Genomic DNA, 144,179 nt, shown 5'->3' on the forward strand with positions numbered 1-144,179 from the left:
GATATTTTAGCAAAAGGTGGCTGTACAAAAGGTTGATGATTATTTTGTTGGGATGCCCAAATTTTTGCACCTGTTTTTGTTATGACTTAAATTGCATTGTATCTGTTGATTTAAATAAATGTTATGTCAGAACTGAAATGTTGCTTTTCCTTTTGGGTATACAATATATCCAAATGAAATTGCTGATTTGAAAGGCGAGCAGGCTATGGCTTGCAATGATGAAAATTATCAGGGGCGCCCAAACTTTTGCATAAAACTGTATAGCAGTAAAACAAAATATCGCAATGTTAGATTTTTCCAATATCACGCAGCACTAGTTTCCATGTATCCAACCGCCTTTTGGTCATCATTTCCCATCATCTCTTGAATCATAAAATCCAATGAAGAGTTTTGCTACATTTCTGTGGCATCATTCTCTAAGTGGCCCAGTGTGAATCTCTGCATATTTATGATTCATACGATCCAACACGTTGACTCACAGTGGCTTGCGACGAGGATTTACGGCAAGAAAATATATGTTATTATCTCTAATGAGAGAGATCAAAGGAGCACCAACCGAGCTGGATGAATCAAGGACAATGCTCTTAAATCAAAATGCCTTCGCCTCGCTCTCTCTTGCGTTTCATTTCTTCCGGCGGTGAGCTCATTCTTTGAGCATCTCAGAATGTCATCTCTCCCTCTTTCTTCCGTTATCGCACTGTCATTATCTGCCAAGAGTTGGGCTTTCCATATTGGGTCAGGCCACAGCGTCGCTCAGTCAGTCCATGGCTGCCGCGGGCCGCCTGTCTGTTCAGATAGTGTATCAGTAATCTCCAGCTCTGAGCAGCCTGTGTGTGTGAAGCGGTAAGGATTCCCCTGGGCATCGGAGCCGTTCAGGAACACTGCAACAGCCATGAAGGTGTATTAATAGACTGAGATGGTGAAGCAGAGTGTCCTTGACTACGCTTGAGTGACTGTCTGATGGACTTTCTGCTGTACGAGGACCTTAAAGTACAAATTATATCAAAATTAACCATATGATTTTGTTAGCTCACGTTGCTAGTTTTATGGTGCATGTCATTACGAAAACAAAAAGTTTGCCCTTCTTTGATTAAAATCTGAAAAGGCACTTCCTGTTTGTTTTTAGTTAAATTCCTTGATAACATCAGTCTGAGGTATTGGGTGCTAACATAACCATGCCCCTCCAACTGTCAGTTTTGACAATAAACAGAAATGGTGAGGTGGAGGTGTCTGATATGGCCCGTTTCCACTGAGTGGTACAGTACAGCACAGGTCACCTTTATCAGGCTTGCATTTCCAATGCCAAAAAGGTACCCGGTGGGCATGGTGTACGACAGAAAGTGTTAGATAATGTAATTTTTACTCAAGGAAATGTCACAGTAAAGCCGTACGGGTCATTCACATGTCATATGAGAAGCACTTCTCACAGATGCTTTATACACTTGTGTATAAATGTTCATTACTAACCTTTCTATAAACATGATTTGATTATAACTTCAGATCAATGATGTGCAAAATAGCCAACTGTAATGTCTGCGATTATATAAACCCTTACAGTCTCTGATATTTTATCAATTACAAAAAAGCTACACACAGAGCATACATTTAGTCCTTATTTGGGTTGGAAAACAGCACATAACATATAGCCTACAGTCAGTTAATTTGTGTCATTCTGAGTTCACAGTAGTCCAAAAGTGTAATGTCTCAGCTGTGTTTTTAAAAATGGCGATTCCTTTGTTTTCATTCTCCTGCTTCTGCGAGTGACATATCTCTGTAAAACAATAGCGTTCAGTTGCACGTCAAGCTCTGCCTTTTGGTACCTTTTTTTCATGGTAGGTACCCTTTGCAAAGGGTAACCAAAAAGTGGTACGGTACGGTTTGCTTTTAGGTACCTTTTGACAGTGGAAATGGCCATAAAAGCGCACCGAACCATACCGTACCACTCAGTGGAAATGGGCCATTAGGTTGTAATAACTCTTTTAAAACCAACTTCCTGATCTTTCTGATTGAAATGCTTATTTTAATACGTCCAATCTGCTCGCAGAACAAAAAACAAGCCACACCCACTGTTTTCTTGTTTAACCCGTGTGTGCTGTTGGGGATGTTTTCATCTGGGGTGTTTTTCTTTCTTAATTTAGCCATACTTTCTCTGAGTTTCAGCTAGAGGAAAGATTGTGACCAGGTTGTTAGACTGTAGGTTATGTGAGAAAAAAATCATTAAGTGCATGAATATTTTAACTGCCTGCATTTAATTCATAAATGATGTCACTTATTTGGTGAAAAACACTCAAAATGACGTATTTTCAATATAAAAAGTGATTGTGGACTGGATTTTTTCTTACCTTTTATGACAGTCTTGGACATGGGAAAAAAACATTGCCTTTGCATTTTTTTAAATTCATTTTCATTTTTTTTCTTGACATTTGGTGGCTGTTTTTTCCCCCTTGACTTCCATTATAACCACATTTTTTGATCACAAAACCATGACATCATATGATCATGCATTTTTGATTGTTGGTGGTTTTCCGTGTTGGGAAGAGGTAAAATTGGTCATTTTTACTGTTGATCATCAGTTGGCACCATTAACCCTTTAGACCTGTGCAAGAAAAAGCTCAGTTTCTGGATTTTATATGAGTATGACAGCTAATTAAAGTGTGTGTATGTGTGTCTTTAAGAGTGTGAGAGTGACCTTTACGCACTTACCTTGTTGTGTCTGAGAAAATCAAAATATGCATCTTAGCTCTCAGATGGAGTAAACAAAAACAAAAACTGTGTATTTATGCACCATCAAATGTGTTTATAATGGAAGTTAATGGGGCAAAAACAGCCACCAACAGTTAATTAGGGAGAAAAATTGAAAAATTTAACAATGTTTCAAACCCTATGTTGTTACTAATCGTTCACATGTCCAAGACTATGATAAAAGGAAAAAAAAACCCAGTCCACAATTACTTTTTATATTAAAATATGTAATTTTGTGTGGTTTTTTTTTTCATCAAATCAGTGAAATCATTTGTGAACTTGGCAGTGAAAGAGTTAAAAACATGTAATTAAAAAAAAATAATAATAATAATATATATATATATATATATATATATATATATATATATATATATATATATATATATATATATATATATCTATATATAGATCTATATCTATATATATATCTATATATATATATGATGCATTTTTACAGCAGTTTAATTCAGTGGATGTTTTCATCCCGAACATACCAAAAGGCTAGTAAATTTGAACAGTGCACAAGGACTAGTATTACATTTCTCTAGGAACCGTGTCACAATACGGAAAAAAAAATGGACTTTAAGTGGACTTTAAGAGTAAACACGCACATATGTTGAGCGTCTACGAGCATTCCGTTTTTTCCGGGAGTCTCCCATATTTCAGACCCATCTACGCCACTCTCCCGTTTTGTTATTTCTCCCCGAAAAATACATGAAGGTATGATGATAATTGGCTGATGTTCAACTCCCATCGATCATTTGGAAATTTTAGTGGCCAAACTTGAGCTTGGGTCAACTGGAGTTGTAGAATGTTATGAGCGTCAGAGTTTAGGTAAGCCTGACTTGTTTGCAGATGGACCCTAAGCCTCATTGCACTCATCGGACATGGCTGACCCCAAGCCTACTCATGGGAGCATGACGGCACAGATCACGGATAAAAGCTATTGATTCTCCATCGGTTGAATCACACACATTGTTTCGGGGATGTGTCTGAGTGTGTAATGAAGGAAAACATCGATAATGCTGTGAAATTTAACTCTGTCTGATGTTTTAGAGTGTTTGGTGTAAACAGGAAACATTATGTGGCTGTTATTCCAGTAAATGTATGAAGTTCTTAGACATTTTTCTTGAGGTAAAGTGTCCAAAAAAATTACTTATTTAGAATTGTTCATTATGACATAAAACACACTTGATGGATGGATGGATAGTAATATATAGCTTAACAAAAACAAGTCAGACACTGCTAATCAGAAGCCTTAACTTATCATCAGCAGACATTTTAGCAGTTAAGTACTGGAAATTGGGTCAAACAACAAGACAATTCCAAGAAAAAATCCCAGCTGAAAAAGAAAACCTAAAATAATCAATGTGCTGCAATAGTCCAGTCAAAGTCCAGAGCTCATCCTGATTGAAAGACTGTGGTGAGAGATGTGCAAGAAAACTCCAAAACTCCACCCGAATAATCTGAGAGACTGTTAAACTCATACAGAAAATGATTACATTACACAGTGAGTGATGAAAGTGGATCTACCCATGGCTTTCCTATCATGGCTTTATTTTTGTCAAATTAATAATGACACAGTGTGAGATGCCATTTGATGATGTTCATCTGAGTTTATCTTCTGAATTTTAAGACCATATAGTTTTGTTTTATTATGTAGATATGGAAAACCACAAGATTCAATAGAATAGAATGTAGATAGGCAGATAGATGGATAGATTCATTATTACTATATTTAATCCCTTGAAAGAACACTTCTTTTCCAAAATGCATTTTCTGAGTTAAACTTCAGTGTGCTTGTAGGAAACAGAAACAGCATGTGGCTTCATTTTAAGCTTCGAGGAAGCAATATTCAGCTTAAATGAACATGCTTGCTGGAGAATACAATCTGAAATGACCACTGACATCCTGTGTTTTCCCATGGCTTGTTTACCAGTTAGTTTGTTTTAAGGTGCCACATTTTTTATTAAACGGAAAGTTTACCTCGAAATAAACAGTATGCAATTATTTCCTTGCCTTTTCACTGGTCTAATCCTGCGTCGCTTTCTTTCTTCAGTGAAATGCTAGAAGGTTCCAAACAATATTGCCATTGTATGGACTAGGCTTATAATGATATCAAATTTTCTTGTGATTGTTTGCTGAAGCTTTTATTACAGTGTATGTTATTACCACATTATTGACCTAAGCTGCAAAAATTTACTTTTAACAGGTAAAATAACAAAATTACTTCCTGTATTGCTTTACTACCTGACAAAAGTCGTATCGCCTATCCAAGTTTTAGGAACGACAAATAATAGCTGGACTTCTAGTTGATCATTTGGTATTAGAAGTGGCTTATATGAAAGGCAAAGGCCTCTAGATTATGCTTATGTTACCAAAATAAAATATGATCATGCCTTAATTTTGAAATCTTTAATTAGGACAGTAAAGTCTGACTTTGCTTAGACAAAAGTCTTGTCACTTAACAGAAATAATGTACAGTATAGAATATAAAGTCATGGTGCAGTGGAAAAACAATTAATATTGTGTATGACTCCCATCAGCTTGGAGAACTGCATCCATGCATCTCTGCAAAGAAAGCGTTCTTGCAGTTCATCAAGATTCATCTTCAATGCCTCCTCCATCTTACCCCAGACATGCTCAATAATGATCATTTCTGGTGCCTGGGCTGGCCAATCCTGCAGCACCTTGACCTTTTTTGCTTTCTGGAACTTTGATGGGGAGGCTGAAGTATGAGAAGAAGCTCTATCCTGCTGAAGAAATTGCCCTCTCCTGTGGTTTGTAATGAAATGGGCAGCACAAATGTCTTGATACCTCAGGCTGTTGATGTTGCCATCCACTCTGCAGATCTTTTGCATGCCCCACACTGAATGTAACCCCAAACTATGATTTTTCCTTCATCAAACTTGACTAATTTTTGTGAGAATCTGGGTCCATGCGGGTTCCAATAGGTCTTCTGCAGTATTTGTGATGATTGGGATGAAGTTCAACAGATGATTTATGCGAAAAATCTACCTTCTGCATCTTTTCCAAATGATCAACTAGAGGTCAAGTTATTATTTCTTGCTTTTACAACTGGGATCGACGACAAGACTTTTGTCAGGTAGTGGACATGTTCAGAGTAAATAAATGTTTTAACCAAATTGAATTACAAAAGGATTATAAAGTACAATTTGTAACACTTTACAATAAAGTATCATTGTAAATGCTAATGGATTGAAATTGGATGAAAATGAAAAGCAGTCAGGTGAGTTAAAAAAGCGAGATTTATTACAATTATTATGTTTTTACTTAAATACAACTGAATTTAATTAGTTATTATTCCGTTTATTAAAACAATTGAGTTTGCCTCAACAGGTGAGTGGGTTTGACAAACCACCAGTAGAAATTACACTCTTTCATCTCCCTGACACTTTAACTAACACTTGCACCAATTTTGCACATTTGCACCACTCACTCCTTATCTCCAAAAAAATCCCTGCATTTAGGAAGTGTGCCTCACACAGGTGAGTGGGCTTGACCAACCACCTGTAGAAACACTCTGCTCTCTATTTGAAAAAGCCACCTAACTCTAGCACTTAATTTTCTGAGCACTAACAGTCCCTTTAGTATTATCTTTTCCGATGTGTATTGTTGATTCACTGAATGCCTACTTAATTGTAAGTCGGTTTGGACAAACGTGCCTGCTAACTAATTGTAAATTATGACTTTATTACATTCTTAGCATATTATTGCGCATTAACATCACCTAAGATTAATAAAAGCTTTTGTACTTTTTATTGTGAGTTTCGCTTAATTAACTAATGTTAACTATTGGAGCCTTAATGCACAGAGTTACCGTACAGTAGCCCTATAAACAGACAGTATTTTCAGCTGTAGTCCAGATTAACATATGAATATGTTCATGTTTGAACTATTAAGCTAACCAAATAATTCTCCGATAGCTGTTATGAACACCACTGCAAATACAATGTGAATATTCAAAATCAAACAAGAAGTGCTCAGGGGTAGCTTAAATAATGTCTCGGTGCTCTTTCAGTAAAGGATTCATCAGAATAAATAGTTAAAGTCAGTTCATGGCACTCGGGGAAAAAAGCCTTTATTGAAATGGCTTTTCCTTAAAACTGCACAATTTTAAGGAGTAGCCATGTCAATAAAGGCTTTTTAATATTTTTCCATGTTTTTCAAGAGCCTTGGGCTGATTTCTGCTGTTTACAATGTGAATATAAGCACTATATAATTATAAATCATATATTATTATAGATTGTATTTTAAAGTGCCACCATAACAATATTATGCATGTCCATTATCACGATATATTGAAGACTGCCTTATGTACAAAATAATCTTTAGTGTTTTGACAGACGAAAGATTGCCATACCATGTTGGAATGGCATCAAGGTGTATAAATAAAGACAAAATATAAATTTTTAGGAATTAGGAATGAATTCACAATATGCTGCATCTTCCAATGTAGCATGTGCAAGTGCATGTAGCAGCACAGCTCAAAGCTCAACGTGGCCTTATGCCACAAGAACAATCTTCCTGTCATGACTGTGAGCTTAGCCTGAGATCACTGTGAGCGTGATTACATGGCCATCAGAACTGCTGCCAAACTCCACTACGTCCTTTGGGAAATACAGGCCTGGAGCACACTAACACTCTTTCCATACGGTTTCACCCTCATCGACAGCTCCAGCACTCTGTGAGATGACAGACTGAAAGAGGATTGCAGTTCCCTGACTGAGCGCCATGGTAGGACACGACCATCTGACATACTGGAACCTTAATTCATTAGATATTGTTAACAGCTTGATATTGTTATTTAAAGGGATATTTCGCACAAAAATAAAGATGTATTCACAATTTACTCTCCCTCAAGTGGTTTCAGTTTACTTTCTTCTGTTGTAAACAAATGGTATTTGAAAGAAAACTCAAAACCTGTAACCATTGACTTCCATAGAAAAACAAATGCTTCACTGTAAAATCCAAAAAGTTAAGGTAACTCAAACTATTTGATGAAACCGATTGCAACAAACCAATTAAGTTCAAAAACGAATCCTAATGAGTACTGTGAACTTAATCCATTTGAGTAAATGAAGCAATTTGAGCACAGTAAAGCCTAATAAATAAAGAGAGCTCAATCCAACTGAGTACTGTAAACCCCAATAAGTTAAGGCTACTCAAACTGTTTGAGAAAACCGATTGCTACAAACCATTTGAGTTAAAAAAACTAATCTATATGAGTACTGTGAACTTACTCCATTTAAGTTATGAGGTATTTAATTAACTCATTACCTTCATCACTGAGTTAAACTCTTTTTGAATGAGTAGATTTGACTTTCAGTAAATTTAGTTAATTAACTACACTCCTTTCATTTGATAAAGTTGACTGTTGGGTTTTACAGTGTATGGAAGTCAGTGTTTACAGGTTTTCAATATTTTTTCTTTTGTTTTTAACAGAAGAAAGACTCTCAAAGGCTTTGAAACCAGTAAAAGATGAGTAAATAATGACTTTTTTGGGTGATCTGTCTCTTTAATACTGCATAGGGGATATTTTTAAACATGACTCTTCTTTTTATCCTCATTCGATGGATAGTATTTGTGCCATTTTGTTTATTAGATGCAAACATGAAGTGTTGTTTATTAGTAGCCCGATCTCTCGGTGCATTGCTGTGTGTGTAGGCCTCAAAATCAGTTTTTGTGGCGCACTTGTTCTCCTCTTTGTATTGCAGTCAAATGACGACAGAAATCCATATCTACATGTTCTTCCACCATTTATTAGTTCACCAAATACAGTGAAAATGGTATTTTAATATGCAATGATTCATTCTTAGAATGTCATGACATTTTTTGTTGCTTTTTTGCTTAATAAAACGATGTTCCATTATTGAAAAGTATTAAGGTTTCATGCACAACAAACCATAGTCAGTTTCTTTAGAATAATGGTACAAAACAAAGCAAAAAAATAAATAAAATCAACCAAAAAAGAAAAACGTAATGTCCAAAAACCTGTCAAATAACAACAAGTTATTTGAAGATATCCGTAAACAGTGCAGTAGATTTCTAATATCGCCATTGTTCTAACAAATTCATCAACAAAGCTCAAGTCACAGTTTACGATTTCCATATAACAGTAGTTCAACACGGATGTGTGTGTGTGTGCAAAAAACCCAAGAAACATTCATTCATCAAGTCCTTTTTTTCTCAATTAAAATAAAAAACTCCCAACCAAACCGTATTATCCTCTTGTCCCTGTCTAAAGATTGTTCTCTGAAATATAAACATCATTGTTGATGAATCTTTAAGACGACATACTAGCATATCATTTTAAATAACAAATATTTAGATATAAAAATACAAATATGACTTTTTTTTTTTTTCAAAAAGAAGCGTGCCTGGGTAAGATTCATGGTGGCACCTCTGTTGGCACCGGAGTGAAAGTTCATGCAAAGAGATGGACACGACCAAACAAATGTGAGGAGCTGATGAAAAAATAAAATAAATAAAAATCAATCAATTTCTGAATATAAAAACCTAAAATGCTCGGAAGAAACCAAGACGCATTCATGTTAGGTTAATTACACGATGTGGTAATGCACAATGTTCCTCTGTGCTTGTACTGATGATGTGAATCCGTGGCGCAGGTGCGCAAATCAGCTGCAGTGAAGGGCAAAACAATAGCTCACCAAACGACTATATGCTTCAACACCTGTGGGCGTGTGTGTATGATAATATTCTCAATTTGTGTCAAAGAACATGATGCAAAATAGCGAAAGAAAATATTCACATTGCACCATCCGTACATATAGTTCGTTTATCATCATGTCTTTGTGTGTGTGGAGTCTAAAATGTCTCTAAAAGCAGCAGTCGGATTGAAGTCGACGCTCAAGGCAGATCCGTGTGCGTGTATTTGTGTGTGTGTGTGTGTCAAGGGGAAGGTCTTTGAGCTAAGATACTGTACAGCTATAGTAACAGAGCTTAAGATGCGGTTCAGTCTTCGGTTGAACTTCTTGTTGCTTACAGCGCTTTTGGAAGATGATGGTCGTGGAATAATAATGACAAGTCCATCCATCTTTATTCACAGAGCCGCAGCGCGCGCAGCCTCAACATCTCCGACATCTTCCTCAAAGCTTTCATTCGGCTGTCGTTTCGTTTATATTGGAGAATTGCCAGCAAACCCCAAAGGAAGTTCCGTCTCCCCCTTCTTTAATTCTCGTTTTCCCTTTTTGTTTAGTCTCCTCTTGGTTCGAGCGTCGTGCCACCGTCCCTCCATCTCTTTGCAATCTTCTTCACATGCACAACCGACAAGTGCTTCGAATCGGTGATAAAAAATTGAAATGTCTGCAAGGCATCGCGCGGGTTTAAACGCCCGGTGATGATTTGTCGGTCATGCCTTTCAGCACCTCATCTATTCGGTCGTCCTCGATGACCACTGTAAAGAAGACAGACAGCTGATGTCAAGACCTCGCACCATGTGCGCATTTGTGTGTTTTAAAACTGCGCAACTGGCGTCACGAATGAATTCAAGTGTTTCAGAGCAGCAATTTATCCTACATTCAATGCTATTGAATATTACTGACATAACTGAAGAAGACTGATTGCCATCAGTACAGTAAAATGGCTTGATTTGGAGATTTGACACCAAACGTTTACCATACATTTTAATTAATAAATAATTCATGTTTAAAATAAAATTGTCATTGATTCGCATTTACTTTTTTCCAAAGCTTGGTTTCTATAGTTAAATACTATAGACTGACGATTTACTTTTATTCCATCATAAATGTAAAGCGGTTTGGGCTTATTATATATGTAACAACATCACATAACAACCCAAACAAATAGCCAATTATGGACTGACAGGAGTGTCACTTATAATGCCTATTTTTCCAAGTGAATGCAGATCGAGGCTGTCATTCTGGCTGCGTCTCTTTTTGTTTTGCGCTTAAAAGAGTGCGTAAATGACTATTTCTTTTACTTATATTTGTATATATTTCATTTGGATAACGTACCTCTCTTCGCCCTGCCGATCTGTCCAAGTTTTGGAGGTCTTTTCGCCTGCGAAGCTCCGAAGAACGAGTTGGTGTCCTGCAGCCCGCAGCTGAAGGACATCTGACTGACATCGGTGTCCGCTCCGTATCCGCTCATTTTCCCCTCTCCGTAGGGCAGGACCTCGGACATGGCTGCTGTGAAAGGCGGGCTAAAGAAGGCGGTAAAGAACTAGTGCAGGTAGAGAGACAGCTACGGTGGATATGGCAACTATCCCCGCAAAAACAAGTGCACTTCTTTATTTAAGTCGAAGGTAGATTTCCCCGCGCGTAAATGTCAGACTCCTCGCACCGCCAACTTCCAAGAGGACTGGAGTGCTCGGTGCAGAATGAGAAACACAGAGAGAGTTAGCGGGAGAGTGCGACTACATCAGTGGTCGGCGAAGTCTGCTGTAAGATACGGGAGATCCCGCGATCATAAAGGAAACCCGGGCGGAACAGTGAAGTCATCCATCCGGGCGTGTGTGTGTTTAGGAGAGAGAGAGGGACGGGGTGGACTACAAGAGGTGCAAGGGTGGCCCCATCAGGCGAACGCTGAAAATGGCGAGAGGAAACACTGAATGCGCACTCAACACTCTTCTTTGTGAAGCACAGTGTTGTTTACAGGAACATTTGGTAAGGTAGAAGTTGTTTATGGACTCTATCGACAACTTGTGAGCTTATTCGCTCTGCTTTCAGTCAGTGTCAGTTTTGCGTTATGCTGCATATAACACAGGAAGTTTTAGTCTTGTAGATGCCTATTTTTTATGGTTTCTATATAACCAAATGTATAAAATATAACAAATAAAGTTTGAATGTTATTTTGAATATATTTAGCTTCTATTAACTGATATTACAAATGAAAATGTACACTGTAAAAAAAAAGTTGACTCAACTTAATATTTTAAGGCAACCATCTTCAGGACATTTTGAGTTTACTTAATCTAGTCCAGTGCAACTCAAAAAAGCTCTAGAGCAAGTTGCCTTATACAATTTTGAGTTGAGTCAACTACAGTGTAGGTCAATGTAGCCTATACTCTATGTCAGAGATGCCCAAAGTTGGCCCATTATAACCTTTGATTTGGACCACCATCCCATCTGAGAAATGCCTTTAACACAGATCGTCATTGCTAATTTAACGTAACTTTCTTTTGTTTGTTTGTTTTATTGCTGAGCTGCAAAAAAGCAAACTGAAATTAAATATTTCAATTAAACTTGTTGTAAATCTATGGCCTAAGTGTTTATATGACATTTCGAATCTTGGTATATAGCCTAATATTTTTGTGTTATTTATAGTAATTATTAAACTATAAATATTTCTGGTGTTGCAGTGGGTAGCACGATTGCCTAACAGCAGGAAGGTCGCTGGTTCGAGCCTCGGCTAGGTCAGTTGGTATTTCTTTATTGAGTTTGCATGTTCTCCCTGTGTTAGCGTGGGTTTCCTCCGGGTGCTCCGGTTTACCCCATTAGTCCAAAGACATGTGGTATAGGTAAATTGGGTAAGCTAAATTGGCTGTAGTGTATGAGTGTAAGGGTTTTTCACAGTGATGGGCTGCAGCTGGAAGGGCATCCGCTGTGTAAAACATATGCTGGAAAAGTTGGCGGTTCATTCCACTGTGGTGACCCCAGATTAATAAAGGGACTAAGCTGAAAAGAAAATAAATTAATGAAATAATAAATACGTCTATAACATATTAGCCATTAATTTCTCAAACTCTAAATATTTGGGGAAAATGTTTGTATATTAATAGGCTATGCTATAAAATATTTATGCTACAGGCCTATTTATTTCATACTTATAATCTGAAAACATGAAATATTTTATACTGACATTGTAATTTTTCTAAAAAATGTATCTAAATGAGAAAATTCTTATTTGAAAATTTGAAGGCGAGTTATTAGTTTCTAAAATAAAACAACAATATCATAAGATGTCTTTAACGTAGATATAAAGTACAACTTTACAAGTGTTCAAAACTCTTCCTTAAGGAACATTATTTGTTCTACCGTCAACCTTTTTTTTCTGAGAGTGTAGCTACATGTGAATAAACATTTATAAGCAAGTACAGTTTATTCCATTGCTATTTTAGACTTTGTTTTACTATCCAGAGCTGTGTTTACCTTGTTTAGCGGCTGCAGTGTTCAAATTCAGGGAACTGTTTTGACGGTAATAGCCAACGCCTGGTTCCCAGTAAGTGGAAGTTGCGCAGAATCTGGAAATGTTTTTGTTACTGTTGTTTTTGTTCGTTCAGCCTGATTAGGTTCACCCACCGTATACCGGGGAAAATGTCACCGTAAAACGACGACAATGCCGCAGCTGTGCAGGCGTCATCAGCGCACGTCACGTCTAGCGTCGCGCGCCCTCGGTCTCCAGATGCCGGAAGCTGTTCGTCACAGCGACACACACCTGTTGCCTTTTCGTTTGAATAGGTATGTTTTTTTATGACGACTGGTGGTGATGCACCTGCACGACATAACATCTTTCTCTCTATATCTAAGAGACGTATTTCAGCACCATGGACAGAGCTCACCATGCTGAAAACAACAAAACAGGACAATAGTAACCATCACAGAAGGTTAGTATGATTTCAACTACTACATCTACATATGTGACCCTGGACCACAAAACTAGTCATATATGCCAGTTTTTGAAAACGGAAAGATAAACATGATCTGAACGCTGAATAAATAAGCTTTCTTTTGTAATTCGGTTTGTTAAGAAAGCTGTAAGGAAAATATTTGGCTGAGATGGAATCATTCATTCACTCATTTTCTTTTCTGCTTAGTCCCTGTATTACAATGGCTATGACAGTTTGTTCAATACATTTAACAAGTTTCCTTAACTCTTAACACGGTTAGCACAACATCCATCTTTGAGTGCTATACAATTAACACATTTCTTGTTGCTTTGACACAAAATGCATCCAGTTAACACCAATTTAAATAGCTTGAACTTCTTTGACACACTCAACCAAGACAAAAACAATGTAATTTTACAGTCAAATTTACAAATGCTTTCACACAGTTTGTCAGAACAGATAACATCATGTTCTAAACACAACTTATATAGGATAAAGTTAAAGTGAACAGCTGTTCATATTGTGAATTTAAACACAAATGTACTCCATTGCCAATGAGAAACAGCTTATTGCAGTTATGTATATGCTGTATATATATATATCACAGCTGATTCCCATCTACAAACTAAACTCATGTGTTGAGATTTTTCCAGTCACATGCTCATATGTTCTAAAAGAGGACTCTTGAGGTTTTTGAAAGGCACTGTGAGCGCATCAAAAACTCCATCTCCAACACGTCCAGGTAAGGTTTTGCAATACAGTCATTACTGTACTATACTCAGTGCGTTTTGCAGTAAAGTACTCCATAAACCTGAGTTCATTAGTACATACAGTAGATATACAGTACAGTACAGCATTTACATACTGTGTCTAATTACTTTCAGAGAGTCATGGAGTTGGAGGCCAATCAAGTCCCACATGAAATTATCTATGTTGAAGAGGCTGGCTTCAACTTGGTGAAAAGGCATCGCCGTGGGAGAAACATAATAGGCCAAAGGGCCTGAGCCAGAGAAGAAGAAGCCTGGCAAATGCAGAAGATCGGGCAGAATCGAACATTACTTAGGTTTTTTTTTCGAGGTTACTTTTTCTGTGCATCTTGCAGTGATGTCCTTTTGCAAATAAAGTCTGTACTGCAGCAATTCTGTGTCTGTATTTTATTTTTTTTACATAAACTGTACATTTTATGAAGCTACTCTGAGATGGTCGTTCATTTTTGTATTGAATTTCTGAAGCAAAAGAAACAAAATGCATGCATTTACTAAACCCAACAATACAAAAATGTAAAGAGCCTTGAGATATAAGGGCAGACCTGACACATAAAATAATGCAGTTTCTGTAATGTCAGCTGATGATAGTGTTTCTTTGTCAATGTGTTCTGATTGACTAAATGTTCCTGTTGGAAGAGAACATGTGTTAGAGTTTTAAATAATGATTTGATTTTGAAACATGTTTGCAGTGTTTTGTTAGACGTGGTGTATTGTGTTTGTTTATTATTGTATTTTGAACATCAGTTTTGAAGTTTAGATTGCAATGTGTGATTTTGAGAATGAAATTAACCATTTTGCCAATTGTGTGTTTTAGGCAGCCTGATCTCACGAGAAAACGTAAGTATTTTACGTTTTGTCAGTTTAGTGGCTAATTCGTACGATTTTTAAAAAGGAGGCGTGGCACCTAACCCCACCCCTAAACCCAACAGTCATTGTGGGATGAGCAAATCGTACTAAATTGTACGAATTAGATCGTACAAATTCATACGAACTGGCCACTAAATCAAAAAGTTACGAATTGCCGTGAGATTGTGTTGATTTTAGGTGTGTTGGTGCGATAAAAGTTTAGCAAACTTGTTAAATGTATTGAAAAAACTGTCATAGCCATTGTTAAAAACTATAATCTGGGGTCACCACAGTGGAATGAACCGCCAACTTATCCAGCATATGTTTTTACGCAGCGGATGCCCTTCCAGCTGTAACCCATCACTGGGAAACATCCAAACACACCCATTAACACTCATAACGTACGGACAATTTAGCTTACCCAATTCATCTATACCACATGTCTTTTGTGGGGGAAACTAGAGGAAACCCACACAAACACGGGGAGAACATGCAAACTCCACACAGAAATAACAACTCTTGTTGTGAGGCGATTGTGCTACCCACTGAGCCACCGTGCTGCCCTGGCTGAGGTACAACAATTTGAAAATCTGTAATCTGAGGGTTCAAATTAAATCTAAATATTAAGAAATGTTTCTTTAAAGTTGTCCAAATTAAGTTCCCAGTATATTTAAGTGACTTTAACTAATATGTATAACAATAATAACAAATTATTAATGTGTTACGATGTACTTATTGTGTAAATACTTGTTTTACATTGTACTTATGCTTGATAAGTACAATGCTTGTTAAATGCCATCACGTAATAACATGTATAATTACACTGTTGACCCATTCCTTTTACTTTAAACTATTCTTTACCCTACAGAAACCAACAAAGCTGTCCCTAAACATACCCATTTCCCACTTCAGTAGTGGTCAGAAGCAGTATTCAGGGTAACGCATTACAAGTAACGTGAGTTATGTAATAATATTACTTTTCTGAGTAAAGATTAAATTAAATAATATTTAATTTACATTTTAGTGTAATTAATTTGCTTTTAAAAAATAAATTGCTGAACTAAAATTAAAGTAGTCACAATGAATAACAGTCAATGAGAGAATAAGTTCATTATTTTGAAGGCATTGAAGAAAAGGAAAAGGGAATTTTAGTCTCAATGGACAGTGATTTATTAAGACAAATAGTACAAAAGTAGCAAACACATTGCTTGAAACTTTCATTTGTCTGTATATATGACATGTATAGCTCAGGGGTCAGGAAGTCTCCAGATAACATCCTACAAATGTTTTTAAAGGTAAATGAAGGTTATACAGTGTGTTGTTAACTCTTCTGTCATGTTCACCTCCTGCCCCTTACTTTAGTGTTCCTGGTCAAAATTGACCGGTCGGTTTTAATTGCTCTTTAATTAGCAGAACAAAAAAAACATTTTTCAAATCCAAATTTTTATTCAATATTCTTTAGCTGTGAACAATGTCTTAAAGTAGTGTTTAACATGGATTGATAGAGTTAGATGTAAAATAACTGCAGTGAAAATACAAATATTGAGTGAGTTGGGGTATAGTGTACAGTATATGAGGATGTTTTCTGTTACATCCCTGATGTTAAATGTCTAGGAGTGAGAGTAACAGTGAAAAGTTTTAAAAGATGGGTGTGGATCAGTCCCCTGCCTTCATGACAACACACCAAATTCAGTTAAAGAATTTAACAAAAGTGTAGAATGATAAAACAAAAACTGTGAAGCAAAAATAGGCTTCAGGTGGGGGAAAGGCCAAAACAACAAACAAGTACACTCTAGCTAGTTAGGGAGTACTAAACTGACAAAGTAAACAGAACAACTGAAATGTACACTAACTCCCTAACTAAACATAAACAGGAGAAAAGGGGTTTTAGAAATAAAATGGCGTCCACCTCTCTACGACTTCCAAATACAAAGTTAAGTTTCAAAAGCAGAGTTTAAGCGGTTTCAAATGCTTTTCAACAGATTTTACCTTCAATTAGTTAACAACGACAGTGACAATAATCTACAGGCGGGCGGGCGGGCAAGCAGATTAATTAACCTACTCTCCTCCACACCTAGCTGAGAAACAGGTAACAGAAAGAGAGAGGGAGAAAAGAAACCAAACACAACAATACAATCAAAACACCATGGAATGTAACATCTGTCTGATGGATGGATATAGTCTGGATACCCATTCATTTCCTATGGCGGTCACTTTTGACCGGGAACACCACAGGTGTAACAAGGTTGACTAAAACACTCAAAATGCAATGAAAGAGGTGATCATCACTTTTATATGTTCAGGTGCATAGTGTGGAGGATATCAAAAGGCCTTGAGGCAATCACAATATTTAAGAGCGTTTTAAGTTGTAAATCGGTCAGATTTGATCTGAACACGACAGTAAGGTTAATTGCAGAGCTCCTCTATTAAAAAAAGAAAGAAAAAAGACGTTCTAAAAGAGATCAAGACTCAGCCAAGTAATAAAAGTAATGTAACGCATTAGTTACCATAAAAAGTAACTAAGTAATGCAACTAGTTACTTTTTAGGTTACATTCAAAAGTAACTTTTCCCAACACTGATTAGAAGTGTTCTGCAATACATTATGAACACCGTAAGTACATGATATTTTTATTTTGATGTAAGTACTTTAATATAAAGCAACTTTAATATAACTTTAATATAAAGAGAGAACCTTATCAAAAATTAAGGTTTGATATACTTACGGAAAGAAATGTACTAAATTGACTCATGGAACATGAGCTGTACTCTATTTTCAAATGATTTTTGGCATAAAACAAACCAAAAAAAGATCATTTGACTCATACAATGCATTTTTGTATAACCCTGTATAAGTATAACCCTGCAACATGAGTCATTTGTGGTCCACGGTCACAAATACCTTAAAATTATTGTAAACCATCAATTGTGACCATCTAAAAAGTACATTTAGTGATTTCTTGTTTGTTTTGGGACATATTTTTTTATTTTTTTATTTAAACATGCCACAAATAAAATGTATATAGCATGGAGACCCACAGGGGCCATTATAGTTTCATTAAAACCAATATAATTTCAAAAGTAACCATTAAAATCATTACAAATTCTATGACAATTTCTATTGTTTTTAGTTTTTTTCACAAGGGCTCTGGGGCCAGAAAAAAACCTTTAAATGTGTACGTCATTCCTAAAATAAAAGCGCAAAACATGAAAAATAAACCTCTAGCCTATATTTTACTGTATCCCCTGCAGCACAACAGCTATCAGTGAGCGCAGGCTTTTTCTTGTGAATCAACTGGAGCATTAGATTGTTGGCATGGCAACAGTCCTCAAAAGACAGCCGTTCTCAAAGCTCATTTTCATATCTCCACTGTCCTCCTGAGCGAAAGGATTTTCATCGCCCGTGCCGCTCCGCTGCACAAGTAAATGAATGAATGACTGTAGGCCCATCCACCACAACAAATCATCAGAAAACCACCACAGAGGTCTGCTCTCTGAAATCAACCATCACCCGCAGGCCAACTAAGATATATAGGAGACTTTTTTTTCTTTAGTAGAATAGTTAAGAAGATTTAAAGATGAAACTGTGGTCTTTGAGGATTCATAAAATGTAAGTCAAAAATAAATATATTTAAAAGAAAATTAAAGGGATAGTACACACATAACGGAAAATACTGCGATCATCTACTCACACTTGTCACAAACCTGTTTGGATTTTTGTTTTCTGTTAAACACAAAAGAAGATATATTGAAAAATGTTGAAAGCCTGTAACCATTCACTTCCACAGTATTTGTTTTTCCTACTATAGAAGTCAGTGGGTACAGGTTTGTAACATTCTTCAAAATATTTTAATTAGATCAGAATATCAAAATTAGAGTTCATCAGAAAAAATTATCTCATAAAGGACTGGAACCACTTGAGGGTGCGTAAATAGTGAGTACATTTTTAATTTGAGTAAAAACTGTGTGTAATCCACAGTTTCAGCAAACAGTTCTCAGTATGTTCATGTCTGGAGCTCAAGTTCAGAAGGAAAGTGTTCTTGCAGGACTCCTAGAGTTCATCAAGATCCTTTGGCTTCATCTTCAATGCCTCTTCCTTTATCTTACCCCAGACATGCTCAATAATGTTCATGTCTGGTGACTGGGCTGGCCAATCTTGGAGCACCTTACCCTTCTTTGCTTTAAGGAACTTTGATGTGGAGGCTGAAGTATAAGAAGTATTTTCACAGACTTTCACAGTATTTGTTTTTTTCTACTGTAGAAGTCAGTGGTTACAGGTTTGTAACATTCTTCAAAATATCTTTTTTAGAGTTCATCAGAAAAAAATTATCTCATAAAGGTTTGGAAGCACTTGAGGGTGCGTAAATAGTGAGCAAATTTAAATTTTTGGGTGAATTATTCCTCAAGCATCAAACGTCCTGAGCATGTTCATGACAGTCTGGAGCTCAAGTTCACCAGTTCATTCCTAATTATTTACTTTTACCTTCAGACAGGTTTAGAAATTAAATGAAATGCAGAATTAAAAAAATCCCTGCAAACTGTATTGTCACAATCCTAAATGAATGTGTCAGTTTACGATATTACATTTAGATCTGCACACACTGCATCAGATTTCTTTTCTTTATTTTCCACATTTTAATCCTGAGTTGTTTAAACAAAAATTTAGGTCAAATTGGGACAAACCAAATGCTGGGCTAAATTATTAAAATACAATTATTAAACCAGTGGTTGAGCTGGTACATATTTTACCCAAATTTGTGTTGAAACAACTCTGTATTTTGTAGAGTGGTAAAGTGCTGAGAAACACATTTCTGTTGAGCTCATGAATACTGTAACCAGTTTAAGGCATTTAGATTAGTTTCGCCCGAGTTTTGCTGAGTTTTCATTAGGGCTGATTCTGAATTCTATGCATTAGCTAATTCTTCCACCACAAACAGTAAATATTATTCAGATATTCATTTCTCCACTTCAGTGACTTATTGTTTGCATAACTTGCACAGAGTGACGTCATGACCTTTTGTGTATATAGATTATTATGTGCCATTTTTATAATGTGCCAAACACAAATTTATATATGTATTTTTTTAAATCAACATTTTTACCCTGTTTTTACTCTTTTATTTTTATTATTTTTACTTTTTTAGTTGTTGTTTTTTTCAAGTTCATTGCAGACTATGTGTTGCTTTCTAAAATGCATATTTAGACAGCATTAAAGCAATCAGCAAACTAAAGTCTTCTTTAGCAAAACCATTTCTTGGCAAATTATAATGAATATGAAATATACATTTAAATTACTAATTAAAATATACAAATTAAATATACATTTAAAGACAGAATTATTAGCAGTTATTTTATCTGTGCAATTTGAATTCTTTTACAAACATTTCCCAATTGCTATTTAATTGGGGAAAGATTTTTTTTCAACACATTTTAAAACACAAGAATTTTAATAAAAAAATTAATTATGCCTTTGAAATTATGACAATACATTATATTATTCTAGTTATTTTGTACAACAGTAGTATTCATCTTAAAATGCAATTTAAAGCATAACCTAAATTATCAAGACATTGGACAACAATGGTTTGTTCTGTAGCCAATGGAGAAAAAAATCATCATAATGGGGCAAATATTTTTGACCTTTTTAAACATAATTTTAAAAATATGTAAATAAAAGGTAACACTTTATTTTGATGGTCCGTTTGAGTATTAGTAGACTGTCTGCTTAATAGCTGTTGATACTGCTGCTAAACCGACATTTAACTGTCTATAAGTAACTTTGCAAGTAAGTTGTCAACTTACACTAACCCTAACCCCAACCTAACAGTCTACTTATAATCTAATGAGAATTAGTTGGCATGTAGATGCAATGTAACTTAAATTCAACAAATAGACCATCAAAATAAAGTGTGACCAAATAAAATTAAACATCATTTGGGAAATGTTTGAAAAATAATAAAAATTTATTAGAGGGCTAATAATTTTGTTTTCAACAGTATTATCAGCATATTTATTCTGGCCTCGTCCAGCTTGTTCTCTACAACCTCTTGCATGACGTGAGTATAAACCCAGAGTTTACAGCAATGATTGTATGTATATAACTCTTTGCCTTTTCTTTGTCTTTCTTACTCTTTCTTGCGTGTCCTTGTCTCTGTCTCAGCTTTTGTGTGTGGAAGTGTCCTTTGGGAGAAGTGTTTGCGGTCACAGTGGACTCTGCTGACTCATGCTCTGTAATTGCTGACTCATTCTCTCTCCAGCAGGAAAAAAAAAAACACCAAATCACAAAAAACCTGAGTCTAACAAAAAACAGAGAGCAAACATGAGCTAAAATTGCACAGTTTTGTGCAGATGTATGGGAGAATGGTAACAGAATATATCACCTTCTTGTCAGCTGATATGGTCAGCAAACATCTGGTTAAGAATTGTTTTATTTTTTATTATTATTTCTATTTATTTGGTTGGTTAGTTTGTTCATATCTAATTGACTTTTTCCAACAGTGTTTTTATATATTATATATATAATATTATATTTCCTATATTTTTTTTCTTCTAGAAAAAGTCTTATTTGTTTTATTTCAGCTAGAATAAAAGCAGTTTTTACATTTTTTTAACCATTTTAGTCAATATTATTAGTCCCCTTAAGCAATATTTTTTTCTATTGTCTACAGAACAGCAGATAAACAGCAGTCAGTGATAGAGACAGACACGGATGAAGCTGAAATAAGGTCATTAGTCAAAAATACCAAGTAAGTTTATTTGATGTATTTGGAGTCTGTTCAAGCCTTTCTGAAATGACGAGTCTCACACAAATACGTTTGCAGTAGACACACACACACATATGCGCGTTTACTGACACTATGCGGCCGTGGTGATTATAGTGGTTAAGAATTACATAGCGATTTTGCTTTATTACAAAATGAATGAAATTATGTCACAGAGCATTATAACATATGTTTTAATCACAGTTTCTTTGCAAAAAATGTTCTGTGGACATGTGTATACATGTTATTATGGAGACATGGCACCTGTCAGCCAATTCGGTGGGCGGTGAAAACCACACTCTCTTGTCACGTTATGGTGGGCCTCAAAATCACTGGGATTTGGATCAGTAAATTTTAAAAAGAGACTTGTTGTGTTTATATCAGTCCAATATGACTGTGGACACACTACACCTATGCACAGTTCTGTCCAAACAGCTTCCAAAAGTTGATCTTATCAGGTGCTCTTTAATACTTTTAGTTTATATTTTTATTACAGTAGTAATGACTTATTAAACTGATGCCAAACACATTCATAATGATATAATATGTAATAATAAATGTTTTTGGAACAGTGAATCAGCATATTATAATTATTGCTTAAGCATCACGTGACACTGAGGCAATGATGCTGAAAATTTAGGTTTACCATCAGAGGAATAAAGGACAATATTAAAATAGACAGATTATATTATTATTACACATTATTGCTCATTTTACAAATGTTTTCTTTTTGTTCCAACTCTAAACTTATGAACTCTATAGATTAACATAAACACGTGGAGATAAAAATGATTATTAAAAATATTCCAATGAAAAACTTCAAATCCCAAACATAACAGCGCATGTAACTTCACACTTGCAAACCTCCACGAGAACAACATGAACTGTGAGATGTTGGCCCGTGCAGAAGACACAGTGCCAGTGTAATTGGCACCAGCTCATGAGCGTCTTTAAGCATCTGTTGCCAAGTTTCCACACACCCACACGTGCTTTCCTCTGGAGCTTTTAATCAAAAACACTGAAGTAAGAAGATGGTACAGACAGTGTAAGCCTGCGGCACAGAAGCAGGTTAGTTTTTTCATCACACACAGGCAAACAGCTGGCACTCAGAGCCTGCAGGAGTCACACTGAGACACATAAGGAGTTACATCGCTGTTCATGTTTTATTTATTTCAATATTTTTACTTAATATTAAGTTCTTTGTGACTTTGGTGATCATGTCACATTAGACATCTTTGCGTTTGTGATGCTTTGGTTCTTGATGTGTCAGCGATTTTACTGTAGTTTCTGCATCACACTTACAGTTTAGATTGACTTAAGCCGCGGTCACACTGCACTTTTCGCCCTATAGACCTTTTTCTTGGCTGCTGCATGGAGTGCGCCATAGCGACCAGCGTTTTCTGGTAGAATGTTTAAAACTTCTGTTTACAGCATTTACAACTGGTAATTTGTGCTCCGAAAATGGGTTTCAATAGCGTTTTAAGTGGATTACGGAGAGTTTTTGTGACACACAACTTTGAAGGTGTGTGTTAAAGCCGTTATAATCTGTCAGATGTAGTTCAAGCGCGAGAGAAAGACGTTAGCTCAGCCGCTCACAATACTCACTCCATACCTGCCAACACTCCCGTTTTTCGAGGGAGTCTCCTGTATTTCAGACCCATTTTCCTGGAGTTTTCCAGGAGACAGAACAATACGGGAGATGGGCATCTACTGTATTGTTCTGTCTCCCGGAAAACTCCAGGAAAATTCCATCCCCAACCTATTTACTACTGTTTGTGTTTTTCAAAATGTCACTTTATTTTCACTTTGTCACAGTTAAAGTTTGTCAGTGGGACAGTACAGGTGACTTTAGCGATGACGAGGCTTCATTTAAACAGTAGAAGATGCTGTCTGACAACGAGGAGAAAATGCCTCACAGCAGTTGTTTTCCCTCCATTAGATCGCATTTTTTTAAATGATCAGTCCAGGAGGTGGCACTGATCGACAACAGTATTAGTTCAAAGATGATAAAAGCAGGTGAAATAGATTAAAACTATCACTTCAAAGCGGTCCAAATGTGGCTGTTTATGCGCATCAGCTGCAGACCGGATGTTCTTAGCATTCTCCTTGCGCATACACGCAAAGCATAATGGGTAATTTTGCGTTCCAAGAAAAAGGTCTATAGATTTCCATTCATACGCATGCAAATGGGACAGACCGGAAACTTAAACTCATGCAACAAGTTTTGCAGTTCGCTGCATTGCAAAGTTTAAGCTTGGTGAACTCTGACCTGCGAAATCGTATCACGTGAAAGCCTGAGATCAATCGAAGATCAAAACACGACCTCTCGGTACAGAAATTTAAAATATGGACCAATTGCTCGCTTTTTTTAATGTCGAATCATCTTGTTTAATCCCACCCCTTTTCACAGAGCCGCATGCTCAAACTCTAGTGTGACCACGGCATTAGTCTCAGTGTTCAGCTGGTCGAACGTGCATGTGGCTTTTAAAAAAATTAAATAAATAAATACTTGGAGTTTCAAAGCCATCATTTGATTGATTGGTGGATTTAATAACTTTACATTTAGATCAGTTTAAATCTGGTTTCTTTAAGGATTTCTGTTTAACTTTTTTTAAATTTAGCTGTAGTCATTTTCTTTTATGCTGTAACTGTTATTCTGTTATGCTGTTAAAGTGGACCTATTATGCAAAAATCATAATACATATGATCAATCATCATACATATTACAGTCACCCTCTAATGGTAAAAAAGTCATTATTAATGGTTTTTATAAGAACACTTGATAAAAACAGTAACTTTGATTGACATTCTCCCTTTGTACGAATCATCAGAGGGAGAAAGTCCTATCTATTAGTGACGATCTCTTCCTCATTAACATAAACAGCCCTGAATGAGAAGCAGCCATCTGTCATTAGTTTTCACATCGTACCTGCTATGAGATAATGTCAGCAAATAAGAGGCATATTAGATTACCAGACTTTTTTCTTCACATTTTCAGTTTTCACAGAGATAACATTAGTTCTGTTTTGAATCTGCCGCTATGATGATGCATAGGTGTTTGTAGCTCCGCTCTCTTATGAAAGAGCCCAATCTCATTTAAATTTTAAGAGACCAAAAAGGCACAAATTGGATGAAAGCCTAAAAGAGGCAGTTTCTAAGCGTTACAAAACATAATTTGTGGGGTATTTTGAGCTGAACCCTCATACATACTCATCAGAGACTCATTTTGCATCTTATAAATGGGGCATAATATGTCCCCTTTAAAGCTAAAGATGGTTGTACAGTAAGTCAATAATTTTATATTATTGTTGAAATGTTACGCTAGGCAAGTAATAACTAAACATATAATTCCTGCCACATTTCTGTTTCACATTCATGTATGGAAACTTATTTCTGATGCTTTATTATGTATAATTTGTGTGATGTGTCTTAAATGCTCGCATTGTCTTCTTGCGAGAAGTGCAGTGAAGTGTTAACGCAGGTATTGGAGTTACAGTTTTCTTACCGTCTGTTGTCAGTTAAAAGGGAATGTTTCTTTTGTGTGTCTAAACGCTGTAAGAGACACATTTAAAGGTATAATAAGGATGCAGGATGTAAGAATGATTTGGATTTTTGTACTGTCATTTTAAATAAACACTCATTTGTTTACGGATTATCTGACATTGTGCTGAGTAAAAACTCAACGTTCCTGCCAAGCAAAGAAATATATAGTTTGCAGCTGTAATGATTCTAGGACACGGGTGGGCAAACTCGATCCTGGAGGGCCGGTTTCCTGCATAGTTTTGCTCTAACTCTAATCAAACACACCAGCCTGTAGCTTTCTAGTGATCTAGAACAGTGGTTCTCAAACTTTTAAACCCGCGACCCCCATTGTAAGATCGTCAAGAACTCGCGACCCCCCACTACCAAAGCATATACAAACAATAAAAATAGCTTTTTTTTAAGCTGTTCACAATATTTTAACTATATTTACTATAGATTACAGGGCTCGAAATTAACATTTTTGCTTGGTAACACTGGTGCTTCTAACTTTAAAAATGTAGACGCACCAGCCAAAATTTAGTGGCTCCCACCAATTATCGCACTGTTACTACAAGTTTTATAAACAGATTTATTGCATTTGAAAATCAACACTAATCAAAACTAACAAGCAAAAAAATAAATATGCATGCGTGAGGAAAATATGTCTTAATGAAATCCCGTTATCACAAGAAAAGACATTTTTATAACATAATTGAGTGACCAAAAGATACACGGACGGATATCCCAAAAGATATCCCACAGAATTTATAGTGAATGCTAGTCATTTTCATAGCAGACTTGAAACCAATGGAGGTCTTTTATCCACTCTTCAATAAGTATAGCTGGTGGATTAACATTCAGCACATGATCAGTAATCAGATGTGCCAATATTTGTAGCTTTAGGTGTTTCTAAGACAAAATCTGTCAGTGTTGTTTTCATTCTCTCGTCTTCAGCGCTTTACATTTTCGCGGTTGTAGCTCCTGTCATCTGAAGACAGGAGGCGTTGACTGAGTGATTGACAGCTGATTTTAACCAATCATTCGTGTTCAGTTCTTAGAGCAGTGGGCCAATAAGAAGAGCGCGAAGGCGGGGCAAGCGTTGAAGGCTTTGTTTACTGCGGCAAGTTGACATGACAACAGTTTTACACTGTTCCTGAGCGCTGCGTTCCAAGTACAAAGATGCATTCTGCCCGAATGTGTCCTAAATACTTTATAAATCAGTAATATCTTTTTAAAAATCTGAAAATATTAGCTTTTACTTGTAATACTGAAAAATATTTATTATAATCACTGAAAATTACACAATTTTTAAATAACTCGCGACCGCTTGAAATTATTCTGCGACCCCCGCAGGGGTCGCGACCCCCAGTTTGGGAACCACTGATCTAGAAGACACTGATTAGTCTGTTCAGCTGTGATTGATTAGTGTTGGCGCAAAACACGGTAGCGACACCGGCCCTCGAGAATGAAGTTTGTCCATCCCTATTCTAGGATATTGTTGCGTGTGATTTTGACCCACTTCAAGCGTTTACAGCTATACACGTGTGTGTGTGTGTGTGTGTGTGTGTGTGTGTGTGTGTGTGTGTGTGTGTGTGTGTGTGTGTGCGTGCGTGCGTGCGTGCGTGCGTGCGTGCGTGCGTGCGTGCGTGCGTGCGTGCGTGCGTGTGTGTGTAATACGATTTTAAATTCTTCATTACATCAAGACATTTATTGATTGGTGCACTGCAAACAATTTTCCTTCTCTTTTTCAGAGTCTGACCCTCCTTCGCCCTCCAGTGGTTGAATGTAAATGACAGGTACGGACGTTTGCCAGTTCAGCTAAGCTTTGGTAAAAAAAAAAAAGTTTTTCCTTGTTTAACAAATATTTATTCTGGATCTTATTTACTTTCATTCAAGAAAAAAAAAACTTGCAAGAAAGGTTGTTGTTGGTAACATGGGTTACATGTAACAGGATCACAGCAGCTGTTGCATAAGAACACTTGAAAGACTCCTTGCTGGCAAACAGCACACACGTCTCAGAAGAATTATGACTTTCCATGTCACACGCCACAATAAATCAGCAATTTCACGGCAACAACTGAGATGTTCATGTTTTAGTATCTGTATGTGAAAACTTCAAATAATGCCGGAACAGAAGAACAGCAAGTACCCAACAGCAAGTTTTATTGGCCAACGTCAAAGTAGCCCTAAAACAAAGCATAATATTTAACTTTCAGTAAATGAAAAAGGAAAAATCTAGTTCAATTTTGTCAGTGATTTACAAATTAAGGCACTAGACTAATCACATTAAATAACTTGTAAGTTGAGGTTTATTTATACCAGCCATTCAGTACAGTATTTAATACAATTTAATAATTTTATTTGTAATTGTAATTTGTCATTTAAATATTTTTTTGATTTTGTTGTTTTTAAACCAACTAACCAATAGATAAGTGCCAAACATAAGATACAGTAAAGAGAATTAAATCATTTTATCAGGATATTACTTAAAACATCAAAGCATTTATTATCTGATAGTCCATCCCAAACCAATTACAGTTTAACCAGTCAGCTTATTTCTGCCATAAAGTAAAGCTAAAATTCTAACTTTAGTGTGTATGTACCGTCAGATTTCACAAAATGACTTTATGACCTTCCTTGAAAAAAGGCAGAATTTAAACCTGCAACACTTAATGCAAGCTTATGACATTTAATTTTGAGAAAAAAAAGCTGTAATGTGAGCTTATTTTACTTACGATTTGAATTCACAACTGTGGTCGATAAACTCACAATTCTGAGAAGAAATGTTGAGATATAAATTTGCAGTTGTGAAAAGAATTGCAAAAAACAGTATAAACTTGCAGTTGTGTGAAGTCTTAACATGAGTTATTAACTTAGACAAAAACTGCCAATCTTGAGAGGAAAACACTTATCGTAAGTTTATAATTAACAGCAAAGCATAAATTGTTCTATTCTTTTAATATTATTATTATTATAGTTTATAATTCTCAATGAATTAATTGAGAAAAGTCTTGACACAAATTTATAACCTGCAACTGCGAGATACTGTATAAATGTGCAATTCTGACAAGTATAGACTATTGAAGTGTTTCTCAACCACGTTCCCGTGTCCGAAATCTTCTAGTTCCATACTAAATAGCACGTCCGAGTTCCATTCATACTACTGACATTCATACTGTATAGAACGTACTTTTCTGATGGCCGGGTAGTACATTTAAATTTAAATGCAGTACCTACTGAGTAGTAGGCGATTACAGACGCAGCCCAGGTCTGCTTAAACACACCTGATTCAGATCATCAGCTGATTAGCAGAGGCTGAAAGACCTGAAATGGGTGTAACTGACAATGGAGACATCCAAAACATCCTGCTGGTCCTCCAGGAACGTGGTTGAGAAACACTGGACTATAGCAAGTGTGAGAAAAAAGTCTGAATTAACGTCTCAACATTTTTGGGGGAAAAAGTGAGCTACAAACTCCAAATTGCAACAAACTTATGTCATTATTGTGCAGAGTACCTTTCATCATTCCACAGCAGAAAGAGGTTTTCACAAGAATGTGTTAAATGTAACTCAAAGTTTGAAACTAAAGTGCGTATGATGAAAACGGCTATGGAAAAGTGGAGACCACCTGACAATCCCCAGTTTCTCTGAATTCACAATGTACAGTTATGCGTTTGAATGAAATGTCACTTTTGCTTTATTCTGTAAACGTTTCTTCCAAATTTAAAATAAAAAGTCATTTAGAGGATTTTTGGTGCACAAAAAGGTGCCATGTTGTCAGACATGTTTAGATTCATACAACAAAGAAAATCCCAATGTTTTAACTGCAATATTCAGTGGAATAACTGATTTTGAATCACAACAAATGAAAACATTTGAAGAGCTCAGATGCAACAGCCTCTAAATGCGGTTTAAATTTTTCATCTACAACGAGCATTTTTCTCATCCCCTTATGTTTGTTTAGCCATTTCACTTTAGTGTTGTCATGATACTGTAATTCGGTACTGATATTTTAAAAAACGTCCATTTCCCGCTAACATTTGAGGGCTGTTAAGCGTGTTCTTAAACAGCTGTTTTGCCATTCTGTTCACACGCTCAACAGAAATGACTGTGATTGGCCGTAAAGGTCATCGGTTCACCGAACTTACTGCTGTTTACCAAGTGTTAACACAGATACAGGGACACTGGAGCATTTCAAAGCAGTAAAGATCTGTCAATTCATCAGCGGATCGCTCGTGTGTCAGCTCATAAACAGACCAGGGGCCTCATGTACAAAGACTTGCGTTGAATTCATACTAAAACATTGGGACAGACAAAGCTGTAAATGTGCTGTATGAAACACTGCGTACTCGGAATCCCACGCATATTCTCTTTGTACATCCGAATTAACATAAAACTGAGCGCACGTGCACGAGCGCAAAACCCCTCCCTGCCTCTTTCCACATATGAATTTGGTAATGACTCCACTTTGGCAAAACCAAACGAAAAAGCAAGCAAAAAGAGAAACTTCACAGAATGTGAATTGGAGGTACTCCTATCGGAGGTTTGCAAGTTTGTCCTCCAGAATTAATAACAAAAGAAAGAAAAAAATAGAGTGGGAGAGTTTAGCTGATGCGGTTAATGCAGTGGGGTCTGAAAATCACACTGTGAACGAATTAAAAAAGAATTGGTCTGATGTAAAGGTGCAGGTTAAGAGGAGAACAGCGGCGCATCGTCAAAGTGTGGACCGAACATGCGGGGGAATAGGGGATGCTGAACTAACACCCTTTGAGGAGAGAGTTGCCTCAATTGTGGGCGACACTTTACTGTCTGGAGTAGTATCCGTGTTTGTGGGAGACACCAATGTATTAGAGGAAGACTTTGTTAGGGCGGTATAGCAGTACCCCTCCGCTCTTATCAAGGCAGTGCCACCGGCATTTCAGCTGCCCAATCACCTGCTCTACAACTGACCGAGTGCGAGAATGGGCATCATTGTATCTGCACTCTTGGTCAGTTTATGGGTTGTTGAGGGGGGTTAACAGCCAGGTCTTTAATGGATAACCGCGGTCTCCTGATATGCAGTTAAATAATTACGCTCAATAAAATGAAATACAATAAAAAACTTAGCTGGAATAATATCTTTAAATACATCACTCACCAAGAAGCCACCCAATCCGCACCCTGCCACCTTGGAGGCTCATCCCCACCATGCTGTTTGTGAGGATGAATTAATCATGGGTTGACCAAGGCTACCTTGCTACAATATTTGTTAAGCGCATTTGAGCATCACACATTATTTGCACATTTATTGAATGGAAATGTTTCTGATTGACGTATGCAAATTCGTCTTCAGATGGCGCCTTTATAGCAATGTGTGTGCTGTCGATCACTCCGATTGCATTGGGAAAACCGGCGATCGCTGCAAATTGCACTTTAATGATTGGCTGGTCAACTGCATGGTATGGAAACCTTATATACCTGCTAGACATGCGGATTATCCCGTCCCATACAGCTGCCATTGCATGGCTCAGATACTTTGTAGTGTGCAATTTAACAATTGCCTCTAGGAGTCGCCAATGGAAATAAACAAAAACACACAAGAAATACAAATACGCGACATGAAGTTGACGCGGACCAATGCACATTCTCACGTTAATTTCATCATTAGTTAATCCAAATGTGAGCGTGAAATCTGGCGTACGCAACTTTTTGTGTGTACGCAGCGTTGATGCATGAGGACCCTGATTATCTTCATGGCTTTAAAATGCTTCAGTGTCCCTTTATCTGAGTTCAGTGAACTGATGACCTTCACGGCCAATCCCAGTCATTTCTGTTGAGCAAATCAGCGCTGTTTAAGAACGTGCGCCACATCGCTCAAATGTTAGCGGGAAATGGACGTTTTTAAAATATCAGTTTGGATTGATCGAATTCCAGTTTCATAACACTAATGGCAATAAAAAGAAAGTATTAATTACCATAAACTAATTACTGACCCTACACACAGGAGCCTCAGAAAAATGTTCATTTTAGAAGAACATTTCAGACGGCTTTTGCATTTAAACTCTTAATTTGTTATTCTGAACAACTATCACATACTGAATAAAACGCATATTAACATTTAACTCAAACTCATAACTAAAATATCCAGAGAAACAGACAAGTGGTTTTATTTTCTTTCCATAGTTAGTACAGATATTTCCATTGCAAGTGTCCTGTTTACAGTATAAGATTAGAGCTCCTTAAAGTAAATCATGTAAACTCCACACGGCTGTCCATTTATTAAACATCAGCCTCAGACGAAAAACTAAATCAATTATCAGTCTTTTTAGGCCTGATATAAAGGCACGACTCGTTTGATGTGCTGTCTACAGATGGGACAGAACGGTTGCGGTAAAGCCTGATAGCAACGGAAACAGCAGCACACGTGTCCGCAGTCCAGCAAAACACACCCTCTCGGGTTACTCAGGCAAATGACGCAGGCGTTTTCCACACCATTCTCCTCCTCTCCTTCTCCCATACCCATCCCTTCAAACTCCCTCCTCAAGTTCTCCTGCTCCCAGCGCAGCTTCAGTTGCCTGTAATACCTGCGTCCTGTCCAAATCAGCACTGCTACGCCTGCTAACGCACAAATACATGCAAACACCCTCCATACCTCCGCCTGGCCTTCCTGCTCCATCAGCAGCGTCTCGAAGTCTGCAGTGCTCAGGAAATACTCAGAGCCGTCGGTGGGTGGGCGGATTTTAAGGAGTCGATCCGTGTCTAGGATGAGCTCTCCCACTGCGGTTAAAGACGCACCTACTTTTAGCATCTCCTCTGTTTCCAGTTGACCTTTGGGTTTCTCTCCGCTCAGGTACTGGCCTATTAGGTCTGTGAATCCGTAAGTGGCCTGGTGGAACTTTTCGTGGACTATCTCCATTTTGGGACCCGTGGCCTCCAGTGGGCAGAGCACTCGCACAAATGACTTGTTCAAACCTAGGAGGTTGAAGGGAACAGCATTGACACGCTGAAGCAGCACACGCTCACTGTCTGTCCTGAAGGGTGTGAAAGAGAATTGTGCATTTTAGATTAAAATACATATACAGTTGAAGTTAAAATTATAAGCCCTCCTGTGAATTTGGTTTTTCAAATATTTCCCAAATGATGTTTAACAGAGCAAGGAATTTTTCACAGTATTTCCTATAATATTTTTTCTTCTAAAGAAAGTCTGATTTGTTTTATTTCAGCTAGATTAAAAGCAGATTGCAATCTGATTTGTGATTTCATTTTGTGAAGTCAAGTTGCAGCTCAATATTGCAGAATACACCTTAAATAAAAGGAATTTGATGCTTTACAGGTCCCAGTGAAATTGAAATAATGTTTTTTAGATGTTAGTATCAATATGTTAGTCTTAAGGACATCAGGGTTTCTGCAGGTTTCATCAAGTCAAATTTAAGATCCTTTTAAGACCTTTGTCAATGAAACTTTAGACTTATACAGGATTATTTAAGATTATTTCTAATGGCCTGGTTGGGCCAAAGGATTTATTTTTATTTGCTTGCCACACAATAATTAATTAATGTCATTATTTGTTATTTCTTTAATGTGTCAAAACAAGAAAACTCTAGTTGTATGCAATTTTTTCAACATAATATTTCTTTTTCTATTGAAATGACAATTTTAACATTGTTAAAAGTATAATTATTATGGAGGCAATTGGATATTATGTGGGCATTTGGTCCAAATTGATAAGTTTCATCCTTAAGTTTCATGCCTATTTATAATTATTGTGCCTATTCCCCCTTACTTTACATCGTTTTTGTATGAATGAAAGACAACATAAAGGAATCTATTCCTCTGTTATTATTATGATTATGACGAAAGGTGGAATTGTTTTAAGTTGTCTTTCCCTGAATTTTTTAAGATGGATTGTTGATGGTTGGATGTCAGCCTGATTGGATAGCTTTACGACACACAACACAATATTTCAGTCTATTTAAGACTTTTAAGACCTACATTTTTTTTTTTATTTAAGACATTTTAAGACCCTGCGGACACCCTGGAAATCTATAAGCATGTGTGCTTCAAAACAGTGACAAAATTTAAGAAGACATAAAGAACCAAAGTTTGTAGTTTGTTTTCGGCTAAATTAATTGACTATTTTTTGACGTAATATTTGACCAATCAAATGCTCTCTAGTATCAGACATCCTTTGATACGTTTTTACTCAACCACTCTCACTGGTAGACAGAGCTGTGATTAAAAACTAAACACAATTGGCTGTTTTTAAAAAAAAGGGAGGAGCTACATTTGTCCCACTCTGTCTAATTTCACTAATTTGAAATTATGCCAGACATAAAAAAATGCAAATTTCAAAGCATTTTACAGGACCTTTAAGGTAGATTGGTTGATGTTACAAATACATATTTGTATAAATTAAATCAAATTCATATTAAAGCCTTTGTGATTTGCTTAATCGCAACATTTCAAATTGCAATTAATCATTCAGTCCTATTACACAGCTATGGAAAAAAATTATTAGAGCATTTGGAAAGTCTCTTTATCTCTGGATTTATACATTTGAATAAAATTTTATTTTTGTTTTGTTCTTAAAACTATATTGATGACATTTCTTATCAATTTAAATAGAAAAGTTTGGTAAAAAAGAAAATTGGTTAAAATAACAAAAAGGATGCCATGTTTTCAGATGTTTAGATTAATTTTTTGATTGCACAATACAAAAAATAATAATAATGTTAGAACTTGATTAATGTTAGAGATGATTAACAAACATGTTTAGTGGAATAACGCTGATTTTCAATCACATCAAATAAAAACATTGTTATTCTGACTAACTGTAAAATTCTTGAAGAAATAAAAATCAATAACAAAAAAAATAACTCGATTGCAATATTTGTTTTGAGATTTAGGAATGTCAGATATTTATAGAATAAAACTAATTAAACTTAATAAATCCAGAAATTGTTTAATTTTTCTAGTGGTCTCTTAATTATCAATCCATTTGAAAGTAAGTAAGATTTGTTTTTTTGTATTTGAAATCTTTTTTTTTATGTTTGCCCAGGTTACATTCATTTTATAATAAATATAGTGGATTTAACTTCAGTGTCACATAGTCATTCTAATCTAATGATTTGTTGCTTAAGAAACATTTCTAATAATCACCAATGAAAACGGTTGTGCTGATTAATATTTTTCAAGAAAACATTCAGAAGAGCAACCTTTATTTGAAAAAGAAGTCTTCTGTGATAATACAAGTGTCTTTACAGTCACTTTTGATCAATCTTACGCATCTTTACCTATTAAATGTATCAACTTCTTCATAACAATAAACAGAAGCTGTTGCTGAACTCATTTGAATTGCAATGGGGTTTTTTTCCAAGCATGAGATCAGATCTTACCAGATGCGGCCCAAACTATTCCAAACAAGTTTGTGTTCTCTGAGGACCAGTTTCTGGATGACACCAACGCTGCTTTCCTGAAACTGACTCCTCAGTGGTTCCCCTACAGGCTGAACTGTACCTACAGGGTGAAAATGAAAGCAAATCAGTGGGAGTGAAAGACAAAAACTAATATTAAACAAAACAGCTGAAAGACTTTGTTGGAAAATTAAGGTTACCGTCAATGACCACATATTGCAGACATTTCCCTGGTGTGGCATTCAAAAGGTCGACTAACTTCTCATCCAGTGCCATTACTGGAGCAGCCTGATATTAAAAACAAATTCATTATTTTATTAGAAACAAATCTGAACACAAATGTATCACCAATACTTTATGTAATAACGTATATGATGTCTGCTTTGTCATTTTTGCATTGCAACTTACGTTAAGCTTGTCCACAGTTTTGCGTTTCTTTCTGTAGATGTAATAAAATAGACCAGAGAGAGCCACGCTTGAACCCAAGCACACCATCTCCAGGACGGGGAAATCCTCCATTTTCACCCTCGCCCTCTTCCTCTTCTCTAAACTACCGAAAACAGTAAAATCAGAATGAACAGATGCAAAAAGCAAGGATGACAGAATAAGACTGCACAAATGAGGATTGGATTAGTAAGTATTGCAAATAATTCATATCAAAGTTGACAGTAAAGTTTGAGAGGTTAAAATGTTTTTAATTGTTTGACACAAAGTAACAAATTCTATGCCATTAGCAACTATTAGATGAGTTAAAGGTCCTGTAAAGTGCTTTGAAATGTGCTCTTCATATTCGATGACAAAATGTCAAAACTTGAAGTAGCCCCTCCCCTTTTTAAAAAACAGCCAGTAGCGTTTTGTTTATATCACGACTCTGCCAGTAAAATTGGTTGAGCTCAAGCTCATCGATTGAAAAGTGAATGAGAAGTGTATTGAAGTGGGCGAGGTTTGTCAGATACTAGAGAGGATTTGATTGGTCAAGATTCGATGAGAAACTGAAGTACGAGGTGACGTGGAAAAAAAATCGTTGATCCATTCAGGAGAAAGTGACAAACTGCAAGCTTTGGATGTTTATATCAGTTTTATATCTTCTAAACACGAATTTTGTCATGGTTTTGGAGAACAATAGCATATAGCAATCCTTAAAATGAACAATACTTATGAGCAATTCCAGCCTTATGGATGTGACATTTGCAGTAAAATCTCAAAACAACTTTATACATTATATTGAACCATCTGTATATTTTCCAAAACAGCTAACCACAGAATTATTGGAGCAGAAAAATATCAATCTGTAAAAAAAAATTATATTTTAAATGGGGAAAATAAACATTGATGTGACGAAAAAAAGTCTGCGAGTTTACAGTATACAACATACTTTGTAGAAATTCTGTAAATTAAACTGCACAACCTGAAAGAAACAATGCTAATGATAAGGGTAAGAGTTGGCTCACAGTAGAACAAAAATGATTGATTTTATTTTACATTTATAAGGAAAAAGCTTTGTTATGGATGTGACGGATGTGAAATTGCCCCTTGTGTGACTTTTGCAAATTAAATATAATCGTTTGAAAATATTGACAGAAACATTGAGTATTTTTAAGCACTGTAAAACACAAGCCTACACAAAAAACAACGAAGAAACGGTTTTGCTATTTTTGTCGAAAATGTCATTTTTTCATGGCAAGGTTTAATAAAATAAAACTTTATTTTAATTTCACGACACCTTTGAATGTCTGAAGGCTAACTTAGAGGTCAGGGTTTACAACACCAGAAGGTTATTTCGCTAAGCTGTTCTTTCTTGTTTTGAGCAATTGCTAGGTCACCTTTCACTTTCAGATAGATAGAGCAAGACTAAAAGAGAGTGAGCCACGTCACTCTGTGTTTTCAATCTGTTTACATTAGAAGCGTTTACATTAGATAATTAAAGTCGACTACATTTTTGTGTTTTGATAGTCGAATGAAGAAAAACTGACATATTACCAGTACTAAGAATATTAATAAGAGTGTTTGCAATAACGTTAACGTATTAAGAGAACCATTTGTTGGCTGTCAAAATAAAGACCGATAAATGACCTTAAAGACTTTAACCTAATAATTCACACATTAGCACACAAATGCATGCTTACAAAAGTATTAAAGTTCTCTCTGAAACAACAGAAATAAACCTAGTTTTAAAAAGTTTACCTTTAATCACACGATACATTCGTAAACGCGATGTTGTTTGGGTCACGTGGTTTAAAGGACCTCTTCTTTGTTTTTAGTGGTGATCGTCATCTAACGAAAAAGCGCATTATCGCCACCCATTGTCCTGGAGTGTGGATCTGACTGGGTCTATTTTCCATAAAACAAACTAACAAACAACTATTTATACTGTTGAATAAACCAGTTTCCTTCAAGTAAGTTAATAAACTGTCATTATTCTGACTATTATGTATTTCTTTAATGTCAACCTTTAACTATAACTCCCTCTCCTAATCATATTCTTTAATATTTCTCTTTCTGTGATGGATTTTTGACAGAGACAGTATGTGTCAGCGTATGCATGTTGTCATTTCGTTACATTTTACCACTCACACACACACACACACACACACACACACGCACACACTTCTGAAAACAAAAAACATGGTCATAATAATAATAAGAAATGTGTCATTTAAAAAACAATGAATAATAGACAAAACTAAATTTGTATTAAAATAATATACAGTAGCTAAAACGATTTGTAATAAACATGATTCAATTAGATTAAAAGAAATTATTATTTTTTAATAATGGAATGAACTAAAATGAGCAAAGAATTACAAATTACATTGAAATGAATAATAAAAGATAAAACTTGATTTAAAATAATGGGAATACATGTGTAAATTGAATGAATACATTAGTTACTTGTAAAATGAATAGAAAATATATTTGACGATAGAAACTAAACATTTTCCAAATAATATTTTTGACTCAACATTCATCCATTTTCTTTTTGGCTCAGTCCTTAGTAATCTGCGGTCGCCACAGCTGTATGAACCGCCAACTTTTCCAGCATATGTTTTACGCAGCAGATGCCCTTTCAGCTGCAACCCATCACTGGGAAACACCCATACACTCCCATTCACACACATACACTACGGACAATTTAGCTTACCCAATTCACCCATAGCGCATGTCTTTGGACTGTGTGGGAAACTAGAGCACCCAGAGGAAACCCACGCAAACACGTGGAGAACATGCAAACTCCATACAGAAATACCAACTGACCCAGCCGGAGCTCGAACTTTACATTATTTATACTTTACATTATATTTACATTTACATTTAGTCATTTAGCAGACGCTTTTATCCAAAACGACTTACAAATGAGGACAAGGAAGCAATTTACACAACTATAAGAGCAGCAGTGAACAAGTGCTATAGACAAGTTTCATATATATATATATAATTGAAGTCAGAATTATTAGCCCCCCTGTTTATTTTTTTCCCTCCAATTTCTGTTTAACAGAGAGAAGATTTTTTTCAACACATTTCTAAACATAATAGTTTTAATAACTCATTTCTAATAACTGATTTCTTTTATCTTTGCTATTTTTCAAGACACTTCTATACAGCTTAAAGTGACATTTAAAGTATTAACTAGGTTAATAAGGTTAACGAGGCAGGTTAGGGTTATTAGGCAAGTTATTGTATAATGATGGTTTGTTCTGTAGACTATCGAAAAAAAATTTTGCTTAAAGGGGCTAATAATTTTGACCTTAAAATGAGTTTTAAAAAATTAAAAACTGCTTTTATTCTACCCGAAATAAAACAAATAAGACTTTCTCCAGAAGAAAAAATATTATCAGACATACTGTGAAAATATCCATGCTCTGTGAAACATCATTTGGGAAATTTAAAAAAAAAGAACAAAATTCAAAGGGGGGCTCTATATATATATATATATATATATATATATATATATATATATATATATATATATATATATATATATATATATATATATATATATATATATATATATATCATATATTTTTTTTTTTTTCCTCCAGGAACTTTTAATTTATTTAATTTATTATTAATTGTAGTTGTTGTAATTATAGTTGTCCTTTTTTAAATGTATTTATTATTATTATCCTCTCTTATTGTATAGATAAAAATCTATGCTGCTTACTTATTCCGATACAGTAGGTGGCGGTATGCACCTGAAAATTCATAAACACAATCCGCCATAAAACGAAGAAGGGACTTTTAATTCGTAACTCGGTATTTCGACTTAGTCGCTGTTAGTCGTTTGTCGCTGACTTCTCCAAAACGGCCAACATGGCAGGAGGAAAGAAGAAATCCTCTACTGCACCGTCAAGATTTCAAAAAACACTTTCCTCCATATGGCAGGACAAGCATATGGTGTTGTTCAAACCTGAGCACACGCTGTTGGTCAGCGCCGTCCTTTGGTTTCTGGAAATTGCGATCAACATATGGGTTATCCAGAAAGTTTCATGTAAGTGCAGTTAGAAATCAGTCTTGAATAAGTCAATTAATTATTATAATTAAGCATTAATGTAACTGCAGATTAAGGAAGCAGAGCATTACTGTATACCGTCTTAAATGTGAAAATGCACTATGTATGTAGATACAGTAACGTATGCATATATAAATGCATTGTTACAGATTTCTAGTTGTGTACATTGCGGTAAAGTTGGTTTATATTCGCACATTCACACTTTCTCCGTAATAATGTTTTCAGAAATGTATTCTTTGCAAATTATAAATAGAAAAAAAAAATCATATTAGCAACCCATGCTAACCAAGTACAGCGTTGTACACAGTCAATTAAATAGCGCTAAATGTTGTTTTGAAGTCATTCTTACATGCGATATCAGACCGAATATTCAAAGTAGCGTGGGAAACAATATAGGCACCTTGTCACTGAACGAATGTGCGAATATAAAACCAACTTTACCTCAATGTTGTGCAGTATTTAGTTCTACTTCTGCAACGGAGCACGTGCACGATTTTGCTGCTCATGTCACTGTCAGTCACGCGCACCGTGGAGATTAAATAAATAACTACATGAAATTATCACTGCATGCCAAAATATACTGAGTATAATGTAAATGCTAGTGTGTTTCTGATTAATTATGTGAATGTTGTGTTTGTAGATACAGAAATCGACTGGAAGGCGTACATGGATGAAGTGGAGGGAGTTATTAATGGCACATATGATTACACACAACTGAAGGGCGACACAGGACCCCTGGTGTAAGTGTCAACACAAATGTGAAAATAATTAAACCAAAAAAAAAAGGATTATGTTTTTCTGTGTATTATCAGAATCTGTCCTCTTTATTTTATTATTTGTAAACTGAGATATGCATATTTTCCTTGATTTACAGAACAGAATTGTTAATGTCATTTAGTGTAGTATAAAACAAAAAGTCTTATATTCAGAACAAGAATCATGACGTGACATATTAAAAGACTCTAAGGAGCCCCCCAAAATACTGTTTACTATTTAGTTGTTAGTTAAAATACTATTTAGTTTTTATTTTAATAAAAAAAAGTTTCATTTTAATTAATAATTGCCCACTAATAATCTCTAAACCCCTAGGTTTCACCCGTTTGTTAAAAACCCATACATTTATAGTAATTTACAATGCAATTAAAAAGTTTAATAACTATTTCTATTGTGTTGTAATCGTTACAGCTATGAATGTTTAATACATTTTTAATCATTTTTATTTCTTATACTTATTGTGTGATTGTTTTATGATGCTTTTAATCTTTTTGTTTTCTTCTTGTACCTTATTGTATGAAATGTGCTAATCTCTTACGATTAACCCATACTGTATATTATATTTCATGTTGACAAAAGTTATTTGAAACTTTAAAGTAGACACTTCAGCATGCTTTGTATGTATATAAGATCGCTTTTGGACATTTGGTGTTATCCATGCCATCTAGTTATTATTAGTTGTACAAAACGGCTTGTTACATGCTACATAATACTGCAAATTTTGAATTATTTTACCATATAATTTTAATACATTGTCTAAAACACATTGGTTTGTACCACAAAGAGTTTTAGCACTTTGTTACATTGTTTCCGTACAGCAGCTAGTAAATCAGAAGTCTCTGAAAAATGCACACCTTTTTAATGTCCACATAATGCCTAGGGCCAGACCAAATCTGCAGACATTTTTTGCTATTTCTGCACTGAATTTGTATAAAATCTGCCGATTTATGTGGAATCATTTTTATGAGTATCATAACTAAAAGCTTAGTATATGAAATAAAAAAGAATAACTTTTTAACTTTTATTTAATGTTTATAAGGCAAATCCAATTTGATCCACTTATGTGGTAAACAAAGCAAGGCTCATGTAACATATCTGCTAAAAAACAAAGTATTACTTTACAAACTGCAATGTAAATAAATCATAAGAACATTTTCATATTAGTCATTAATATTACTGAAATTAATTAATAGTTTAGTAAATATTAAATGTTTAGTAAATGTTAATTTAGTAAATATGAATTTACGCACATTTACACAAGTAAATAAATAGACTCAATGATGGGCTAAAAGTCTTCCGTGTGGGTCTAATAATGCCTAAATGTTTTCTGGAGAATTTCTTTATAACAATGACTTAATATTATTTGGAGGAAAAAATACCAAGCCAATGTTCGTTTATTGAGCTGTGTGTGTGTGTGTGTTTCAGATATCCAGCTGGTTTTGTATATATCTTCACAGGACTGTATTATCTCACTGATCATGGGCATAACATTCGTTTGGGTCAGTATGTGTTTGCTGTGTTCTACCTCATCAACCTCCTGCTCGTGATGCGCATTTATCATCGCATCAAAAAGGCAAGAACCCAAAGTTACACAAATGCATGTATTTTATGTCTAATTCTGTAAAGTCAGGATTGTTTTTTAATCACAGAATAGTTTGAATATTTTCATAGAATTTGAAGTACACATACTAGCATTAAAAAGTTTGCAATCATTTTAATTCCTGTTTTAAAAGAAATGAATAGATTTGTTCTGAAATTGTGCATTAAAAGTGATGGTAAAGATTTTAACGCTATTGCTGACATTTTATTTATTACAAAAGAATGAAAAAATACATATTTGAGTCTGAATTGGAAAATTCTGCATAGTTAAAAATTACATTTAAAAATGGACTGAAATATAAAAGAGTCACTTTAAAGGTGCTTTATGTAAGTTTTTGACTCTTCTAAAGCATAAAAATACCGTAATATGTTTGTAGATATTTTAGCAACATGTCAAGTGAACATTCTTGTTTATCTGAAAGACAGTGTTGAAGTCAGTTATTCTGCTTTGAAAATGTGCATTACATGCCAGAATGCTGTATTTGTTTTGGTTCTTTTAACCTGCCCACCGCCAGTTTAGCCAATTATATTTCAGCACCCTCGGGTTGCCTTGTTGGAAAACCGCATGTTTTATTTGTTCATTCAGAAAGGCTCTCAAATCATGCGCTCTTGACCGAAATGCGATCTCTGGTGGACAGTAGCAGACTCCGAAATGAGACGCAGATTCAGAGATCCACATGAGGTTATTAAATACCAAATAATATAAATATTACGAACATAAACGTAAGGTGAGCAGGTTACATTTTAACCCTGTGTTCTAACAACACGCTACATGATGAGATTTGCAGTGATTTGGCTGTTTGCACCAGATGAAACACGACAATTTAAATACAGCCATTCAGAAGCACAGAGTATGCACTCCCTCAAGAAATGGTAATATCTGCTGCTGCTTTCAGTAATATGACAATAAATATCATGTAAAATGGTATTCAAATCACATTGTTAGCCTTTAACACTGAAGCACGCGGTGTACTTGAGGTGATCAACGCCAGTTGTCTGTTGTTCACCTGTTAGAAATCTAAGCTGTTTCTTATTTATCAATTCAAGGAGTTGGTTAGAACAAAAACTCCTTTTAATATGGAAAATATTCCTTCTTTCACGTGCTGTTGCTTTTATTTAGAGACACGATTTAAATCAGCCTTTAGGCTCGATTGTCAGACTCGCTCCTTTTAGTCCTCAATCTGGCAACCTGCACTTGCGTTTATTTGATCCAGGAATGCAATACCTATTTCAACCACTAGGCGTCAAACCTACATATTGCACCTACATACTGCACCTTTAACATTGATCAAATATATGACAATAATTCTGTTTTCACTGTGTTTGATTATATGCAGACGAAAGTTTAGAAAGGTAGTGCATAATTTATGTAGGACAGTGTGCATTTATTCTATTTTTTAAAAACTATATGTAAATAATTTTATTGCGTTTATTCTGCAATAATTCTGTGATCAACATTAATTCTATAACCTCTTTCCATAAATTAACTACTTAAATTGATGAATAAATAGTTAAATTGATAAATACATTTTATTATGTTCTTAAATACAGTGGGTAAGGAAAGTATCCAGACCCCCTTAAATCTGTCACTCTTTGTTATATTGCAGCCATCTGCTAAAATCATTTAAGTTCATATTTTTTCCTCATCAATGTACACACATCACCCCTTTTTGACAGAAAAAACACAAAATTGTTGACATTTTTTGAATATTTATTAAAAAATAAAAACTTAAATGTCGCATGGTCCTATTCAGACCCTTTGCTCAGTATTTAGTAGATGCACCCTTTTGATCTAATACAGCCTTGAGTCTTTTTGGGAAAGATGCAACAAATTTTTCACACCTGGATTTGGGAATCCTCTGCCATTCCTCCTTGCAGATCCTCTCTAGTTCTCTGTCAGGATGGATGCTGAATGTTGGTTGACAGCCATTTTTAGGTCTCTCCAGAGATCTCTGCCTTCATCTTTCCAAAAGTGTGTTATTAATTTAGGGCTTGTGTGTTTTTTTTCTGAAGGTTCCTCCATATGTGTTTTTCTTTGTCTGCTGTGCTTCATATCGCATTCACTCCATCTTCATCTTGCGCCTCTTCAATGATCCAGTGGCCATGATGCTGTTATTTGGGGCCATCAATCTCTTTCTGGACGGCCGCTGGACTCTAGGATGTGCTCTTTACAGGCAAGCACAGGCAACATCCTTATTAAGTAATGGGCGTATAATGTAAACTGTGTTGAGGAATATAAGACTAAGCTTCTCTTTCTCTGCCTTACATGTTATTCACCAAGACTGTAAATTGCTATGACCTGAAGCCTGATCACTTTTAAACTACAGAACATAACAATTAATATTATTTTTAACTATATTACAAATTAAAATTAAGTGTAACATGATTATTTGACCCAGGATCACAAAACCAGCCTTGCATTGCATGGGTATATTTTTGGCAACAGTATAAGTCAAAATGATTCAATTTTTTTTTTTTTTTTTTTTTTAAAGTAAAGAAGACTTTACTGTCATTGTAGTGACACAACACAATTAGCTTGATAGCTCTCAGAGACCAGCAGCAATATGAAATGTAAGATTAAACAAAAAAAAAGAAGACAAGATGAAAAATATAACGCTATATACTATGAAATGTACAGACCTGGTTCTTGGTGCAAACTTCTTGCCAAAAATTGTTAGAATATTAAGTAAGGATCATGTTCCATGAAAACTTTTTATAAATTTTTCTACTGTAAATATCAAAACATTAAAATGTTTGATTTGTAATGTGCATTGCTAAGCATTTCGTTGAGATAGTAGGATATATGCAGACTTTTAATTTTCAATTACCCAGTTAAAGTGCTTCCGGTGAACCATATGCTGTTACAATATCACTGTTTAAGGTCTGTTATTTACTGCCTGATTGATATACGATATAAAGTGAGTATCAGAATGTACAAGAAGCACTGCATTAATGTCCGTTTTTCCCTGCCATGTCTTTAAAATATGAAAATTTACATTTAGTTTACCACAGTTTATGCTACTCTTCTGATCCTGATGGCACATGAATGTAAACAGCTTTTCATCTCGTTTTTTAACGCTTGAACAATTAAACAAATGCTTAAGTGTATTTAACAGGTTATAATTACATTACAGCATCGATGCTGTAAAAGGAACAGTATAAAATTGAAAAAAGTCACATTCATGTTCACTGAACGTTTATCTGTAGGGAAGAACACTAGCTGCACATATACCCTCTTGAAAGTAATTTTTTCCTTATTCATTCAGTCAGTTCCCAGATTTTCAAACAGTTGAATGTCTGCAAAAATTGTCCTATCCTAAAACTTTTATGACTGGTTTTGTGGTCAAGGTTGTTCACGTGTATAATATTGCTAATTGCTGCAATCGTGCTTGTGCATTTAACATAAGTGTTTCTCCGTGTTGTGGACAGTTTAGCTGTGTCTGTGAAGATGAATGTTCTGCTCTTCGCTCCTGGTCTCCTCTTCCTCCTGCTGTGTGAGTTCGGTCTGTGGAAAACTTTACCCAGACTTACTCTCTGTGCTGTTATTCAGGTTAGACCCACAAATTCACTCGATTAAGAAGTTATAAAACTGTCTTTTGGCTGTTTTATTTAACTAGCATTTATGTTTCTCCTTTTGAACAGCTGGTTTTGGGACTGCCGTTCCTTTTAGTAAACCCTGTCGCGTATGTCAGCCGGGCCTTTGACCTTGGCAGGCAGTTTCTGTTTAAGTGGACGGTGAACTGGCGCTTTCTTCCTGAGGACGTGTTCTTGAATCGATACTTCCACCTGGCTTTGCTGTTGGCTCACATTACTACACTGCTTCTGTTCGCTCTGAAGAGATGGAAGAGGTACAACTATTAAACTAAGGCCATGTCCACACTAATACGTTTTCATTTAAAAACGCATATATTTCCCTCCGTTTCAGTCTTTGGTCCACACTGAGATGACATTTTTAGAAAACTGAAGTGTATCTTTTTGAAAACGCTGTTCAAAGTGGCATTTTAGTCATGTGCTGCGGTCATGTGACCAATTCAGCTAACATGGTGGATGACATTGTAAAGCGGATGTTTTGAATACTGTTCATTTTTTTTCTGTGGCAGGAGCAGACAACAGTTGTGGCATTTTATTGTGACATTTCAAAGAGACAGATAGTTGTAACTCTAGGCTGGTGTGATGCAGGTCTTACATCTGTGCGCTTGCACAGTACTGAACGAAAGCCAGGCCTGGATTAAGAATTCAGAGGCCCCTGTGCACAATGTCTTGTAGGCCCCCTACCTGGCCGAACCCTAATAGTTGAATTAAAAAAAATAAGATTAATAATCTTAATCTTATTAATAATCTTTGTAGACTCTATATATATATATATATATATATATATATATATATATATATATATATAAAACAAAGATTTAGTTTCTTTTTTTAAGCATTTAAAGCACACTATGAAAAAAAAGTACCAAAACAACTTGTGAAAATAATGGATTTTAATATACTTGTTTAAGTTCACTGAAGCAGTACTAAAAATTTATATTTAAGGGTATTTTTAATGTATAACTTCTACAAACTTGTAATGCATATGATTTGTGTATAACACCTCTCCAATCCAGTTTTATGAATCTGAGTCCTCCAAAATACACACTTAATGATTCCTACTTGTCTTCCTTGTGATGAAGAGTAGGCAAAATCTGATATGTAGTGGGGGGAAAAGAAGAACGTGTCCATCAGACGCTGGATTCGAACCGGGTTCATGATTGATCTCGTCAAAACATGTTGCCATGCTTTTTACGAGCTACACCACTCACGCTGCTGACTGTTGCACTCTTTACTTGTGTTGTCTCTGTCAATCAAACGATGATGGGTGTGATTCACTCAACTAGCTTATTCCCAAGAGGTGCATTATTTGCTAATAGACACTCCAAAATCAGCATTTTTTCCCCCGTCGCAGGGGCCCCAAGTGTGCACAGGAACCTGGGCATGTGCCCATAATGCTCATTGGTTAATCTGGCCCTGAAGAAAGCATTTTCATTCGTTTTAGTGTGGAGGATAGAAATAATTGAAAACGATAGAGTGGACATGGAGCATTTTCAGACAAAAAGGCAGTTTTCAAATTTTATTGTAGATGTGGCCTAAACAGTTTTGTGCCATGGTTTGGACTGACCGATTAATCCGAAAAAAGCCACTATAGGGCTTTTGGGTAAATTACAGTTTTAGGAAAATGATATTTAAATTTTACAGAAACTTTTTTATGTGTTTTTACAGGTCTGGGAACAGCATTTGGACTATACTAAAAGATCCATCTGAGAGAAAGGAGACTGTACACAAACTTAATGCCGATCATATCCTTTTTGTGGTAGTTAAAAGGAAATTGGTTTAAATTCTTTATTTCAGGCATGTATAAGTGTACCATTCTTGGGATTTTTTTTATTCTGATCTTATATGACTAAAAACAGTTCCTTAACCCAGATCGTACAGACGGTTCTCATTCTTTTCACATCTAACTTCATTGGCATGTGCTTCAGCAGATCTCTGCATTATCAGTTTTATGTTTGGTATTTTCATACGCTGCCTTATCTGCTGTGGAGTGGAGGAGTGAAGAAACTGGCACACCTGCTCAGGTAAAACATATCTCAGTATTTATAGAACAGATATTCATTCATTTTCCTTCGGCTTAGTCTATTTATCAGAGGTCGCAGCGGAATGAACCGCCAACTTATCCAGCATATGTTTTAAGCAGTGAATGCCCTTCCAGCTGCAACCCATTACTGGAAAACACTCATACACTTGCATTTTTGCACGTACACTACGGCCAGTTTCGCTTATTCAATTCACCTATAGCGCATGTTTTTGGACTGTGGGGGAATCCAACCCACACCAACACGGGGAGAACATGCGAACTTCACACAGAAATGCTTATGACACCATTACCCTAAAAATATCTGTTTTTGTGTGTTCACCACATTTATAAATGAGACCCCTGGAAGTGACTAGAAATGGCCAAATGTCCTGCAAATAATCTTTCTTGTCCTGAATGTTTTGTTGTTGTGCAGTACCCTAAGTATGATTACAGCTGAGCTAGTTAGTTAGATGGATACTTTATTAATCCTGAATGAAATGAAATGAATTTAGTAGTAATTTGGTATTAAGGCTTGGCCTCTGCTGTGAAATGACAATTACATTTGAGTGTACATCTGTGGTTAAACTAGTTATGAACAATGTTGGGCACGTTCCTTTAAAATGGTAACTAGTTATAGTTACTAGTTATTTTTTACAAATAGTAACTGAGTTGCATAATTATCAAAGTAACTAATTACCAGGGAATATAACTGTTACATTACTTTAAAACAAATCTAATGTTAAATGACTACAAAATAAATATAAACATTGTACACTAATCTAGACTATTTTAATATGGTTGTGGGACAGTGTGAGAGACGGCCATCAAATTCAACATATCATAAATGTTATCATTAGTTTACTATAGTTGCACAATAAAACACTATAGATGCTTTAGAACTTGTAAATATCAGATATTATTTTGTTTAAATCGGTTTGAGTTTTAAGTGTTTGGGGTGAAGAAAAATTCAGTTTTATTTGCTTTGAAGTCGTGGCTTTGTCTCTTTCTTTGGTAGCAGAGCTCACGTTATCACCTGCGTAGCCATTAATTTTGTGGCAGCATGTGACGATATGAGGTGCTTCGTTTGATTAGAATTACTTGTCACCAACGCAGATTTATTTTTTTTCTCCCCTGGGCATAAGTTGCACAATAAATAAACATTCTTTCCTTTTACCTCAATGAGGGAAAATTAGTGTTACCTTTGAACTTGTTGGATTTGTCATCATTCTGACTCCAGGTCGTTGGTGTGTGTGACTGACTGCTTGTGTGTGAACACCCACAGTACTCTGCCTCTGAATGGAGATGATGGAAATGTACTCTATCTAAGCCAGTCATCACGCTCTTGAGTCTAGTTCACACTACAGGATTTTAAGCCTGATTTGAGCCAGATTTGGACGTTAACGAGCTTGCCGACAGATTGGGCTGTGATCAGGGATAAATCTGCGGGCGCTCTGCAGTCTTTGTGTGAACTACTGAACAACGCATCAGAGGCTCACTGAAGCGTCGCCGACACTTCGCAGATAAAAATCCAATATCTAGCATGCTGAATATTCCAGAGCAGTTGGCCAACTCAACCCCACGTGCAGTCAAATGTAGTGACTAGCTGCAGCCAATGAGAGCTTATCAGCATGAGCTGAATGGCCGAGTGCTCAGAAGCTCAACAGAAATGTCTGTGATTGGCCAGAATGGGCATCGATGCAGTCGTTTCATTCTGCGTTAATACAGACATGAGAGTAGGCTATATTAACAGTGAAACTAGAATTCTGTAACTACTAGAATTACCACACTGGTCATTCTGACCGTTCTCATATAAAACGTCATATTGTCACAAAATGCTGCGGAAATCCTACACGATGGTTATAGTTTAAGGTGTTTACACTCTTAGAGCAGCATTATATGTACGTTACATATTAACGCACTGTAAACTTAGTACCTAAATCATTTTGACTAAGGGATGTCTTTAAACACTGAAAAAGTACGGCTGATGATACGAACTAACTTTGCTATCTAAATAAACAAACAAAGACCAATGATCGATCACTTATTAAATCTATAGAGACAGGATAATCAACACCAATTGGAGCCGCGTCTTTTTTTAAAAGTAAACAAGCAATTCTTGTTCTTCCTCGTTTTGGCAACACAACATAGCATCTCTCTGCCGTTTGAACACTAAAAACAGTCTTCGAAGCTATCATGTATGTTAATAAAGCTTTAATAACGCTTTTTTTAAGTCTTTCTCATGAATTAATGCTGCACACTCAGAGACGTCACGATGTTCTGGCCAGTACAGACATCCACTCTCCATGCTGGAATACACACAAGTGTCTAATTGCTGTGACGCAGCTTCAAAGGTTTTGGTGTTTGATAACCCTTTAACATAATAGTTACTAAAAAGTAAATGAAACTCTTAAAATCAATCTGTACATTTTTTTTTTTCAACGTCTTGATTCTCTAAATTTTTGTTATTCTGAAATATTTCTGAAGGTTGTTAAAATCTGACTAAAAATAAACTCAGGTATGATTGATTGGCTAAAATGTGAATCTTCGTATCTTCTCTTGTAGGGTGTTGATTCTGGGCCTGATAGAGCTGTCCTGGAACACGTATCCGTCAACCAACTACAGCTCTCTGTCTCTGCACGTCTGCCACCTCATCATCCTCCTGTGTTTATGGCTTAATCCCACTCCAGCTTCTCCATCTCATAGGTCAGAAAACAAGGCTAAGAGCCATTGAAACCCCCGGTCTGACTGGGACACTCACTGTGTGGGACGATCCCTGATCTACAACTCCTGTACCACAATGAAATTCATAGGGGTCCAGGGACCCGTGCCATAAGCTGGAAAGGGTTTGGTTATGAAGGGAGTGTGAATTAATATATTGGGGTACAGAGAGTTTACAGTGCTTCTCAGGATTATTAAGGACTAATGTGATGTTTGGTCTGGGATGTCAGAAAGCTGGTAGGTTATTTGAGTGTTGTGTTGGTTTTGATTTGAAGGTTATTTTAACAAAAGATTCATTTTTGCGCAACATACGCGGAGGACATAAAGGAAAACGTGTCTTTTGTCTGCACATGAGCACCCTGAGGAAAGTTTATATGTACAGCTATGGAAACAGTCAAGAGTACTGTAAAATTCTCAGTTTATGGAGATGTGCTAGATTAGGTATGAGTAAAAGTGTTTTTTTTTTTTTTTGTTGTTTGTTTGTTTTTGAAACATGGAAGAAAGGTTATCAGACATTCAGAAAATAATCTGCTTTTCTATAGAAGCAGAAAATGACAACTGGTCAAATAAAAAGTTAGAAAATGTAAAAAAAAAATCATGATTATTCTCCCAAATATTGCTTTTTTAAAAAACCTCTTCTGAAGTTCAAACACTGGTATTGTGTAAAAATGAGCATGAGCTCCTGTTATTTTGAGCTGTTGTCATTTGATGCTCTAAATGACATTAAATTTTGAAGAAATTACATCATAGTTTGCAAGGGAAAAAAGTATGGTTCACTCAAATACATATAATTCTATATCCAGAGAACCTGAGCATTAAGTGTTCTCTTATTAGTTTTCCCCCATATTTCAATAACATGTATGTCTATAACAAAACTGCCTGCATTTTTCAACCGTGACATTAAGCTCATTCATAAATTTTTCTATTCATTTTTCAGGGATTAATTTCCAATTAAATGAATAATTCACTCAAAAAATGTTGCCTTGTCATGTTGTTCCAAAACTCAACACAGAACTTTGAAATCCCAAAGGGCTTTTTTGGCCAAAAAAAAAAAACCTGCAAAGAATTGGGTTAAAAACGATTTCTAAGCGATGAGGCAATTTTAGATTTTGGGTGGACTATATCTTTAATTGTTAAATTTCTTTACCGACCATACACAGCTTTACAGGATTAGATGCACTGTTAAAAAACATTCGTAAGTTTTCATATTTTGAGATTAATGTTTAGATTTTTTTTTTATTCCTCCACATTTAGTTCTGCTTTTTGAATTGCATTATGGGATCTTCCAACAAAATGTAACCTTAAAAAATGTTTGAAAAGGTGACTTATTAACATTTTTAATAGTATAAAGTGATATATTCTTTAAGTTGGTGTTGTATATTACACTACAAAGTCCTTGTAATAAACTACCAGCACGTTTTCTGTTATTTTACAGACATTTTTCTCAATATTTTATTTGTTATACAAAATAATATTTCAAACTACAAAAATGTCAATAAAAGTCACTTTGTTAAACTGTAAAGTTGAATTTTCAACATCAAATGTGGAAAGAGCAGAGATTAACATCCCATAATGCAATTCACAACCGCAAATAAACCAAAATAAAACATGGAAACTGTTAATCAACAGATGTTTTTTTTTTTTTTACAGTGTAGTTACATGTACGTATGCTAGATAGGGCACAAAGGAACGGCATCAGTCATGGATCTGCTTTCCCCTTAATTTTTAATTCGAGGCAGCCATGAACCTGCAGTAGTTTCTGTCGTGAGATGGATTACTGTTTTTTCTTATTTTTTGTTCACTTATTACTAGTGTTCTTGTGTTTTTCTGGAGTGAAGAGTGAGATTACAGTAAATGCTTTTTTCCTCTTCTTATGGTTTTGCTTAATCCAAAGAGTAATCTGTAATCATAGTGCAACTGCCCTACATGGTTTTTTTGACAGGCTTACAGGTACGAATGATTGAAGAAACCAGGTTGAAGGTACAAGGCATGCTAATGTTGTCAATGATAAATCCTGAAGAAGAATCATTTGGAATCAGACAGAGCATTTTATTGTATAGATTTGTAAATGATTGGAAATAAAAAGTCAATTTCATTACATTCATGTATCCTTAATCAACCACATGATCATTTGTTTTTGCACATGGGGAAATATAGCCTCGTGGTTTGTTGTAGTTCCTGAAAACTGTTGCTATTAAGCAATATTCAAAAAACAAGCAAAATCTCTAAATTCAGAATATATAAAAAAGGCTAAAAGCAAGCTGTCATTGACACAGACACACACATTTAGTTTTGCAAACTTAAAATGCAGTTTTGAAATGCAGCTTTTTATGGTTAGGAGCTCAAACTGCATAACAGACACATGAGAGTAGCATGAAAAAGATTGGAATGCAATGAAGTCCAGTTTAGTCTAAACTATTTTAGTCTAAATTTGTGTAATAATCAAAATCAAGCAGCTGTTGGACACAATGCTGTTCAAACGTTCTGGATTGGAAAGATTTGTAAATGTTTTGACTTCACTTTTTTCACAACGGCTGGATTTATTTAAAGGTGCAGTAGGTCTTCAGAAACATTTTTTTTTGTTGTCCTGGTTAAAACGTCTCTTCACATTCTAATAACTCCACACAGAAATGACAACTGACCCAGCCGGGAATCAAACCGTCAACCTTCTTGCTGAGGCGACAGTGCTAACAACTGAGCCACCGTGGCCTCCTATTCTAAAATGAATAAGGTTGAAACAAATTCGATGTAACTATGCTGAAAAATCTTATTTAATATCTTTCTGACCCCAAACTTTTGAACAGCAGTGTATATTAAGGCAAGGAAGTGTCATTTTGGCACACTGTATATTGGTGATTGGTTTCATGAAACATCTAATACTAGTCATTTTTTCTATTGTTAAGATAAAGTGCTGTCAGACCTGCAGTGGACAATAATGAACTACTCTATTGCATAATTAGACTGAAGCCATAGATTAAGGCAAAGCTTGTACAGTATTGTGGTCTGAGAAAAAGAAACTGAAACTCCCCCCAGCTTACAATCCAAGAGAGGTCTGGATGCAGACCTGGTGCGGTGCAATCTGAGCTGCATCCAATGCACCCTAACTATCACAGTGACGTCACTCACTCCATTGAGTGCATTGTGTCTGACATTGCATGTCTTAGTGATGCAATCTCAGCTTGCATCATAAAGGCTGCATCCAGATACTATTGTGCAATCTAGCTTTATGTCTGTTCTGTTTTGAAGAAAATAATAGGGTGCATCTCAATCAGCTTCCTAGTACCCAAATTTAGGCATTGGTAGGGACAATGAGCTTGGTTCACTACATATTGGGACACTGGGTGTGACATGAGAACATTGTCATTGTACAACATCAAAACTGGACTTTATAAACAACAATGGAACAATTATTTTGCATAAGTTAATATTAGACATTTCTAAAAGTTTTAATTAGCTAAATAATTTGATTGTTTCATATACCAACAGCATTTCAACCTATAAACAATTTTAAATGTTTGCTAGATTGTTCTTAACCCCTCTGGCTACGTTCGTTCATGTTTAATATCAATAAATAACAGGACCTTTAGAAAAACTTCTTGCGATTGTTATGTTGATGATTTGATTCATGTGATTCATGCTTCATAACTTTCGTTAAGGCATCGTAGTGAACATCGATGCACCTTTATTTTCAAGGTGCCTTGTGGGATTTTTTTAGGGCACAAATATTTCAGTGCACTGGATGAGTTTTGCGATTGAGACGCTCCTTATATATAAAAAAATCAGTTCTCCGACTACTGAACAAGAAAGCTGATTGAGACTCCCTTAGTTCTGTGTTGTCCAAACCTGTTCCTAATGGACAGCTGACCTGCTAAGTTTAGCGACTCCAATTTAAGACCCGAGAACTGAGTTTGGACACCCCTGCTTTAAGATGTTGACCCTACAGGAGCAGGATTGGACCCACCTGTCTTGGATGAATTCTGTTCAGTGTTCGCTATAAAGAAGTTAAGCAGTCAAAATGGATGCATTTTCTTGGGTGTAATCAAAGACTTATGAACTTCATCTTTAAGGCTTTACTAGCAGTTCCTCACATGTTATTGGGGTTGTAGCAGAGCACATTGAGTTTGATATTTTCATCCCAGTGACGCAAAAGCAGGAAGAGCTGCCTGGCTGCTGCCCTCAAACCTGCCAAGTCGACACCTTCAGGTAGAGATTGACTCTTCAGCCAGAAATCTGCCTTGGCTGCCACTAGTTCCCACTCCACGAAAAATCCCGCACAGCGGTGTTCAAGCCAGGCCAGAGCCACCGCCGTGGCCCAGCTTGAGCTCTCTATGTCCATCTGGGCCTGTTCGTCTCCATGAGCCTCTGCGGGATCCAGTGGCGCACCTTCACACATGTCAGTCTCAGAGCCTCGCCCACTGTCAGCCTGCGGGGCTCCACCCATCAGTTTTGGAGACCCTTCTTCCAAGGGGTCAGACCACGAGTCTTGCATGTGCCTCACTGAGGTGGAGGCGGGTGGTGAGGTACAACGGAAAGGTGGGCTCAGACTGCTGCGGTGGCTCAGGTATGGGGACGCTCTTTTCAGGCGGTCCAGGGGAATCTGGATGCACTCGGAATATGATTCGGACAGCAGAAATGCACCTGATGCAAGCTGTAGGCGCACCTGTCAGGAAACAAAGTGGGTGGCATTGACTTTGTTGCAATTTTTATATGTAAATCAGGATGCAAATTTAGACCAACCAATGGCAAGTAGTCCGGCATGTCTGTGTCTAAGTGTCTCTCAGTTTCTGCAGAAAGACAGTGAGGTTTAAGGGGAGCTTGTTTTCCATTATTGCCCTTCAGTCTTCCCAGATTGAACCTAGAGAACACACAGAAGTTCAGTGTGATAGTATGAGAAAGTGCACCTCATTACAAAGTTTATTATTTAGGCAGGCTAGCACTGACTTGGAACCAAAAAAGCTCTCCATAGATCGCTGAGATCGAGAAGACACTGCTGATGGGCTGATACTTCCTCCTGTGCCTGAAAGACACGCCTTCATTAATACTCCCACAATTCACCAGACATGATGGGTAGTTTTTAAGGTACAAATATTCCTAAAGGTGTTTTCACAGTTCTCACTGTTTTGTAAAAATGGGTGAGTGATTTGAAGACGTATACACAGATGAAATATTATGAACAACTGGATACAATGCTGTTTGTTCCCCATGTGCTGCCAAGCCATGGACTCTAGAAGTACCCATCAAGGTGCACTGTGGTATCCAGCACCAATACGTTAACAGCAGATCCTTCAAGTCCTATAGATGTGGAACCACTGCAAAATGGACTTGTTGGTTCAGCACATGTTCAGTTGGACAGAGATCTCTGAAATTTTGAGGGCAGGAATACATCTTGAATTCTTCATCATGCTCTTCAAACCATGATGTGCACCAGATGCTATTATCCTGCTGAAAGAGACCACTCTCGTATGGCACACAATTGTTTTCCCAGAAGGTCTTCCAACAGGAGACCCATCTAGGCTTTCTGTTTGCTCGAACCAGATGGAATAGACTTTGTCACCCTGATGCGTGAAGGAGCCTTGTCACCCAGTCCATAAAATTCGCCATTTCAGAGGTACTATGACCTAGTCACAATACCGTAACAATTACATTTTTTTTCGACAATTCAATTGAACAATTCAGTCGGTTTTCATGCATCAAACACATTGATTAAAACTAACTAAAGCAAATTTTTTGCTTACTGTATAACCTAGCCCAGACACAAATTATGATTTTAGTTTCACTTGTGACTGGCTCATCAGTGTAAAGCCCAATTCATACATCTACATTGAGTGATTGCCATATACCACCTTGGATATTGTACTGTTGCAAGCATTTATGACGTGCAATGCTAATTTAACTGTAGTTCAAACTTACTTCCTATGGAGCCAGATCAGTCTAAAATATAACACAATTTACTAAATAAAATTCATACACCCACAACACGATTAACATTGACGAAATCCAGTTTGTAAGTTCAAAATGCGAATCAGAAATACACAAATCCAATTCGTAAATTCAAAACAGGATTCAAAAATATGCAAATTCAATTCATTTGGTGAAAATATGTATTATTTTTACTTGTCTGTTTACAAATTGACAAATTGGATTTTGTAAATGGAAATAGTGCTGTGCATGGATGAATTTTATTTAGTAAATGTATTATTTTTGAGACTGATCTGACTCCATAACTCTTATAATAATTATAATAACTCCATAATAATTGAAAAAAAAGAATGGTTCAATTTTGAACAACTTCAATTTTAAAATGAACACAAAGCAAAAATATCCATCTCGAGACTTATTAAACACTTGCACCACCAGAAATGTTGCTATTCTGACCACACCATAATACATTTTGTCTCTCTCCAATACTCACTGCTGTCCCAAGATGTCATGCTACAAGGGGATGCAGGTGTGTCGTCTCTGTCTGGGTCCAAGAAAAGAGAATAGAAATGAAGGTTTGCACTGACTAAACAGACTTTGTTTTATAAGCTCATTGGTGAATCTCACCAGTTCCTTGGAACTGGAGGGGTTACATTTGGAAGTTCTTGTTAAGCCTAAAGCTGCAGTCACACTGGACTTTTCTCCCTATAGACTTCCATTCATACGCACGCTAATGCGTCAGACCGGAAACGCGAGCACCTGCGACAGGTTTCGCAGTTTGCTGTATTAGAAAGTTCAAGCTTGGCGCGAAATCGCATCACATGATTGCGTGAGACCAATCAAAGTTCAAAACATGACCTCTCGGGACAGAAAGCTAAAGTATGGACCAATCACTCACTGTTTTAAATGTCTAATCATCTTGTTTAATCCCGCTCCTTTTCGCAGCGCCGTTCTACAGAAGTTCTCAAGCTCAAACCCTAGTATGACCGCAGCTTTAAACTGTTTAAGGTACAGGTGTCAAAGCCAGTTCCTGGAGGGCCTGCACAGTTTAGTTCCAAACCTGCTTCAACACACTGAAGCTGCGGTCACACTGGGCTTTTCCTCCCTTAGACTTCCATTCATACGAACGCGAATGCGTCAGACCGGAAACGCAGGGTCATGCGTTAAGTTTAGCAGTTTGCTGCGATGCAAAGTTCAAGCTTGGTGAACTCTGACCTGCGAATTTGCATCACTTGACTGCGTGAGACCAAATGAGGATCAAAACAGGACCTCTCTGGACAGAAATTTAAAACATGGAGCAATTGTTGGCTTTTTTAATTGTCTAATCATCTTGTTTAATCCCGCCCCTTTTCGCAGCGCCAAACGACAGAATTTCGCACACACAAAGCCCAGTGTGACCGTAGCTTTACCTGTAGGTTTCAAACAAGCATTATGGACTCAATTAGTTTGATCAGGTGTGTTTAATTAGGGTTGGAACTAAACTGTGCAGAGCTGCGGCCCTTCTTGAGGTCACTGATGTAGACATTATACCACAAAGTGATGATATTACAGACCACTACCTCTTACTATATAAGCTGTGTTTACCTGAAATTAGCAGATCCGCTCCGATATATCGTCCTAGTAGAACTATTGTTCCATCCACTAAAGATGAATTTATAAATAACTTACCTGATCTTTCTCTACTTCGAAATGCACCCGCAAACGCAAATGACCTTGATGTAGTAACCAGCAGTATGGATGCCATCTTTACTAGCACTTTAAATACTGTGGCACCCATCAAACTAAAAAGACTAGAGAGAATAAAACTACACCGTGGTATAATAGTCATACCCGCGCTCTCAAAACAGCAACCCGTGCCCTGGAACGTAAATGGAAAAAAACTAATTTAGAAGTCTTTAGAATTGCATACAAAGACAGTATGTCCAGCTATAGGAGGGCTTTAAAATCTGCCAGGGCTGAGCACCTCCGCAAACTGATAGAAAATAATCAAAACAATCCTAGATTCTTATTTAACACCATCGCTAAATTAACAAATAATCGGTCATCTTTGAAACAAAACGTTCCACCGCAAATTAGTAGTGATGACTTCATGAATTTTTTCAGTGATAAAATAGAAGGCTTTAGACAGAAAATAGGAGATATTAAACTTTCTGCACCGCCTTATACTTCAGATCCAGTAAACACGCCTCTGAATCTAAATAACCTACAGTGCTTTAAAATCATAGAACAGGAAGAGCTAGACAAAATTATAAATAGCTCTAAATCAGCTACGTGTATATTGGACCCAATTCCAACAAAGTTACTGAAAGAATTGCTACCTGTTATAGGAGAACCTCTTCTTAACATTATCAACTCTTCTTTATCTTTAGGCCATGTTCCAAATCCCTACAAGTTAGCTGTTATTAAACCTATTATTAAGAAACCACAACTGGAACCCAGCAACTTAGCTAATTATAGGCCTATTTCAAACCTTCCATTTATATCTAAAATACTAGAAAAAGTTGTTTCTGCTCAATTATGCTCCTTTCTGCAGACCAACAATGTTTTTGAAGTGTTTCAGTCAGGTTTCAGAGCTCATCACAGTACAGAAACTGCATTAGTGAAAATAACCAACGATTTACTCTTAGCTGCTGACCAAGGGTGCATCTCGCTATTAGTTCTACTCGATCTTAGTGCGGCATTTGACACCATTGACCATGGTATCCTTACTAATCGCTTAAAGTCTACAGGTGTCCAAGGACAGGCCCTACAATGGTTTAAGTCATACTTATCTGACCGTTACCAGTTTGTAAATATAAATGGACAGCCTTCACAAATCAGCCCAGTAAAATACGGGGTGCCTCAAGGATCAGTTTTAGGCCCTTTACTGTTTACAATATACATGCTACCCCTGGGAGACATTATTAGAAGACATGGGATCAGCTTTCACTGCTATGCAGATGATACTCAATTATATATTTCAACTAAACCTGACGAGACGTCTAATCTGTCCAAGCTAACTGAGTGTATTAAAGATGTTAAAGACTGGATGACCAACAATTATCTTCTCTTAAACTCAGACAAAACAGAATTATTACTTATTGGGCCTAAATCCTGTACACAGCAGATCTCACAACTCGATCTACAATTAGAGGGATACAAAGTTAGCGTTAGCTCTACTATAAAAGATCTGGGTGTCATATTAGACAGCAATTTAACTTTTAAAAATCATATTTCCCATGTCACAAAAACTGCTTTCTTTCATCTGAGAAATATAGCTAAGTTACGAAGTATGCTATCCATCTCAGATGCAGAAAAGCTAGTCCATGCTTTTATGACTTCTAGGCTGGACTACTGTAATGCTCTGTTTGCTGGCTGCCCAGCATCCTCTATTAACAAACTTCAATTAGTACAAAATGCAGCTGCCAGAGTTCTAACCAGGTCTAGAAAATTTGATCACATCACCCCAATGTTATCCTCCTTACACTGGCTGCCTGTTAAGTTTCGTATTGAATTTAAAATATTGCTTCTTACATATAAAGCTCTAAATAATCTAGCTCCTGCTTATCTAACCAATCTTCTGTCTCGCTACAATCCAACTCGCTCTTTAAGATCTCAAAACTCAGGACTTCTGGTAGTACCTAGAATAGCAAAGTCGAGTAAAGGAGGTCGAGCCTTCTCATTTATAGCTCCTAAACTCTGGAATAGCCTTCCTGATAACGTCCGAGGCTCAGACACACTCTCCCAATTCAAAACTAGATTAAAGACCTATCTGTTCAGTAAAGCATACACTTAGTGCACCACTTAGGGGGCTTCCACACAGGTTATGCATCTTGCTGATATACACTGTGAACATCAGCTACGCTAATTATTTTCTTTATTCTCCATTTCCACCTGGGGATACTCTTCCCGAGGCCCTCAGACTATGCAGAGTCACTGATTCGATCCAAGACCAACGACGAGATGATCCCAAGGTTTCCATATCCTGGACCAGGCCGAATCCTGAGCAGCTACTGCGATGGTCATGGAAGAGTGGAGAACATGAGACTGTTTCCTATGACGCTCCAGAGACAGACGAGTCTTCGCTGAGGCCAGCTTCCAGCCTCCGCCACTGAGACTGCAGCTCTGCACAAGACGTTTGGCCAGCGGAGAAATTAAAATGGTCGTGCCCAACTGAGCCTGGTTTCTCTCAAGGTTTTTTTTCTTCACTTCCGCCTTTAGTGAAGTTTTTTTTCCCTCTCCGCTGTCGCCACTGGCTTGCATGGTTCAGGATCTGTAGAGCTGCGCATCGTTGGATTTGCTCTTCAATATTTGGACTCTCAGTAGTGATTATTAAACCACACTGAACTGAGCTAAACTGAACTGAACTTAAACACTACAAACTTAACTACACTGTTCCTATTTACTGTGACCTTTTATGTGAAGCTGCTTTGACACAATCTACATTGTATAAGCGCTATACAAATAAAGGTGAATTGAATTGAATTGAATTCAGGAACTGGCTTTGACACCTGTGGTTTAAGGCATGACAGTGTTCATTATTTATGGACTATGTGTATATGCATTAACTAATATTAATAATAATATAACTTATACCTGTAGATGTGTGTGTATCTTCTGTCTCTTCACTGCCTCTGCTGGAGGGGCGTCCAAGTCCCACTGAACACAATTTCTGTCGTCTGCTGTGTCTGGTCGCAAACCACACACCTAAAACGCACACACACAATAGAAAATTACACTGTAGTGTTATTGCCCAAGTGTGTACCAGTTCATTCAGCATATCTTTTTGTGTCAAAGCCTTTACGTGAGATTATGTATAATCGCTATAACTGTACCTGTTTGTCGTGTGTCTCTGCTTTGAGCTTGATTTCTCAGATTGGTGTCTGTGGAAGTGAAGCTTGTGTACATGCAGACAATTCCACAGCTTTTACTGGTCTGGATCGCTTTCATTCTGTACCGCTTGAATGGACCTGTGGATACATCCATACCAGAAGACACCCAAACAACCGCAAACAAAAGTGTAGGGTCAGTGTTTAAGTAAAACAGTAATACATCTTTGTATATAATGTGATGTAAACAAACTGATTTAGTCATGTTAGAAACATTAGCAAAATCAATTTAGAAAGATATTAGCAAATAAAAATGTTTAAACATTAGCAGTGTGTTGGCTAAATCATGGTAGCACTGTTAAATTGTTAGCTACTTGAAAAACATGCTAGCATTGTTAAATGTGTTATCATAGATTTAACATTTAACATTTTGCTAAATCATGTTAGAAATATTTTAGCTACATGTTAAAACATTAGGATTTAAAAAAACTAAATAGGTTTTTAAAAATATTACTTAACTATTTAACATTTTAGGCTAGGCTAGTTGTCAGGTTTGTTGGTTTACGAATCTGGTACTCTAACTTTATTTAAAATTCAAACAACAGAAAATAAGTGTATAGGGTCAGTGTTTATATATGTAAAACAGCAATACATCTTTGTATATAATTTGATGTAAACAAACTGATTTAGTCATGTTAGAAACATTAGCAAAATCATTTTAGAAAGATATTAGCATATAAAAATGTTTAAACATTAGCAGTGTGTTAGCTAAATCATGCTAGCACTGTTAAGTGATTAGCTACTTGAAAAGCATGCTAGCATTGTTAAATTGTATTAAATCTGTTCTCGTAGTTAAAACATTTGAGTATTTTGCTGAGTCACGTTAGAAAGATTTTAGCTACATGTTAAAACATTAGGATTTAGAAAAATCTAAATAGGATTTTTCAAATATTAGTTATCTTTTAAAAACTATTTTACATTTTAGGCTAGGCTAGGCTAGGCTAGGCTAGTTGTCAGGTTAGTTGGTCTGCAAATCTGGTACTCTACTGAAAATTCAAACAGGAAATAAAAGTGTATAGGGTCAGTGATATACGTAAAACAGCTATACATCTTTGTATATAATTTGATGTAAATAAACTGATTTAGTCATGTTAGAAACATTAGCAAAATCATTTTAGAAAGATATTAGCAAATAAAAATGTTTAAACATTAGCAGTGTGTTAGCTAAATCATGCTAGCACCTAAAATAGTTAGCTACTTTTGAAATCATTGTACAGTTGTGTTAAATGTGTTCTTGTAGTTAGAACATTTTAGTACTTTGCTAAATCATGATAGAAAGATTTTAGCTACATGTTAAAACATTAGGATTTAGAAAAATCTAAATAGGCTTTTAAAGTATTATCTTTTAAAAACTATTTTTAGGCTAGGCTAGTTGTCAGGTTTTTTGGTCTACAAATATGGTACCATCTAACTTTATTTGAAATTCAAACAACAGAAAATAAAAATCTTGGGTCAGTGTTAAAGTAAAACAGCTATACATCTTTGTATATAATTTCATGTAAACAAACTGATTTAGTCATGTTAGAAACATTAGCAAAATCATTTTAGAAAGATGTTAGCATATAAAAATGTTAAAACATTAGCAGTGTTAGCTAAATCATGCTAGCCCTGTTAAATTGTTAGCTACTTGAAAAACATGCTAGCATTGTTAAATGTGTTCTCGTAGATGTATTGTGATAGAAAGATTTTAGCTGCATGTTAAAGCAATAACAGTAAATAGGCTAGGCTAGTTGTCAGGTTAGTCGGTTAATCTTTTACTTGCTAACTTTATTGAAAATTCAAACATTTTGTATTTTGCCTTTCAAACCTCTCTCAACTTCAGAGTCTGTTTCTTTCTCCGCCATGTTTTCAAAGTCTCTAATAACAGATCGTGCGGTCAGCTGGTGAATAATCTCATCCCAGGGTCCAGTGCTGTTTGGCAGGATTGCTGAGCTCTCTGTGTCCCACAAAACAGAAAGATCCACACTGACCTCCCAGGATACAGGCCTTCCTCCGAGCATTCCATGAATGACTGAGCGACACTGAGCCCCTGAAGCCTGGGCCTCGCCTGGAGGAGCAGCTGAAAACAGACCTTCAGGGTCGGTGAACGTGTCCCAGTCTAGTGGGGAAGCTGGAAACAGGAGGCCATCTGGATAGGGAGCGGTAGGAGAAAATTCCTTATTCGGTTCAATTCAGTCCTATTCAATAACTGTATATTGCAAGTCAGCTTTATCATAAGATAATTCAGCTGAAGTGAAGATAAGATTTAGCTCAAGTCACTCCATTCAATGTTGATTCAGTTTAGTTCAATACCATTTGGTTTAGTGATGTTGCGAAATTGGTCAGTTATGTAAACCGTTATATATACAGTGAAGGTTGGCGCCAGTGGTGTAGTGGTTAGTGCGTTGACACATGCACTCCGGTGCTCACGGCGTGAGTTCGAATCCTGTCTCGCGGTCCTATGCCAATCCTTCCCCTCTCTCTGCTCCCCATGCTTTTCTGTCAATACTCTCTACTTTCCTATACAATAAAGGCGAAAACCCCTAAAAACATATTTATATATTAAAAAAATATATATATATATATACAGTGAAGAAAGGTAACTATGCAAAGTATATAGCGCATGTCTTTGGACTGGGGGAAACTGGAGCACCCAGAGAAAACCAACGTGAACACGGGGAGAACATGCAAACTCCACACAGAAATGCTAACTGGCCCAGCCAGGACGCGAACCAGCGACCTTCTTGCTGAGAGGTGACCGTGCTAACCACTGAGCCACCGTGCCGGCACTGCCATACTTTAATGAAATTTTTTATGATCTGTATTTAAAGTATTTTTATTTTAGCAAATTTTCACTTCCTTTTTTCACTCAAAACTTATGTAGAAGAGTTAAAGGTAATTTTAAACTAGAGAAATCATCACCTTCTCAGAGTCACAACAGCAGTGTTTGATTCCTGAATGAGCTGAATCTTGCTGGCTAAATCAGTTTACAAATTGCACCAAACAATTCATTTGTTTATTGGACAAGTCTGGTTGGCTCATAAGTCAAAAATATTTAATGTTTTAATATTTAAATATTTAAAATGATTTGGTCAGTGAGACAGATTTCTTGCTCTGTAAAAACATTTAACACCTAATTAACATTTTACTCATTTGGCAGACACTTTTAACCTAAGCAACTTACACTGCATTGAAGGTAGACATTTTTTTTAGAAGTTCTTGCTTTCACTGAGAATCGAACCCACATTCTTGGCATTGTCAGCACAATGCTCTACTATTTGAGCAATAGAAAAGCTATAATGAATACTACATATTTAAACATGCAAAATCAACATATACATAATAAAAATCCATCAACTTACTACGTTTACTACTTTAAATTTATTCATTCATTCATTTTCTTTTCGGCTTAGTCCCTTTATTAATCTGGGGTCGTCACAGCGGAATGAACCGCCAACTTATCCAGCACATGTTGTACCTAGTGGATGCCCTTCCAGCTGCAAACCAGTACTGGGAAACACCCATACACACCCATTCACACATACAATATGGTCAATTTAGCTTATTCAATTCACCTATACCACATGTCTTTGGGCTGTGGGAAAACCAGAGCACCCAGAGGAAACCGACACGAACACGGGGAGAACATGCAAACTCCACACAGAAATGCCAACTGGCCAGCCGGGACTCAAAAAGCGACCTTCTTGCTGTGAGGTGACAGTGCTAACCACTGAGCCACCGTTTCGCCCCAACTTGGTATCACTTTATTTTGATGGTCCCTTTTGCACATTTTGTTTGCTATAAGCAACTACAAGCCAACTATTTCTCATTAGTGTATTAACAGACTGTCTGCTTTAATACCTGCTAATACTGATCCACCAACAGACATTCTACTGACTATAAGAAACTTTGAAAGTGCATGTCAATTTAAAAGAACCCTATCCTTACTTACTCCCCCGGCCGTTTATATCGAAGTTGATATTTAGCCGCACCATGTTGGTGTTACGTAACATCTAATTTTTACGAGGTGGGTCGTCAGCCCAACACTCAACCCCCAACCTGGAGGACTAGGACATACACACATACGCTACAGCCAATTTAGCTTACCTATAGCACATGTCTTTGTACTGTGGGGGAAACCAGAGCACTCAGAGAAAACCCACGCCAACATGGGGAGAACATGTAAACTCCACACAGAAATGCCAACGGGCCCAGCTGGGACTCGAACCAGCGACCTTCTTGCTGTGAGGTGACAGTACTACCCACTGCGCCACCGTGCCGCCCTAAGCCTAACCTTACAGTCTACTAATACTCTAAGTAACTTATAATTAACAAAATGTGTTAAAGGGACCATCCAAATAAAGTGACAGTATACATTTACTGTATTGTTTTATTTATATACTCTATTCTTCATTTTGTGAATGCATTAAAGCTGTAGTGTAGTGTAGTGAAGTGAGTGTTTCCCTCACTGGAGTCTGTGAGACTGGGTCTGTAAAGTCCTCCTCGTGAAGTGCTGTGTGTTTCTGTGTCACTCTCCTCCAGGCGTCCCCCAACAGCCTGCTCAAATGAGACCCTCTCTAGCGCCCTCCTCAGGCGGTGCATGTCCAGGTCACCCTGTGGAGAAGAGAAACTCCGGCCCGCCAAAGCAGAGCGAGCCAAAGCCTTCTGTCTTCGACGAGACTCATCCAAAAGCTTCCCCGCCTATAGAAACACACACAGAGTACCAGTGAGAGTTACATATTAAAATCTCAGTTAGTCAAAAAAAAAAAATTAGTTAACATTATTTAATGGATTAGCAAACTAAAAATAAGCAGCATTATTTCTACAGCATTTATTATGTTTTGTTAATGTGTGTTAATTTAAATATGTGTTCATTGTTTGTTCATATTAGTTTGATGTGCATAACCTAATGTCAACGATTTTCTTTTATAGTTTTCATGTTTCGACGTATTTATATTTTGTCAGATTTGAATATTAGAGTTTTTGATTGAACTGAATTGTATTTTTTAAATAATGAATTAATTAAACATAATAAATAAATAAAAAAATCACTTTTATTTTACTTATATATTTAAAGCAAAATATTAAATACAGGTTACATTACAGGGTTTCAACGCTAAGGATTTTTTCTACTGGCCTCAGAAATTTTCACTGGCCCCACCAAAAAATAAAATAAAAGAAAGCTAGTTAATAGCGATTTCTTAGCCGCATATTTTAAATAATGTGTCAAAAATAACGTCTGTGAATCTAGAATTTAAATATTAAAAAAATGTTAATCAATATAATGAGCAAAATTCCAAGTGTTATGCAAACAAAAAGAGCAGTATGGAAAATGCGCAGGTATTTTATTGCAGTTCTTAACTATTTAACCAAAAGTTGCCTGACTTGCCAAACTGACGACAAACTGTGCAAAACATTGTACCCACATAAATGTCTTCATCCAAAACGTCAGAAACAGACATTTTCTTTTAGCCTCATAATTTGATATTGCCATCTCTTCACTGTACTGGTTACGAAAACAACTTGCTCACAACATCCAATCACGTAAGAGAAACCGAAAAACAATATGGTGTTTACCACTTCACCGAGAAGGTAGCATTTAAAAGCACAAACTGTTTCTCAATTCTAAGAGTGCATGCAATTAACATATAATCACAGGCAAATTAAACTTTAGTGACATGACAGCACCCGATCGTGCCAGTAACGATCCTTTCTACTGTCCCGAGCATCTTGCACTCTAGCCGCGGGCGATCGGGCAGTCCTTATTGTTGAGCCCTGCATTAGATACAAGCATCTGAAAATGCATAAAGGTAGATGCTACAATATGTTGTTCAATAAAACAAACAAAAAAATTCAATATTAAAATTCTGTAACTGTAAAAACTACTTCCATGACGCCAAAATGCTTATGTAATTTGTTTGTGCCATTATCCAAAGTAAATATCAGGTAAAAATTCAAATTTTTATCATTAATATTTGTTTGAAGTTTTTTCATGTCATTTATGAGTTAATATGCTTTCCCAGGTTTTTAGATTACTCTCTTGGAAGTGAAGTCTGCTGTCACCTTCACTGATGGCGGATCTGTGTCTCCTGAAGAGGTGTTGTTCTGAGTCCACGGAGATTCCCAGCGCGAGAGGCCTCTGCTCTGTGTGGGCTCTACTTTTTCCAGGCCATGCGGCAGTGAACCCATGCCCAGTACAGAGCTCTCCGCTTGGGGAGAAACAGACGAGAAGACCTTATCACTGCTCAGAGAACAGTGAGTGAGCACATACTGATCCTGAACATATGATTCCTGCTGAATACGCCAGCGCACATCACTGGGGCTGTAGTCAGTGTCGCCGCCTGCAGATCAACACACACAAGGTACGGTTGGAATGGTCAAATTTTGTTTGTTATATGTTTGCAGTACTTTATATTTTGGATCACGAAAGAAGATATTTTGATTAATGCTGCAACTACGTTTTGGTTCCTATTGTGTTTTCTGTGTGTGTGTGTTTTATATATATACAGTTGAAGTCACAATTAGTAGCCCACCTGATTTATTAGACCCCTGTCTACTTTTTCACCAATTTCTGTTTAACGGAGAGAAGATTTGTTTTCAACACGTTTCTAAACATATTAGTTTTAATAATATTTTGTCAAGACACTTCTATACAGCTTAAAGTGCAATTTAAAGGCTTAACTAGGTTAATTTGGTTGACTGGGCAAGTTAGGATTATTGTTTAAAGGTGCAGTATGTAATTTTGACACCCAGTGGTTGAACTAAGTATTGCACTCCTGGATCAAACCAAACGCAAGCGCAGGTTGCCAGATTGAGGACAGGAGCGAGTGATTTAAACCGTGTCAACAGAAAACTGACAATGATCACCTCAGGTACACCTCATGTGCTTTATTCAGTGTTAAATGCTAACAATGTGAGTTTGAATGGCATTTTCCATGACACTTATTGCCATATACTGAAAGCAGCAGCAGATAGTCCACCTTAGATCTTGAAAATGAAATAAACCGTTTGAAATTGAGCTTTAGAACTAAACACATATCAGTGATTCAGCATGTACATTTAATAATGTTAAAGAGGGTTAATACTGTATGTATTAAATAGATTATAAACCTTAACATTTCGTGAGTGAGTGCATATTCTGTGTTTCCCCCACAGTCCAAAGACATGTGCTGTAGGTGAATTGGGTAAGCTAAATTGTCCATAATGTATCTGTGTGATTGGGTGTGTATGGGTATTTCCCATTGATGGGTTGCAGCTGGAAGGGCATCCGCTGCGTATAACAGATGCTGGATAAGTTGGTGGTTCATTCTGCTGTGGCGACCCCAGAATAATAAAAGGTACGAAAAAGCAGAAAAGAAATATGAATGAATAATTATATTAATAATATAATATAATATAATTCATTTCATTTTCTTGTTGGCTTAGTCCCTTTATTAATCCGGGGTCACCACAGCGGAATAAATCACCAACTTATCCAGCACGTTTTACGCAGCGGATGCCCTTCCAGCCGCAACCCATCTCTGGGAAACATCCTCACACACTCAATCACACTCATACACTATGGACAATTTAGCCGACCCAATTCACCTGTACCACATGTCTTTGGACTGTGGGGGAAACCGGAGCACCCAGAGGAAACCAACACGAATGCAGGGAGTACATGCAAACTTCACCCAGAAATGCCAACTGACCCAGCCGAGGCTCGAACCAGCGACCTTCTTGCTGTGAGGCGACAGCACTACCTACTGCGCCACTGCGTCGCCCAAAAGAATAGAATAGAATAGAATAGAATAGAATATCCATTCATTCAGTGCTAATAATAATTAAAAAAAAATTTTTTTTTCATTTATTTACTTATTTTTGGACTATCATACATTTTTACCCTGATTTACAAAATACATACACTAAATTGTCACAATGTGTAGTGTAACACAGTAACAATAGTTTACTTAAGAAGTCTTTCTTTTTATTAATAAAAAAACAAAACACATTTGATGACATATCATTAAAGTATCAAAATATTCTAAATGTATTTTAGTGCCACCCTAAAACCTTGCCACTAGGCTTGACCCTTTTGTCACTAAGTAAAAGTTTTTATCACTCAAATATAATGTCGAGTGTAATATATATATATATATATATATATATATATATATATATATATATATATATATATATATATATATATATATATATATATATTTATTTTCATTATTTTTTATTCCAGGCCATAATTCTAGCTATGAAATAATTTGCATAATTAACCATAACATTTAAAAACTTCCAAAACAAAACAGGTTTGCAATCAGGTAACCTTGTGGAAGTATGGTGTTAACTATTAGTGAAGAAAACTTGCAGCATCTTGGCTTAAAGTAAATCTTAGGTGGTGCTAGATCCTGTATTCTTACCTGTACTGACCGGATTATCAGTGGCTTGTGCACAGGAGAATTCAGATGAGATTTCTCTAGAAATCTCCCTCAAGGCCTCCTCAAAGTCTCCCTCAACCCCACACTCTTTCACAGCATCTCTCTCTCGCTCCTCGGCTGGAACCAGAGGCTGGAGGAGTTCAGAGGTGGATGGAGAAACCTCGAAAACTGATCCTGCTGAACCACCAGCACGACTTCTGTGTACACGTGGCTTCACCTGCTTATATAAACACAACACACTTGAAATCACTGAATGTGTTTGTTTTTTATTTACCCAGCTTTGTTTGCATTGTCCACCTTTTCCAATATATGACTTTGAGTTTCAAGTTATGGAAAAAGCATTGAAGCGAATCATTAAAAATAATAAGGTTATTGCAAATAATCTATATCTGTATTGAAAACTGAATTAGAGGTATTTGGCTTTGTGCTTTATTTTTATGCTTGGATTATTTTAACATGCTCTTTTGAGTGTTTTGTTCCTCCAGAGTGTTTTGCCTTTGTACAGTAATATTCAATGTACATCTGTAATGTTGCTGCATAAAAACTTGTTAGACTTTTTGAGGTTATTCATGGTCTGCTGAAAGTAATTTGTTAATTCTAATGAGTTTCCTTTGAATATGTGAGGGCTGACTTGTGACAAGGAAAATGCCACCTCTTGTACCCTTTAGAAAAACACTTCTCTGACTCTACAGTTTAATGGATGTTGCTTTCATAGTTCAGGCAAAGCATCATGGGACACAGGAAAAAGGTGTATAGCAAAGAGCGGAAAGTAAGTGGTGCTGTCTGACACCCACTCGGCCTTTCCAGGCAAGGCTCGATCTGGCAATTTCAGCATGGGAGGCAAGATGAGGAGGCTAAAACTGCAGCAACTAGTGCCTGATACTAGAGTATGTGCCTCTAGACACCAGGGGAGTAAGGTTTAAAGCACTCACCATCTGGCCTGAATTACACTCATCCCCCTAAATCTTACTCCTATCCGGGTCACGGCACCAACATAACCCCTACAGTCCAACACCCACATGCCCGTTGCATTTACATTTCATTACATTTATGCATTAACAGAGGCTTATACCCAAAGCGACTTACACCCGTGAACACACACTCGGAGCAGTGGGGGGTTGGGTGCATTGTTTGATGAAATCTACCTCAGCCGTGGTATTGAGGTGGATATTCACCCCACCTACAATCCTGCTAATACCGGGACTTGAACCTGCAACATTTGGATCCCAAGTCCAACTCTCCAACCATTAAGACCATCTAGATTGAGGATTCCAGGATGGGATATGTGTGCACCAACCATTGTAAAAACAAAAAAGTTATATGTTTCATTTTTAAGGCTTAAATTTAATTAATTTTAATCTTATTTAAAAATAATAATAATAATAAATGCAGAAAACCACATGTTTAATTTACTTAAAAAGTAACACATTTAGCTACTTAATTAAAGTGACTTTAGATAGTAATATATTAGTAATATATATTAGCCCAAGACTGGCTCCAACAAGGAGGCTAAAGCCCACCTATCCTCTAGCATCTAACATCTCTCATGGCACCAATGTAACCCCTTTTGTCTGAAACCCACCAATTTGCCTGCTCTGATCACAGCAGCATAGGGCTAAAGTCTGCAGCTCACACCCATCCGGGTCAAGGTAACAACCCCTCTGGCCCGGACACCCACCCACACACTCTAAACAGAGCTTAATGCAGCGATTCCAGAATGGGAGGCAGGTGCTTTAACAAGGAGGCCAAGTAATTTGTGGCTAGATCCTGTTTTGAGATCAGGCAAATGAGGTTTACCTGCACAGCACGCACCAGATGGCCTCCTTTACACTGTTAGACTCTCACCTCACTCTTCTGCGCTTTCAATCCGGACACATCATAGAGAGTGCAGTAGCCAATCAGACAGTTTCCAGGGTAGAGCGGCGGGATTTCATTGGGTGACAGAAGGGCCTCGACGTTGTCCGGCACATACCAGTCAATCCGTACATCCATCAACACTGGCTCCAGAGCTTTCTTCAGACATTTAATCAACTGTGGAGAATAGATGAGCCATTCATAACTACATTACAATAAACCAGGGGTGTCAAACTCAGTTCCTGAAGGACCGCAGCTCTAGGCAAGGCAAGGCAAGGCAAGGCAAGTTTATTTATATAGCACATTTCATACACAGTGGCAAGACACAGAATTCTACACAGTTTAGTTCCAACCCTACTTCAACACACTTGCCTTTAGGTTTAAAAACAAGCTTGAAGGACTTAAAGGTGCTGAATGTTAAGTTTTTAACTCTTCTAAAGCATAAAAAATCATAATATGTTTGCAGATATTTAAGAAACATGCTGTACACATTCTTGTTTACCAAGAAAATGCAAACAACTCAGTTATTCTGCTTTGAAAATGTGTCTTCTGTGCCGGAACACTGTCTTTGTTTTGGTTTTTTTTAACCCGCCCACTGCCACTTTAGCCAATTATATTTTAGCAACCCAGGTTGACTTCATGGAAAATCGCACATTTAATTCATTCATTTAGAAAGGCTCTCAAAGCATGTGTTCGTGACCGAAATTAGACGCAGATTAGATGCAGAGTTATGATTTGGCAAATAATATATTTACTAGCGTAATATATAATATAATATTTATATCATATATAATATGATGGTAAGAATGGTAAGGTTTATAATCTAATTAATATTAAACCTCTATAACATTATTAAATTTAGATGCTAAATCACTGATATGTGTTGGTTTTGAGTAAATTTTAAACGGTTTATTTTAGTTTCAAGATCTGAGGTAATGTTAAATTATCTGCTGCTGCTGCTTTCAGTAATATGGCAATAAATGTCAGGTAAAATGGCATTCAAACTCACATTGTTAGCATTTAACACTGAATGAAGCACATGAGGTGTACCTGAGGTGATCATTGTCAGTTTTGCTTTTAAATAAAACACTCACTCCTGTAGTCCTCAATCTGGCAACCTGCGCTTGCGTTTGTTTTGATCCAGGAATGCAATACCTAGTTCAACCACCAGGTGTCAAACTTACATACTGCAACTTTAATTGGTAGGATCAGGTGTGTTTAATTAGAGTCGGAACTAACTTTGACATCCCTGCAACCAACAGTTTTGACAAATATGAAAATATTATCATGTTGTTTGAAAATGGTACCACAGTGTTCCTAAAAAACAACAACCCTTCACCCAACAACAAAATTATTGAGATTTTTTTGGGACAACTTAATTGTTTTTGGTCAATCTACTTAAATTTGCTAGATGAACTTAATTGATTTGTGTTGGGACAGCATGAATGAATTTTGTGGAACCTTGCTCTTAATACAGTGTTGGAGTTTAATGTAAATGTCATGCACTGTACATTTCATAACATGGCATTTCAGTATCATGGTCAATTTCAAAGTAAACACCTTTTTTATAATAATCACACTGTTTTAAATATTAATATTAAAATATAATAAAGAATTAAATGTGTTTTTTCACAGTGATATTTTATGGGAAATAACTAATTATAAATAAATTATTAATAACAATAAAATAAATATTTTTTTTAGTAATCAGTTGATCATACATACGTATAACAATAACGAACAATAAACTTAAATAAAAGAACATTTTAAAGGAATAGTTCACCAAAAATTAATCATTTCTTCACGCTTGACTTGTTGCAAAAAAGTTTGAGATTTTTTTTTGTTGTTGTTGTTTTGTGAAACACAAAAGAAAACATTTTGAAGAATGTTGGAATCTGGTAACCACTAACATCTATAGACCATTTCGAGGGATGTAACAATAACAATGGTCCTAATGTATTTCCTGTATTACATTTTGAATTTTCATAGCTTCCAAGAATCCAAAAAGGTCCATATATTGATAAATAATGTTATGGCAGCCATTTTAACATTAAGATATGATTAAATTGCCTCTTGTTACAGTTATGAAACAGTTTGGTAACAAGCAGGAAATGTTCATGGGCCGGTGCCAAATCAAAATGGTCTATAATAGGATAACTAATTTCGATAATAATCAATGTTGACAGGTTTCCAACATTTTTAGGTGAGCTATGCCTTTAAATCATTGTTTGTCCTGCACAGGGTTAGTACTCAGTGTGTTTAACTTTTGTGCTTGTGTTTGTGTCGCTGTAGAGGGTGCTGTGGATTGTCGCACCTTCGGCTGAAGCCTGTCTTCCTCACTGAGAAACTCTGTGCTTCCTCCTGTGACCTTCGCAATGCCCTGCAGGAGCCTCCGACATGCCTGAGGACCGAGACCCAAACCAAAACACCTGCAACAACACCAACAACAGGTGCTTAACCCAAAACACTGTAAACAAAACAGAGAGTTTCAAGCACCTGTCCATTTTTAGGCTTTGGGCTTTTGGTATTTCAGTCTAATGAAAAGAAACATCCAAAATATACTTTGAGTAATTCTTTTGCTGGACTTCATTATTCCGTGTCTGTAGATTTCACTTTTAATAAATATATTTAAAGGCAGTTTTTTTTCTGCTGTACTGAGCCACAAATCTCACTTCAGCACCACTTACACTAAACCTATAGTTTAATTAATCATTGTATTCTGAAGGTTGTGATTGAGGTTTAATTTCATACATAATTTTCCTGATTATTCACATTTTATTCTTCAACAAAAATGTGCTAATGTATTTTGCATCTTCAGTTTTTCTGAATTATGGAGTGAGGAAAAAAAGAGATTTCTTTTGTAAAAAGCTTTTTCAAAAATAAAGTATATTTAACATATGTATTTTTGTTCTAGAAATGTGTGCAAACTAGTTCAATTTGTAGTTCAGTGTGCAACAGTAATCGCATTTAAAATAAAAGTTTGTTTTGACAATATAAGTGTGTGTACTGTGTATATTTATAATGTATATATAAATATTTGAGAAAATGTATGTTATATATATATATATATATATATATATATATATAAAATAAAGCAGTTTTTAATTTTTTAAAACCATTTTAAGGTCAAAATTATTAGCCCCTTTAATATATTTTTTTCCATTGTCAGCAGAACAAACCATCATTATACAATAACTTGCCTAATTACCCTAACCTGCCTAGTTAATCTAATTAACCTAGTTAAGCCTTTAAATGTCACTTTAAGCTGTTTAGAAGTGTCTAGAAAAACATCTAGTAAAATATTATTTACTGTCATCATGGCAAAGATAAAATAAATCAGTTATTAGAAATAAGTTATTAAAGCTATTACGTTTAGAAATGTGTTGAAAAAAAATCTTCTCTACGTTAAGCAGAAATTGGGAAAAAAAATAAAGAGGAGGGCTAATAATTCAGGGGGACTAATAATTCTGAAATTGTAAATATTTAAAATAGGCACTATTCTTATAAATAAACTGCATAGTTGCAATCTAAACAACTACATTCTTGACTAAAAAAGCTTCAAAAGTACATTTTGTTGTCAAACATCAGTAATATTTGTCAAACTGTAGCGTCTCTGCTTGTTGCTGGCTGTATGTGGGCAGAGTAATACACAGAGGTGAAGCGTGAAGAGGCCTTTGTGTAATGTTACTGGCAAAATATCGCACGACTATCAGCCAATCAGATTGAAGAACCAGACAAAACTGTTGTGTGTGTGTGTGTGTGTGTGTGTGTATATATATGTATATATATGTGTGTGTATATATATATATATATATATATATATATATATATATATATATATATATATATATATATATATATATATATATATATATATATATATATATATATATATATATATATATGGGTGGCGCAGTAGGTAGTGCTGTTGCCTCACAGCAAGAAGGTCGCTGGTTCGAACCTCGGCTGGGTCAGTTGGCACTTCTGTTTGGAGTTTGCATGTTCTCCCTGCATGGTCTCCCTATGTATATATATATATGTGTGTGTGTGTGTGTGTATGTATGTATATATGTACTGTATAGGATATAAATTATTTCTAAATTGAAATATCTATTTAACAATATATATTGTTTCTATGTATGTGTGTATTGCAAATACATAATAAATATATAATACAAACAGATAAACTCACCGGCCACTTTATTAGGTACACCTGTCCAACTGCATTTTAACGCAAATTTCTAATCAGCCAATCACATGGCAGTAACTCAATGCATTTAGGCATGTAGACAGGGTGAAAACGATCTGCTGCAGTTCAAACCGAGCTTCAGAATGGGCAGGAAAGGTTAAGGTTTAAGGTTAAGGTTATCTCTAATGTTTGCAGAGAATCGACCAAAAAAGATCAAATATCCAGTCAGTGCCAGTTCTGTGGGTGCAAATGCCGTGTTGATGCCAAAGGTCAAAGGAGAATGGCCACAACACGTCCAACCTTGAGGCAGATGGGCTACAGCAGCAGAAGACCACACCGGGTGCCACTCCTGTCAGCTAAAAACAGGAAACTGAGGCGACAATTCACACAGGCTCTCCAAAACTGGAAAATAGAAAACGTTGCCTGGCCTGAAGAGTCTCGATTTCTGCTGCAACATTCGGATGATAGGGTCAGAATTTGGCGTCAACAACATGAAAGCATGGATCCATCCTGCCTTGTATCAACGGTTCAGGCTGGTGGTGGTGTAATGGTGTGGGAGATATTTTCTTGACACATTTTGGACTCATTAGTACCAATTGAGCATCGTGTCAATACCACAGCCTACCTGACTATTGCTGCTGACCATGTCCATCCCTTTATGACCACAGTGTACCCATCTTCTGATGGCTAGTTTTCTTGAACATGGAAATGAGCTCACCGTAATCAAACGGCCTCCATAGACACCAGAGCCTAATCCAATAGAGCACTTTTGGGATGTGGTGGAAGATTCGCATCATGGATATGCAGCCGACAAATCTGTAGCAACTGTGTGATGCAATCATGTTAATATGGACCAAACTCTCTAAGGAATAATTCCAGTACCTCGATGAATCTATTCCACGAAGGATTAAAGCAGTTCTGAAGGCAAAAGGGGGTCCAACCTGGTAGTAGGAAGGTGTACCTAATAAAATGGCCGGTGAGTGTATATTATATCAAAAACTTTTATTTTGGTTGTGTTTAATCTTATCCAGCACTACTTTAAATTTAAAATACAATACAAAAAAAGTTTGCTTTTCTTAATGTAATCAATAAACTGCTGGTATACTATTGTATGTGTATTATACATGTGGTGTATTTTTTACACCACATTCACCTGTTTCTTGCTTTTAAATGTAACACTGTATTTTATATTATGCAAATGCACCATATATGTAAGGTTTCATGTTTGTAGGCCCATTTTAAGAAAGATTTCTCATGACTCAAGACATGTATGTCTCTTTTCAACTGATTGGCAGTGTGCTATGAGGTATTGACAGTGAGAGAACGGAATATGTTTAGTATTCCCCTGACAATAATCTGGACCATTTCACTAATTAAATGTCTGAAGGAAAGCTGAAACTAGATGACACACACACACACACACACACACACACACACACACACACACACACACACACACACACACACACACACACACACACACACACACGCACACACACACACACACACACACACACACACACACACACGCACGCGCACACACACACACACACACACACACAGCTGTTTGTTATTCAGGTCTGCTTCGTCTGGGTCGAAGGCTTTTAAATGTCTTGACTGAGTGTCAATAACAAGTCTGTGCTGCAATACAGTGGAAGCTATGTGTGGTTGTGTGTTTGTGGTTGTGCTGAAGAGCTTTTCCAGCTAAACATCACTTTGTCTAAACATCAGTTTTTATGGAAAGAGACTCTTGGTTCTGCATAATATAAAGTACACAGTACCATGAAATCATTTTACCAGCTTTATTTTTGTGTGTTGGAAATGTACAATGTCATTTTGGGTATTTATTTAAATGGTTTACTAACATATGCTTGAGTGGATTAGATATGAAAGGCAAATTTGCATAGAATTTGGATTCAAAGTTCTTCCAAACATTTTTATTTCTGAAAGTTTGATGTCAGTTTTGGTTATCTTAGTTTTAAAAGTATTGGCAGATGGAAATGTGTGTTTGTATATGTATACAGAAGTGTTTTAATAAAAACGGAGAGTAATTTAGAACTGAGGCGGCACGGTGGCTGAGTGGTTAGCACTGTCGCCTCACAGCAAGAAGGTCGCTGGTTCAAGTCCCAGCTAGACCAGTTGGCATTTCTGTGGGAAGTTTGCATGTTTTCCCCGTGTTCACATGGGTTTCTCTGGGTGCTTCGGTTTCCCCCACAGTCCAAAGACATGCGGTATACAATAGGTGATTTGGGTAAACAAAATTGGCCGTAGTGTGAGTGTGTGACTGTATGGGTGTTTCCCAGTACTGGGTTGCAGCTGAAAGGGTATCCGCAGCATATAACATATGCTGGAATAGTTGGCGGTTCATTCCACTGTGGCGATTCCTAATAAATAAGGGACTAAGCTGAAGGAAAATGAATGAATGAATGAATGAATGAATTTATAACTGGTTTGAAAAAAGTTTGGTGATCTAAAAAGTTTAGCTATTTTGAAAGTGTTTATTTATGGTTTTGGTGCTCATTAAAAAAAATAATAGTCATTAGTCAACTGAAATAAAAAATATATGAAGCTGATTTGAAATCTATATAAAAACTAATAAAAATCTTAAAAGAACGTGACAAAATTGCTAAAACATAATGTCAATTAAAATGTATTTTGTAATAGAATATAGTAAATAATCAAATCTAAGTGGTGATATATGCATTACAGCTGCTAGGATAATACTATGTCATTAGAAGTGTCCCAGAATGCCAGAAATGAAAGAGTGGATTAATGAGATGATTGAAATTGCATCGTACGAGTGTATGCTGGGGAGATGAAATAATGAGGGAGAAGTACATAGAAAATAGGATAATCTCTGGCAACGTCTAAAATTAGGTCAAATGACAGTGCACTTACAAAGGTACCACTACCTTAATTTCCAAGTATGTTTACTATATGTTGTTTTTCTTAGCTGAATTTTCTTGGTGTGAAAGGTGACTGAATATGTAACATGTATCATATGTATGTGTAGTGTGAAGTGTGTTCTTTGTTTTGTTCTTTGTCTGTTGAACTATAAAAAAGTTAAATTATAAATAAAAACGAGTGTAAAAGGCGTTTAGCTGGTTTTAAGTGTCTTACTCTGAAGATTCACAGAATTATAAAATAACTATTTGACACTGATTTCAATTACTTTAATTATTAGCGTTTCCTAAAAACATGGATGTGAGTAAAGGTTCTAATATGTATCATGAGTTTTAGCACTTTACCTTTCATTTTCACAAAAAAAAAAGTCATAAAAGTTCTGCCACGTTTTTATTATGCCACGTTTTTACAGGAGGAGCGCCTAATCCTGTTCCTGGAGATCTGCCATCCTGCAGAGTTCAGCTGCAACCTTGATCAAACGCACCTGTCTTGAATTACCAAGTGATCCTTCAGAGCCTACTTTGCTGGTTTAGTTGTTATTGATCAGGGTTGGAGCTGAACTCTGCAGGAAGGTAGATCTCCAGGATTGGGCACCTTTGCTTTACAGAAGGGGTCACCAATCTCGGTCCTGGAGGGCCGGTGTCCCTGCAGGGTTTAGCTCCAACTTGCCTCAACACACCTGGCTGGGTGTTTCAAGTATACCTAGTAAGACCTTGATTAGGTCATTCAGGTGTGTTTGATTAGGGTTGGAGCTAAAATCTGCAGGACACCAGCCCTCCAGGAACAAGTTTGGTGAACCCTGCTTTACAGCATTCAAAATTTACATTACGTACAGTATGTTGCCTTGCTTCAAGTTCTCAATGCTCTTGTAGTGTAACACCACAGTTTTTACCTGACGTTACAGGCGTTCCTTCTGACCAGCTCTATCACACGTCCGACATTACTGAGGTTTCCATCCATGATGATGAAGAGCTGTCGTGGGCAGCTGCGGTGGACGGGCTGTCGATAAACCCAGGACAGAGCAGACCACAGGTTAACAGCTCCATGATCTGATCGCAGCTTCTGGATGAACTCCAGTGCCTGAGTCACGGTGACCTGAGAAGCAACAGACGGATAGAAGGCTAGTCTCTTTAGCCCAGGGGTGCCCAAATTCGGTCCTGGAGAGCCGGTGTTTTGCAAAGTTTAATTCTAACCCCAATCAGACACACTTGGGGTAACTAATCAAGCTCTTAAGCTGCGGTCACACTGGGCTTTGTGTGTGCGAAATTCTGTCGTGCGGCGCTGCGAAAAGGGGCGGGATCTAACAAGATAATTAGACTTTTAAAAAAGCGAGCGATTGCTCCATGTTTTAAATTTCTATCCAGAGAGGTCCTGTTTTGATCCTCGATTGATCTCACGCAGTCAAATGATGCGATTTCGCTGGTCAGAGTTCACCAAGCTTGAACTTTGCACCGCAGCGAACTGCGAAACTTAACGCATGACCCTGCGTTTCCGGTCTGACGCATTTGCGTGTGTATGAATGGATGTTAGTTCAGCATCCCCTGTTTTCCCGCCTGTTCAGTCCACACTTTGACGATGCGCCGCTGTTCTCCTCTTAACCTGCACCTTTACATCGAACCATTTCTTTTTTAATTCGTTCACAGTGCGATTTTTCTGACCCCACTGCGTTAACCACGTCAGCTAAAGTCTCCCACTCCATTTTTTTTGCTTTCGTTAATTCCAGAGGACAAACTTGCAAATAACACAGTTTTTCTCTGGTCTACCTCCAATAGGAGCACCTCTAATTCACATTCTGTGAAGTTTCTCTTCTTGCTTGTTTTTGCCATTTGCTTTTTCATTTGATTTTGTCAAAGTGAAGTCATTACCATATTTATACGGGGGAGGAGGCAGGGAGGGGTTTTGCGCACGACATGTTGCGCTCAGTTTCACGATAATTTGGATGTACAAAGAGAATATGCGTGGGATTCCTCATACGCAGTGCTTCATACATCTGAATTTTTTACTGCGTACGCACATTTACAGCTTTGTCCGTACGCAATGTTTTACTATGAAATCAATGTCAAGTTTTTGTACATGAGGCCCCAGATGTTTGTCCATGTGTTGTTTGCTAGACTTTATACAATATTTTATTTGCAAAAGTAAGTGATCACCTAGATTTTCAGATTTATGGAATAATAAAAAGAGATCCCCTCTGTAAAATTTTAAATGATCTTTGATTTTTATTCATTTTGTGGGAAAAACTATGCAAATTATGGCATAATTACTTCAACAATGCATATTTATTATTTGCATATTCAACCATTTCATAAAGTAAATCTAATGAATCACCTGGGAAAGTATGGTGATATCTTCCCCGATTCACCTCTTTATCTCTTACAATTTAATAATGAAGTTTGACATGGTATAATTCGAGAACTAGAGAAAACCACCCTGTGTGATGGAAATGTGAAGAGCAGAGCTGTATAATGGAGCAAAGCAAGTTTGTTTTGGATGATTGCGTGCTGTAAAATGCATGGCAGTGCCATATGGCTCTCTGTGTTTTAAAACACTCTGTCCTGCCAGACCCTGGATTTGCTTGAACCTGATATTGCAGCGTCATGGCAACCGGTAGTGCTGACCTGGACAGAGATTTTTATCACCACAGGTCGCTCACTGGTAAACATCAACCAACCTCACATGCATCCAGATCCTGTATTGTCTCCACCTCAGTGAATCTTGAAATAAATGCAGCTAAAAAGAGGGTGGAAAAACACTCACATCTGTGCAAGTCTTGCTGGAGTTAAAAAGAGGTCTGACTGTAGAGCAAATGCCAGCGATGTTCAACATGGTGCGGGTCGGCAGACTCTTGATGGCCACCAACATCCCCTCCTGTCAAAGACATGACAATTTCTGGCTCATTTTCAATTGGAATATACTGCATAGTCATAGAGTTTAATGCAATCAGGTGTTAGTGAACAAAACTTATGGTGCCAGATCTGTGTCAAATATAATACATTTACAAAATAATATCCATGCATACACAATTCACATTTACAAAATCCAGTCGGTCAATTTGTAAACACACAATTTGTAAATATATAAGTAAACAAGTGTAAATATTTTCACCGAATGAATTGGATTTGTGTATTTTTTAATGATGTTTTGAATTTCTGAATTAGATTTATGTATTTTTGAATGTTGTTTTGAATTTCTGGATTGGATTTGTGTATTTTTGAATGATGTTTTGAATTTCTGAATTAGATTTATGTATTTTTGAATCGCGTTTTGAATTTCTGAATTGGATTTGTGTATTTTTGAATGTTGTTTTGAATTTCTGGATTGGATTTGTGTATTTTTGAATTGTGTTTTGAATTTCTGAATTGGATTTGTGTATTTTTGAATGTTGTTTTGAATTTCTGGATTGGATTTGTGTATTTTTGAATCGCGTTTTGAATTTCTGAATTACATTTGTGTATTTTTGAATCGCGTTTTGAATTTCTGAATTGGATTTTTGTATTTTTGAATGGCGTTTTGAATTTCTGGATTGGATTTGTGTATTTTTGAATGTTGTTTTGAATTTCTGGATTGGATTTGTGTATTTTTGAATTGTGTTTTGAATTTCTGAATTGGATTTGTGTATTTTTGAATGTTGTTTTGAATTTCTGGATTGGATTTGTGTATTTTTGAATGTTGTTTTGAATTTCTGGATTGGATTTATGTATTTTTGAATGTTGTTTTGAATTTCTGGATTGGATTTGTGTATTTTTGAATGTTGTTTTGAATTTCTGAATTGGATTTGTGTATTTTTGAATGTTGTTTTGAATTTCTGGATTGGATTTGTTTATTTTTGAATGTTGTTTTGAATTTCTGGATTGGATTTGTGTATTTTTGAATTGTGTTTTGAATTTCTGAATTAGATTTATGTATTTTTGAATCGCGTTTTGAATTTCTGAATTGGATTTGTGTATTTTTGAATGGTGTTTTGAATTTCTGAATTAGATTTATGTATTTTTGAATCGCGTTTTGAATTTCTGAATTGGATTTGTGTATTTTTGAATGTTGTTTTGAATTTCTGGATTGGATTTGTGTATTTTTGAATGTTGTTTTGAATTTCTGGATTGGATTTGTGTATTTTTGAATGTTGTTTTAAATTTCTGGATTGGATTTGTGTATTTTTGAATGTTGTTTTGAATTTCTGAATTGGATTTGTGTATTTTTGAATGTTGTTTTGAATTTCTGAATTGGATTTGTGTATTTTTGAATGTTGTTTTGAATTTCTGAATTGGATTTGTGTATTTTTGAATGTTGTTTTGAATTTCTGGATTGGATTTGTGTATTTTTGAATATTGTTTTGAATTTCTGAATTACATTTGTGTATTTTTGAATCGCATTTTGAATTTCTGAATTGGATTTTGTATTTTTGAATGGCGTTTTGAATTTCTGGATTGGATTTGTGTATTTTTGAATGTTGTTTTGAATTTCTGGATTGGATTTGTTTATTTTTGAATGTTGTTTTGAATTTCTGGATTGGATTTGTGTATTTTTGAATTGTGTTTTGAATTTCTGAATTAGATTTATGTATTTTTGAATCGCGTTTTGAATTTCTGAATTGGATTTGTGTATTTTTGAATGTTGTTTTGAATTTCTGAATTGGATTTGTGTATTTTTGAATGTTGTTTTGAATTTCTGAATTACATTTGTGTATTTTTGAATCGCGTTTTGAATTTCTGGATTGGATTTGTGTATTTTTGAATGTTGTTTTGAATTTCTGGATTGGATTTGTTTATTTTTGAATGTTGTTTTGAATTTCTGGATTGGATTTGTGTATTTTTGAATGTTGTTTTGAATTTCTGAATTACATTTGTGTATTTTTGAATCGCGTTTTGAATTTCTGGATTGGATTTGTGTATTTTTGAATGTTGTTTTGAATTTCTGAATTGGATTTGTGTATTTTTGAATGTTGTTTTGAATTTCTGGATTGGATTTGTGTATTTTTGAATTGTGTTTTGAATTTCTGAATTAGATTTATGTATTTTTGAATCGCGTTTTGAATTTCTGAATTGGATTTGTGTATTTTTGAATGTTGTTTTGAATTTCTGGATTGGATTTGTGTATTTTTGAATGTTGTTTTGAATTTCTGGATTGGATTTGTGTATTTTTGAATGTTGTTTTGAATTTCTGGATTGGATTTGTGTATTTTTGAATGTTGTTTTGAACTTCTGGATTGGATTTGTGTATTTTTGAATGTTGTTTTGAATTTCTGAATTGGATTTGTGTATTTTTGAATGTTGTTTTGAATTTCTGAATTGGATTTGTGTATTTTTTAATGTTGTTTTGAATTTCTGAATTGGATTTGTGTATTTTTGAATGTTGTTTTGAATTTCTGAATTGGATTTGTGTATTTTTGAATGTTGTTTTGAATTTCTGAATTGGATTTGTGTATTTTTGAATGTTGTTTTGAATTTCTGAATTGGATTTGTGTATTTTTGAATGTTGTTTCGAATTTCTGAATTGGATTTGTGTATTTTTGAATGTTGTTTCGAATTTCTGAATTGGATTTGTGTATTTTTGAATGTTGTTTCGAATTTCTGAATTGGATTTGAGTATTTTTGAATGTTGTTTTGAATTTCTGGATTGGATTTGTGTATTTTTGAATGTTGTTTTGAATTTCTGGATTGGATTTGTGTATTTTTGAATGTTGTTTTGAATTTCTGGATTGGATTTGTGTATTTTTGAATGTTGTTTTGAATTTCTGGATTGGATTTGTGTATTTTTGAATTGTGTTTTGAATTTCTGAATTAGATTTATGTATTTTTGAATCGCGTTTTGAATTTCTGAATTGGATTTGTGTATTTTTGAATGTTGTTTTGAATTTCTGGATTGGATTTGTGTATTTTTGAATGTTGTTTTGAATTTCTGGATTGGATTTGTGTATTTTTGAATGTTGTTTTGAATTTCTGGATTGGATTTGTTTATTTTTGAATGTTGTTTTGAATTTCTGGATTGGATTTGTGTATTTTTGAATGTTGTTTTGATTTTCTGAATTGGATTTGTGTATTTTTGAATGTTGTTTTGAATTTCTGAATTGGATTTGTGTATTTTTGAATGTTGTTTTGAATTTCTGAATTGGATTTGTGTATTTTTGAATGTTGTTTTGAATTTCTGAATTGGATTTGTGTATTTTTGAATGTTGTTTTGAATTTCTGAATTGGATTTGTGTATTTTTGAATGTTGTTTTGAATTTCTGAATTGGATTTTTGTATTTTTGAATGTTGTTTTGAATTTCTGAATTACATTTGTGTATTTTTGAATCGCGTTTTGAATTTCTGAATTGGATTTGTGTATTTTTGAATGTTGTTTCGAATTTCTGAATTGGATTTGTGTATTTTTGAATGTTGTTTCGAATTTCTGAATTGGATTTGTGTATTTTTGAATGTTGTTTTGAATTTCTGAATTACATTTGTGTATTTTTGAATGTTGTTTTGAATTTCTGAATTACATTTGTGTATTTTTGAATGGCGTTTTGAATTTCTGAATTGGATTTTGTATTTTTGAATGGCGTTTTGAATTTCTGGATTGGATTTTGTATTTTTTAATGTTGATTGAATTTCTGAATTACATTTGTGTATTTTGAATGGTGTTTTAAATTTCTGAATTGGATTTATGTATTTTTGAATTGTGTTTTGAATTTCTGAAATGGATTTGTGTATTTTTGAATTGTGTTTTGAATTTCTGAATTGGATTTGTGTATTTTTGAATTGTGTTTTGAATTTCTGAAATGGATTTGTGTATTTTTGAATTGTGTTTTGAATTTCTGAAATGGATTTGTGTATTTTTGAATTGTGTTTTGAATTTCTGAATTGGATTTGCGTATTTTTGAACTGTGCTTTGAATTTACAAATTAGATTTTGTAAATGATAATTGTGTTGTGAATGTATGAATTTTTTTTGTAAATGTAGATTATAAATATGAGATTAATCTGGCTTCATAAAACTGCCTGTTAATGAGAGTCAGGAGAAACATGCTGATTGATCCAAACCAGAAATATTTACTTGTTCAAGATTATCATGAAACCTTTATAATCATGACGAGGCTTTGAATCATTGTCTTGCACATGACAACTTGAAATTAGCAAGACAATATTACGGTCATAAATCTGTCATAAACATGACTGTCATGAAGCCAAAATTTTTGAGTAATGAATTTTATAACAGCACCCTTAATATTTTTCTTGACATCAGCTACAGTGGTACAAGTTAAATTTGACATTAAATGTCATTCTATCTTCCTTTTATTTAACTATTCTCACTTTTACTGAGACAATTTAATGACGAATTAATTTTAAAAAAGATGATCAGAAAAACATCCATGACAATTATAATGGCCTCATGACAGATTTATGACACATTTTGTTGTCAAGTTGTCATAACAAAGACATCTCAAACTACGTCATTTATGCATTTAAAATAGCATAACTGAGCGAATGATACTTAATGACTGTTCTTATGAGCAAGCATTAAATCTCCTTCACATGTCATGATTATAAAGGTGTCTTATTCAAGTAAAGTGTTACCACCATGTACTGTATTTACAGCACAACAAAAACTGTATGCATTACACACTGACCTGCATCAAACTACGCTGAAAAAAACACTAGGTTCAACACAATCGATTTGTGTTGAACAGCATAAAGGAATTAAATTAACTTATTAGTTTTTACAAATTTAAGTGGATCGAACTAAACACCATTGAGTCTTCCCCAAATAAAAATTCATGAATTGTTTCAGCTCATTTTAAATAAGTAGTTTGAACAAACAGTAGCAGTGTATATTACCCCTAACCTTATTTCATCAAGTAGTTCCTGGATTAACATCTATGTTGATCCCGAAACAACTTTCCAATCAGCCAATCAGAATTAAGGGATGTGTTTAGCGTTTATGTTAAGTTTAGGCTTACGGTTAGCTTTATGTACTTCTACATGATTGTTATCCAACTATTTTTCCCCTCTGATAGGGAACTAAGTTACAGTTATGGTTGGGTTTAGAGGTAGGGATAGGTATGAATTACATTTTCGAATAAAAATGATGTTCCAGGATCGCATCGTACATGACATGTATATATTACTGTGTATATTATTAGTGAGTGTAAATGACAAGAATTGAAAAGACAACAAAAGGTTGTGGATGTACTGTTAAGGAGAATTAGTGTTAAATGGGTTCTTTTATGTCTTTTTTACATGATACATAATAGAATATTATGTATTAAGTAAAAGTTATTAAATATGAAGGCAATAACTATTAATTGTCTAACTCCAGTTTGCTGAAATGTCAACAAATAATGCATGTCATTGTGCTGTATAGTGTCTGCAGAACCTTGATCCTGTTGATGTTGTGCTGTGTCATTGTGTTGCTGTTGTCAATCAGGAAGATGAGCTCTCTGCTGGCCTGCTGCAGTTCTGTTGGTTCGGACAGCAGATCAGGGCAGAAGTTTAACATCAGGACGGGGTTCAAGAGCAGGTCCTTATGATAGCGTCTCCGTACAAACTCCAGCTGTGGAAGGCACATTCATATACATCATTAGAAAGATTGGGTTCCATACTATCGATTTGTGTTGGGACAGTAAAAAGGAATTAAGTTAGCTTATTAGTTTTTACTAACTTAAGTGGATTGAACATAAAACAATTAAGTTGTCCCTACAAAAACATCAAGTGTGTTGTTTCAGCTCATTTTAAATAAGTAGTTTGAACAAACAGCAAATGGAATTTTTGAATGTATGTACACACTAGTAACTAAATAGTACCGCAAATGATGTTCAGGAGTGTTTAATATCAATATTCTTACTCTCTTCTCAGACTCCACCTCCTTTCGGGCACAGCGAATGAAATCCCGCCGAGCCCGGATCTGCTGCTCATATTCGCTAAAGGTGAGCCGGCCCTTTTCCAGGATGACCAACGGGCTGTGAGACTCTGCAGGCAACAGAAGATTTCAGTGTGAGTTTGCAAATGCTATTGTGCCATATACTTATACAGTATAGCCACTAAACTGCATTATAATTTGCAGTCTTACTGACAACACAGTTCAGATCAATTATTTAGAATTTCAGTTCAATTTGAAAGACATCATGCCAGTGCGTCTAACCTTGTTGTTAAACACACAGACAAAAAATTACAGTACTGTAGTGTTAAAGGCACTGTGTGTAATTTTCGCCACTAGAGGGTGCATATTCACAACAAACAAATGCATATTTTGATGAAGCAATGTATGAGTGTGAAATTGTGAGAGTTGTGGTCTTTATTACACCCTAAAGGACCATGAAATCATGTTCATGGATAATTTGAAGTATTGAAAACTTATCATGGTCACAAGTAAGGTTGCGTAAGGCTGAAAACCATCAAAGCAATATGAGAGCATTGAAGCAATTGCTGATGAGAGACTAGCATGACACAACACAAACGCATAGGAGCCTTTATTTTGCCACAGTCTACCATTTCTGGCTCTTCTACTGTACAAAAATTTTTATTTAATATTTTTTCTTAACATTAATTTGGGTGGACTCATTTTTGCTCCATGATCTTAAGTTAGTTTGTTAAATTACTTGCAGTTTGGTTTGGTTTGGTACCGACTAATGTAATGCATATGCACAAATATATTATATAATATAAATATCTATATTAGCATCCTTCTAAAATCTTACATATCGTGCCTTTAATGATCCAGGTGGAAATGGCGACTATGAAAACAAATGAGGGAAACTGCAATGCACAATTTGGCAATGCAATTAAAGTAAGTGCTAGGTTCCATTTAAATTCAAGTGAGTCCTTTTATTGCTAAAAGCATTCAGCTGTTTGTAATGCTATAAAACATGCTTTTGCATTAGCTGTAAAAAAAACACATTTCATAGAATAACTTGAGCAGGAGAAACGATATCTTAATGACCTTGTCAGAGTTAGTTGCTATTGAGTATTTGGTCATTCAAGCCAGTCAAGTTGAGCTTTTTTGTTATTCTGGTACATGTGTGGACATTAAATGGGGATACTAAATGTGATGTTTTGCAGGAACACGGTGCTACATGCATAGCTAAAATAATAAAGCAGTAATCTAACTATAAATATACTCTACTCGTACTCTAAATAGTTGACTGTACACATAACCTAAGACAGACTATACAAGTACTTAACATCGGGGTTCCCAAGCTTTTCAGCCCACGACCCCCAAAACAACAAATCCAGTGACTCGCGACCCCCACTATCCTCGGAGGGGGTTATAAACATTCAAACATTGCACACAACGGTGGACACACACCAATAGGCCTATATAAACACAAGCATGTTAACAAGTCTAACAACCATTTAATTTGTATTTTTTTTGTAATTCATTTGTTTACTTTAATATTAACCTCATCTAATCAGACTTGTGGCACAATGTTTACTGCACAAGTCTATTCTTAGGTTAATTTTGGAGATCATCCTCTATGTTCTGTATGATTTTTAAAAATCAAAACATTTTTTAATGTACGTGAGTTCTGTAAATGTGTCAAAGTTTACCATGATGCTGTAAATCAATCTGCTGCAACTGACGCTATTGCTGTGTCATTAATATAACGTGAACACAGCAGGGGTCGCAATCTCAAGGGAACAACATCGCTTTTTATTTGCTTGTTGGTTTTTTAATGTAACTATTATATTTATCTTCTGTAGGCTATGGATAAAATATGGTTTCTAATAGTTTATAACAAATAAAATTTTTTGAAAAAAATCAACACATTGTCCCCACACATTGTCCCGTGACCCACCACCACTGCTTGCTTTACATAATACTATATATTGTGCAAAACAGATTGAAAAACAAATAGTACAGTATAATTTGTGATGGCAGTATAAATTTGTGTTATCTTATTGAGTCCTTGTAACATATTGGGCCCTATCATACACCCGGCGATGCAAGGTGCAAGATGTGTTTTCACGACGTGTTGCTATTTTCAGCCCAACGCAACCTTAATTTTCCCGTTTTCCGCCATGTTGTTTAAATAGCAAATCCATTTGCGCCACTTTGTGGACTCATGGGTGTTCTGGTCTAGAAAAGAGGTGTGTTAAGGCGCATTGTTGGCAGCCTCAGACTGTGCAATAGACCAGCTGAGAGCAGGTCTAAAGTCCACTGCAGAGTGCTTTAGTTGTGTGCCTCGCTTACCCATTGCTTAATACACACAGGATGTACAGCAATACACAAATATCTTTACAAATGAAAAAGAATTAAAGGAATAAAATATTAAAAGAATTATAGGTTTTTTGACCATACTTCGTTATTATTGATCATTTATTCGTTTGCTGGAAATTAGAACTGAATTTAGAAATAGTTTTGAAACAAATCTTTGTGCTTAACAAATGAAATTAATTATGTATAGGCTAATGGATGTCTGTGCGTACAACACGTTTCCTTTCCACGAAAGAGAGAAAGTGAAATTAAAGGCAGATTAGAGGAGGCTCATATTTTATTCACGCACTGCAGATGCTCTGTTTAACTGTTTTCTCACTAGTGAAGCGTTCGGTTTTTTCACTTACAAAGTCCGCCATGTAAATAGCAAAGGCGCCATGACTCGACGCAACTGACTGTTAAAGGGAATGGGAGATGAGACTCTGATTGGTTTATTCTCAAAACACACCCATTACTCATTAAGAGAATAAGCTCAACCCTGTTAGACCATGCGCCACGGTGCAGAGTGTATTTTTCCATCCTTAAAATAGCAAAAGTGATTCAGACACGCCCTTAACGCTTTTGCACCATGCGCTTTAGACTTCGCGCTTAGATCGTTAAAATAGAGCCCAGAGTGTTTATAAGAAAGTGTCTGGTGCATATAGAGAGAATAGCCCTCCTGTGAATTTTTTTTCTTCTGGAGAAAGTCATATTTGTTTAATTTCGGCTAGAATAAAAGCAATTTTTTTTTTTTTTTTAGAAATCAGTTTCAGGTCAATATTATTAGTCCCCTTTTAAGCAATATTTTTTATCAATTGTCTATAGAACTACCATAGTTATACAAGGATTTGCCTAATTAGTCTAGTTAAGCCTTTAAATGTCACTTGCAAGCTGAGTACTAGAACCTTGATAAATATCTAGTAAAATATAATTTACTGTCATCATGGCAAAGATAGAAATCAGAAAGAAAGAAAAAAATCAGTTAGTAGAAATTGCTTATTAAACTATTATGTTTAGAAAGGTGTTAAAAAATTCTTTCCATAATACAGAAATTGGGGGAAAAATATACAAAGTGGCTAATAATTCAGAAGAGCTAATAATTCTGACTTCAACTGTACTAGAGCTACACTATTCATGCAGTACAATTGATATGCAGTATGTAAATATTGTCTCTCACCACTAAGGTGTAGTATTATTTCCAGATGTCGGTCACACTGATGTTCCTCGGCCAATGTGATGTAGGTTGCAGATGCAGACTGTGCACTGGGATCAGCATCCGCACGCAGGGCATGAGTGGGACTTTCCAGACCTGAAAGCACAGAGACTTAATAGGAAAGGTTTACAGAGCCTGAACGCATGACATTTTAGCTGATTTGATTAGTTGCTATGAAGAATATCATGCCGATTGGAATCTTTGACATCTGGGCCTCGGGGAACTAAAGATATGATAAAACAGATTGACGATGTGAAGATTGATCTGGGTGGGGTGAAGATGACTTTTAAATTCATTATATTTCAGTCAGACATTTCATAGAAAGATCTAGATGTGTTAAGGAAAAGGTTAGCGTTCAATCTTAAGTTTTATTTAAGCTTTTTTTAAGATGACTTTGACTTTATAATCAGTTCAGTTTAATCATGCATGGTTTAATTAAAATATTTTGCTTCAAAAATAATAGGTATTATCCTAAAAAATCCCGTAGCACTTCAAAAGTTGGGGTCCGTTTTTAATTAATTCATTAATTTAAATAATAATGTAATGAAAATAATCTATTTTCTATAGCGCCTTGAAAAGTAGCTTTCTGAAAGGGCTTTGCAAGCAAGCATCACAACAGAGAAAACCGCTTTCTTAAAATACAACAGATATAAAAGAAGCAATGCCAAATAAAATGTATATCAATTTGAAAACGGGCATATGACTTCCCTTATGAATGCATCAATGCTATGTTTCCATTTAAAGATGCAAATTAAATTTATGCACAAAATTGGATTTTACATAACAGATGTAGGAATGAAGCAAAGATTCCATCCAATGAGTCAAAGAGAAAAAAAAAGTCACTTCCTGATTAACTGGTGCCAAATATCAAAAGTAAAAAGTCGCTCCTGTCAATTCTGGAGGTCATTAATAATAACACGAATACTGAAATGGTTAGAGCATTTTAGAATGGCCAAAACACCCATTCAGGTGTTTTACAATGTGCTCAGCCTGCTGGTTTGTCCATTCACACACATTTTTATCAACACATGATCTCTTTTAACAAAATCACATTTTCAAGATTTATGCGCATCTTGGCGTTATGCGCATAAAATAGGTGGAAGATGATTGGATCCACCAGGACTCTTCCTAGAGTTGGCCGGCCATCTAATAACCTGATGGTCACTCTGTCTGAGCTCCAGCGTCCTTCTGTGGAGAGGGGAGAACCTTACAAAAGGACAAACATCTGTGCAGCAATCCACCAATCAGGCCTGTATGGTAGAGTGGCCAGGCGGAAGCTACTCCCCACCTGGAATTTGCCAAAAGGCATCTAAAGGACTCTCAGACCATAAGAAACAAAATTCTCTGGTCTGATGAGACTAAAATTTAACTCTTTGGAGTGAATGCCAGGCGTTACGTTTGGAGAAAACCAGGCACCGCTCATCACCAGGCTAATACTATCCCTACAGTGAAGTACGGTGGTGGCAGCATCATGCTGTGGGGATGTTCTTCAGCAGCAGGAACTGGAAGACTAGTCAGGATAGAGGGAAAGATGAATGCAGCAATGTACAGAGACATCCTGAATGAAAACTTGCTTCAGAGTGTTCTTGACCTCAGACTGGGGCGACGGTTCATCTTCCAGCAGGACAATGACCCAAAGCACACCACCAAAATATCAATGGAGTGGCTTCACAACGACTCGGTGAATGTTCTTGAGTGGCCCAGCCAGAGCCCAGATCTAAATCCTATTAAACATTTGTGGAAAGATCTGAAAATGGCTGTAGACTGTCGCTTCCCATCCAACCTGATAGAGCTTGAGAGGTACTGCAAAGAGGAATGGGCAAAAATTCCCAAAGACAGGTGTGTCAAGCTTGTGGCATCATATTCTAAAAGACTATATACATATGTGCAAACAAATATAACTACACTGTGAAAATAATCTGGAAACTAGCAGTTTTCCGTATTTTGAGATTCATGTTTTTATTTTTATTTTCCCACATTTATTTCTGCTTTTGAATTGCATTATGGAATCTTTCTTTCTAGAAAATTTTAACTTGAAAAGTGAAAAAGTGACTTTAATTAACATTGTTAATAGTGTAAAGTGATACATTGTCTGGGATGGTGTTGTATAGTATGCTACAAAAACTTTGTAATAAACTACCAGTACATGTTCTGTTATTTTACAGACTTATCTCTCTCTGTGTTATTTGTTATACATGATATTATTTCAAAGTACTGAAATGTCAATAAAAGTCACTTTGTTAAACTGTAGAGTTCAACATCAAAAGTCGACAGAGCAGAAATCAATACCCCATAATGCAATTCACAACCGTAAATAAACAGAAAATACGGAAACTGTTAATTTACAGATTTTTTTAAAAATAGTTTATAGTAATAAGATTAATTGACAATATTGCGATGGCTCAGTTTTCAGCTGTGTTTTTATGTAGTACTTTCTGTACAATACCTTTAATCGAGCAGGCATGTGTGGATATCTTTAAATCTGTTATTTTATGCATCACTCTCTCCTAATTTTTCTGCATTTGTCCTTCTCAATGTCCTATACAGGTGAACCAGAGTGACCTCTTTCTGTGATTTAAGACTCTCTATCACCCTGCCTCCATCTCTCTCCTCTGTTTTTGTGGCCTGGAGCCTGAACCAAACCCTCACAGACATGCTTCAGCTCCTTCTGGCAGGCTCACCGATGTCTATCATAATCACTGATGGCCATGCCAAGGTTTATGCTAACTGGATTATTTCAGAACACAAGCTGGACCTGCGTGAACGGACAGTCTCTCTTTAAAAGCATTGAGAATAAAAGGCTTCAGTGCAGTAGCAGTTATAGACCACAGTAACTGTCCTGCTGAAGAAAAGAGCTCAGGTTGGGTCCACTTTAAAATTGATTTGATATTATTATTTTATATCTGTCTTAATACCTCGTCCATCCTCCAATGTAACATTTATTTTATGCCTATACCGCACTACACATTAAGGATTATTGCACATATTGATCTTCTATGCTATTCTCTATTTCTTTCGTCATCTTGCAATTTTTCAAATTATTTTTATTTTATTTTTTTTTTTAATATTACTGTTTTTAAATGTTTAATATTCATTTATTTTTCTTCAGCTTACTCCCTTATTCATCAGGGGTCACCACAGTGGAATGAACCGCCAACTATTCCATCGTATGTTTTATGCAGCGGATGCCCTTCGAGCCGCAGCCCAGTACTGGAAAATATATAACATTGATTCATTCATTAATTTTCCTTCAGCTTAGTCCCTTATCCATCAGGGGTCGCCACAGTGGAATGAACCACCATCTATTCCAGCATATGTTTTATGCAGCGAATGTCCTTCCAGCTGCAGCGCAGTACTGGGAAGTAATTAACATTCATTCATTTTCCTTCAGCCCGGTTTATACTTCTGCGTCAAGTGATCGGCGTGGCCCACGGCGCATGCAACGCGCGTAGCTGTGCATTGATATTTCGGCGCACTGTTTCTGTTGCTCTGCAATAACACTTTCGAAACACTCATTGGCAGTGAGGTGTTTATATTCCTCTGTGTTGAGTTTCTTCGCTCGTGTTTTGTTTTTTCTGAGCGCTTCCTTAATGTACAAGTGGTACAAACTCGCTTATTTTGAGGCAGGCACCGGCGGGCGTGCAACAACTTTAACCATGAGGTAAACACAAAACAATACTTTCCATCCGGAGCTCTTTCACGGGACTCCACACTTGTAAACAATCGCTTCATCGGGCTCGCACGGCTCTCGGTCCCGCCCACACTCGTCAGCGATACCAAGCCGACCAATCACAGAGCTTGAGCTACGCGTCGTTGCGAGGTGTAGTTAAATTTTTGAGAAGGGTGATCCTGCACAACTGGAGTGGCTGCACTTTCAGGACCGTACGTTTAGGACCGCATCTTTAGGACCCTAGTTTTTTGTGACATCGCCACCTGCCGGATTAGATCATAGACGCTCTAATAAGATGGATGGCAAGAATAATGTGAGTACCGATTTTCTTTTAGGTTTTATTTTAAACTGTAAAAGAAGGTGTTTATTTAGTACTGTTATTGTTTTATACTGTGCAAAGTTTATGCAAAAATGCCCGATTAGCCCGCACGATTTACCCCAGTTTCAAGGGTCTCGGACAAAAATTGTGGAAAGTTATGTTACGATATGCGACGATTTTTTTCCAGAAGAAAATCTTATAATATTGAGTGTGGAGAAGTTTACACAGGTAAAATGAGAGCTGCTAACTATTAATCAATTATTCCCACGAATTGGGAATACATTTTCTAATTGTATTAAATATTACAACGTTCTCAATTCGTGGCCTTGGTTTAATGAAACTGTTGATTTAATGGCGTGTTGACTTAACGGCTAATCATTTTAAAAAGTACGTTGATGTGTGAGATGTTTCGGATTTACCTATATTTTTCTGTAAAAGTGTAAAAACGTCTTCTACTCATTGTTTTATCACATTAGCCAAGTATAAATCAGGCCTTGACCATATAGAGTCTTATTATCATGTATTATGTCTACACATTAATATCTATGTTTATTGTGTAGGCATGTTAATGTCTATCTACCTGGCCAATATGAAGTGATGGCCAATATAATTGAAAACAAACTATAGGAATATTTTCGCTGAGGTTATCTCAAACTGTTGGGTAACACTTTATAAAAACTGCATACTATAAATGATTAAGCTTTAACAAATGGTTAACTTATTACTTTATTTTTTGTTTAGCATTAAATCTACATTAATAGACATAGTTAAGCAGTTTATAAATACAGTTACAAATGCTAGCTGTATTCTTGAATTAATAGCACCTCTATGATGTGCTTGCTTGTTTTTTTGTATTTGTTAATTATTTGTTTCATTTCATTATTTTTGTTTCATTACAAAATTAAGTATTATTTAAGCAAATGAATGACAGTGATTAAAACAAAACAATAAAAAATAAAACTTTACAAAATCAAATAAAAAAAAAATCTTTGCAATCTAAAGATAAAATTACTGTACAGTTTAAACCACAGCATAACATTAAAAATGTTTTATCATATTGCGAAATAGTGATATTTTGATGTTTTATCAAATTTAATTTTTAAAATGTAATTTTATTCTTACTTAAAAATAGCAAAGATTTTTTTTCATTTGATACTGAGCCTTGTCATTTATAAGAGATCTACAAATCATAAATATTCCACACTTTAGATTAGGTCACAAAACTAAGAAGTTGAGTTAATACCAGATTTATTAATTTACAGAGTAACTATTACTCTATGCCTGAAAAATAAGATGTATACATGTTCATTAATCACTAAAGCACCAATTACTCTTAAATAACTGGTATGTAAATAATGCAATACTTCATTATTGAAAAAAGAATTGCATTATAAATAAAGAATACAGCATCTGCAGCTGTATTTAAACTACTTACTAATGTCTGTTATTGTAGATTTAATGCTTAGCAAGTGATGAACTAACTATTTGTTAATTCTTAAGAAATTATTCATAGTATGCAGCTATTTAATTACCAAATACACTAACTATTAGGCTCTCTCTTTTTCAAGATGCATATAACGATCCAACAAGGGAGATCCCTGCCTGAATTGAAGAGATGCTGTATGATACAGTACACATGCTGTATGATACAGTACACAGGCTGTACTCATATATTTTGACTGCATTCCTATAGGCTATACTGATATATTTTGACTACGTTCCTATAGGCTGTACTGGTGTATTTTGCCTGTGTTCTTATAGTCTGTACTGGTATATTTTGCCTACGTTCCTATAGACTGTACTGATATTCTCAGCCTGCGTTCTTATCCTTTTCTTTTTTTGTAGAAATCTTGCACAACAAATTGATCCTGGAAACTGGACTGAGAAGACTGGGCATGATGTTGCTGTGACTAAACAAATGGCTATTTCAAACAAATATAACTACAAGAGATAGACAGTGGCTTTCATCTGTATCTTTTTTTGTTACTTTTAGGGCTTGCCACGCCAGAGCTGTGGTAATGAATGTGGGGTTTTTATGCTTATGGTGAGGTCTAAGGTTTTTAACTAAGTATAAACAAGCCTTTGTCAACACTGTGAATAAAAGCTTTTCCATCTTTTCTATTGCAGTATACCCTTTGCTCTGTGACCGGTGTGGCAATTGAATTCCAGGAGGTAAGTTTGTTTAAAGCAGCGATGTCCAAACGGTCCTGGAGGTCCGGTGATCTGCAGATTTTAGCTCCAACTTGCCTCAACACACCTGTAAAGATGTTTCTAGAAAGCCTAGCAAGAGCTTGATTAGCTAGCCCAGGCGTGTTTGATTGTGGTTGGAACTAAAATTTGCATGACACTGGCCCTCCAGGACTAAGTTTGGACACCCCTGATTTAGAGAAAATGTTAGAAAAAAAATCTCACTTTAAATGTTTGTTTGTATACTCTTTATCTTGAAGAAAATGGACACATCATGAATTATAAGACTTCAAAATAGAAGGATATGGCACCTCTGTAACACTTTTGAAAAATTTCATGTGCTGTTTTCCATTTTATATATATATATATATATATATATATATATATATATATATATATATATATATATATATATATATATTGGATGTTATCATATGTGTTTGCTGGATAATGTATAATAAAGTATAATGACTGTCATCGTCATCTTAAGATAAACAGGAAATATTTGCAATAGTTGTTTCATGCTATATGCAGCTGTAAGGTAATGTAGTGTAGGGAAAAGCTATGCAGTATTTTAGATTAATCTTGTTATTTTTAATCAGCGGTTTGCCTTCTGGACCGATGAGGCCAGAAACTTGCTCCAAGGAAAACTTCAGCCAGTGTACAGGGTGCCAAAAAAGTGTGCCATCTCTGAGGAAATCCCACTTCACATTCAGGCTGTTCCACAACAGAGGAAAAAAGAATTGTCGACTTTATTGTAAAGTTAAAGGGGTCCGAGGAGCATTTGACGGTACTTCACCGATCTTCACATTTATCCTTCTTTGTCTTTAGTGTAATACGTTTCTCTAAATAATTGTTTTTATACCATTGTTTGCCCATAGGGTGTACTCAACGGGAAGCCCTCTAAGTGGTTGCGTAAGCAAGCATCTTTCCAGGTGCCTGTCTACATAGACAGTGAGGAAGAGCAAGATATCCCTTTGCTTATCTTAAAGACGTACTGCACAGGACACCAACAAAACTGAGGTTTACAGATGAAGTGCAGCTTATCTGTGATGTTCTTTTTCCAGAGGTATGCCAGAACAAATAATGCACTTACAAAATCTACGGTATATAAATTGCATGCTGGGTGTTACTCATTTATCGACCCATGTATAATGATATTTGCTGTTCAGTGGTGGTATATTAGTTCATTTAAATGAATCATTTTTTCATAGGCCATCATACATGCTCTGGGGGTCTTGAGGGGTTTGTCTTTAGATGATGCTGAGCAGGTTTACCTTTCTGGCACAAAATATCATTACAGGTCAGAATATGATTTATTTTGACACAATGCTCAGAGAAACTTTTTGTTACTGATATTTACATTAACCCATCAGTGCTTGTTCTCTATTTCAGTGAAGTAGAATAATTTAGTCGAAAAATTGACAAAAAATCTAGGAAAGAAGGGAGACCATTCAAGAGGTGGGTATTGCTCTTATATACCTAAAAATTTGCAGCTGGCAGTTGGGTGTCCTTTTTGGTTCTCCTAACAGTGCATAAGTTTAAACCAGAAATATATATTACAGTTAAACATGGTAAAATATATTTTTTATTACTTATAATAAATATTAATTTAAATTTAATTGCATAACAAATGGTTCAACTTTTTCATTGTTTATTTATATATATATATATATATATATATATATATATATATATATATATATATATATATATATATATATATATATATATATATATAGATTCTCTCTCCCTCTCTCATTCACAGGAGCTAAAGGAATGCTGCTTTTTGTGCTATTGTGGCTGTTGTGTGTGGATGTTTAAATAAATGTACATTCTTGAATAAATCCTCTGTCATGTCTCTCTACATCCTTTACAAACTGGTTTTAAATTAGTTACTGCATATGCTGATTACATTTGATTTCAATGTATTTGTCCTGATACTGAGCTAATTAGTTTAATCCAAGGGGATTCATCCATATACAGTATTTTTCAAGAAATGCAAGTCTTTTAAGGCACTCATTTTTTTCATTTGTCTAAAGTTAAGAAACATTTTTAATTTCTTTTTTTATCTGTAAATTCATTTGTTTTAATTTAAAATTGTTACTCACAACAGGTGTTTCACACTTTAACTTCTGGTACGTTTTACATCAAAAAGCACAATTTGAAAAAAAAAAAGCTCCTAAAAGTCTCCGCTATATCATCCAATCAGGTAGGTGGCGCTGGGAATCCAGTCCTATGGTCCTAGAAATGCAGTTCACCGTGCCATCCAATCCAGTAGGTGGCGCTGCCGAAAAGAAATGCGGTCCTAGTAATGCAGTTTTACAATGTCATCCAATCCAATAGGTGGCGCTGCCGAAAAGAAATGCGGTCCTAGAAATGCAGTTTTACAATGTCATCCAATCCAGTAGGTGGCGATGTCACAAAAAACTAGGGTCCTAAAGATGCGGTCCTAAACGTACGGTCCTGAAAGTGCAGCCACTCCAGTTGTGCAGGATCATACTATTGAAATTTTTTGAGAGGTGCGCGTCAGCGACGCCGACGGCCACGGCGAGGGTTGCGTCCACGTGTAGGCTGCACCATAACATACGCGTGCGCTTGATGCAAAAGTGCACACAAATCACGCAGTCATAGACCTAAAAGCAAACGAAAAACTTTAACTGTATTAAGATTAAACTTTACGATGTGACGCAAACTTAAATTTTCTTATGGATGAATATACTGAGCTGACGTTGAAGATCCTGTTAGTCCCATATGCATCAGGGATCGGATCGCCACAGTGAAATGAACCGCCAGCTATTCCAGCATATGTTTTACGCAGCGGATGCCCTTCCAGCAGCAGCACAGTACTGGGAAATATTTAACATTCAATAAAAATATAAACATTATTACACATATTTATTAGATCTAGTTATGTTTTTTTTCTCTCTCAGCAATTTCTACAGCCCTCTCATTTCACTTTGACTGCTTTTTTTTCTATTTTTAATCATGTATTCTAATAGCGACATATAATTATCGCAATGGCTTCATGTGTAGTCTTTAAACCTCTATGCAACAGATGTCTAATATAACCAAACAACCAGTTAAACGGGATATTTCACCCCAAAAAATACTTTAATAACCATTTATTCACCTTCAAGTGGTTCCAAACCTTCATGAGTTTCTTTTTTTGATGAACACAATAGAAGATATTTTGAAGAATGTTAGAAACTGGTAACCATTACCTTTCATAGTAGGAAAAACAAATACTACCGGTTTACAACATTTTTCAAAAAAACTTATTTTGTGTTCAACAGAATGAAACTCAAAGAAAAAACAGTGGCAGTTGGCAGAACTTTCAATTTTGGGTGAACTATCCCTTTAAGCAACATACAGTTTTCAACAAAATTAGATGGTTTGAACAGTCTGTCAGGCGCAATTCACTATTTTTGACCAATTTAATGCTACACCATACTACACCACCAAACCCTAGTTATGTTGTGCAATTTAAACTAAACCACAGACAACAGATGCATCGTGGCTTGCCATGTCCACTTATTATATGCATCTGTGAGCTAGTTGTTTGAGCTTGGCTTGTTACATGCCAGCACTTATTTGGTTATTTTATTGTTCATTATTGTGTCTCATCATGTGTTTCTGTCTGTCACCCAGTCCACTTCTCTACTTGCTCCGCCTACTCCCATCTCTGATTGGCTGTTTCACTTGTTGTTGCTACAACCAACCACAACTCCCCTGCTACCTGATTGGTTGCTACTCTGTCCAAGTTCCAGCCAATCCCGGCATGACACCTGGCCTTTAAAAAGGGTTTCAGTTTGTTAGTTCAGGAGCAGAATCTCTGACTCTATGTTTGACACTTTGCTCGACACTTTGCTCTTTTGATTGTTGTATTGTGGCTTGTTTGTTCGGTGTGCTTGGTTAGTGTTTGATAGTTTGTTATCCCCATTTATCAGTATTGTTCGTCATTGTTTAATTTACACTCTGTTATTGTTGTTCAAGTTTGTTGCTGTCTGTTCTCACCTTTTGATTCGCCATATCTTTCCTAACCTCATGTTTCCCTGTGAGTTTAGAAAGACTGGTAGGTAAGTACGTCACGTGACATACATATCAACAAGTAGATTAACATTTGTCTAGACACACCAGGTAAGAGGGTGTGTGCCAACCAGTGTATTTTTGGTTTAATGTGTTAGTCAGTGTAGATTAGATAGGACGTCATTGACGTTGATTTCTTTTTCATATTTTTTTGTTTATTAGATTAGGTTTAGAGGGGATTTGTTGTGAATATTAGTAAGACTGTTTGGTTTTGTTTGGTTCTTTTATTTAGCACCGCCCATATAGCCAGTCTTTCTAACATTTCATTGTTTATTGTCTTTAACCTTGTATATTTTGTAAATACCTCACTCACTGATTCACCCTCAATTTTTGTAAATAAAATCACATATTTCTCCACTTATTTCTGCTGTCCATCCTTACTTTGTATCACAATTTGATTTTGAGTTTTTGCAATAACCAATTCCTCAGTTAAATGTGCAACCCCACACTCCTAGACAAAAGGGGTTGTAACAGGCTCTTAAATCGAAATTTCCTAAAATTATTTAGGTGGTCAGATGCAGATATACTGGAAAAAAATTATTGAATTTACAATTTTTTTAAGGTAAGTGGTTATAAACAGTTTATTTGGGCTGAATTTAAACAAACCAATTAAGTTGAACATTGCTCACTTTAATTTGTTTGTTTAAATTTTGTCCATATAAATTGTTTGTAACCACTTACCTTAAAAAATGTAAAAAAAAAATTTTTTTCAATGTAGTTATATTTTCCAGTGATTTTCTATATAAAGTATCTGGATTTACTTTGGTTTAAAATGAACTTGTTCTTGTTAGCTGTTTTTTTTTTCCACCAAGTTCTGGCAACACAAATGAATCGAGCTTCTTCTAAATGTAGTGAATGTATTTTTAAACAAATTTAAGTGGATTGAACATAAAACAATTAAGTTGTCCCCAAAAAACTCAAGAATTGTGATGTTTCAGCTCAAGTTTGAACAAGCCAAAAAAACTTGAGTGTACTTTAAAGGCTGTAGAGGAAGAGATAAATGTTACCAGCCAGCAGACAGGCTCCTCGAACCAGCAGCTGGAAGCTGAGCTGATAAGGCGAGAGGTTTGTGGCAGAGCTGTTGAGCAAAGCGTGTGTGCACTGCTGCCCGACTCCCAGCATCCTCTCCTGCTTGCCAGACACACTGCCAAAACACATCGTCGGGCTGAAGAAGAGACGGTAAATGGGGTTTCAAGCAATTTACTCCACTTGTGATTCAGATGGTGTAAATCTAATTAAAGGGATAGTTCACCCAAAAATGACAATTCTGTCATCATTTACTCACTCTTCTATATGAGTTTGTTTCTTCTGTTGAACACAAGAGAACATGTTTTGCTGGAACCCAGTGACTTCCATACTATATGTTTTTTTCTGATAATTAGTTATTTTTAAGACAATGGATCCCAGCAACCAACATTCTTCAAAATGTCCTCTTTTATGTTCAACAAAAGAAATAGACTCATAAAGGTTTAAAACCACTTCAGGAAGAATAAATGTTGAGGTAATTTTCAGTTGGGTAAACTATCCCTTTAAGGAAATACTTTTATTAAAGATTCATTCATTTTCTGCTTTTCCGGGGACGGGGTGCGGGGGCAGCAGCCTCAGAAGAGAACCCCATACTTCCCTCTCCCCAGACACTTCCTCCAGCTTCTCCTGGGGACCCTGAGGTGTTCCCAGGCCAACCGAGAGACATACTCCCTCCAGCATGTCCTGGGTCTTCCCTGAGGCATCCTCCCGGAGGTTCAACTTTTATTGAAATTTATTTTAGCAATTGTTTTTATTTTATTTCATTTATACAATTTGTTTTTTGGCATAATGTTTTTATTGATTTTCCACAGGAGAGGTCGTACAAAATCCTCCAGATGTCATTTACAATAGAACAAAAAGTAAACTCACTTTCTGACCTCATACATCACCCAACCCCTATCCATACACATCCAACCCACCCTTTATTTATACATTTTGCTAAATATTATTACTTTTTTACTTACTTAAATTATTTGTTATTTTCATTATTAATAGTTTTATTTAGCAAGCGAGCATTATATTGATCATTGTATATGTGACCCTGAACCACAAAACTAGTCTTGGAAATAACCAAAAACACACTCTATCTCTAAAAATGATAGATTTTTCTTTTATGCTAGATAATGTTTCATAAAGATATTTTATACATTTCCTACTGTAAATATATCAAAACTCAAATTTTGATAATGTGTATTGCAAATAGTTGATTTTCCTCAATATTCACCCTCAGATTCCATATTTCCACATTGTATCTGGGGTGTGAATTATACATTGACGATTGGAAGGTCGGTCAGTTGGCATTTCTGTGTGGAGTTTGCATGTTCTCCCCATGTTCGTGTGGGTTTCCTCCAGGTGCGCCGGTTTCCCCCACAATCTAAAGACATGCGCTATAGGTGAATTGAATAAACTAAATTGTTCGTAGTGTAAGAGTGTTTCCCAGTGTTGGGTTGCGGCTGAAAGGTTATCCACTGCGTAAATCATATGCTGGATAAGTTGGTGGTTCATTGATCAAAATTTGCCGATTTAAAACCACTGAATGCCGTAAGCATGCATTCACAATGGTATGGACAATTACAGGGGTGGTCAAATGTATATTTAAGTTAACAATTATTTTAATTATGTATATTATTTAAGATACTGATCCAAGCAAACTATTTCTTAACTATTAAAGGGCTGACGCCCCATACATCTTGTTTTGATGTCCTTCAGGTGGGATCAAGTCTTAATTACGGGGGTCTGAACCCCAAACCCTCCTGTAAATTCGCACCCTGGTTGTATCTCAGCCAGTAATTGCCATATCCTAAGTATGCAAAGCTTGTTTATTCAGATTTCAGATGATGTATACATCTCAATTAAACAGACATTGACACTTAAAACTGGTTTTGTTGTGCAGGGTCACATATTACACAATATTTTGATCTCAAATTGATCCTGTTTTTTTTTTAATTATCTGTTCAACAAACAAACAAAAAAACTCACCAAAAGCTATTTTAAAAATACATTTTAGGTCTACTGTGATTATTATTAGTAAGAGTAAAAGATCTCTTAAAGAGATTTACCTGTTCTCCTCTGATTTTGTGCCATTTTCACTTTTTCCAGGCTGGACCCTTGCTCTTACTACTGGTGTGAGCACTGTTGGGTACACCAGACGGATTGCACCATTTTCAAGTGTAGGAAGTTCAAGGGTAGTGCTGATGACAACGGACACGATTTCTAGAGGTCCAATTTGGCCCGTGCTCACAATGAATGTACTCCTCTCCAGGTCCTCGTCTAGCAACAGATGACCTGAATTGGAAAAAATTAAATCACAGGTACAAAAATCTCTCCATTGGAAAATTATTCATCCTCAGTACTGTGTATTTTTACCCTAAAACTCAGGCCTGCTCTGAAACCTAAGTGAAATATGTGTGTGTTAATGCAGGCACAGAGCCAACACAGCTCTCTGTTTTAATGAATGCTGCCCGCACACCTCATGCTGGACAAGTACAAAGCAATATAAAGAGAGAACGCAAGATTTACAAGAACACCTAATACACATCTAGTGTGTACAGTGACACAATCCTGTGAAAATACAATGAAATTGCTCTATGCTGCACCTTTCTTTCTTTCTTTCTTTCTTTCTTTCTTTCTTTCTTTCTTTCTTTCTTTCTTTCTTTCTTTCTTTCTTTCTTTCTTTCTTTCTTTCTTTCTATCTATCTATCTATCTATCTATCTATCTATCTATCTATCTATCTATCTATCTATCTATCTCACTATCTATCTATCTGTCTGTCTGTCTGTCTGTCTGTCTGTCTGTCTATCTATCTTTCTGTTTTTCTTTCTTTCTTTCTTTCTTTCTTTCTTTCTTTCTTTCTTTCTTTCTTTCTTTCTTTCTTTCTTTCTTTCTTTCTTTCTTTCTTTCTTTCTTTCTTTCTTCCGTCCGTCCGTCTGTCTGCCCTTCCTTCCATCCATCCATCCATCCATCCATCCATCCAAAGGGACAGGTCACCCAAAAACCCCAAAACTCTCTCGCCCTTCATTTCCCCCCAAACCTTTAAGAATTTCAATCTTCTGCTGAACCCAAAAGAAGATATTTTAAAGAAAGCTGTAAACCTGTAACCATTGATTTCCATAGTATTTGTTTTTTCTAAATGGAAGTCAGTGGTTATGGGCTTTCAGCTTTCTTCAAAATATCTTCTTTTGTGTTCAGCAGAAGAAATAAACTTTGCTTGTGAATGAATGGTAAAAATATTGACAGCCACTAGAAATCCACCTTTAAAGAGTGCACACGCTTAAAACCAAATTTTATTGTCCACTGATTCCATTGTTATATTTAGTGTACAATAAATCTTAATATACAGTAAGTGGGACAGGTTGTACTTTAACTCACCGTTGGAGCACTGTATGTCCAGTCCTGTTCCTCCACAGCATCCCCACTCCTTACTGTGACCACACTGGCTATGCAGCACCGAACCAGGGCAGCAGTCCAAACAGCAGTCCTCCAGCTTCCCACGACTCTGGAGCTCCACACTGACCAACCTGCCAGACACCACTGCCTCAAAACCCACCACAACCTCCTTCTCCCCCAGAGGATACACAAACACACCTGAGCAGGTCAGGAGGAAATCAGATTCAGATTAGTTTGATTTTACCCTTAAAATTTAATTCTAAATGCACTGTAAAAAACGCTGGGTTTCACACAATTGATTTGTGTTGAGACAACATGACGGAATTAAGTTAACTTTTGTTTTGTTTTTACAAATTTAAGTGGACTGAACATAAAACAATCAAGTTATTTAAAGAATAAAAAACATAAGAATTGTGTTATTTTAGCTCATTTTACAGTTTTTCTCAGTCACTTTAGTGCATTTCTCACTACACTATTTACATTTGCACAGCAGTTAATTGCAAATGCTTTTGGACATGCATCAATTGCTTTCATACAACTCTCTGCTGTTTTATAACATTATCATTTGCTTATGTCATGTCAGTCAAAATGAACTAAACTTGTGAATGCTGAATGGTCATTCCATCTAAAGCTAATAGTCCTAATTTCATTACTTGAGTCATTACATACAACGTTGAACTAGTTGTCAAAATCTGTCCAGCTAATTTTATAACAATTTTTAAATCTTTTTTTTCCTGAAAATGTCTTCTATATTGAACAATTTGATGAAGATTTTTCAGACCTGTGTATGATGTAGGTTCAGTTCCAATATGTACTGCAATGTTGTTCACAGTTGTGCACAGCTCTACCCAAAGGAAGTTTATGTTTGTTGTAAATAAGGGTGTATTTATTCTTTTGCACAATGTTGTGAATAAATTATAGAATAGAATTGCAAAGAGCATATGCAGTAAACATGTGAAACACAACACAACATATTCAGTGTCTTGTACTCAGATACCTCACTAAATGCCGTGAGTTCTAACTTTATTGTAGTTTTCAAATGGCTGTGCAAATAGTATATAGTGCTGTCTTGAGCATTTTCAGGACATGTCACCAAAATCTGACTTTTTTTACATTGGAACAAATGTGCAGAGTAAACTGTCATAATGAAAACATGACAAAGCCATCTGACTATCTTGTTCATAAACAATGGTGTCAGGACTTTTTTATCTTGATGACACTGACACTTTCATTGTCGTGAAAACTTGCTTTAGAGGAATGAGCTATCCATTTTGAGCAAGTGACATGCTTTTGCAGGTTATCAACAAGGTTTTGCAGTTTTTACTAATTGTTTTGAGAAATATATTAACTGTTGCGCAAATGTAAATAGTGTTGTGAGAAATGCACCAAAGTGACAGAGAAAAACTGTAAATAAGTAAACAGTTCTTGAAAACATTTTGATGTGAAGAAAATCTGAATAATTTAAATAGCCTTTCTGCATTATAAAGACTCTGTTTTTTATACTATGAATTCAGACATACAATACTACTTGGCTCACATAAAAGTAACTAGTTACTTTAATAAAACAAAATGAGTAAACCTGTTGTATCTTGGAACTGTTAATTTGACTTAATATTTTTAAAATTATGCATATAGTTGATTCAATAATTTCAATTGTTCTTTGATGTCTACATAAAAATTAAAGTTTGCTCTTGCATTGTGTTGGGGATGAAGTATATTGTAGGCTAAATTATAATTATTCTTGATAATTATCAGAGGTGCATTTAGAGTTGTGTTCTGTGATTTTAATGTACACTGTAACAATTACAGTAAAATGTACAGTATTACTGGCAATTTTGGTTGTCAGTAATCCTGTAAAATTCCCTAGTGGGAAAGGAAACATTAGGAAACATTGTGGCCAATGAATTACTGCCTGGGAATTTAAGTTAAGACAATGGGTTTTACTCACTGTGTAAATGTAAAGTCAACTAATTGCTTATTCCTTATTGTAAGTAAATTAGGAAAAAAGTGTTATCTTTTCATTGTGTGTGTGTGTGTGTGTGTGTGCGTGCGTGCGTGCGTGCGTGCGTGCGTGCGTGCGTGTGTGTGTGCATGATTTCTTACCCTCCACAGGTTCGGGGTCAGTGTTCACATATGTGAGATGACCTGTGATGCCCAGCGAGCAGCCATTGGCACAGGAGGAGATTTGGGATGTCTTCAGCAGAAGTGGCGCCCACGTAGTGCGGTTTTTCAACCCTGGCATTTTCCTCGAGACAGAATCATCTGTGTAAGCTAATTATTCTTGTTACGGGGATGTCAGCCACAAGATCCCTTAAGTATATTAAGCATGATAATTAATAAGCGTCATTTAATTACAATGTTGACTTTGGTACTTATCAGTATTATATAGTGAAGCTACTTCATTACTAACTACCCTAATTGAATGTAGTATATTTTAGGTTTTAAATATATGACTGGTTAGCAACCTTTTAAGCACAGACCACAAAATAGGCTCATTCTGAAAACGTAGCCCTATACACATTTCTAGAGAGTGCGAATTATGTAGCCAGAAGAACGTATGGCTGCATTTCGGCTTTAAAATGAACACTACAGGGCGGTATGATGCCGTTCTTTTTCGTACTTACCAGCTGACCGCTTCCCTCTGTGTGTACAGCTTTCCCGCTGTTACCAGTTTATCCAATGGCGTATATTGGAGGATTTGAGACGCAGATCAAAGTTAACCGCGACGATGGGGTTCGAGTCAGGCAAAGAACAGTTCCAGAAAGCAGATAAGACAAAAATACAAGGCAAAAACTAAAACAAACAAGTAAATAACAAGGTGAGAATGTGGTAAAATCTGAAAACATAGTAAAAATCAGACGAGGGCTTTTCCTTTTCTGGATTGCTTTTGAAAACATTGTCGGTTGGGGTGGAAGTGGGTGGGCGCTGGTCAATCTGTGCTTTTTAAAACACTATTGCTGCGTCACAATTCGCATACCATCTATCCTAAATAGTATTCAAGAATAGAATTAGTATGTTCCAAACTATACTATGTTAAAAAGAGTACGCCGAAGGTTCCCGGATGGTTTACTATTTCCGGTACAAAAATGAAGTGTAGAAGTGTCCATACTCAAACCGCTAATATTGCCCACAATACATTGCACGGTGGAAGTTTTCCGTGTTATATTTCATCTGCAACAACAATGTGAACTTGTATCCAGATATATTTGGATATTAACTTTTGTATGCATAATTACTCAAAGACCTGAGGAGACTTCTCTGCATGAAAGACTCGAATGGGAGATTATCCTGCTACTGCTTGTCCAGTGAGGTAGATAATTAAATATGAAAGAAATGTGGATGATGTGTCGATGATTGACAGGGGAAGTAACTAAGCAACATATCGATCTGTTAAGGAGGAAGTAGTATGATCTAAAGCTTGCATACTCTTCTGTTGCAAACTCAAAAGTTTATATTTTATTTTACAAAAAAAGTACATACTTTTAGGGCGTACTATAAGTATGTGAATTGGGACGCAGCATATTGGGTGGACTTAGGAAAAGGGGTAGGGTGAGGATATCGATCAGTCAATTGGTCAGTCAGTCGACAGCGGCCTCTGGTGGATTTTACGTGAGAACAGCAGGCATGAATGGCACTCACAAGAGAAATTTCAGTTCTCAAAAAGCGAACACAGCAGCCTCTGGTGGATTTGTGAAAACAAAATCTGCACAAAAAACATAGCTCCTGGGATGTATTTGGTGATTTCCAGAAATGTATGTAAGGGTACGTTTTCAGAATGAGCCTGTGTGACAAAATGTCCAACTTAAACTGTCATGAATCTGGCATGTTTTGAATGCATTACAGTACCAAAAAGTAAAGTTTGGTCTCTTTTTAAAGGTGCCTCTTGAATAAACAAAAGTGAATTTAAATGGTCTATAAGTTTGTTTATTGTTTTAAAAAATCTACTTAGAAATATTTTACTAGAAATATGTATTTTGCTAAACCTGTTTGACTTCAAAATAATGAGAAAATTAAAGCCAGTTTAAGATATCTAGAAAAATTATGTTTGGTAAGATTAAATTAATGTTATATTTCCCATTAATTCCGATGTATTTGTTTATCTTTTTTCCAGTGACTTGAACATAAACTGAAATACAATAAGCCAAAATAAAATGTGGGCGACACGGTGGCTCAGTGGTTAGCACTGTCACCTCATAGCAAGAAGGTCGCTGGTTCGAGTCCTGACTGGGCCAGTTGGCATTTCTGTGTGGAGTTTGCATGTTCTCCCTGTGTTGGCGTGGGTTTTCTCCAGGTGCTCCGGTTTTCATCACAGTCCAAAGACATGGGGTATAAGTGAATTGAATAAACTAAATTGGCTGTAGTGTATGTGTGTGAATGAGTGTGTATGGGTGTTTCCCAGTACTGGGTTGCAGTTGGAAGGCCATCCACTGTGTAAAACATATGCTGGATAAGTTGGCGGTTCATTCCGCTGTGGCAACCTCTGATAAATAAAGAGACTAAGCCAAAGGAGAATGAATGAATGAATATAATAAAATGTATTTTGTTCAGTTGGTTGCCGAGACTCATTACTTATTTACATATTATTTAATCTAAAACGATCAACATCAAAACTAATAGAACTAACAAAATCACACAAAAATACTTTACTTTTAATATGTTCAACTAAAACTCAAATTAAAACTCCAGATATATAATAATAGATCTATTACTATACAGTAAAATCACCAGGTACAAGTAAAAGGCCTGCAATAAACGGGAAATCTTATAAACTTTATAAACCGAATCTTAGATAACAAACTGAAATAAGCGGCAGATTTCCATCACATTATGTGCTTCAGCAACCGTGTAACATTTTAAGAGCCGTTACAACCTCTACTTCTCACGACTGGACGTGTCCACCTCACATGCTGCCTGGCAACCGGACGACACTCATCCTGTCACAGTGGGAATGTACATGTGAAACATTAACCCGCTGGTCAATAGAGCACCAGCACATGAATACAAACACCACCAGCAGCAAGTGTCATGCTCAACCTCCAGCCTGAGACTTACTGATGCTGATGTTTGAATGAAGTCGCTCAATTAGCAGACTGAGGATCACATTTAAATTCAGAATCATTCCCCTCTGGACAACCTCAGTCCTGACAGACGTTTAATATGGTCTAATAATCAATCTTCTACTTTCTGTCCACATCACTGATGTAGAATCCCTCATAAACACTGGTAAATGTGGATGCATTATTGTTTGTTTTGGCTCTCAGGTGCTCCTTGAACAAGGTGCACTAACACCTGCCACCTGGACACAGACCCTCTTACTGAGATTTACTGTGCTGTGATTAAATGTCAAGCAAGCATGAATATAGTCATCACACTGCTAAATGAAAGTAAACGGCTCTTACTATGAGAAAAGATTCAGTTTTGACTTGCCAATGCAATGCCATGGCAATTTGTATTAATTATTATAATCTCTTTTGTGTAATATATTTTAGTGCGATTTGCTTATTTGCTTATTCCATAAGGGGTAGGGTTGGAGGTATGCTTATTTTTAAAAAATTGTCTGTTTTCATATAAATAAAATCGTATGAATTCTTATGAATAAACCACTTTTCTGACAATATGTAAAATCTTTCCTCATGAGATCAGACTGGACTTGCTGACTTTTAAGTAATAATGTCTGTTAAACATTTTATACAAAAGTATTGTTGCCTGACATTGTTGCAAGCATTTTTTTTCCAGATACATTCGGATAAATGGGTGTATAGTTTTTTAATTTTAATAAGTGGTTATTTGAAGAATTGAGAGATCGTTGTTATTAGAGACACTAGTGGCTGTCAAGAGAACTGCAGCCAACAACTTCTCGTACAAATTAACCATGGTTTTGCTACAAATAAATTCTGAGAAAATAAAGTTTTTAGTAGTTGTACCTGGCAATGTGGAGACAGATCAGTCTTAAAAATAATACATAAAATTCATACATCCTCAACACAATTAACAAAATCCAATTTTCAAAAATACACAAATCCAATTCATTAATTCAAAACATCATTCAAAAATACACAAATCCAATTCATTAATTCAAAACACGATTCAGAAATCACAAATACAATTCATGAACTCAAAACACGATTCAAAAATATACAAATCCAATTCATGAACTCAAAACACGATTCAAAAATACACATCCAATTCGTAAATTCAAAACAGCATTCAAAAAACACTAATTCAATTCATTAATTTAAAATAGGATTTGAAAGTACGCAAATCCAATTTGTAAATTCAAAACAAAATTCAGAAATACACAAATAAAATTTTTAAATTCAAAATATGATTCAAAAATATGCAAAATTCAATTCATTTGTTGAAAATATTTGTGATTTTTATTTGTGAATTCACAAATTGTGTTTACAAATTGACAAATTGGATTTTGTAAATGTGAATTGTGCTGTGCATTTGTAAATGTATTATTTTTAAGACTGATCTGGCTCCATGTGGCAACTACAAATTGACTCTTGTTTTTTCACACTAACCTTTAACTAATGCATTTGCAGAAAAATCAATGGCTACTACAATTTTATAATAAAACCCTAAGTAATTTCCTTGATGGCGCCTAATACAGAATAATGAGCAGAGCAATGATTTATTGCCTTGATAGAGCTTTTTACCTTTTTTTCATAATGAACATCCAAACACTTATAAATATGTAATTATGTGTGTCCATCTTTCCTCTCAATGACAAAATTAATGCACAATAAAAATAACTGGGTTGAAAACAGCAGTTAAGAAAGCATCTTAAGAAAGCATAGACGAATAATGACGAACTGAAGTTAAATGGGCTTTATAAATAAACTTATAATAGTGATATATTTCCACAAGCAATTCAACAGCATTATATCAACAAATGAAGTAATAAAATTACACTGTTATGAAAGCTTGATTATTTGAGATTGCATGGATCTAAGTGAGATTACATTCAGAAATAGGTAAAAAATCTGGGTGGTATCTTTTCCAAAGGTACATTTTTGTTCCCAGCAGGTCCTTTAAGGTACATATTAATACCTAAAATGTACAAATGTGTACCTCATAGTACCTTTAAGGTACAAAAGTGAACTTAAAAGGGCACAGATGTGCCCCATAAAGGTAATAATGTTCACCTGTATGGTAAAAAAGTGAAAAGTACCTTTTGAAAAAGTACCGCTGCAGTGGCAGATTTTGTACCTGTATTTCTGAGTGTGTCTCTATTTTATACTCTTATTAAATAGCTTCTTTAGGCATTGTCTTGATTTGAAGCATTTGTTCATGTGACAACATAAGAAAGGCTCTTAATTTCTAAGACTTTTTTATAATTTTTAAATAATTTTCCCAGGTAAAACATCTTATGACTTTCAGAAAATTAGTCTACAGCATTTCATTGACTATACCAAGGAAGTTATCAGATTTTTAAGTTTGTTGCATTGACAAAAATAAATAAATAAATAAATAAATAAATAAATAATAGAAATGATAAAGAAATATTATATAAACAAATGAATGTATACTGGCCAATAAAGATAAATTGATGTATACTGTATGTTAACCACACTGACAAATGTAGAAAGGTTCACAAACTTTTACACTGCATTTAAACTGAATTTGTTGAGAGAGAAAGCAGTGATTTCACCCTTTACACTTGTACAGAAATAAAGTAAAATACATTTAATTTGAGGGTGAAGGGGGGGGGGGGGGGGGGTGTTCTAAGTCATAAATAGGGTGGTAACCACTGAATCATTCAGAACATATTTAATACAGAAATGTCAGTATAACACTAACAAAACTGTAAAATAGCCCGAACAGAATTTCAATCACTTAGTGTTTTGCAGACAAAACTAAAGTTGACATAAATCCATCAACTAATATTTGTAGACATATGATTATAATTTGAACATGACACTTCATATTCCGCATGTTTAATAATCTAGCGACATTAAAACGACTGAACTGTCTGAGTAGGTTTTGGGGAGAAAAGCATAAAAGAATGTAAACGGGCTTTCACTTACTTGATTTTTGCTCGGTTTGCAGGGATTTGGACGGTGACGTGTTACAGGTCTCTCATCTCTCCATCACTCTTTCTCTGGGCGGAGGAGGGACGCTTCACTACAGCGCGCATCCACGCACGCGCACGGATACACGGACAAATGCATTTTACTGGAGTCTGTATATGATTTACATCCGACATTTCATTCCGAGCTTCAGTTCTGATTGCAAAGTAGTCTGTAGCCTATGGGTGTGAGCCTCTGTTCACATGACACAACTTTTTACTTTTTCAGACTTCATATTTAGCATTTGATTTTTGATTCAGACTCATTGACCTTTTAAAATTTTATTGCTTTATCGTGCTTATTATCTTGCTTGTTATGCAGTTTGAAAAAAAAGGTCTTCCTTATTTAATTACATCTTACATTACTGCTCCATGCTTAAACTTTTGCACTGCATGAAACTGTCATTTGACACGTTTTATTGAATAAGTTCTTTAAGTGAAATTGCTCCGCTTATTTGGACCAAAGGAGGCCACCAGAGGGAGACAACTCGTAGGAGAAAAAAATAAAGTAAAATAAATATATATATTATATGTTAAAACTTCATAACCTAATGCCTATACCGAGACATTCAACATCAAAATACTAGGCTACATTAATATTTTTGAAAATTAAAGTTACTTCCTTGATTCAGCATCATAGACAACTGTATCACATTTCACCAATTTTGAAGTTATGATAGTGGTGGTTCATAAATGCATTTGCATGAACTACGTCTCAAAATGCTCAAATTCTGCAGACCTTTAACTCCTGTAATTGTGTTATTTATTGTATTTCCCTTTTTATTCTTCAAAACAGCTGATGGTGTTTATGTTTTTAGCTGTTTTTTTTTCCTCCACGAATAAATAATAAAATCATTACGTTAAAACACGAATTAATTTATTTTTCCCCCATTAAAACTCTCATCTGAATGTTAAACAATAACGTAACAATATTTCTTTATTAAAACTAAAGTCATATCGTGAACTTTTGACCCAAACTCTCAAATTTAATGACGGACAATCTGTGATCAGTATGCGCGCGCATGTGCATAATAGGCCTACAATATTTTCTTTCCTCGGACTGAGCTAATCATTGTAATTGTATTTCTGCTTTTAGTATTTCTCCTCTGCCATTTTATTTCTGTAGTGCTTTTACATGGTCTGACTTATTAATGGCTAATTAATCATTAAATACAATTGTTACTGGCTTGTTAACGATGGTTAAATGCGTGAACAAAGCAAACTCTTTCTTGACGTGTCGTCGCCGTCCGATAGAAGGCGCTGTTGACATTTTATCGAACTCTCCTTCACTTCTGCGGAGGGTCCCAGTTGTGCATGTCGTTTTCAAATCAGGTTTTGAGGTTTTTACTTATTTTATATAGCATTTTTTATATATAGTAATTCAGTTAGCTCTTCACACGTTTCTCTGTGAGATTACAAAAAAATATGGCATGACAACGACAGTGGCAACAAAATTAGCTAGGCTAAATGAATGACTTAACTGATTAGCTTAAATTGTCCTATAGCCTATTTTTACAAAACGTCGACATAAGTATTTTCTTTTGCAATTTGTCAGGCTCTCTTTATTAACAATATTTAAGCTTGCTGAAATATCAAATATCATTAACCTCTTTTAAAAACATAAAGACATGTTTATACTGCAGAGGTCTACTCAATATTACTTTTTACCCAAAAATTCTGTCACCATTTACTCACACTTATTTCAAAACCTTATGAGTTTCTTGCTTCTATTAAACACAAAATAAGATATTTTGAAGAGAGCAAGCAACCTGTAACCATTGACTGCCATAGTATTTGTTTTTTCAACGATGCAGTCAACAGTTACAGGTTTTCAGCTTTCTTCAAAATATCTTGCTTTGTGTTCAACATAATAAAGAGACTCATAAAGGTTTAAAATAGGGAGTTAAATTTCATTTTTAGGTGAACTATCCATTTAAGTGCTTTGCAAAGTGAAACAATTGCTCTAGGAATGTTTTCATGCTAATGTCAAAAGACGAATTATTCTGATGATTTTTTGCACATTAGGCTTTTACGTTCAACAGTAACTGTTACAATAGCACTCATAAAGCTATTTAATTATATGAATCCATCTTTAATTATTTTCTGTATTCTATTGATGACATGTAGATAGAGAAGAGAAGTGGTCTAAGAGCAGAGCCCTGAGTCATTCCAGAAGCTAGATCTTGCTACCTCGCCATATCTAGACCTGAAGGACCTACAATACCTGATAGGTAAGATATGTACTGTGTTCAGTGGATGATTTGATGTGCCTAAGATGTTTGTTTCAGTGAAATTTAAAGTGTCTTCATTTAAAATTTTACTTTTTGTTTCTTTGTAGGCAAAATTACTACAGTATTATGTCTGCAGTGTGCTTTGGTGTTTTGAAAAAGAAAAAAATCTGAATCCACGTTCATGTATGCAGAGGTGGGTCTGATCTTTTATAATCTTGCTTTTGGACGTTTTCTTAGACGACTAAGCAGAAACAGCAGGCCAGTTTGTGTATCCAATATGTGTAATGGACTTTTGTAACAGTACACTTGCTTGAGTTTTTATTCATTCATTCATTCATTTTCCTTCGGCTTAGCCCCTTATTTATCAGGGGTCACCACAGCGGAATGAACCACATGCTTAAGTTCAAACATAACCATGAAAAATATTTTATAAAATTCCTAAAAAATTCAGTCTGTGCATTTTTCCACAAATTTATCAACTCATTCACATTAGTATTAATTGCAAACCCCATATATAGTCAGAGACCATCTAAAGAACATGGCTGACATCTCCTGAAAACAATTTTGAGTTCAACCAATGAGATGACCTCTTTGAAACTTCGAAATATGTTTTATAGTCAGCCAACAGATACAACAGCAAACACTAAGGGCCCTGTCATGCACCTGGTGCAATAAGGCGAAAGACGTGTTTGGCGTGATTTGTTACAATTTTCAGAACAGTGCAACCTTAATTTTCATGCCATTTTGCGCCATGTTGTTTAAATAGCAAATCCATTTGTGGCACTTTGTGGACTCATGGGTGAGATGTTCTGAAAAGGAGGTGTGTTAAGGTGCGTTGCTATTTTGAGGAACTGAAATAGACTGCGCAATTGACCAGCTAAGAGCAGGTCTAAAGGTCCAGCGCAGAGCGTGTTAGCTGTGCACCTTAAATGCGTACACATTGCTTAATACATACAGGATGTACAGCAAAACACAAATATCTTTACAAATGAAAAAAAATTAAAGGATTATAATGTTACAGAAATGATTATTTTCTACATAAAGATAAAAACCACTGCCTGCATGCACTCTTCTTTTTTCAGTTTATTCATGACAATTTGCTTTTGTATAATGTTATTATTATTAGTAGTAGTATTTATTATTTGCATATGTATATTTGTTTTATTAAAATCAAGCTTAGATTTGTCTACCTGTTGAGTTTTGGATCATATGGGGCATAGGACGTGTGTTTGGATATAACTCAGTTTTTTGACCACACATCGTTATTTTTGTTAATTTATTCATTTGCTGGATTTTAATACTGAATTTAGAAATAGTTTTGAAACAAATATTTGTACTTAACAAACGAAATTAAAAATGTAGGCTGATAGATGTCTTCAGTGGAGTGAGTACAACGTTTCCTTATCCATGGAAGTAAAGGAGTAAAGTAAAGAGTAAAAGTACAGTAAAGAGAAAGTAAAGAGGCCGATTGGAGAAGACTCATGCTTTATCTTTGCACTGCAGATGGTCTGTTAAACTTTCTTGCTAGTGAAGTGTTCAGTTTCTCCACTTACAAAGTCCGCCATGTAAATAGCAAATGCACCACGGCGTGATGCAACTGACTCTTAAAGGGAATGGGAGATGAGACTCTGATTGGTTTAATGCACGTTATACTCAAAACACACCCATAACTCATTAAGAGAATAAGCACAACCCTGTTAGAACATGCACCATGGTGCAAAGCATATTTTTCTGTCCTTAAAATAGCAAAAGTGGATTCAGACATGCCCTTAATGCTTTTGCGTCATGCGCTTTAGACTTTGCACCTAGAGCATTAAAATAAAGCCCAAAGTCTCAAAATCAAGCACAAAAATATTTAAAACACTTTTTTTATCTCTTTGCTGCACAACTTGAATAACAATATAAGTGGACCACAATGTGAAAATATAATATTAATATAATCTATAAAAATATATTTAAATCAGTCATCTAATACAGACAGATGTCGTCCTCATTAAGAAAGTGTTTGGTAAGTGAGCTAATGGGGTCGTTCATGTCACACAGAACACACTTTCTGAGGGAAAAAAGGCTCAAACTGAAATGTTGGGAGCTGATTTTATTTTTCCAGCCCACTGACCCACTTTTCAATTGTTCTCAGCACCAAACAATAGAGACAAATGGTTTCATAACTAGTATACAATACCTGTGTGTTATTCAACATTACGGTTACGCAGGTTTTTTTAATGTGAAGGGATAGTTTGGGTGTATTTTTTTCCTTTGTCTGTCATGTCTTTATGTAACCTCTCTGCATTGTTTCCTATAATTTTGAAAAAGCCAACAATTTTCAGTTTGACCGCTCATTGGCTCCAATTGTGCGTCAGACCTCATGGCTGTGACGACATGAGGGGTTTGATGGATTCAGTTCTCATCCAGAGACACACGCAAAGCTTGTCCTTATAGCAGAAAGAGAGAATGAGTAGCGGTCTGTGAAAGACACAACTCACACCCCCAACTTGAGCTTAATTGCATAAAGACATTGTTGTCTTGTGTGATTAGCCTGGGGGTTGTTCCACTGTTTCTTTTAAAGTTCTTATTTAGGTTAAATACATGTAAATCTTTGACATGCTGTCATTTACGGTTGAAAATAAGTTCAATTTGAACACAGTTTGTAGTGGAGTCTAAGTCAAAAGGAGGTTTTAAAGCATCAGGAAAAATGTATATTATTTTATACCCTATAAAGTAGAACGTGCCCCTTTAACTGCATTTTATTCTCAGCACATTTTTTTTTACCATGGTTTTACCAAGATGACACACACTAAAATGTCATTCAGTGTTACTATAGTTTAAATAACAAAAACAAAAATAGTCAGGTTATATTAATAATAGATTAATATTAAATATTTGTGGATGAACTAAATTGGCAGTAGTAAATGAGTATGTGTGTGAATGAGAGAGTGTATGGGTGTTTCCCAGTGCTGAGTTGCAGCTGGAATGGCATCTGCTGCGTAACATATGCTGGAATAGTTGGTGGTTCATTCCACTGTGTCAACCCCTGATAAATAAGGGACTAAGCCAAAGGAAAATGAATGAATGAATTAACTAAATTGGCTGTAGTGTGTGGGTGAATGAGTGTATGGGTGTTTCCCAGTCCTGGGTTGCGGCTGGAAGGGCATCCGCTGCGTAAAACTTATGCCTGAATAGTTGGCAGTTCATTCCGCTGTGGTGACCCCTGCAAAAGAAGGGCCAAAGCCGAAGGAAAATGAATGAATTATTTGATGACATATTATTGGCATGTTAAAGCATACAGTGAAATCCCAAAAATACGGATTGTTTTTTTAATCGTTACACTTAACTTACATAACAGCTAGGTTTTACCTGTTTATCAGCAAATAATAAAATACAATAAAGTTTAGTTTGATCATGTATTTATTTTTATATATATTCTAATAAGTACAGGTCAGTGGTGCGTTTCCAAAAACCATTGTTAGCCAACTTATGGCACAAGTTCTGTCGTTACACACACAGTTCGTTGATTTGGCGTTTCCCAAATCCATCGTTCTAACAAACATAAGCAAACTGCATCGCAAACTTGTATGCTTGCAACTACACCTCTGGAGCTGTAGTTACAAACATAGTTCCTGGCTGTGTTCTATTCCTAGTTATCCCCCCTATGCCCTATTCGTTTAGAACATTCTAACATTTAAACTAGGAATTATTTAAAAAATAAAGGCATTAAAGTCATCTCTCTTAAGTGTAACTTGCTTTCAAAGTATTTTTACATTTCAGTTTTGGCAATCTTCATGTTTACAATTGCCTTGCCTTCGTAGTGCACTTTGAAAACATTAATGTCATTTTGAACACATTCGTGGCTCATTAAAAAGTGGCCTTATTAAAAAGCAGATTTTATGTTACGTCTCCAAAGCTTGTGAAAACAAAAATATATAGCATACATTAATGCTTTTTTATTTAGAGTAGGTTATTTATTAAGTATCTGTACTGTATTTAACATGGGCCTGTTAGTTAGAACATTTCTGCAGTGGTTTGCATGTGTCATATTGTAAAAGTAGACTTTTCAAAATTAAAAAATAAATAAGCAATATCCTACTTAATAATAATAATAATAACAATAATAATCGTCATCATCATCATCATCATTAATATTATTATTAAAGTATGATTTTTTCATTTCCTAATAAATAATAAATATTACATTTAATTTCTTAATAAATAGCCTCATTATTTATTTATTTATTTATTTATTTATTTATTTATTTATTTATTTATTTATATGATTTATATGTGAAATGAGAATGCATGTTTTTATGTTTTAGAATAGAATATGTAATGTTCTCAATATTATTTGTAAAGGAAACATAGGCCCTATATGTCCAATTACATTTATTTCAATTAATATGGAACATAAGTGCAAGTTTTTACCAAAACTAATATTATAATAATATAATGCATGTGCGTGTAAAACAATATCATTTGCACAAAGAAATTATGGAGTTCTTCTCTAAAGAAGTTGCATCCTTGCATCCTTTGAAACACTGGTCACTACATCGTTCTTTTCCCAAACGATGCATCGTATTATGATAGTTCTGTCACAAGTTATGTCGTTGTTTGAAAAACGCACACCAGAATAAGTATGTTGTTTATTTATTTATTTATTTATTTATTTATTTATTTATTTATTTATTTATTTATTTTTATTTCCATTATTTAACCATTTAAAATCTCTTTTGCAAGAAGTAACAAGGTAACAGCCATACAGTAAAACAAAATTTTAACAAAATACAGTAACAACATTTCATCAATCTTCTCTCGATAAAAACAATCACTTGTTTCCAATACCACTCTCTTTATAATTCCTTTAAATTCACCAAAAGACACAATTTTATCCAGTTTTAAATCTTTTTGCTAATTATTCCATGTCCAAGGTTCACAATAAGAAAACGCTGTTTTTCCCTAGCTCTGTACAAACTCGCGGTGTATAATTAAAAAGCAAACACTTGGAAATTGCCAGCCGGTAATTGCCAGAACTAAGACAAAGAAGGGTACAAATCCAAGCTGGAAGTTTACCTAACATAGCTTTATAGATAAAATGTACCAGTGCTGTTTTCTACGTATAGCTAGGGATGTCCAGCCTACCATCTCAAATAAAATACAATTATGAGTACGGGATTTTGCATTTGTAATAAAATGTAGTAAAGCATGGTATGCCGAATCAAGTCTTGTTAAAATCCTGCAAGTCTTGTTAGATGCCCCGTGCATGTATAATATATCACCATAATCAAGCACAGATAACAAAGTAGCTTCTACAATTTCTGTTTGGCATTAAACGTAAAATTAGATTTATTTCTAAAATAAAAGACAAACTTCAGTTTCAATCAGATTAGCAATGTGTGCATTAAATAAATTTAATTTGTACATTTTAAAAATATGTTATGCAGAAGCTGAATTGCAAGATAAAATGATTGAGAATTTTCATACATTTTGCCTTTTTACTTTATTGAAAGATAGAAACATTAATATAGACACTTCACTTGCATTTAATATGCATTTTATGTGAAATTATTTTTGTGAATTTAATTAATAAGGACACCAAAATAAGATGTCTTGTCTTTGACCCAAAGTAAAACACAAATAAACTTAACATTTGTGCTTTTAAACCTCATTTGTGGCTTCACAGATTTTTTCAAAACTTTACTTCGTTACTTTAACCTTGATTAGCTTTAGGCCACATCTAGAATTAGGGTGCAACTTTGAAAATTGTTTCAGAACAATTCATGTTTCAGGACAAATCTAAAATAAATACAGATAAAAACAGGGAATTAAAAATGTTGAGCTTGTCCACTTTCAGATGAGGTCAGAAACATATGAAGTCAGATTGCTTTTGTGGTAAATGCTAATATCGTTTTAAAACCAACATCATAGGTTGTGTTGTCAAAGCACAGATGGGATTTATACGTTTCTGTCTGAAATATTAAGTTTGGTTTGAAGGTGAAAATTGTAAATGACACAATGTTCAGCTTTCCAGTCCTGATTCTTAACAAACCCAGTGTTTTCAGTGTAGTTATTGCGGCTATCAGAACAGTAAAGCTGCTGTTCCCTATCATTTTCCATTGTTTAATTTGCATTCATGTATGTATATTGTGCAAGTTTAATATGCAAAAATAGATTTAAAGACAGTGGCTCAGTTGTTACCACTGTCGCCTCACAGCAAGAAGGGCTCCTTGTGTTCTCGTAGGTTTCCTCCAGGTGCTCCGGTGTCCCCAACACTCCAAAGACATGCCCTATAGGTGAATTGGATAAACTAAATTAGCCATAGTCTATGAGTGTGTGTGTGAATGTGAGTGTGTATGGGAGTTTCCCAGTACTGGGTTGCGGCTGGAAGGGCATCCGCTGCATAAAACATATGCTGGATAAGTTGTTGGTTCATTCCGCTGTGGCGACCTCTGAAATAAAGACTAACTCGAAGGAAAATGAATGAATGAATGAAATTGAATCAGAAAGAAATCCCATAAAGTGCATACTGCCAATAGACTCTTCTCACACAGATTGTGGTCAAAATGTGCTAAAAAGATCAATTAAAATGGCAGGTATAAATATAAAATAGCATACCTCCTCTTCTTGTGATCCAGTTGACCAAAACACAGCTTAAAGGGTTAGTTCATCCCAAATGAAAATTATGTTGTTAATTATTTATTCTCAAGTCATTTCAAACAACTGAGACCTTCATTCATCTTCAGAACACAGGTCAAGATATTTTAGAAGAAATTTGAGTTTTGAGACCTGTAAAGTCCAGAAAAGGATCCAAAAACATTGTCAAAACATTTCATGTGACTTCAGTGGTTCAGCTGTAATCATACGAAGCTCCAAGAACACTTTTATGAACCAAATAAGGATAAAAGAGCTCTTGGATTTTATCCAAAATATCTTAACTTGTTTTATGATGATGAACAAAAGTCTCAGGGGATTGAAATGACATGATGTTGACTAATTAAGTAAGGAATTAAAATTTTTGGGTGAATAAATGATTTAAGAGGTGAACTAAATATTTAAAGTTTTCGTTGGTACACTGTAAAAAGTGATCATTCAGTCTTTTTCCTTTGGCTTAGTCTAAGGCAACAGTGCTAACCACTGAGCCACCATGTTGCCCAGTGATTCTTTACTTTAAAAAAGTGGGTAAATCTGTTGCCTTTAAAGGGACAAGTTGACCTAAAAAAGTGAGTAAACCCATTGTAACTTGTAAGTGTTAAAGTAATTTAACTTAATTATTTATAATTATTCACATTTGATTTACTTAACATTTTTAAGGCAACTCTAAGTGAGGTTTAAGCAAAGTCAACTAATCATTTTTAAAGTGTAATCAAAATGTCTCGTAAAGCTTAACCTATATTGAACATTGATATAAAGGGCACCTATTTCACCCCCTTTTCAAGATTTAATATAAATCTTTTGTGTCTCCAGAATGTGTCTGTAAAGTTTCAGCTCAAGACACCCATCAGTTTATTAATTGGAATATTCTGCTCTGAACACAATGTAGCTGTTTTTGTTGCCTGTGCCATTAATGCTGGTTCTCCCCGCCCACCGTTCCCACGTGCCTGTCAGAGTGTGCCTCAGTCTCCGTCTGCATCAGATAAACAGCACAGTGACAGACATGAAGGAAGCAGATCTCACATAACGTTTGTGAGAAATACTACAGTAAGAACTTTCCCAATGATGTATTTGTTGTAAAGTTGCAGCGATGAGTCACACACAATGTCATTACAAAGTTTCCACACGCACATACACACAGACACTAACACACACATAACGGACACACACACAGCACGTTTAACTGTGCACTTTATGGTAATGTACAAAAAAAACCTGATTTAACGTCCACAAACCAGGATTTTTATATTTGTACTGACATGCGGCAGTGGTGATGAAGAAGGTAAAATAAAAAAAACATTTACAACTTGTAAAACTCATTCTTGAGCACATTTAATGATGATTGAGGATCACAGAGCGCTGAACAGATCTTTTAATCCCAGCTGATTTGGGCACATCCTGTCTTGTTGATATGATTAAACGCGTTACTATGGAGACATACTTATACGCAGCTGTCAATCAATTAAGTGGGCGGGGAAATCGCAGTCCTACGTCCTCAAAATGGGAGGGATTTGGATGCTATTTTAACGTCAACAAATTTTTAAAAAGAGGCTTATTATGTTTCTATCACCCCAATATGACTGTGAACACACTTTACTTGCACACAGTTATGTCTAAACAGCTCCCAAAAGATGATTTTCAGCAGGTGCCCTTTAAAATGAACTTTTCTGTCAACATCCGTATCCTGACTTGCTCTCTACCGAACCTTTTCTTGAATCCAGCTTTTGCTTTTTCAGCATCTTGTTGGAGTGTCGGAGCTCCACAAAGTGAACGAGAGAAAGCAGAGGGAGCGGAGTGCAGATTAATCAGGCAACATCAAAGAGAGCAGCAGGGCGAAGGGAGGGAATGGGGCAAAAGATGAATGAACACCAGCCGCCTGTTTGTTGTTTTTTTTTTTTACTTCCATGCCATCCCTCAGTGCTTCAGTTGGCAGTAGGATGCACCAAACCATTGTGCGGGGCCACATAGAACACACTGTCGGCTCCTGTTTTTAGTCTGCACGCCAAAAGAGGAGGAGAACATGAGATAGGGAGACTCTTGAAATCGACTTTTCCATTTGATATTCTCTCTTCACTGTCCTTTTGCGTAGTATTTTAAAACAGAGTTCACTAGGGATGAAACTCGTACAGTTTTGGCTTGATCAGTTTCGTTTCTTACACTTGAATCTTTGTGCCGCTATATTTCAAAGGAGGTCTTTCTCTCTTTCACACACATGCATACTGTGTAGGCCTTGTGTGAAACGCTTTGAAAGTGGCCTGCCGCTCCGCGTGCCCTCTCTGTGTTCGGCTGCGCTGTTGGCTCAAAGATGACTCCAATTTGGGTCTCCCATCCTGACTGCAGACTCAGCACACGTACATTACACAGTGTTCCTGCCTTGTCCTTTAGTTGGACTCGCTAATCTCTCCACACTTCGTCACAAAGCCCGTCATGCCTCCACATCAAAGAGATGCTACCAACCTGATACCGTGTGACCGTTTAAAATGATCATTCATTAGCTCTGATGAATTGAAGAGCATCTCTGGCGGCGCGTTCGCTCCTTTATGTTTCGCTTTGTTCTGACTGTCATGTCCTGCTTTATCTGAGGGAAGAACAGACATTCAATTGTCATGTGCTCCGATTCATGAATCAGGCCACTAAGCCTCATTTGGCTTATCTCACACTTGACACAGTTAAATGCGTATTAATGCCATGGCATTAAATATTAAAGCTGATGGTAGTAATTATACTGTTTAAAATGTAGATTGAGCTATTTGGATACAACATATCTGTCAACATTGGGATGTAAAAATAAGGGATACATCCCATCCCCCAACCTCAGTGTAAATAAAGAGTTGAAACGGTCAGTAATATGTTTTTTATATATTATTATTGACAAAGGATAGAATAAATAGCATACATTAGAAAAAGCTGCATATAAATGAAAGTTCAGGCTATTAAAATTAACAGCTATTAAAAAGAAATCGTTATCAAATATCTTTAACCTTTTCTTCACTGTATAGTCTAAGCATTCTGAATAAGAAGCAGCGAATGAAACTCTCATTTAGATTTTTCTTTGATTACATTAAATAACGGAGGTGTCACTTTAAAAATACACAAATCTGTAATGAAAGCTATCGACTATATAACTTTTTATGCTCATTTAAGACATAATTTGTTGTGTTTAAAAGTAAACCTACCAAGATCGATGTTTAGATATTATTATTATTATTCTTATTACTATTATTATTATTATTATGTGTATATGTTTGTCCAAACACGCACCAAAAACCCAAAGTGTCCACTTTCACTCCCCTTCAAATCGCGTGTACAGAATCCGTTTGGGAAACAGCGTCTATTTATCACTATGGAGCGCATCAGCTGACAGTCACACACCGCTACATAAATTGTTTTGAGGATGGAAAGGAAGGAAATCTCGCCATTTTTATATTTATTTCAAATTGTTTTCATGCCTAAATTAATTGAAAGCACAGAACAGATTCACATTTAAGAGCAGAGGGCATCCCCTGCGGTTCGGCGGTATGGGTTGTGTATAGGCAGGATTGGCTCTTTGGTGTTTATTGCCACCCTTCATAGAAAGATTGAAAAAACTGGAGAAATACGGGAAAATACCTTTATGGGATGATAGTGGGACAGAATTATAAAAAACGAGAGAATCCCAGGAAAAACGGTAGGGTTGACAGGTGTGGGATACAAGTGTTTACAATTAGTAGATGTTATGTTATGTGTGGTTAGTCTAACTGGTATCAGGCTTCCTAAAAGCACCCTAGAAAGGGGCTTAAAATTGATAGTAGTTTTGATGGAAATTTGATTTGATTTGATTTGATTTGGTTTGAATTGATTTGATATTTCTTTTAATGCAATTAAACTAAGGCACTTGTTCCAGAACATAAAAACAAATATTAAAATAGGCAGATGCATTACTGTATACTGTAAACACAACAAATTTTTGGGTTGGTTAGAAGACTTAATGATTTAAAACGAGACAAAGCAAGCATCAAAAATATGCCAGAACAGGCATGATTTGTATGACATTAAATGTATGATTTATTTATGAGAAAAGCCTGGTCAGAAACAATCAATATAATACCTTAAAATAGTTCCACAGAATACATAATTCATGAATTAAATTATGTCTTGTTTAATAAAATTTGTTTCTGAGCAAAAATTGGATTGTCATACACTTTATCGTGATTTACAGAAGCAGAATAAATGATTTAAATTAGAAAACATTTAGAATGACTGTGTGTTATTTACCATAATTTGGTAAGTACAGATAAGAATAAGCATGTTTGATTTTACATAAACTATTTTATGCTGAATGAGGATGGAACAAAAGTTGGTTGAAACATTAAAGCAGACATTCTGTGGATATAAAGTCACTTTTGTAAATGTAATATAATGGAGGCCAGCTAGGGAAGTGCTATGCAGGTAAACCTCACTCCTCTGGTCATGATCTTTAGCTTCCTTGTTAGAGCAACCAAAACCCATGCAAAGAATCACCAGTTTGATCCCAGCTCAGTGTGAGTTGGGTGTAGTAGGACCGGTGGGTTACATGTGGAGGTTGACCGCCAGGCTACCGGGAAATGGCCAGTCCGCCCCTGGGTTGTGACTCACAGTGCATGCCTTGTGCGTAGTCATACATTTATTCTTTTGTGTGCTGTTTGTGTTGCTCTGCAAAAACACGTCCGAAACACTAGATGGCAGTAGGCTGTTCTGTTCCTTTGTGTCCAGTTTCTTTGAGGGAGTTTTGTTTTTTCTGAACGCTACAAAAAGTTAAACTCGCTAATTTAGAGCCGGAGCTAGCGGACATGCAACAGCTTTAATCATAAGGTAAACACAAAACATCTGGAGCTCCTTAACGGGTCTTGACACTTGTAAACACTCGCTCCATTGGGCTCGTGGCTCTCGTCCCTCGCTTGTCCCAGCTATCAAGTTGACCAATCACAGAGCTTGTGCTTCGTGTCGCTGTGACATGTAGTTACATTTTCTGAGAGGTGCGCCTCAGCGTCGGCATCAGCCACAGCGAGGGCTACGAGTGCATTTGACGTAGAAGTATAAATCAGCCTTAAAGGTGCTCTAGCGACAGATGTTAGAGGCCATGGTCTTTAACCTCCTTGTTAGAGCAACCAACTCCTATGCAAAGAATTGGCAGTTCGATTCCAGCTCAGTGCAGGTTGGGTGCAGGAGGACCGGTGGGTTACATTAATATGATGCAGACAACAATATGACCCTAACCCTAATATTTTATCATGTAGAAATTTTACTGTAAACTGTTTTTAAATATCATTGTGCAATAAAGCTAGAAAGATCAAGAGGTCTTCAAATATTTTTGTGTTAATTAATTAATTATTATCAATAATTAACAATATACAGGCTATATTTAATCATTTAAAAAGTATTAAGTCATTTTAAACTGTTAAAAAGTTGAGAACCTGTTGAAAAACTGTTGTTTGACGATTGTTTCATTAATATTTCTTTAAAAAAAAACTAATTTATAATTTGTGTATTAAAAATAAAAAGTAATTTTATATTTTAAAAAAAGTCTGTATATTCTCAAGCAATTCCCATAAAACAGCAAAAGCGGTAAAACCTCTACTGTATATACAGTCCATGATTTAGTTTTAGTTAGTAATATAGTGTTATTTACTGTAAGTAGAGCTCACAATTAGATTTGTGTACAACTTGAATTCATGTTGAATTTCCATTTAATGTTTTCAAACAATTATTAGAAAGCAACTTCTGCGACAAATTAGGCACCAAAACACCAAACTTTTCTACGAACCCTCAGCCTGTAACGAGTAAACAATCGACGAGCCCTTGTGTTTTTTTTTAACGTTGTATGCATTTATGCAATGATTCAGCTATGCTGAGCTGAGAAAGATGCAATGATCTGGACTGACAATATTTTAATGGAGCACATAAAAGCGTGAAAGTGATCAAGGAGGTCGGCGTGCCTGTGATCGCCACATTCGCTCGCTTTGAACTCTCAGGGAGGAGCACAATGCTCTCATTCAGAGATTGGCTGAATGACAGATGCTCACCCCCTCCTCATCTCTGTGTCTCTCCAACGTTAATGAATTCAAACAACCCGCCCCCTACCCGTCCAGCTCTCTCTCTCTCTCTCCTTTTCTCTCACCGCAGAACTACATCGTTTCAAGCCCTGGCAAGTTCCTGGTGATTTCTCATCGTCTTAATGAATTCAACTGGGAGTGCATTGGCCCTGATGCCCACCCCCTCAGAGAGAGGTCCAGTGCTCTTGCATATATCTGCGGGGCTGTTCCATGCTCTCCCATTGTTTGCGCAGCTTCTGTCACTCACAGATACTCTGAGAGGGAGTGAGGGAGAAAGCTGAGCCGCTCTGGAGGTGGGAGATTCTCGTGCTGCTGGGCTTTTGAAAACTTTCTCAAGGCTTTCTGAAGAAGAAAGCAACACGTTTTCTCCTCACCTGTGGACAGGTGGAATCATGGGTGTGATGTCACTGCTGCTGTTGACCGTGATTGGTTGGTGTGGTGGAGCGCCACCAGTGAGGCAGGTGTACCGAATGCCACAGAGTGCGCTCAAAGGTAGGCCAGGTGTGCGGATGTTTGGTTTGCTTCTGAATTCTAAATTTTGGAATGATTTTCATCAGATTAGCACCATCTCTGTTTGTTTTTAAAACTAACTTTAAAATTATTTCAAAGTTTTTAACACATGAACTGGGTTTTATTCCAAATTTGAGCTGGTAAAAGTTTTCTTTCCTTTTATTCTTTGTATTTTTTTATGTTTTAAACTTGTTTTTGTCTTTGACTTAATTTTGTTGTTTGTGGTTTTGAGTTATTGTGAAGCACGTTGGTCATCATGGGTTGTTTTAATTGTGCTATATAACGAAACTGTCATTGTCATTGAATTCATTGAATGGTTGAGCTTGAGCTTTTTCTTATCATTGATCTTGTTGCAAAAACAGAACTGAGAAAGAAATGAAAAGCCTTTCCATTAATTGAAGACATTTGCCATGTGGAGATGATGGAGAATTTCACTTCACAAAATAAATGTTCTATATCAGCATCATTGGTTCAATAAGAAACTTTTACATCCATGGAAGCTCCACTCTTTTGACTGGAAATGGTAGATTATTGAAATGCTCTTCGCACTAAAAAATAAACAGACTTTTTAGAACCACTGCCTGAAATGCTCTTTGGGGAACCAAAAATGGATCTTATATGACATCAAAACCTTTTATTTATATAAAAAAATTGCCTTTAGTTTACATTTTTTAGAGACAGTTTCTTTAAATTTTAGCTTTTGAAGCATAAGTCATATTTGAATGTCTTTACATTAAGATTTTGAGAGATTATATCATCTAAAGGAGAATCATGCCTCTCTTTACTGTACCTACCGGGCAGTTTGAAATTTTATATTCCTACAATATATTCTTAAAAATAAAAGCATTTTTCACAGATGTTCCATAGAAGAACAATTTTGAGTTCTGCAAAGAACCTTTCAGTGTACAATCCTTAAAAGTACCACTTTTTCTCTTAGTACAAAGAGTGCAAAGAATTTTTTTTATAATTTAAAGAAGCTTTTTTTCCCGCTATAAGGAAGCTTATGTGTAACAAAAGCCTTCTATGGGTGATAAAAAACAAAAACAAGGAACGAAAATGGGAAAAGATGGAGCCAAATATATCAACTCCTTATTCCTTGATGGCATGTATTGCCCTCTACATTGTTTTGAATAAAAGCTAAATAAGCAATTTATTATTTCAATATCTTTTATTACTTTTCTGTTATTTTTATTTTTTTGGAGCAGTCTGATTGAAGGTGCTCTACAGCTCTTAATGAAGTCATACAGTGGATGTATTTCGTCCAGTTTGCAAATATAAACTGCAGTGTTTTCAACATAGTCTTATATGCCATTCAGTCAGTGTTTTGTTGATAAGAATCAACTCTTGTGCTGTCACAGTGAGACTGTTCAGGAGTTTAGCGTGGTCACCATAGAGGCCACAGTTGAGGCTGTTAATTAATCTCTCAATCAGCTTTGATGTCTCTCTCGCTCTCTGGGATATAGAGAAGAGGGGACGGCTGAATGATGTCCAGTCTGTTTGAACTTTGGGTTCGCTGTTTTTGGACTGCTTTGAGCATGTGTCTGCTCACTTGTGACTGATAAAGCTGTGCACACGTACAGTGGCTCTGATAAAAACACTTAGGAAACAGCATTTTCCTGCATTGAAAGATTCCATGTGGATTCTGTTTACTTGGAGAAATCTGCTCACATTATTATTTTTGTAACTTTTTTCTGCAATAGTTTCCTTTTCTTCCTGCCATGCAGTTTTGTATTGCGCTTTCATTTGTATTTATAAATCTGAGCATTTTTATGGCTGAACCATATATTCAGTGGGTTTTTTTTCAGTTGTCATAGGGGTTGCAAAATCAAGTCACAATACATTTGAAGCACATTATCACACGTTTACAATGATATACTCGGACCATTTTTGCCAATACTTGTTGCACTTTTTTTTAATTAAGCATTAGGTTAAACGTCAGTCTCTCCATATAGTGTATTTGCTCTTCAGTGTTTTGACTCTTAGTAGTGATTTTTAAACCACACTGAACTGAGCTAAACTGAAGTGAACTTAAACACTACAAACTGAACTACACTGTTCCTATTTACTATGACCTTTTATGTGAAGCTGCTTTGACAATCTACATTGTAAAAGCGCTATACAAATAAAGGTGAATTGAATTGAACATTTCCTTTCAATTCTTAACCATTAAGCCATTAGAGAATCAACCTGAAACAACTTTCGAGTTAGGCTTTTTTGCTACTTACCAAAAGTATCTGAGTATTTGTAAATAGTTGGAACCATTTCTGGTATTTTCAAGAGGTATAATGTGATAAATGAGTAGTTCAATTCTTCTCTAGTTATCTTTTGTATTTCAGTTGCTACTTCATAGCAGAAGCCCAAAAAATATAAAAATAGTCAGCCATTGAGGTTCCACATTGTCTCCAAGAAGAGCACAAACTTTCAATACCTGTACGCAATGCAGACAGTTTAGGAGTTATGAAGAATCTCATCAGATTTTTTCATCCAAACTCTCTTCAAGCTCTCAAGTTTTTGGTTTTTGCATGTGTGACACATCCATCTGTTTTGTATGCATTCATATAATTTAGAAACCAGAGTTTTTGTTTTCTTACGTATGCATCCGAAAATACTGGGATCAAATTATAATCATCCCTAAATTATTGTTATTTTTTTTTTATTAAAGTGATCTATAACTTGCAAGTATCTGTAAAAATCCTGTCCAAATATTCAGTCTTAAAGCCAAAGATTTCAAAGCAGGGTTTGTGCCTGAAGAACGTTTCAGTAAACAGTTCTGAAAAGAATGTTTATTTACACTATTTAGAATGCTTTTTTGGAATAAGTAGATTCATAGAAATTTAAGGTTACTCATGGAACCATGAATGTCAATAAAGAGTGTTTTTAATTTTATGGAGGGGTGGGTGTTCACGTTTAATGGAACAGGATAATGGTTATCCTAGATTATAGACCGGACAGTGTGGGGGAACAGAGAAAGGGGATGGATTGGCAAAGGAACTTGAGCCGGGATTCGAACTTGGATCACCGTGAACACCATTGTGCTATGTGTCAATGCACTAACCACTAGACTATTGGTGCCAAGAAGCTTATATTGCAAATAGATACAGCTTTTCCAGTTTAAATAGCCTAATCAGGCATAAAAGAGGAAACATACTGTATACTGCCTGTCAAAAGTTTGGGGTCAGTTTTTTTTTTTTTTTAAGAAAATATTCTGTTCATCAAGGCAGCATTTATTAAATGAAAAAAAAGTTTAATTGTTAAATATTTATTAAAATTATATAACTGCTTTCTTATTATATGTAGTTTCAAAATTATTACTCCAGTCATTAATGCTTTTATTACTATTACATTAATAATAATAATAATAATAATAATAATAATAATTATTATTATTATTATTATTATTATTATTATTAATATTAGGGTGATTTTTGCAGGATCATGTGACTCTGAAGACTGGAGTAATGAAGCAGAAAATTAATTTTTAAAATCACTGGAATAAATTATTAAATTAAATGATAGACTACTTTTGATCAGTTATTTTATAGTGCAATCAAATTTCACAATATTATAATTTGTAATGTATTTTTGATTAAATAAATGCAGCCTTGGTGAGCAGGAGAAGCTTATTTTAAAACATTTAAAAATCCCACGACCCCAAACCTTTGAGAACCTAGTGTATATTTCTTCATGACAGTCACAGAACAACATATCCCTTTGCATTTTCTTACTTCTTTTATACCAAAACTATTTACAGAAGGAAGGGGATGTGGGAGCAATATTTACAGTAAAAATAAATCTTAAAAGTTCTGTAGCAAAAAGTTATTATGTACTTAATCCATTTGGACCAGAAGTCAACAAAAGTATATTTTTGGTTATGCACACAGTATGCCATTTTCTTTATAATTGATATATTTTTCAAAATGCATCTGTGAATATCTTTTATTTTTAACAGTGTACACTAAATTAATAAAGAAAAAGAGATGTTAATAGTATCAGTGGTTCATGGGGTGTTTTTAATATTCGTAACATGTTTTCTAAGTAGTGGGAAAAGTTTCTGAAAATGCTAAAAAATACAGTTCTTTGTGATTTGGGTATCCCAAAATGGAATATAAAATGTAATATTTTGAATAAAGACCATCACTAATTGCTGCCCCTCTGCCGTTAAATGTTTAATTTTTATTTTGTTACTGCATTAAATGTATTGCATCCCACATTGGCTGTTCCCGACACATGTGCCTGTCTCTGTCTGTGCAGCACTGTCTGACAGAGGAACAGTAGTGATGGAGGCAGCTCTGTCTCGAGCTCTGTCTGCTGTAGATGCTGCCGTATCGGAGCGCAGCAGGGCTGAGTCAGGCTGCAGAGGGTGTGTGCCCTGTCTGTTTCAGGACTGTGGACAGCGGAAAAGCGCATGTGGTAAGCTCATATCCACACACTTATATGAGCCGATATATTTAATAACTCAATATATTGTGATAATTAACATACTGAACACTATATTGATATCGTAAGCACTTCAAATTACTAAGAATAATTATGTCAACATTTAAAGTGCTTTATAAAAAAATTCATATTGTATATGCAATGGTGTTCATAAGAGTGCCAACTGCTGAGAGATTTAATTGGCTAGATTTTTAGTTCAAATATGAACATTTTCATGTTAGCCTGACCTACTACATGCTGAAATATTGAATAAAAATGATGAGACTCTTTCTAGGCCTATTGCTCTTTAACACTGCAATATTGCTCAAATTAATAGTTGATTTATTAGTTAATGCTTAATAATAATGTGATGAAATCACATCATAAATGGAATTAAAGATAAAATTCAATGTATTTTTATCTAATATTGGCATAGAAACCGTAATAAATCTCTCTGTTGATTTTAATGTATTAACTAATGTTTACTAATGAGACTTTATTGTAAAATGTTGTTCTTCATAAAGCTTTTGCTATTTAATTTGGCTGAAACAATGGTTTACTCGGAACATGGATATAAAATAAAGCAATACACTTGAAGTCAGAACTTAAAATTAGCCCTCCTGTGAATCGTCTTTTTTTCTTTTTTAAATATTTCCCAAATGATGTTTAACAGAGCAAGGAATTTTTTGGAAAGTATTTCTAATAAAATGTGTTCTTCTGGAGAGAGTCTTATTTGTTTTATTTCGGCTACAATAAAAGCAGTTTTGCATTTTTTGGAAAAAAAATATTTAAGGTCAAAATTATTAGCCCCCTTAAGCATTTTTTTTTAGTTTGCTACCAAACTAACCATTGCTATTAATTAACCTAATTAACCTAGTTAAGCCTTTAAATGTCGCTTTAAGCTGTATACTAGTATCTTGAAAAATAAAATATTATGTGCTGTCATCATGGCAAAGATAAAATAAATCAGTTATTTGAAAGGAGTTATTAAAACTATTATGTTTAGAAATGTGTTGGGAAAAAAAAACTTCCACTAAACAGAAATTGGGGAAAAAATATAAAAGAATTCAAATGTAACAGGAAAGCTAATAATAATAATGACCTCAACTGTATATAGTATATATAAATATGCACAATTGAAGTCAGAATTATTAGCCCCCCTGAAGTATTAACCCCGCTGTGTATTTTTCCCCCAATTTCTGTTTAACGGAGGGAAGATTTTTTTCAACACATTTCTAAGCATAACAGTTTTAATAACTCATTTCTAATAACTGATTTATTTTCTTTGCCATGATGACAGTAAATAATATTTGACTAGATATTTTTCAAGACACTTTTATACAGCTTAAAGTGACATTTAAAGGCTTAACTAGGTAATTAGGTTAACTAGGCAGGTTAGGGTAATTAGGCAAGTTATTGTATAACGATGGTTTGTTCTGTATAAAGTCAAAAATAATAATGCTTAAAGGGGCTAATAATATTGACCTTAAAATGGTTCTTAAAAGTTTTTTTAAACTGCTTTTATTCTAGCTGAAATAAAATAAATAAGACTTTCCCCAGAAGAAAAAATATTATCAGACATACTGTGAAAATCTCCTTGCTCTGTTAAACATCATTTGGGAAATATTTACAAAAGAAAACATATTCAAAAGGGGGCTAATAATTCTGATTTCAAATGTATATAGCAATATGTATAAATCAACATGAATATAAAAAAAAAGCAATACACTTTTACACTAATACCGCCTTGTTTGTTATTATATTATTCTGTTAAAGTAGCCTTTTTTTACAGCTTAGCTCAGTATTGTGATAATACCGTTTACCATGATAAAAGTGAAATAGATACCATGATGAACGAAAGATTCTGCAATTAATCACTACTAAAAGGTCTGATGTGGGCGTCATGGTGACGCAGTGGGTAGCACAATCACCTCACAGCAAGAAGGTCACTGGTTCGAGCCTCAGCTGGGTCAGTTGGCATTTCTGTGTGGAGTTTGCATGTTCTCCTCATGTTCATGTGGGTTTCCTCCGGGTGCTCCGGTTTCCCCCACAGTCCCAAGAAATGTGGTATAGGTGAATTGGGTACACGAAATTGTCTGTATTGTATGTGTGTAAATGAGTGTGTATGGGTGTTTCCCAGTGATGGGTTGCAGCTGGAAGGGCATCCGCTGCGTAAAACAAATGCTGTGGCGATTAATAAAGGGACCAAGCGGAAAAGAAAATGAATGAATGAATAAATAGTCTAATACTGTCATAAGCCTCTTTGGGTTTGTAAATAAATAAATAAAAATGATGGAGTTGGTTCCTCTGTAGCATCTCCAGAAGACACACAGTCGGAGCCCAGCTGTGAGCTCATCTCTCGGGCTCAGCAGGAGGAGGAGGAGGGCGAGAGGAGCTGGATGTTGAGTCAGGCCTGTGGTTTCTACAAACGCCACTGCACTCCTGCACAGGTGAACAGAGATGTGTGTGTGAGAGTGATGGGAGAGAGATGCAGCGCTCGAGTCCTGCAGTGCAGTTTGATCAACACCATGCAGAACCTGGAGCCAGACACGCAGAGCACAGCACAGGGTAAGCACACACACACATACAGTCACAGAAATTAGTTATTAAAACTATTATGTTTAGAAATGTGTTGAAAAAATCTTCTCTCCGTTAAACAGAAATTGGGGGGAAAAAAACAGGGGGGCTAATAATTCTGACTTCAACTGTATATTCAAATGCAACACTTATTATAATTAAATGAATAATAACAACTATTATTATTATTGTTGTTATTATTTTTCTTCTTCTCATTATTATTATTAGAGATAAGAAAAATATTATAATAATTTAAAAACAGATTATAACAATACTATATTAATATTATATACTATCCAATATATCTTTGCTGCAGCTGTGTGTGGCCAACGTTTCTCGGTCACTCAGAATGTGACTCAGCCACGGGCTCGTATCATTGGAGGATCTCCTGCTCCTCTGGGCAGCTGGCCGTGGCTGGTGAACCTGCGGCTGGATGGAGCTCTGATGTGTGGAGGTGTGCTGGTGGACAGCTCGTGGGTCCTCACTGCTGCACACTGCTTCGCTGGGTAAGAGCACTTCAACTACTGTATTTAAACTATTTTTGAAAATTACATTTGCTGTATATCATGTAAAGACAATAAAGAATCTTGAATCTATAATGATTGTGCCGTTTGTGGTGAGAAAATGTGCTGCATTTGAAAAACATCCTCCTCGCCAAGGCTACATTTGTTTAATAAAAAAAATAGTAAAAACTGTACAATTATGAAATATTCTTACAAATTCAAACTGTTTTCTTGTTGAAAGCAGTTTAAAAAATGTATTCCTGTGATTCAAAGCTGCTTTTTTTCTGAATTTTTACTCTAGTCTTCATTGTCACATGATCCTTGACAAATACTGATCACAAACATTTGACCAGTAGTTTAAATGTGCTTCCTTATTGATTTAGTTTAATTTAATTTAATTTAATTAATTTTTTTTGTTTATTTTCTTTCTTTTATTTATTTTTTACTTTATTTAATTTAATTTATTGGATTTTATTTGATTTTTGAAATAATAATTATTTTATTTTACTTTTTTATTTTATTTTTATTTATTTTATTTATTTTTAATTTAATTTAATTTTAATACATTTTTTTATTTAATAAATTTTTCTTTTATTTTAATTTTTTGATTTAATTAAAAAAAACTTTTTTCTTTTCTTTATTTATTTTATTAATTTTTTACTTTATTTAATTGGATTTATTTGATTTAAATTTTTTATTTTTATTTAATTTACTTATTTAATTAAATTTTTTATTTATTTAATTTAATTTAATTATATTTTTGGAATTAGTTTTTTTCCTTAAAATTTTTTTTATTTTATTTCATTAAATTAAATTTATTTTATTTAAAAATTTTCTTTTATTTATTTTAATTACATGACATTTATTTGACTTGGATTTTTATATTATTTCTCATGCTTTAACCAAAATTTCTAATTAGTAAAATCGGTGTTATAGCTTTTCAGATGTATTATAATGTTTTGTGAGTACGTGAAATAAACAGATATTTGTCCCATCACTCAGGAGCCGCAGTGAGAGTTACTGGACAGCAGTAGTGGGAGAGTTTGACCTCACTAAAACTGACCCGGATGAACAGATCATGAAGGTCAATCGCGTTATCACCCACCCTAAGGTAAATGCATCAAAAATGCATGTATAAAGTTACACTACACTTTTAAAAAAATTGGCTCATTTTACAACACCCCTAGAGTTAAACAGTTGAGTTTGATCTCAGGTTGATCTCTGGTTTGGCCGAAGCACTTTTAGCTTAGCTTAGCATAGATAATTGAATCAGATTAGAACATTAGCCTCTCACTCAATTTTGAAAAAAGTTTAGATAATTTTCCTACTTAAAGCTCGACTCTTCTTTAGTTACAGTACGTTGTAGTCTAAAAGCAATGGAAAATGAAAAATTGCTATTTTCTTGGCCGATATGGCTAGGAACTACTCTCATTCTGGCGTAATAGTCAAGGAAAATTGCTGCCGTAGCATGGCCACAGCAGGTACAACGACATTATGCAGCACCTGAAAATATTCCCCAACTATGTAAGCCCCGAAACCCCTTTTTGAATTTTTTTCGAGATGCTAACGGTCTAATCTATTTCAATTATTTATGCTAAGCTAAGCTAAACGTCAAAATCCCTTTAAGGCAAGTCATTACACTCGGTGTCCATCTCTGAAACGTATCTCGGGCAGTATGCTCGGGCATTTTGACTGAATAGGGAAACATAAAACATAATTCTCCAAAACTGTTTGCCATGCTAACAATCAAATTTCATATTAGGAATCACCAATAGATGAAACAACAACTGTCTTTTTAGTTTCATTTCTAAATGTTCGACTCACACAAAATCTGCAGAAACTCATGTCTGGTCTGAGCCCCTTCCCCAGAGAATCCTCAGTCTATAGCGATCGATGACTGACTCCTGTACTAGGAGGCGGGGCTTCATTCACCATATTGACTGTTACTGACATGTCTTGTGTATTCTGTAGTCTTTGTAAAAGTGCTATCATCAAACCCAGAGATCGGCTGAATGGATTAACTCTAGAGGACTCGTAAAAACACATTTTAAGCATTCTAAAATAACTTCTCCCTCTTTATATTGTAGTTTAATCCAAAGACGTTCAATAATGACATTGCGCTGGTAGAGCTGAGCTCTCCGGTGATTCTGTCTGAACGGGTCACTCCAGTCTGTCTGCCCTCTGACCTGGATCCTCCGGCTGGCACACCCTGTTTAGTGGCCGGTTGGGGCTCCTTGTATGAAGGTAAGAGAGGATGAAACATGACTAGAAACAGAGCTCAGTAATATTAAAAGATGTTCACTGAGAATTCTGCGTTTTTTGCAGACGGCCCGTCTGCAGATGTGGTGATGGAGGCGAAGGTGCCGCTGTTGTCTCAGACCACATGTCGAAGTGCATTGGGGAAAGAGCTACTCACTAACACTATGTTCTGTGCCGGGTATCTGTCTGGGGGCATCGACTCATGCCAGGTATCTCCACATTATCATACTAACCTGCATTTATGTTCTGAAGAAGCTTCCTTAGTTTGTTGTGGAATAAAATATGAAATAGTTGCACAATTGTTTTTCATAGTTCTGAGTTCACATTAACTCTGAAAACTGGACTGACACGTTTCAATTTTAGTTTACTAGAACTTCTGTGTAAAGCTGCTTTGACACAACCTACACAGCAAATTCTGGTCTTTGGAATAAACTCCCTGGGAGTTAAAATCAACTCAATCTGAGTGTACATGCGTGACCATCAAATCAAACAGTGCCACTGATACACTTTGCTCCACACTAGCATCATGTCTAGGAAGACTATGTCCTCTTACATCCAGGCCAGCCCGTGCCAGTCCTCCTGCACCCTGGCTATCTGATGTTCTCCGTGAGCATCGCTCAAAACTTCGGGCTGCAGAAAAAATTTGGCGAAAAACTAAAAATCCTGAACAGCTCATAACATACCAAACTCTTCTGTCTTCTTTCTCGACTGAGGTTACTTCTGCAAAGCAGACGTACTTTCGTCAGAAAGTCAACAGTGCCACCAATCCTCGCTTACTTTTTAAAACATTTGCCTCCCTCCTCTATCCTTCTCCTCCATCTGCATCCTCCACACTCACTACTGATGACTTTGCTACATTCTTTTGCACCAAAACCGCAAAAATCAGTGCTCAATTTGCGGCACCTACAACAAACACGCAAGATACACCACCAACACCACACACACTCACCTCTTTTTCCCAGCTCTCTGAGTCTGAGGTGTCCAATCTTGTGGTATCTATCCATGCAACCACCTGTCCGCTTGATCCCATTCCCTCTCATCTCCTGCAAGCCATTTCTCCTGCAGTCATACCAACACTGACTCGCATAATTAACACATCTCTTGACTCTGGTTTATTCCCTACTTCATTTAAGCAGGCTAGGGTAACCCCACTGCTAATGAAACCCAACCTGGATCAAACGCTACTTGAAAACTACCGACCGGTATCCCTGCTTCCATTCATGGCCAAGATTTTGGAGAAAGTAGTGTTCAATCAAGTCCTGGACTTTCTTACTCAAAACAACCTCATGGACAACAAGCAATCTGGCTTTAAGAAAGGCCACTCAACTGAGACTGCCCTGCTCTCGGTCGTGGAGGATCTCAGACTGGCTAAAGCAGACTCTAAATCATCTGTCCTCATCTTGCTGGATTTATCAGCTGCTTTTGACACTGTAAACCACCAGATCCTGCTATCTACGCTTCAGTCACTGGGCGTTACAGGCACTGTTATTTAATGGTTCAGATCTTACCTCTCTGACAGGTCATTCAGGGTGTCTTGGAGGGGGGAGAGGTGTCCAACCTACAGCATCTAAACACTGGGGTACCTCAGAGCTCTGTACTTGGGCCACTTCTCTTCTCCATCTACACGACATCTTTAGGACCAGTCATCCAGAAACATGGATTTTCCTACCACTGCTATGCTGATGATACCCAGCTATACCTCTCTTTTCACCCTGATGATCCCTCGGTTCCAGCTCGCATCTCAGCCTGCCTGTCAGACATTTCACACTGGATGAAAGATCATCATATTCAGCTTAACCTCGCGAAAACGGAAATGCTTGAAGTTTCTGCCAACCCGACTCTACACCATAACTTTTCAATCCAGATGGATGGGGCAACCATTACTGCATCCAAAATGGTAAACAGCCTTGGAGTAACGATTGATGACCAACTAAACTTCTCTGACCACATTTCTAGAACTGACCGAACTTGCAGATTCGCACTCTATAACATCAGAAAGGTCCGACCCTTCCTATCTGAACATGCAGCTCAACTTATTGTTCAAGCTCTTGTTCTCTCCAAACTGGATTATTGCAACTCTCTACTAGCCGGGCTTCCAGCTAATTCTATCAAACCTGATCAGTTGCTTCAGAATGCAGCAGCACGAGTGGTCTTTGATGAACCCAAAAGAGCACATGTCACTCCGCTACTCACCCGTTTACACTGGCTGCCAGTTGCTGCTCGCATCAAATTCAAAGCTCTGATTCAAAGCTCTGAAGCGACCTCTGGCTTTGCTCCTTATCTGCTCTCACTTCTGCAGATATATGTGCCCTCCAGAAACTTGCGTTCTGTGAATGAACGTCGCCTCGTGGTTCCATCCCTAAGAGGGAAGAAATCACTTTCCCGAACTCTCGCATTCAATCTGCCCTGTTGATGGAATGAACTCCCTAACTACATCAGAACAGCAGAGTCACTTGCTGTCTTCAAGAAACGACTAAAACTCAACTATTTAGTCTCCACTTTCCTTCCTAATCTGTGACTGCCTCTCTGGCTATACCACTAACTGCACTCTCTCTCAAAAAAATAAAAAATAAAAAGAATTTTTTTAATGCTTTGCTTCTTAGACTTTACACACCTGAAACTTGCCTGTAGCACTTATTCACTGTTGCTCCTATAGTTGTGTAAATTGCTTCCTTGTCCTCATTTGTAAGTCGCTTTGGATAAAAGCGTCTGCTAAATGACTAAATGTAAATGTAAATTTATGAACACCCCTTTAATAATGTGTTACCAAATATTTTCTTTTATTCCTTTGGTAAAATAAGCTTCCACACTGAACACCACATGTAATGAAGAAACATACTATATCTGCTTTACAATCATCTCTTTTTGCGTGTGTACAGGGGGATTCTGGAGGGCCGCTGATCTTCCAGGACCGTTTATCGGGACGCTTTCAGCTGTTTGGCATCACCTCGTGGGGTGATGGCTGTGGGGAGAAGGGGAAGCCTGGCGTCTACACACGGGTCACCGCCTTCTCTGACTGGGTCCTGACAGAGACACAGAGTGAGTTTCTTAACACTGTTGCACACACTACTGAAATCACTACACACTTTCTGCTCAATGAAAAGCTAAAAATTCCCTGAAACTATTTAAATGCCATTCTCCAAATTCCTCCAGAGTCCTTCGGGAGTCGAGAGCCCACATGTCCTGAGCTGCTGAAGACAAGCGAGCTGACCCAGGAGCAGCAGATGTCAGAGTTTAGCTCGCTCTGCCACTTCTACACACTCTCCTGCTCTCCGACCCTCGACCCCTCGGCCTGCCAGCGCCTCGCTATCGACAAATGCCAAAGCCGCTTTAAGAAGTGCCGTAAGTTATCCACATTTTTTTTGACTAGTTACATTTTTTAATGAAGTGACCTAAAATAAAATCTACTTTGAATTCGTATATTTATTTTTGGGGGTATTGGTGATATTTTGGAAACGCTCTGAATACTATAAATAAACGAGGAGCACTTTTTGGCATTTGGCAGTTTTAAATTAAAATTTTTATTTATTTTTAACACTGTGGTTCACTGTCCTCATACTGAAAATGTTCTAACTGAAGATTATGTAAAATTTGAAAAGCAAGTGAAAGTCAATAATAAAATGTACATTTAGTTTTTATTTTATTTTATCTTATTTTATTTACTTAAGTGAAAGTCAGTGATAAAATGTACTTTTAGTTTTAATTTAATTTAATTTAATATTTTATTTACTTAAGTGAAAGTCAGTAATAAAATGTACATTTAATTTTAATTTTAATTTTAATTTTATTTGCTTAAGTGAAAGTCCGTAATAAAATGTAAATTTTAATTTAATTTGATTTAATTTTTTGTTTTATTTTATTTACTTAAGTGAAAGTCAGTAATAAAATGTACATTTAATTTAATTTAATTTAATTTAATTTAATTTTAATTTTATTTTTTACTTAAGTGAAAGTCAGTAATAAAATGTACATTTTCATCTTTATTTTATTTTAGATTATTATTATTTTTATCTAATTTTATTTTATTTTATTTACTTAAGTGAAAGTCATTAATAAAATGTACTTTTAGTTTTTATTTTATTTTATCTTATTTTATTTACTTAAGTGAAAGTCAGTGATAAAATGTACTTTTAGTTTTTATTTTATTTTAATTTAAATTTTATTTACTTAAGTGAAAGTCAGTAATTAAATTAAATTAAATGTACATTTTATTAAATTTTTTGTTTTATTTTATTTACTTAAGTGAAAGTCAGTAATAAAATGTACATTTAATTTAATTTAATTTAATTTTAATTAAATTTTTTGTTTTATTTTATTTACTTAAGTGAAAGTCAGTAATAAAATGTACATTTAATTTAATTTAATTTAATTTTTTGTTTTTTATTTACTTAAGTGAAAGTCAGTAATAAAATGTACATTTTCATCTTTATTTTATTTTATTTTATTATTATTATTATTATTATTATTATTATTATTATTATTATTATTTATTTAAATTTTATTTATTATTAATTTTTTTTAATCTTATTTTATTTTATTTTATTTACTTAAGTGAAAGTCAGTAATGGGCAACGCAGTGCACAGTAGGTAGTGCTGTCGCCTTACAGCAAGAAGGTCGCTGGTTCGAGCCTCGTCAGTTGGCGTTTCTGTGTGGAGTTTGCATGTTCTCCCTGCGTTTGCGTGGGTTTCCCCCGGGTGCTCCAGTTTCCCCCACAGTCCAAAGACATGCGATGAATTGAGTTGGCTAAATTGTTTATAGTGTATGAGTGTATGGATGTTTGCCAGAGATGGGTTGCAGTTGGAAGGGCATCTGCTGCATAAAATGTGTGCTGGATAAGTTGGCGGTTCATTCCACTGTGGCGACCCCGTATTAATAAATCAACTAAGCCGAAAAGAAAATGAATGAATGAAAAGTCAGTAATAAAATGTACATTTATTTTATTTTATTTTATTTTATTTTATACTAATTAAAATATAATTCTCTTTCTCTCTAGAGTTACACTCCTTCTTGCAGACGCTACTGGACATGCTCCAGCGGGCTGATGACTATATCAGAGATAAAGTGGATCTGACCTTCTTCACCCAGACTCTTCCTCAGCTGGTGGAGAACGTGTACAACTCAGCTCATATGCCACGAAGACGCAGAAACACACTTGAAACAGGTAGAGCCATTAAAGCGTTCTGCACTGAACATCATCAGAGCACAATAGAGGAGACCATTCTAACCATCATATTTTTCTCAAAGAGCAGCTAGGCCTGCCAGCGCTGTTCCAGCAAGTGGGACCCCTGGTGGATGACTGGGAGAACTACCTGAGAGACATCGCCGATGATCTGGAGCAACACAAAGAGCTGAAGAATTTAAATGAGCAAGAACTCTTCACACCGGTAAACATGACTAATTTCAGAAAATATATACTTACATACAGGGCTTGAAATTAACTTTTTTGATCACCAGGCACTGTGGCTAGTAGTTTTTCAACATTTTACTAGCCAAAATTTTGTTGTAAGGAAAGTATTTATTTATATGCATATATTTGACTTTGGCATATTAAAATGACTTAATTTACATTCGTTTGGAATTTACAATTCCTCATTCGTTTCACTTTTTGTGTGTCGTGTATGAGCTTGCTCAATGAGCTTGAGCAAATGGGTTGTGCTTTCATAGTGTTACACAGTGTTATGCAATACTTCCAAACTGTAATACATTACAGATTACTTGTTACTGTTATTTAAAAGTAATCCCTTACCTTACAATATTACTGTCTCAGAACTGTAATATGTTACACGACTCTTATATTACTTTTTAGTTACTTTTACCAAAATAACTACAGAATTAGAATTTACCA

The 144,179-nt window shown here is 35.7% G+C and overlaps 4 protein-coding genes and 1 long non-coding RNA gene across 5 annotated transcripts; 2 read left to right on the forward strand and 3 right to left on the reverse strand.

Annotated features, from left to right (window-relative positions):
- Window positions 1–8,505: 8,505 nt before the first annotated feature.
- Window positions 8,506–11,206, reverse strand: camk2n1a (calcium/calmodulin-dependent protein kinase II inhibitor 1a). Its single transcript, XM_056480611.1, has 2 exons — window positions 10,761–11,206; window positions 8,506–10,180 (listed from the first exon to the last, which is right to left on the reverse strand). Exons 1-2 carry the CDS (start codon window positions 10,927–10,929, stop codon window positions 10,110–10,112), a joined length of 240 nt encoding a protein of 79 aa, XP_056336586.1. The 5' UTR covers window positions 10,930–11,206; the 3' UTR covers window positions 8,506–10,109.
- Window positions 11,207–31,369: 20,163 nt separating this feature from the next.
- Window positions 31,370–36,889, reverse strand: mul1a (mitochondrial E3 ubiquitin protein ligase 1a). Its single transcript, XM_056480632.1, has 5 exons — window positions 36,824–36,889; window positions 35,048–35,189; window positions 34,840–34,927; window positions 34,622–34,742; window positions 31,370–32,257 (listed from the first exon to the last, which is right to left on the reverse strand). Exons 2-5 carry the CDS (start codon window positions 35,156–35,158, stop codon window positions 31,552–31,554), a joined length of 1,026 nt encoding a protein of 341 aa, XP_056336607.1. The 5' UTR covers window positions 35,159–35,189; window positions 36,824–36,889; the 3' UTR covers window positions 31,370–31,551.
- A 2,023-nt stretch (window positions 36,890–38,912) lies between these two features.
- Window positions 38,913–51,954, forward strand: alg3 (ALG3 alpha-1,3- mannosyltransferase). Its single transcript, XM_056480622.1, has 9 exons — window positions 38,913–39,128; window positions 39,790–39,889; window positions 41,349–41,496; window positions 43,536–43,696; window positions 44,952–45,072; window positions 45,165–45,370; window positions 46,782–46,857; window positions 46,992–47,137; window positions 49,699–51,954. Exons 1-9 carry the CDS (start codon window positions 38,951–38,953, stop codon window positions 49,865–49,867), a joined length of 1,305 nt encoding a protein of 434 aa, XP_056336597.1. The 5' UTR covers window positions 38,913–38,950; the 3' UTR covers window positions 49,868–51,954.
- A 1,614-nt stretch (window positions 51,955–53,568) lies between these two features.
- Window positions 53,569–107,295, reverse strand: vwa5b2 (von Willebrand factor A domain containing 5B2). The gene is made up of 21 exons (XM_056480642.1): window positions 107,157–107,295; window positions 105,036–105,251; window positions 103,726–103,951; window positions 101,647–101,804; window positions 90,339–90,470; window positions 86,813–86,937; window positions 86,345–86,521; window positions 80,751–80,861; window positions 78,886–79,088; window positions 73,215–73,329; window positions 70,892–71,077; window positions 69,029–69,266; window positions 66,684–66,961; window positions 65,090–65,321; window positions 62,449–62,769; window positions 60,588–60,722; window positions 60,349–60,459; window positions 56,267–56,317; window positions 54,796–54,871; window positions 54,592–54,709; window positions 53,569–54,514 (listed from the first exon to the last, which is right to left on the reverse strand). Exons 1-21 carry the CDS (start codon window positions 107,293–107,295, stop codon window positions 53,939–53,941), a joined length of 3,924 nt encoding a protein of 1,307 aa, XP_056336617.1. The 3' UTR covers window positions 53,569–53,938.
- On the forward strand, window positions 94,340–97,838 carry LOC130247425 (uncharacterized). The gene is made up of 6 exons (XR_008839545.1): window positions 94,340–94,357; window positions 96,209–96,407; window positions 96,491–96,535; window positions 97,153–97,340; window positions 97,432–97,619; window positions 97,765–97,838. It is a non-coding gene; the product is annotated as an uncharacterized LOC130247425 (long non-coding RNA).
- Window positions 107,296–144,179: the final 36,884 nt, after the last annotated feature.

The sequence above is a fragment of the Danio aesculapii genome, chromosome 2 (genome assembly GCF_903798145.1).
Source record: "Danio aesculapii chromosome 2, fDanAes4.1, whole genome shotgun sequence".
NCBI classification, from domain to species: Eukaryota; Metazoa; Chordata; class Actinopteri; order Cypriniformes; family Danionidae; genus Danio; species Danio aesculapii.

Excerpts from the sequence above, each read along its gene's own strand:
- mul1a (XM_056480632.1), bottom strand. The coding sequence starts at position 35,158 with ATGGAGGATTTCCCCGTCCTGGAGATGGTGTGCTTGGGTTCAAGCGTG. Across the intron at positions 34,928-35,047 it reads AAACTGTGGACAAGCTTAAC|GCTGCTCCAGTAATGGCACT; the intron begins GTAAGTTGCAAT and ends TTTTAATATCAG. Across the intron at positions 32,258-34,621 it reads AATAGTTTGGGCCGCATCTG|GACAGACAGTGAGCGTGTGC; the intron begins GTAAGATCTGAT and ends CACACCCTTCAG.
- camk2n1a (XM_056480611.1), bottom strand. The coding sequence starts at position 10,929 with ATGTCCGAGGTCCTGCCCTACGGAGAGGGGAAAATGAGCGGATACGGA. Across the intron at positions 10,181-10,760 it reads GATCGGCAGGGCGAAGAGAG|TGGTCATCGAGGACGACCGA; the intron begins GTACGTTATCCA and ends TCTTCTTTACAG.
- vwa5b2 (XM_056480642.1), bottom strand. The coding sequence starts at position 107,295 with ATGCCAGGGTTGAAAAACCGCACTACGTGGGCGCCACTTCTGCTGAAG. Across the intron at positions 90,471-101,646 it reads AGGAGCCTGTCTGCTGGCTG|GTCTGGAAAGTCCCACTCAT; the intron begins GTAACATTTATC and ends CTGTGCTTTCAG. Across the intron at positions 60,723-62,448 it reads AGACTCTGAAGTTGAGAGAG|GTCCATTCAAGCGGTACAGA; the intron begins GTTTGAAAGGCA and ends ATGTATCCACAG.
- alg3 (XM_056480622.1), top strand. The coding sequence starts at position 38,951 with ATGGCAGGAGGAAAGAAGAAATCCTCTACTGCACCGTCAAGATTTCAA. Across the intron at positions 41,497-43,535 it reads TTTATCATCGCATCAAAAAG|GTTCCTCCATATGTGTTTTT; the intron begins GCAAGAACCCAA and ends TTTTTTCTGAAG. Across the intron at positions 43,697-44,951 it reads CTAGGATGTGCTCTTTACAG|TTTAGCTGTGTCTGTGAAGA; the intron begins GCAAGCACAGGC and ends TGTTGTGGACAG.